Source organism: Tachypleus tridentatus, chromosome 6 (genome assembly GCF_004210375.1).
Source record: "Tachypleus tridentatus isolate NWPU-2018 chromosome 6, ASM421037v1, whole genome shotgun sequence".
NCBI classification, from domain to species: Eukaryota; Metazoa; Arthropoda; class Merostomata; order Xiphosura; family Limulidae; genus Tachypleus; species Tachypleus tridentatus.
The window spans coordinates 61227773-61334785 of NC_134830.1; the positions used below are offsets into that span (position 1 = coordinate 61227773).

The 107013-nt window shown below is 33.6% G+C and overlaps 1 protein-coding gene across 1 annotated transcript; it reads left to right on the forward strand.

Annotated features, from left to right (window-relative positions):
* Positions 1 to 36751: 36751 nt before the first annotated feature.
* On the forward strand, positions 36752 to 100749 carry LOC143252656 (integrin alpha-PS2-like). The gene is made up of 30 exons (XM_076505134.1): positions 36752 to 37168; positions 38648 to 38769; positions 40781 to 40887; positions 47791 to 47911; positions 52847 to 52908; positions 54236 to 54284; positions 61009 to 61095; positions 61862 to 61950; positions 63056 to 63162; positions 63510 to 63609; positions 64002 to 64104; positions 64206 to 64306; positions 64592 to 64685; positions 65084 to 65129; positions 65394 to 65498; positions 66321 to 66376; positions 68978 to 69126; positions 71397 to 71525; positions 72212 to 72279; positions 72681 to 72828; positions 73750 to 73842; positions 74689 to 74768; positions 78850 to 78939; positions 79527 to 79632; positions 80764 to 80928; positions 89409 to 89558; positions 91016 to 91129; positions 96368 to 96472; positions 96815 to 96934; positions 98884 to 100749. Exons 1-30 carry the CDS (start codon positions 36966 to 36968, stop codon positions 98983 to 98985), a joined length of 3171 nt encoding a protein of 1056 aa, XP_076361249.1. The 5' UTR covers positions 36752 to 36965; the 3' UTR covers positions 98986 to 100749.
* The last annotated feature ends 6264 nt before the right edge of the window (positions 100750 to 107013 follow it).

Here is a 107013-nt window from a genome sequence, read left to right on the forward strand (position 1 = left end):
AAAAGAGTAGCCCAAGAGTTGGCGGTGGGTAATGATAACTAACTACCTTCCCTCTAATCTTACACTGATAAATTAAAGACGAGTAGCGTAGATAGCCCTCGTGTAGCTTTGGAGGAAATTCAAAACAAACCAAACTGAACGTTTTAAGCATTTACATGACAAAGTAAGTCGTCAGTCAGTAGTCATACTCGAAGGTGACAATATTGAACAATAACATGACAAACTAGAGTGTTCGTTTCTTCTGAATGAGACCAGATACTGAACGTAATAATGTGTAAAAGCAGCATGAAATACTGGACTTTCAGTTGTGATCATGAGACTAGACAGTGGATGTGACAATGTTCAATAGCGATATGTGCAAATGTGTAGAACAGAGCAGTTTTTGTGACGATGTATTCAAGTAAAACATTCACGGGTGAAGGTGAGCATTACTAAAATTTGATGTTGTCACTTACGTTGTATAAAAGTTTATTACGCTACACTTATTACACATTTCTCTTTGTTTGGATAAAAAGTGATTATTTGTTATTTGTAGCTTGTTAAACTCATATCCGTTGTTTACATAAAGATAGCATAGGAAAGTTTTAAGACTATAGATTACAGATTAAAAAATGTTACAATAAAGTAGCTACATGATTCTTAAATGAGATAAGATGAAGAACAAAGTAACCGAGTCTTTCTGTTTAGAATATCATCTCTACTCCAACCCCAGTCGTCTCGGCCGTTGACCTGGTCAGAAGGTTCGGTATATCAGACTACGTAGTGTTTGCAGGGATGTTAACTGTATCAGCTGCCATCGGTATCTACTACGCTTGTAGTGGAAGCAAACAAAGTACCACCAATGAATTCTTGATGGGTGATCGGTCCATGAGTGTATTTCCCGTGTCTGTACTGGCTAGCTTTTTTTATCAGCCATCACGTTACTGGGGACCCCTGTAGAAGTGTATCAGCACGGCACGCAATACTGGATGATCTGTATGTCTTACTTTATTCCAATGCCGTTGACTACTTACTGTTATCTGCCTGTTTAGGAGTGACAAGTGTCTATAAGGTGGTTAAGCTTATTTATGTTTACTCTAAAGTGACATAAATTAATTTGTCACATAACTATACCTAAATGTGAACTGATAGATTGAAGTTACTCTTGTCTAGTGGGGTTTGACTGTCACTCTTATGGTACAACTACGTTTACATAACGCGAAGAGTATTTATGCAGCGAACCATGAACTCTCGGATTCACTGTTCTGGAACGATTAACATTAGACCACGGCCAACATCCGGAAAGTTGTACACTATGTTTAACCCAGTACCTTCGTTACCATTAAAGGTGAATTTTCCAGAAAAAAAGAAAACTTTGCAGTAAAAAAAACTATTCATACTGATTAATTTTGCAGGTTCACATTTTTTTATAAAAATATGTGCTAATAAATGAAACATAGAACTCGGTGCAGAAAGAGCCCTTTCCGAGCAGCAATCTGAACGTTTTAGTTTTTACGTTTGCCGCTAGGAAAAGTACCAAGACGTAATAGTTGCCAAACAAACCGCCAACACCAGCGCGTTGAATGTAAATAAACATGGTCAGTGCACACGGAGAAACAGAGGCAGAGTCTGTTTTGACTTTGTGTTCTGAACAGTGTCGAGTAGCGCCATATCAATTCGAACCTACTTTGAACGAACCTAGAACACTTACTTTTAACACAGATCTGACAAGTTCTAGTGATGAGGACAGTTCCACGAGCAAAAATAGCGGAACTGTGAGTGATACTGATAGCGCCCAGGCCGGTTGTGAGACGGTCCTACCTCCAGTGGAAGAATGGTAAGCCTAAGTCATGGCAACAAATATGGAATCCAAAACAGTGGGATCCGACATAAAACATGAGCATTCAAAGTGATCTTGACGAAGCTTTGAATGGTGTGAAGGAGTCCAGTTCTTCCTATTGACCATCCGCACCCACTATCGTCACCTTTCCGGTTCCTTCTCCTTGCACAGAAACGAAAAGAAACATTTGCCCGATGCCGAACTGTTTTTACAACCATAAACAACGTAGTAAACCATGTTATCATAAAACAAACATAAAGCAGCAATATCAAGACAAAAAATAGTCTCACAAAGTATGTAATCCGAAAAAAAGTACCGATAGATTTACATAAAACACCAGCACTGAAAGAAACAAAATGGTCGGCGCGCAACGAAGCGTGTTTGGCAAATATTACGTCATACATGTAAAACGTCACGGAAACAGCCGAACGACCGAGAGGAACTTGAATTCGAGGACCCGCATATTTTGTTTTATTTTTTTACTCAAAATCTAAAGTGTTTAAAATATGTCAACCACACAGGAATTATACCTAACCAAAGTACAATTTCTAAGGCAATTATTAAATTTGTTAAAAATTTACCTTTAACAGTTTCTGACAGACCTGTGAAGCATACATGAAAACCTTTCACGTTTAAACAAACAACTGTTTATTATAACAACTGATAAATATAAAATAGAGTGTGTGTTTTCTTACAGCAAAGTCACATTATGTTATGTATTAAGTCCATTGAGGGAATCGAACTCCTGATTTTAAGCGTTGTATATCTGTTGACTTACTGCTTTAACAACGGGGTATTATGAGACAGAAAAGACTACACACATGTTGAATAATTCTGCAGTCCCACTATTACCATTATCTGTTTCTAACATACTGCCGATAAATGTTATTAATTAACGGGAAAACAACGTTCTGAACTGGGCTACTATATCTGAGACAAATCGATTTTAGAGGACATTATCAAAATTAAGACAAAAGGAATTATATGGTGTAGAACTTTGTCAAAGATCCCTCGTCTATTTCTGTTGTTAAAGTTCACACATTTTAATTTATTATTAATTTTCCCTCTCTTTCTCACACACACACACACTCAGTTTATAATAACCATACCGTGTTAAAGTAACATACAGTTACCAAATCAATCTATTGAAATCTTCGTTTGCTTTTCCATTTCTGAGAAATTATTGCAATTTTTTAGAGTTGAAATTAAACAAGAATGTTAATATTAACATTATGATTGTGTATTATTTTCTTCCGTTCACAAACAACCTAAAGGTTGTACAAATCATGTTTATCTGATGCAACTAACAGATCAAAGTATCTTCATGTATGATTTGATTAATTTAACTTTAAGGCAATAGACAATCAGATAACCTAATTATTATTTCTTTCGCTGTACTGTAGATAAAAATAAATAGTCTTAGGTGTGCAGTTTTTCAAATTATTATAAACACTGTGGAGTTGAAAAATATATAAAATATACATAAGAAATTAACAATTGATTTTGTTCGAATGGTTAAGTCTTCTTATGACGCATCTTCCAACTCTGAAGTTTTAAGATAATATGACAACATTTCTAGCTGAAACTACGTAACTACACGTAAACCTTAGCTTAGAGCTCATGTTAAGTTATAACGGATTTTTTGTTTACAAAATGAAATATACGAATATCAAATTTAGTGTATATTGTTTTACATAGCTGTATTTTGTAAAAGTACGTTGGTATTCTAGCAACAAACCATTATTTTAACATTATTATCCAGTGGAGCTCACCACACTTAAATTTGGTCATAAAAATCGTTTTACTTCAAACCGATGTCCTGTATCATGACATTTTATTTAAGAGTTCTTTTCAATACAATCAGTAGGTGATTTTGGCTTGGTTCTCTAAGTTAATGTGAATTAAAATTAGAGACGGTATCAAACTAATCAAATTAAATCATGTCACACATTCGACTGATTAGAGGGGAAAAGAACATAAGTAACAAAAAAACCTTCCAGACGTCACCGTCCACAAGTGGTAGAAATGACATCCTAAGCGTTTTTTCTGAATCCAAATATTATCACATTTAATCCAAGTTTTATTTTTTATTATTACATATTTTTATTAACACAAAAAAGTTTAACAACATTTTGAAAGAGACAATTATTTTTATTTCACAGTATTTAGAGAAACGTTTCTCTCTGACTCTCAGGATTATAGGCTTTGGGCTTTTCATAGTTGAAATGGTGAGTAATTTACGTAATTACAAATTATATTGATTACACGCTAAAAATTTCTTAAATTATATCAAAGGTTCTTATTCTGTTTTCTCTCTAAAGGTAAGTTGAGATAAAAATATTAAAACAGTTTTTCTTTTAGTTTTGTCGTGTACTCTTTAGATAGGTCTTTCGGCAAACATTTCTTCCTATCAGTACTACTTAGACTAAATCAGAGATACATGAATTACATGAAGTATATCTTGGTATTCTTTTTTATCACAAGTAATTTCTTCTATTCCAAACAACTGTTGTCAGATTACCCATTGATACATTTGGTAGAATATCTCGTTCTCTGACATCTAATTTTATTTTTTTATAAATTCATATCAAGAAAAAAATAAGTGTAGGTGCCTCTATATCATTTGTTTTGGCCCTTTCCTTAGAATTAGAAACATTTCAGAAAATATCCCACATTCTGCACAATCATGGATTTTAGGAAATAAAAAATATCGATTACACCTTATGTATAGAAGTGAATTTAATACAAATATACTATTATTCAATGTTTTTTCTCTTCCACTGACTACTTTGATATACTCTAGGACTAATTAGTAATTAGTGTATTTCATAATATAATGTAAAATATTTTTGACAGCAGTAAGTAAGTTCAAATAATTTGACAATAGGTAAATTCAAACTTGCCCCCCACTAGTACAGCGGTATGTCTCCGGATTTACAACGCTAAAATCAGGCGTTCGATTCTCCTCGGTGGGCTAAGAAAAGGTCCTCCTGTTTGGGGGTTGTGCAGTAGGCTAACAAAATACTCACTTAAAAACCAGCCTGTTAGACAATGATCTATCTGTGCTTTGCTCACCACGGGTATCGAAACCCGGTTTTTAGCGTTGCAAGTCCGTCGACGTACCGCTGAGCCACTGGAGGGCATCAAATCATCTGTAATTGATATACTTGGCTGTTGTACTTTACGTTTAGTCGTTAGCCCTCTATCAAGGTAAGGACAAATAAATAGATATCAGCTTTATGATTTGAGGGTACGTGGTCCAAGAAAACCTCATATATTGAAAATTTCATGTTTTACGTCATTACATTATCATAATTTTAAATTACTAGCTTGAGAGTTAAAAATATCGCATTGTGTTATCTAATTTTCTGTCTTAAAGTGTTCGATATTTTCTATTTAGAAAATATGTAGTTGAATGTAAAGATTTTTTGTCATTATACATAAAAAAGCCACGTATATTAATTAATTTAATTAATTTAATTTAACTAAGTATTTAATTAATTAAACTAATTATTCTCATATTATTCTATGAGATCACATTACTATGTGGTTTATAATTTTCACAAAGTATTTCCAAAAAACAATATTTCAAATTTTAAGCTTGTTATCCCTAAAATTAATGTTTTCATTTTCAAAATTTCACCACTAACCTGAACAAAGGCAGATTAACCAAATGTTGTCTCAGTTTTAGGTAAATTAATAGATAGCTAAAGTTTTTATTCGGCATACCACGATATTTATATTAATTTAAAATTTTGTTTTTATTTTTATCAATATTACTGGAATTTCAATTATATATGACTTACTATAGTATATCTATGATGTATAACTAATAGTAGACCAATGTTAATGACTGTAGGACTTTTAACGATCTTACGATAGTCAACCTTTCTACTTCCACTAGCAACATGTATCAATTCTATGTAGTTTCTTAATGTTTATTTGTACAATTTTACCAAACATTGGTGCCATTGTATACTTTAACTAATTCTCTAAATTGAATTTTAATGAAATTTAAACAAAATACACTATAACAATGTAACAATGTAAATTGTGATATATCATTCTGTATATGAAATAATAAATTCAAATGAATGAAATTTTGTAACGTGGCATACAGATTTAAATTCATATTTTTATTTTTAAAATAATTATTCAAAGTGCTAAATACATGATTAAGTCTGCTCATTATGATATTCGGGAAATTGTTCAAGTATCGACAGTTGGTAATATATAGTTCATATAAAACTACATTTTTGTACACAAACTACCAAGTGGGACTGGTATTTTACAGTTCTTACTTGTGTCTAGGTTCAAAGGTAGGAGACTGAGTAACATTACTGAGACAGCCACCAATAGAAACTAGAGACTTGGGAATGTCTCAAATAAAAAGTTGTAAGGTGAGATGTGAAAGATAAAAAACGCTTACCTATGAGTATGAGGATAGAAAAATAACCTTAAATTTAAAATAGTGAAATAAAGATTTCTATTTGATATTACTGGTCAATACATTTAATATTACATATATGGATATCTGAAGAGGGCTGTCGTTTTACATATTCGGTTGATTATATTAGAAAAGGAATGAATGTAAACTTCTGTCTTGTATAATCATGTTTACCTGATATATATTTTATAGAATATCCTTGAAAACCTGGAAAAATAACACCCAAACCGATTCTTTAAAAATGTGCATACTGGTCAAACTTAATTATCGAATTAAGTATTGCTTACTATATCATCATATGCTTTAATTGTAACAAATACCTAGAAGATCTTTTCGGATAAAAATGGCATAATATTAGATATTTCTGTAAAATATAATTACATCAATAAAGCAAAGAAATGTCGAAGAAGAACTTGCAGATTTTAAATGAAATTGAACGTAATAAATATTTCCACATCTTTGATTTGGCCAATAGACAAAACATCCATACAGCAAGCAAGCCAAGAAGAGGACCTACAAGTATTTCGTAGATACTCAATGTTGCCTGAAACGTTAGAATTATAATATTTAAATTTATGTCACTTGTCTGTTAGTCGATATTTTATATTTGGTCTTCATTTTCGTCCAAAATTTGTATATAAAACAATTCCGTTTACTTAATTTGTTTCTAAAAGTTATTTTGCATTGTTAGCTTATCTAGGAAAAACCTAAATATTCTAAGTTGGCCGAATCTTGTGAGATATTATTGGGATTACGGCCAAAAATATCGTTAACAGCAAGGGTGCGCAACTGATGAAAGAATGCATTCTAGCCTTTATAAGCTGTGACTGTAAAAAGGGTATATTTAATGAACTATACCAATTTTCATCTTTTCTGTAAGTACATAAAATATCTGGATAAGATGTTAATAAATTTACGACTGGCTGGTTACATGCCTCAGTTCATATACATATAATGTTTATACATACATTATTTACCTAAAAAAATATAGTCCGTATGTTTATATCAGATATTACAAATTTTATTATCAAATGTTTAAAAGTTTAACAGAATTGAAATTAATGTCGCTCTTAGTGAAACTTTGTAGAATGGACGGAAACTGCCTCTTATGGAGACACAAGTGTAGAGGACGACATTTCGAAAGTTTTCCGCATTTCGTCTTCAGGTCAGTATGTGTGTAAGGTGTTGTCGGTCTTTTATAGTGTCCTGGTGAATTGTAGAGAGGCAGTTGCCGTCCATTCTACACAATTTCATCATGAGTACTAAACAATCTGTCAAAGAATAATATCGTTCTTGTTTCAGATACAATTTGACAGTATAACAAGTATCTTATGCATTGGCTTCCTTCAAAACACAACAAAAGAAAGAAAAATAAAACCAATTAAGAATTAAACATAATATATTTGTTTCTGTTCTATTATATTGGAACCTTAATTACTATGCATGAAAACAAAAGTAAACCATCTCTAAAGACTTAATTCAGTTTAAAGATAGATTGGAATATGTGGTGTGTGTTTTTTTTTCGAATTTCGTGCAAGGCTACATGAAGACTACCTGCGCTAGCCGTCCCTAATTTAGCAGTGTAAGACTAGAGGGAAGACAACTAGTCATCACCACTCACCGCCAACTTTTGGGCTACTATTTTGTGGCTCATCTAATTCTGTTTCGTTTTACTCATTTTCCATTAATCTTCATAGATATATTAAATATAAACCTACCTGTAATATATCTCCTAGCAGTTGAATTTTACCTACTGGTAAAATTATAGTGGCACCGTACAAAAAATCTGAAAACGTAAAGAAACTGGTACACAAAGTTAATTTTTAACAAAGTATATTCAATTAAATTATTTATATAACAGAAACTTTATAATTTTAAATGTATAAAAACAATGGCCAGTTATTGAGAATAGATACAACTTTACTGTTTATTTAACAACCAATTTGTTACTTTGTTATCAATTTCGCGCAAAGCTACAAGAGGGCTATCTGCGCTAACCGCCCCTAATTTAGCAGTGTAAGACCAGAGGAAAGGCAGCTTGCTGTTCATCACCATCTACCACCAATTCTTGGGTTACTCTTTTGCAAGTTTTTGAATTAGCAAGAACATAGAGCCACTAGCAAAGTAAATCTACTTGGCAACGCCAATATCATGAAATGGTTTAAATAATCTTTTAGATTTTTAATACACTAATAAAAATTATAATTTAAAAATATTTATAGTTGTGCTGCCATCTGGCGTAATCGTATTGCACTATACTATTCTGTAGCGTTTTAATAGTAAAATGTTTTTGCTAAATCTTTGAAGTAAAATTTTTAAAGAAAAATTGGAATTTGGATAAAATTGTCTTCAGTATATTATAAATATTTTATTAGTCTAATTTTTGTATTTAAAAAACAAAATTTTAGAAAACATTTTTCTTATTGAATTTAATATTTTTCTGTGTATTCTTTATTAGACACAAGTATTTGATGATCCACTGACTGACATTTCATACTTGTAAACGATATTAAATAACACAGATATTGAAGGCTGGGGAGTCAGGTTTACATCGTGTGTATCGAAACCTGATTGTTAGTGTTATATGAGACCTACCTCAGAACTACCGTGTGGGAAATCGCTGAAAAGAAGTTCTTTATCAGGCAAATTAATTTCATTATGTTTAAAATATTCGCCTGAGGATGGCACTGAATACACTGGAAATCAAAAGTTCAGGCAGTTCACGTGAAAATCCTAAAATATCCACCACAAATAACAGAGTATGTTTGTTTGTTTTGAATTTCGCGCAAAGATACTCGAGGGCTATCTGCGTTAGCCGTCCCTAATTTAGCAGTGTAAGACTAGAGGGAAGGCAACTAGTCATCACCACTCACCGCCAACTCTTGGGCTACTCTTTTACCATCAAATTACGAGTCGCACGCCTTAACCCACATGGCCATGCCGGGCCTAAGAACAGAAGTAACTGGATGCGTTAAAAAACAAATAAAATAATTGAATAAAATAAATAAAAATTTACATATTTGGAAATAAATTAAAATTTATAGATTGTTCAAGTGAAAACAATCAAATTCCATGATTAATAAAGAAAGTAGCTACCCTACGAATATAAAAAATATATATATATTTTAATAAATCAAATCTTACGTAATTTAGCGTAAAATATTTAAAGGTCTATTACTTGTTCGTATTACCATTACAATAATCTTTAAAAAACTCAAATTTTATTGACAAAAAAACCATAAGAACCACCAACGATTTAACTTGATTACTATAGATGCTTAAAATCGCATCATATTTGTCTAGTAATCTGTAAAGGTTTAAAAATAGCAATTAAAATAAAACAAACAAACAGTTCTGTACTAACTTTAGTAATGCGATAGGCTACCTGATCCGAGGAGTTGACAAGTCCAGCGGTGGTGGGGTCACATTCGTGTCATCTACTGTAAATAATAAACCCAATAAAGCATGTAGCTGTTACAATAACAATCGGGCCCAAAATAGTGATCCAGGTCGAGTTGTTATAGAGCAATAGAATTATAAGTGTCAAAAAGCAAATTTAATGTTATAAAGAATAAGAAGCGAAGTTTCCTTTTGGTAACGGCCCGGCATGGCCAGGTGGTTAAGGCACTCGACTCATAATCTGAGGGTTGCGAGTTCGAATCTCCCTCACACCAAACATGTTCGTTCTTTTAGCTGCCTTCCCTCTAGTCTTACACTGCTAAATTAGAGACGTGCAAAGCTACTCAAGGGCTATCTGCGCTAGCCCTTCCTAATTTAGCAGTGTGAGACTAGAGAGAAAGCAACTTGTCATCACCACCCACCGCCAACTCTCGAGCTACTCGTTTACCAACGAATAGGGGGATTTACCGTCACATTATAATGCCCCCACAGCTGAAAGGGCAAGTATGTTTGATGCGACCGGAATTCGAACCCACAACCCTCGGATTACGAATCGAACGCCTTAACACACTTGGCCATGCCGGGCCAGGTTTATTAACAATGACTACATTCGCTTCCTCTAAATCAATCGAAATTTCTCTTGTCTTTTTTGTATTAAATAAAACAGAATTACCTAAAACATCCTATGGTAAGTTGAACTATGAAGATATGTATCTTTAGTTCTCTGTTGCATATTTTTGGGTACAAGTAAAAATTCATCTTACTTGCTTAATACAAAACCAAAGGCTTCAGCTCCATAATTGAGTTTCTTACTTCCAGGTAGCAGTCTCAGTAAACCATAGAATTATTTCGTTAGCTCCTCAACTGAACAATGTACCACCTTGTTAACGTTCTAAAAATATTACACAAAAAACATGTTTTTGTGCGATATAAATCTATATGATAAATAAATTCAAACAGAATAATTTTCCATAAGCATTTTTTCAATGCATACAATAAAAAGTTTGAAAAGAAGTTTTCATAATATCCTTTGATAGATTACGTCTGAGCAAAATATTTGTTAGTCTATATAACTCCCCTTCATATGTAACGCGAACACACGATTCCTTTTAACTGTGAGTTAAAATTTCCGTCGCACAAAACATGCTCGCCCTTTCAGTTGTGGGGACATTATAATGTAACGGTCAATCCTGCTATTCGTTGGTAAAAGAGTATCCCAAGAGTTGGCGGGGGCTGGTGATTACTAGATGCCTTCCCTCTAGTCTTACATTGCTAAATTAAGGAGGGCTAGCTCAGAAAGCCCTCGAGTAGCTTTGCGCGAAATTCAAACCAATCCTTTTAACTATGTGTAATTCTTCATGATATAAATAAAACTCGATATTGAACTACAATTTTTAATTACTTCCAATCGATATACATAAAGTATTGCATAGAACAGTGCTCATGTTAACTTATCTCTATTAGATGCTCCCTTAGCAACAACAGACACTGTACATGGTTTGACGTATAATCGATCACATCATTGTCAGAAGTTTAAAAAAATACACAAACCAGGCTCATAACCGTACATACTAAAAAACAGATAGTCACGTGACCAATACCACTACTGAATTTGTAAACTGAACTTAAAGAAGATCTCATTGTCTCCATCCTTTCTGACATGTTAAACGTTCAACATATTATACTAATCATTGTTAGTGTGCATTAATACTTCTTTAGGTTCTTTGGTATTTCTAGCCATCATAACACTCGGTTGAGGAAAAAAAAATATTACCGAACGTTATTATTGGTACAACTTACACGTCCATTTCGGACTGACTTTTTGCCTTAATTATTTTTAACATTTTCTCTTATTATTTAACCTGAATTTTGAATTTCTTTTAATTTTACGAATGTACAAACAACCATGTTTACATTTAATTTTGCGAATACTTGATTTCTCCATTGTATTAATTACATCTTTAGTGTTACTTGATATCCAAGTAATTTTTTATTCAAATATTTGTAAATCGGAATGAGATATTTCATTAAAAAATTGCTTCGTAAATCTGGAATATATAGTAAATGAATTTCCGTCTTATGCGATTTTTTTGTGTATGGAAACATGTTAAGCGATTGAGTGTTGTAATTATTTATTTGGCCCGGCATGGCCAAGCGTGTTAAGGCGTTTGACTCGTAATCTGAGGGTCGCAGGTTCGAATCCCCGTCGCACCAAACATGCTCGCCCTTTCAGCCGTGGGGGCGTTATAATGTGCGGTCAATCCCACTATTCGTAGGTGAAAGAGTAGCCCAAGATTTGGGGGTGATGACTACCTGCCTTCCCTCTAGTCTTACACTGTTAAATTAGGGACGGCTAGCGCAGACAGCCCTCGAGTAGCTTTGCGCGAAATTCAAAACCGAGTAATAAATTTTTGAAAATATTAAATGGAACTAAGATTACAATCAATATAGCAGAGAAGGTTGAATGTGAATATGTTTGTGTATAAAATGGTCAAAGTAAAAGAAATTTAAAAATTAGAATAAATGAAGATAAGAGGAACGTTGAATTATATGACTAGTAGGAAGGGGTGAAAAGTCAGATTATAAACAGATGGGATGATATTCTTTCATTTCGATATATGAATTAAGTAATATATATGGTATAATTGTTTTGGTACAAATATATGTTTTGCACCAAGTTTTCCATTTTACAACCATGAAGATGATGTGATTGTATGCGAAAACATGTGGAGTATCTATTTTGAGATCGCTAGAACTCCCACTGAAACATTTCAATTGGGTAAATGACAGAGATGCAGCAGGGTCATTTTGGAACATTTCATTATTACATCTTTATGTATTACAGCTGTACATTGCGGGGGCGTTTTCGTTAAAAATACCCCTCACGCGAAGAAATCACCCTCTTGAACTTAATATGGTACATCGAATACTGCAATGGTTTTCAAACTTTTCTTTATTTCGTAAAGCTGGAACAGTGAATCAGCCCCAAGTCTCAATGTCATGAATATTTTACTGCTATCACAAAAACATGAAATCTTACAATCTAAAGTCGGTATTCTTCTCAGATACTGTTTTATCGAAAAGTTAAACCTTATTATTATTAGCTTTTTATCTCTTCAGGATGTAAACTCTATCTATAAATCTGGTTTCTATACCCTTGGTGGTTATAACACAAATAGGCTATTGTGCTGAACTATAAATAAACACATTTTACTGTTTTGGTACTCATCCTAAGCACCAAGACGATTTTCCTTGTCTTAAATATTTTTTCAATCTGCAACCGTTGACAATATAAAGATTCTTGGTGATACGTATTTATTGGTATTAAAACCAAGAGCAATCAATTTTTCTTCTGTTTTTACACTGTAGTCAGAGTATTATACGTTCTGTTACTTCATTTTTTTTCTCGAAAAAGTAACGTTTTCCTAACGAGCCTCCTTGAAAATAATCTGCCAATATAATCGCAAAATAATGTATATCCAAACAATCAGATACATTGACCAAGAATTCCCTTTAAACCAATATATTGTAGAAACATCGAGTGCAGGTATCAGCACCTTCAGATATCCAGTCTATGTGTTCTTGGATCATATCAACAGAAGCTACTAACTAAGGTGACCTGGCATAATTTACTGGTAAGGACGTTGAACTCACGCTCCGAGGGTCGTGAGTTTGAATCCCTCTCACCAAATTCGCGTGCCTTTAAGCGGTGTGAACGTTATAATGTGATGGTCAGTCCCATTATCTGTTAATCATAGAGTAGCCCAAGAAGTATCAGTGGGTGGTGTTGACCAGTTAGTTGCTTTCCTTTAAGACTATCACTGCTAAATTAGTGGCAGATAGCTCAGGTGGACCTCGTGTAGTTTTTAGTGAACTTAAAAGAAACAGATGAAATATATTTGAAACTGTGAGTATTACTTACTATTAGTAACAGTGTAAACAAAACAACAATTCCTAAGAGGGAGAAAGAGGTCAAAGGTGAAACTGATCCTACCTGGTTCAAAACATGGACTGAATATCACTAAAAAAAACTGTGAAACTGTGAAGCATTGGTTGAAAGTAGTAGAATATTATTGAATAACAATAGTCGAAACAAAAGTAAATAAAAAATAAGTATTATTTTAATTAATACATTCTTGTAAGAAATAAGGTGGAAAAACAGTTACCGTACTAAAATATATAAGAAAGAACTTGTTCAAAAACAAATTCGTCAAAAGTATAACTGTCAGATATGTGAAGTACAAAAATTTGTCTGTCTGTCTGTCCCTTATTTATGTACTCCTAGGACGCTGGGCCAATTTCAACCAAACTTTGTCAGATGGTAGTTTGAAATAAGAGACATGTTAATGAAAGGTTATCAATCACTTCCACTTCCAATTTTTGTTGTTATTGAGCGTTTATTACATTTGACGTAAGTTAACGTTAACTTCATTTATAGATGGTGCCAAGTTTTTACACCGAAACCAGAAAACTTTATTAATTTTCAATAAGACAACATATACACAATGTGAGGGAAAGGACACACAAGGGTCTTTTATATCTCTTTGAGTGCATTAGCACTATTTATGGATGAATACTTGGAAAATAAATGGCTGATACTTTTTTCAATCCTATATAATATAAACCCAGATGAAGTTTTTACTATAACAGCCACAATAAGACCGATATGAAGAACTGGTTCGTAAATTATTCCCACTTCCAATTAATTAATAACGTTAAAAAGTTAATAGGTGTTGAATTATCGTGTGGTAAACTCTAAAGGTTTTTTTTCTTCATTTTGGTTCTAAAGAAAAAGTACATTATAGCGAGTTCTGTTTCTTATAATCTGTTTATTATTGAAGTGTGTAAACAGATTTCATTGTTAATTCTATAAAAAATTTAATCTCTGGTACCTTACGTTACACAGTAATGTAATTTGGGAAAATAGTTATCTCTTTGTCCGTCAGGATAGCACTTAGTTTAGTTTTTTTGTTTCCTTTCAATTAGCTTTGGCCCGGCCTGGCCAGGTGGTTAAGGCGCTCGACTCGTAATCCGAGGGTCACGGGCTCAAATACCCATCGCACCAAACATGCTCGCCCTTTAGGCCGTAGGGGCGTTATAATGTGACGGTCAATCCCACTATTCATGGGTAAAGGAGTAGCCCAAACGTTGGCGTGGGTGGTGATGACTAGTTGCCTTCCCTCTAGTCTTTCACTGCTAAATTAGGGACAGCTAGTGCAGATAGCCCTCAAGTAGCTTTGCGCGAAATTAAAAAAAACAAACAGTTAGCTCCATCCATAATATGGTCATTCGATTGGTTTATGTCTCTGAGTGTATGTTTTGTTAAAGCAAAACCACATGAGGCTATCTGCTGTGTCTAGCGAGGGGAATCGAACCCCCTGATTTTAAACTTACCACTGTACCAGCGGGGCACATGTACTTGCTACTGGAAATTTTAAAAGTATTGTTTGCAAGTAACTTTTAGAAACAAAATTACAAAATTAATCTGATAATTCGTCGTTTTATACCGCAGATTGAAATAACACAACTCTATACACTTTTATCAAATGTTTACATATCATGCTTGCAGAACAACAAAATAACTTACAACTGTAGTGTTAAAGATACAAATTGCTGTATTGGAGAGGACACAAATCCAAATGTTTATTCTACTAACTGAAGAAAAATAAAATTAAAGGTGACCTAATTTATAAAAAAAAAGTAAGTTTGACACAATCACACAACAGTATATTTTAAAAAAGTTACGATTTTTAATTTATTAAAACGTTATATAAAGAATTAACATAATTTTTTTCGTGTAAAATGTTTGCACTCCCAGGTGGCACTGCGATAAGTCAGATAAGAAATAACTGATTGAGTAGTTTTCAATTATGCGACAGTAATTAATCTACATTTCGTATAGTTCTGCGATTGAAACACAAACAGATCTACATATATAATATTGTTTTGTGTACTTTTGGGGTTACTTTCACAAACGCGTATCTGACTCTTCACATCAGCTGCATCAAAATAGATTAACATTGTTATATACTGGATATTTTCTACTGTAAACCGCTTTACTTTCTACAAAATACAGAATATTTCTCTGAATCAAATATTAAAATAAAGAAAGTTTCAAAGCCGTGTGACTCCCTCTCCCCGAATATTTAAAAAGATAAAAAGCAGGTTTCGATTCCTGTATTAGACAGAGTACAGTATGGATACAGCTTTGTGGTTAACAACAAATGTAAATAAAAATAAACTAAAAACACTTAAACAATATAACACTGTTTATAGTTCAATGCAATTGCAATTACTTCTGCTGTTTCATATCGACAGCGTTCTATTTAATATTTTTAGCGAGGTAAACATTTTAACATTTTTCGAATCTGTTATAGATTCGCAGTGACCTTTTTTCTATAGAGGAAGAATATTATTACGTAGACTAGAAACACCTTCTCGAAAAAACTCACAGCATGCCGGGAAGGTGTTAACCTGTTTGACTTAGAACTAAACGATGACGTCCCTAAAAGGCTGGTGGTGGAGAGGATATCAAAGGTGAACCGCTTAACAAACACTTACTTCACCGCACAGTTTACCACACTTCACAGCCGATCCCTCCGCCCAATCCTAATAGCATAATTTCGAATTGATCACACCCAAGTAGTTCGTTTTGGAATTATCCGTTCTGGTATCGCGTATTAAGATAATTAGAATCCTTGTTAGAAAGATCAGAACTATAGATTCCTAGTGAAATATTTGAGAGCTTTCTGCTTTCTGGCACAAAAATGTGGAACTACAGTATCACGTGTCTTCCCGTGAAAAAAATACCCCTAACTTGGACCATGTTTTAATCTGGTTCAATTACTTTAAATGTCAGCATCTTCCTTCAATTACAGATTCGATGTGTTAGGAACAGCATTTTTTTTTTTTTACACAGATAAAATTGTAAACACAATTCTTGTTATAATGTATTCTCAAGACAGCTTTCATCGGTATTAAAACTTTATTTAACATGAAATACAGAACAACATTTCGGCCTTTTAAAGTCATCTTGAGGTTAACAAAGAGAGTTTGTAGCTTTGCGCAAAATTACAAAAATAATAAACAAACTATTGTCCATTCAAATAAGTTTTTGCATAGAATAACGAACTAAATTTTAGATCCAATCAATCCAAAGGCCTTCGTATGTGAATAGTGCTTTCCACGGCTATATTCAAGCAGTCCAAATACACATAAGTCTTTGGCTTAGTAATTAGATGATGCGAATTTATAAATATATGTTAGAGAAATCCACATTTATTCTTGTTGCAGCATTATACCTTAGGCATGGAAGTGTCACTTTATTTCAATGACTTTCTTCAGGACGACCCACAACTGCAGTGGTTCTTAACCTTTTTTATCGCCTTACCCCCCGAGACGTTCCAGGGTATTACCGTGACCCCTATAATAATTTTTGTAATGGTGAGCTTTGCGTAAAGGTAGAATAAAACAAAACTATATGAAGATCCTAATTTATTGAAAATTTTACAAATAAATGACTTTGAGAAATGCTATAAGTGCTAAACAAATACAAAATCCATGGAATTACTGAACATTATACTGAACCTACTTATTCACTCAGTGTGAGGGTTGATATAATATATACATATAATGAGAAAATATACTAAATACGATGGAAACTTTAATATTTAAAATTAAGTTCGATGTATTAATATTATATAGTTAACAAAATTTAGGCAATTCAAAACGTTGTAATATATGAAAATTTTTATTCAAAATTAGACAGGTGGTTGCGCAACAAGCATCTCGACGAGGTTCAACTGCCGCACTTCAGCGTGTTTCTCATTGGTGGGCAGTTACACGCACTTACTACAAAAACTAAAACGACCCCCAAGTTAAAAACCATTGCACTACTGAAATATCATGAAGTCATCATCAACATTGTCTAGAATTACTTGATGCTGAGGAACTATCCTCGTCTACTATAAATTCAATATTACTTTATGACTGCAAAACTGATGTTCGCTATTCAGTGCCTAAAATTTGTAGATCCAATAAACCTGGTAGACCCATTGTTCTACCTGTAATGCTCCAACTGTACTTATCTCCAGTTATTTAGATTTTGTAATGGCTCCTCTAGTCCACCCTCTCTTCACTTATACTAAGGAACTGGTTATGCTCTTAGACTCTTCAACATTGTTACTTTTAACCTCAAACCAGACTCAGTCCTTTTATTTATTATGGACTTCAAGTCATTATGCACCGTAGTATACCGTAACAGAAGGGTTTAATAGCCTTAATGCACTTTTTGGACTAACATCCTGAACTTCACTCTTCCCTCTCACTAATATTTGATCCGTCTAACGGAACTCCGTAAAAAATACACACGAAAAACAGAGTGAATGGTTGAGAAGTTGTTGTGAATCAAATAAAAACAGAGTTCATTGTGGTGGTATTTCACGGTTGATTGGTTGGGAAGTTGTTGTGAATCAAATAAAAACAGAGTTCATTGTGGTGGTATTTTACCTTTGGCACAATGGCTCGCAATTGCGACGGCTCAACGGTAAATTAAAATACCTAAAATAATTTTATAAAGTGTAAATAGCCTTAAAAAGTATAAACACATGCTAATTACAACAGAGCTAAATCGTAAGCAACAAACGTGGTATTTAATACTACTAAATAAACTTTAAAAATACACAGGAAAGAGGTGGTTACTTTATTAAAATATATGCACTTATGTAGTTATAACATTTCAAGGTTTCAGAAGAGATAAGCGTACTATGTTTTAGTGAGGTGATGCTATATATTGTTGTATTGTATTGCTCATATCCTCACCTTAACTGTCATTGGATGTATGGGTAACCCGTGTAAATAAGTAACCACTATTCCCATGAAAAATTGACTATAAGAGAAAAAAAGATGAAAATGCTATTTTTTATGTAACTTAAAGTTTGATAACGACAGTAGCCAGTTGCATTGAGTGCAATATAAAAGCACCTCTGTTTGTATAATTCATGTTGTTAGGAATCATATAGTCGAAAGCCATCGAAACACAAATAATTTTGTGCATGCATATACAGTTTAGAACATGTTTAAAACGAATGTTTGAATCCAGTGAGTTTTATAATGTTGTTATTATTATATCTTAAGGCCCGGCATGGTCAGGTTTGTAAAGGTGTTTGACTCGTAATCTGAGGGTCGCGGGGTCGAATTCCTATCGCACCAAACATGCTCGCCCTCTAAGCCGTGAGGGCGCTATAATGTGACGGTCAATCCCGCTATTCATTGGTAAAAGAGTAGTCCAAGAGTTGGCGGTGGATGGTGATGACTAGCTGCCTTCCCTCTAGTCTTACACTGCTAAATTAGGGACGGCTAGCGCAGATAGCCCTTGAGTAGCTTTGCGCGAAATTAAAAACAAACAAACAAGTGTCCAAGAAAGTTCAGTCCTTACTGATTTATGAAAAGAGAGTTCTAAAAGTAGGCCTTCTTATAATTAACAAAGCAAAAATGTTTAGATCAAGCTATTATCCAAGTGCTTCCAGTTACTTCTATAGCTACCCTAAATGGGGAACAAGGACCCGAAGAAAACAGCAGGACAAACGCCCATTGTTTCTGAATATATCTATTACGTTTAGTCCTGCTAGCTTTTGAGTTAGGTTATGAACGAAGAGTCAAACATAACGAGATTTGAAACATAAAATCCAATGACGTATTCGTGTTTAGATCCTGAAAATCTAATCCTAGACCTCCACCATATTTGAATGACCTTCCATTTAACATTCTTGTTTCTTCTTGGCGAAAGGGGATCTACGCCATACATAAGTACAACAACGGGCTATTCAAAATTATTTGTAGGAAGTTTGGTCCTGCTAGCTCCAAAACTGTGGGAGGAAATCACAGACAAACAAACCCACAACGTGAATTAATTATATTATTTAGGATTAGCATATGCGGAGTCGTCACTGTATTCTTCTTTGGAGGTATTGTATTGTATTCAATGGACTAATGAGTTTAATAGAATTAATGGTTTGGTTTGAATTTCGCGCAAAGCTACAGGGGGCTACCTCTGCTTTCCGTCCCTAACTTAGCAGTGTAGGACTAGAGGGAAAGCTGCTAGTCATCACCACCCAACGAATAGTGGGATTGACCGTCATATTATAACGCCCCCACGGCTGAAATGGCGAGCATGTCTGGTGTGACGGGGATTCCAACCCGCGACCCTCGGATTACAAGTCGAGTGCCTTAACCACTGCCAGGCCCTTAAGGGTTAATTTTAACAGTTATGTTAAATTATAGTTTTCTTTTTATCATATTTAATGTTGTTTAAAATTAACCTGTTTCTCATTTTGGGACATTAGTCGCAATATATTCCCTTTTTTTTAGTAATTATTTTTCGTTGATTAATTTTGGAAACGAAAGTGTCATTGTTTTGGATGAACTTGAAGATAAATATCCTTCACTCCCTAGATGACCCTATATGATCTGGATGGCGTTCTGGAAACTTTGAAAGTGTTAAGAGCGCGATTTTATAATCGGAGATACTTTGACTTAAAATATAAACCAGCTATACAATAGGCTATCTATGTTGTGCCCACCACTGGTATCGAAATCCGGTTTATAACGTTAAACCTTCGGTCTGAGCCACTAGTTATTATTTTGTATGAATAAATTGAAATAAATGTTATAAAAACAAGAATTTAGACAAAAATTCTTTGATACAAAAAACATATTAAGTAAAACTTTAAAATGTATAACAACAGCTATTTGAAGACAAAAGTCAAATATTCAATAAATACAGAAGGCAATATGAAAATATTTTATGAAGAACCAGATAACGGGGTTTATAACGTTCTAGACAGGAACTTACTAAGAACAGCAAACGAATTTTGAAGGTCTCAAGTTTACCTTAGCACATGAAGAAAAGGAATTATTATGGCTATTGCTAAGATTTTGAAAAATTATAAAGAAAATTGAAAAGTTTCATATTAAAAAAAAAAGAAAACACCAAAAGAATCTTGATAATATATTTACTGAAATTTCTGAATTAGCGGTTTCCGGTTTTTTACTCTTATGAAAAAGACTCAGATATTTATTAAGGCAGCGGTATGTCTCCGGATTTACAACGCTAAAATTAGGGGTTCGATTCCCCTCGGTGGGCTGAGCAGATAGCCCGATGTGGCTTTGCTATAAGAAAAACACAAACACACATTTATTAAAAGGCAGTTAAATCGTATAAAAGTAATAGTACAGTTCTCCTAAATAGGAAAGACTATGTTAATGATACAATCTAAAACCTAACTAAAATGATACACTTAATAAAGTGTAAATAATGATATCAGAACAGCTGGATTTTACTATGATATCCTTTACTGTCTGACTAATATGTCCAACCAATTCAGTGACATCCAGTAGCGGTACTTACTTATAATCATAAAGTAGCGGATTTTTTAAAATATTATCCATGAAAAGTGTGTACGTGTGTGTTTTCTTATAGTAAAACCACATCGGGCTATCTGCTGAGTCCACCGAGGGGAATCGAACCCTTGATTTTAGCGTTGTAACTCAGTAGGCTTACTGCTATACTAACGGGGAGCCTCATGGAAAGTGAGTATTTAATAAAAACTGAGTTGAAATATTTGTAAAGTTGAGAAAGCTGAAATTCGATGAACAGTTTGTTGGTTTGTTTGTTTTTTTGCCAGTTCTGATTCTGTATTCTTGTTAACACCCATACTAAAGTGTATTTATTATGATGCACCAAAACGCTGTTTTCTGTAAACAGGTGAGGACGTTATGAGTTGCGAAATAAGATCAGGAACATTACGAATTATAATTATTAAAACTATACACACGTATCTGTGAAACCTGTGTTAAAAATCTACACTACGAATAGGGAATGTTTTTAATGTTGAAAGATGACGTGTTGTTTATCGTTTTGTTTGTTGTCGCTGTGATCGAGATTACACTGAGCGTAAGACTCGCCGCTTAGGACAACGTATTAAATTGTATATACAATCACCTTGAACTCACAGTAACTCAGGTATTAAAGTGTTGAGTATTAAAAGTCTTAAAGTTTCGAAAAGAAAACAGGTTATATTTTACGCTAACTTTTTTGTTAACCTGAATAAGGTTACTAATTTTTACTCACGTATATGTCATTAAACATGCATTTTTCTCACTTTATGTACATATATATATATATACACACACACACTCATGAATTCCGATCTAGCTAAGTATGGATACCTCTTGTTAAACTTCTAGAAAGTTAATTTATTTTTCAATATTTGTAGCGCTCAACACGTGCAGGTGGTTGAGACGCTCGATTCGTAATCTGAAGGTCAAGGTGCTCGCCATTTCAATAATAATCTTTATCAAATATTTAGCATTCAGGAGCTAAAACGCCAAGTTAAAATTGATCAAGTAAGGCGTGCGACTCGTAATCTGAGGGTCACGGGTTCGAATTTCTATCGCACCAAACATGCTCGCCCTCCCAGCCGTGAGGGCGCTATAATGTGACGGTCAATCCCGCTATTCGTTGGTAAAAGAGTAGCCCAAGAGTTGACGGTGGGTGATAATGACTAGCAGCTTCTCTCTAGTCTTACACTGCTAAATTAGGGACGGCTAGCGCAGATAGCCCTCGAGTAGCTTTGTGCGAAATTCAAAGCAAACAACCAAACCAAACATATACTCTTCAAAAAAAGAAACGCAAAAGGCAAAATTTGAGACATATTGTTAACAAGTTTATTTAGATAGTTCTGTATGACATGTGTAAAACTTTGCACATTCACTGCTGAACATTCAAGGGCTGCAAAGGCGAAGTCCACGCTCGCTAGGTGAAGTTTAACGTCACTCAACGTCAATAACGAGTATGTCCCCCCGTGAGCATCAATAACTGCTTGGCATCTCCTACCCATGGAAGCAATGAGATGACAAATCACATCCCGTGGAATGGCTGTCCACTCAGCCTGCAAAGCTGCTGCAAGCTGAGATAGAGTCTGCGATTGAGGTTGTCGCCGTCGCAGACGTCGGTCCAACTCGTCCCAAAGATGTTCGATGGGGTTTAAATCTGGTGATCTGGAGGGCCAGAGAAGAACGTTGATGTTGTGGTGTCTTAAGAAGACAGTGTTGAGTCGGGCTGTGTGAGAACGGGCGTTGTCATGTTGAAAAACGTCGTTGACGTTCACCATGATGGGTTGCACATGGGGCCTAAGAATCTCGTCGACGGTTGCGTACGGTCTGATCGGAAATCCTACGCAGCCCTGGTATGGTTGAGGCAGTAGACGTCGCAGTGGTGGTCCTATCCCGAAGGTGACGTAACCGGATGTAGCGATCTTGTGCGGGCGTGGTCACACGAGGTCTGCCAGATCGTGGACGGTCACGAGTTGATCCATGTTGTTGGTGACGATTCCATAGCCTTGTGATGGTGCTTTGGTGGACATTCACAGCTCTGGCAACATCTGATCGAGATTCGCCTGCTTCCAAGCGACCAATGGCATTGTTGCGTTGTGCTTCAGTCAGTCTTGGCGTAACTGTATTGCGTGTCGGTGGCTTAACACTGAGCTATGGAAACCGAGAACCCGTCACTTTTATAGGGATTTTGCACATGTTGCACTTGCAGAACATGCAGATCTCTCAAACAAATTTATTGGACACGAATGCGTTTTGGCGAAAAATCCGATGTTTTCCTCCGTTTTCAAAGTGCACAACTTTTATTGTCATTTTGGTGTGACAATCAGTGCCTTAACACGTGTAACATCACATACTCTGAGCTTGTAACGTTATTGCATATATTTCTCTTTAAAATAACAAAAATATCCCTTTTGCGTTTCTTTTTTTAAGAGTATATTTAAACGCCTTGATTTTGATTTGTAATGACAAATTTAACACATAATCTACTACACATTTTTTCCATTTTCGTTTGAACAAACAACATCAGTTAAAGTTTTAAGATCATACATACATATTTACAAACTAATCGTTTTACGTATAAAATAATACGAAACAATACTTTTCAAGACTACGTAGATTGTAGGTTAAGACAATCAAACGAATTTGATGCAAAGGATAATTATGTAGAGTTTTGATATTATATATATAAATTTTTTGGAAAATAGTCCTTTTAAGGCCTGCGTATATTGTACGTTAAATTAATATATGTATAATTACGCGAATAAATCATAAAGTACGTTAAACGCTTAAGGAGTCAATAACAAAACTAAACATTATAGTTTTGCTTATTCGAACAAATTGTTATCAATATGTAACTACTTACTAAACAGATGATCGTATGATTTGTCTTGTTTATACATGCAATTTTAATAAATGCTTTATAGGATATATATCAAAAGTTTGAATGCTATAAGTTAACATGAAAAAAAAAATCCTCTTGGTTTGGTTTTGGTTTTTTCGAAATTTGCGCAAAGCTACTCGAGGGCTATCTGCGCTAGCCGTCCCTTATTTAGCGGTGTAAGACTGGAAGGAAAGCAGCTAGTCATCACCACCCACCGCCAACTCTTAGGCTACTCTTTTACCAACGAATAATGGGACTGACCGTCACATTATAACGCCCCCATGGCTGAAAGGAACGAGCATGCTTGGTATGAAGGGGATTCGAACCTAAGACTCTCGGATTACGAGTTGAAAACCTTAACCCATTTGGCCTTGCTGGGCCTAGAAGAAAATCATCTGCTTAAATTAAACATCAAACTAGTGTATGCACAAGTATACAGCGAGCCCTAACTGTAGTACGTAAAACATTGGCTTGAAGTTTTCAAACGATTTGCTTATTATCGAATAAATTAATCGTGGAGTTTAATATAACTTAGAAAAATGAGCATAACGATAGTGCAGAAACTAAAACAGGTTCAGAAATGTACAAAATGAAACAGTAGATTGTTTTTGATTTATTTCATATAACATGACGCAGCTTGTCAATCATCTTAAGACAGGTCCAATCACACCATCTGGTGAGCCGTTCGCTAATCACATAAGGAAACATCTGCCTGCGCTTTCCGGAATTCTTTTGACGCTTCCATATGTTATTTCGTCACCCACACGTTAAATCTGTCCACTGATGAAATATCCACTCTGTAGTAGAACGTTTTGAAACTATTCAGTCCCTAACAATATAGTTTGTTTGTTTTTTGAATTTCGCGCAAAACTACACGAGGGCTGTATGTGCTAGTCGTCCCTAATTTAGTAATGTAAAGAATAAAGGGAAGGCATCTAATCATCACCACCCACTATCAATTCTTGGGCTTCTCTTTTAACAACGAATAGTAGGATTGATCGTCACATTATAACTCTTCCCCCCACGGCTTAAAGGGCGAGCATGTATAAGTTGGTAAAGATTAGACTTTATTAGGGTATATTATAAATTTTCACCTCCAAATACACATTTTGGAGGTATTACACTTTAACGCCATTCTATCTGTGTTATATGTCACCTAAACTCCCCAGCACTAGGCGGCATCTTTCAATCCCTTCTTCCCAACGACTCCTCAGTGAGGTAACTCTTTTGGACCCAAATTAAACTGTATAATTAGTTAATGGTCTCTAGAGCATCCTTCATGAAGGCTAATACCATTACAGATAGCCATTAAAATATTTGTCGTTGATGAAAAGGGTTAAATACCTTTCAAGAAAACCTACAAGAGCTGAGTAACTTGCCCATAATCCAAAGTGACACATACATTTGAAGACGACAGCCAATGGATGTTAGAAACTCGATCATTCTTCACGTATGTCGACACAGAAGTCAGATGATACAACCTGTTTGCCTTTGAATATCTGGACTTACAAAAGAGAAAATACAAAGAATCTGTTTATAACCGAAAATAACTTATCTCAGTAATAATTTGAACACCATACTTAGGTTTAAGGTTCATGTAATGGATCACAATCAGTTCACTGTTAATTATTTTATTAAGAATCGCTACTGGTCTTTCATACAGTTCTTGGATAACTGTAGCTCTCTCTGTCGCAAAATCATCAATATGTTTTCTAAGAATATCTCCAGACACACTATACGTGTTAGGCACAGTCTGGTAACTCAGGTGCTGGCCTCGCAATCTGTCGTGGAGTCGAGCTATAATGTGACAGTAAATTCTCCTATTCGCCAGTGAAAAAAAAGCAGCCCAAGAGTTGACTGTGGGTGATGTTTAGTAGCTGCTGCTTTCCTTCTTGTCTATCACTTCAAAGTTAGGCACGGCTATTACAGTTAGCCTTTGAGTAGCTTTGTACGAAATTGAACAAAGAAATAAACCATGCCAGTTGACACTGGAAATCACTTCTTCTGCAATACCATCATCATTAGATATAAATATTAGACATGTAATGTCAAAAATGCCTTTGCACGATATGCTTTGCTTGAAATTCGCAGATAAACGAAAAGACAAACGTTTAAGACCGATGTTCTCTTATTGGTTACGACGTTGAACAGGTGCATAGATGTAATAATGCAGTTTAGAAGTTATGAAGCTATATTTCTTCTGCAACTAACTATATAACGTTATAAAATACATTCGCCTAATTCCATTGAGATTCTATAACTTTATATTTATAGGATAATTATTAAGAGATACATTTTCATTACATATTGTATACGGTTCCCAAGTGCACAACACAACAGTATGTCCGTGAACTTACACTGCTAGAAACCGGGCTTCGTTACCCGTTGTGAGCAAAGCACAGAAAGCCCATGTGTAGCTTTATGCTAAATTCTAAACACACAAACATACATATACGCTCTTCATTTACTTCTTGTAGCGCCCTCTATTTTATTTGCTGTTTTGCCATTTCACTTTCAAACATTTTTTTTGTGACTTTCATGTACCTCATATACATATTTGCAGGACAGTTTACAAGTGATTTGCATTTCCTGGAATCATTTATCTTGTCCTTAACTATTTAGAAAATGTTACTTTGTTATTGAGACAGACCAGTACTCTGTCTTGTAACAGTATATTCAATAAGACACTGAGGTTGTTGTTTTCGTTTCTTAGTGAGCAACTATACAACGGACTCTCTGCGCACTCTCCACCTGTAAGAAGAATCGAAATTGGAAGTTCGTAAATTCTAGAGCCGACCAACTTAAAGACTTCGGTAACAATGTTGCAACGCCTACATATAAACAATAATTTATAGCTCTTAAAATGTTTCTATGACTACATCAAGTTAAAACTTCCGTATGAACCAAGTTTATTTTGTTTCTGTTGGTTCCTCTAATTTGTATACACAAAAAAAAAACGTGTGAATAGGCGTAGGTTTAAAACTTCCCATTTTTTCAGGGCCTAAAAGTACGCACCCATTCTACCCAACAACTCGCATCCTGTTTATAATAGGCGTACAGATCATAAATACGTTTCACAGAAGTAAAGTTAATGTGGTAAGTTGTTAAAAATATAATGAAAACATATGAAGTTTGGAAGCTTAGTGATTAGTATATATATACAGAAAGTTATATATCTTGATATGTTCAATAAGTCAGTTGTCAGTTTGAAATTAACCAATATTTGTGTTGAAAGTATGGATCAAGTGTTATCCGAACAGTATAATAGCTTGACACTTTCAGATTGTTTTTTTTTCTCAGATAAGAATAAACTTAAACAATCAGTATGGTATTAATTATAACTTTCAACACAATCTAAAATAATTTTAATAACTCCTTCAGCCTCTCGATGTTATTTGTTCAATAGATGTCAGCACTATACACAGGAAAATGATTGCACATTATGGTTTCCTGTTTTCCTTTGAACCACATCTAAATGAAATAAGTTAATTCATGTTAGAAAGAAACTTAAGAAATATGCCTTAATAATTTCACGGAAATCACCTTGTAGTCTTGTTTTTCCTCCATAAATGGCATTTTCAATTGTTTCATGAGTAACCAGATGACGAACAAGACATACCGTCACATGATTTCACCATGCAAACACGAACAAAAACCACTAGATACGTACTGTAGGTACACAGATATCAATAGATTATCACAATACTTTAAGATTTAACTCATCTCAAAACCACAGTTTTGTGTTCCTTTACGAAAACACAATGCATCAGTTTCATACTTCCCAATTATAACAGTACTAGATAATTACAGTATGTTGGCCTTTCAGAAGAAGTGTGTTGTTTTTACTCATTTCAACGTCAGCTAACGTCTTCTGTTGTTTTCTTTTAAGATTTTCATAGTTTCAGCATCAAATTACGTATTTTTGATCGAAAAAAAAACACCTCTGGTGAATAAACGGCTACAAAGTTCTGTTATTCTCAACTACAGTGAATCTTTCAGATCTATTATAGATATAAGTCGTTAAAAACAGTTAAAAGTTAAATATTTTATATTTAGGGTTCTTTCTGTATATCACCGTCATGGAATTTCCGTTATGCAAGATCTGGCACTCACCACGTGTATTTAGATATTTTAACTGCAATGCTAGTCAATAAGCTTGTTTGTTTGTTTGTTTGTTGTGAAGCACAAAGCTACGCAATGGGCTATCTGTGCTCTGCCCACCACAGGTATCGAAACACGATTTTAAACGGTGTAAAACTTCAGACTTCCTGCTGAGTTACTGGGGAGAAGTTATTAAGAATGAGAAACTGCAAATCGAAGATAAATTATTTTAAAATTGTATTTGCGACTGTTTGCATATTAAATTATTTAACCATGTTACAAAAAATAACATAAACACGTTGTGTTGTTTTTGTAATATAAAAAAAATATATTTTATTTTATTTGCAAAACCAAAGTTTTATTTCAAAGTTCAGTATAACAAAATTAGGTTATTCTGTCATAAACTATGTTAGAATAATGTATATATGTATATATAACTTGGAAATTTGCAGTAAGAAGTCCAAATAAACTTAATGTTCGAAACTACAAAACTACACTTAGTTTAAGGTGTTTTAAAACTCTCTCAGTAAATTCTAACATAAAAACACAAACTTTAATTGGTATAATTTTGTCCAAACTGAAGAATATTTATCAAATTTTTTTCTTTAAAAGTCAAAATTATTTTCTGGAAATAAATTAAACTATTAATAGGAAAATATTTCCTTCACCTTCCACAAGATTAACTGTTCACCCTTTATTATAGGAATGCAATCAAATTTATTCGATAGTGGTCGGCCCGGCAGAGAAGGCACTCGACTGGTAATCCGAAGGTCGCAGGTTCGAATCCCCGTCACACTAAACATGCTCGCCCTTTCAGCTGTGGGAGCGTTGTAATGTGACTGCCAATCCCACTATTCCTTGGTAAAAAAAAAAAGTGGTCCAAGAGTTGGCGGTGGGTGGTGATGACTAGCTGCCTTCCCTCTAGTCTTACACTGCTAAATTAGAGACGGCTAACGCAAATGGTCCTCGTGTAGCTTTGCACGAAATTCAAAACCAACCAACCAATCGATAGTGATCAATAATAGAAGTAAACGAATTTAAATGGTATTAGTAAAGTATGTCATTTTCACAATACTTCCTACACCAAGTTAAACCCTTTGGAATTCTTTGAAGGGAATACATATTGACTTGATAGTTTTAACATTCACACAGTTATAAACCCGTTTACTGATTTCAATCAAGAATTGATTGGCTGCGAACATAAACATATTTTTGTAGTATTAAAGTTTTCAAAGTCAGATCAGTGAATGTTGTTTCCATTTTATCATCAAAAATTTCCTGTAGTTTTTAGCACCATCCTTTATAAATAAACTCCAGTCCTCTGGTGTAAAAATTCCTGACAAATTTTGTGTTTATTCTATTATTGTGAAATATTCTTAGAATTAATGGTAAGTATTATTTACCCAACCTTCATTGCTGTTACACAACACTTTGATTAAAAAAGTCACACACGTAAATCTTTCCATCAAAGTATTTTTTCACGCAACCTGGCGTGACCTACTGAAGTGATCGGACTCCGAATTCGAGAATTTGATTCGCGTCCCGTCATTTAAAAAGAAACTCCAACACTTTCGCACTTTGGTGTCGTAAATTGGATCTAAGAGAGTTTGTTTTGTTTTGAATTTCACGCAAAGCTGCTCGAAGGCTATCTGCGCTAGCCGTCCCTAATTTAGCAGTGTAAGAGTGGAGGGAAGGCAGCTAGTCACCACCACCCACCGCCAACTCTTAAGCTACTCTTTTACCAATGAATAGTGGGATTGACCGTCACATTATAACGCTCCACCGCTGAAAGGGCGAGCATGTTTGGTGCGACCGGGATTCGAACCCGCGACCCTCGGATTACGAGTCGAACTCCTTAACACACTTGGCCATGCAGGGCCGGATCTAAGAGAGATAGTCATAACACAGTATTTGGTCAGACAAAAATAATTTACAATAGATACTGTTCACTAGATGTCTTATCTCTAGCCTATTACTTCAGCGTTAGAAACGGTATATCGTGATGATAAAAAATCCACTTGGAGTAAAAATATATTTTCAAGACGGCTGTCATGAGTGTTAAAACTTTAATTAAAATAAAGTACAGAACAACATTTTGATCTTCTTAGGTAATGTCCAGGTTACCAAAAAGAGTTTGCAAACCATTATGTGATAAACCTTCATCAACCCTCCACCCAAGAAAATAAAAAATTAGTGGTGTTTCTTCATTTATTAGTTCAAGTGCACCAAAGGCAAGTCCAATGATGCAACCAGCTTCTACCTCGTACATGTATAGCAGTTTTCTTCTGGATGTTTCTGACCAACGTTTCTGAAGACCACCATCTGCCCTTGCAATTTATGCTTCTTAATACCTTTTACTGTAATGATGGCTTGTTTGTTTTGAATTTCGCGCAAAGCAACACGAGGACCATCTGCGCTAGCCGTTCCTAATTTAGAAGTGTAAAACTAGAGGGAAGGCAGCTAGTCATCATCACCCACCACCAATTCTTGGGCTACTCTTTTACCAACGAATAGTGGGATTGACCATCACATTATAACTTCCCCACGTCCGAAAGGGCAAGCATGTTTGGTGCGATGGGGATTCGAACCCGCGATCTTTGAATTACGAGTCGAACGCCTCAGCCCACCTCGCCAAATGTGCATCCTATTAAGATATTGAGTGGTACTATATGTTTGGGGAAGGGGCTAAGCGATCAGTCTGACAACTTTAAAAATGGTAACGACAGACTTGCGTGTCACGGAATCCAGTTTACATCCTGATGTGGAAATATTTCCTTTGCCAAATTTCCTGTGTCTTGGATTCTGCGCCTCTGTCCCATTTTAAAACTAGGAAACCTTTCCTTGGAAGGCGTTTTGACACGTTTATACAGTAGTGGGGAAATTTCATCGAAAACTAGACAGAAATTCACTATAAACATAACAGATGGTAGCTAAACGTGTCGTAAATGGCGCCAAAGGTGACATATAGTGTCACATGCTAGTGTATTAGCATATGAACACCGTTCTTATAAAGTGCCATCAATCTTCCGGAATATGGAAAGCAGAACGCATTAAGAAGAAACCTGATTAATATTTCGCTTGGAATATCAGTTTACACAGCGACGCCACATTATCTGTGTGAAATGTATATATATAAAAAAAAAAATCATAGTAAATTATCTTATTAAAGCGTAACATATTCAAATATTCGTTGTCATAGAAACCGTCAAAATTGTGCAGAGATCACGAGGTCATTTAAACGGTTTTGACGTCATTGCATATTCACACTGGCTTAATATAAAGTACTGATGATGTAATTCGTTTTGTTTTTGAACATGGCTGTGATTAACTGACCGGACACTGCTCTCGTGCGCTCGAGGTACGGTCCTCTAAGCTAAGTTTAAACTTGATTTTGTATAAGTAATTGCGACTTTTTACTTAAAAATACAGCACATTTTTGTTATTTATAAAATATAAATGTTTAATTATAACTTTTGTGTAGATGTTTCAAGCTAAATGGGAAATTATTATTATATTGTTTCTCATTTGCTAGTTCTAAAATTTATCCCACTCAAAATATTAAAACTTCTGTTGTTTCTACAAAAAAGGATGTTACAAAAATATCATAAATCTAAGCGTACACATCAGCTCAATGTGGCTCAAGATGTTTGTGTAACAATCTTTTCTTTATCTGGTATGACGCTTGGATATATTTTAAGACATCAAGGTTATCGGGGCATAGTTATATGTAATTTCATATTGTTTACATTTTTTAGTTTTTTTTTAAATGCAAGCTCCGAAGCAATGGTGTTATTGGACTGGCTTATCGAATATTTTTGATAATTTTTTATAAGTTTACTTACGTATTATAATTTATCTCGGACGAGTCTTCGATTTATCGTGTTACGTATTACGATTTCAAACAGCTGGAAATTTTAATTTTAATTTAGAAGTTATTTGAATGTCGATGTATAATAAATATATATTTGCCAGCAAGATTGACATGTACAATATTCTTAATTCAAAAATCTCTCGCTGGGACAGCGAGGAGTCAACGGATTTACAACGCTAAAATGAGGGGTTCGACTCCTCTTAGTGGATACACCAGATAATTCGTGTGCTTTGCTATAAGAAAAAGTACTTAACACACATATCTCTTAACATACAAACCACAATACAATTTATAATCATGGTTATTACAAATAATGATTTGTATATACAAGTTGTACAAATAATACTGAGTCTTCTGTCTGGTCTGGAATTGAATATTTTATCGACGGTTCACGACAAGCGAATTAACTTTATGTTGGAACACAGGTACATTTCATTTGACTGGAAGATAACTAGCTTCTTCGCACATGAGTCTTTCCTGGCACAAATATATAATGTCCTCGTAAATATACTTATATCCGAAATTAATTCACTGAAGATTAACTGTTTGTAATTTTCGAAATCTATAAACGTTTTGGTCAAATGTCTGTAGTTTTCCGATTCATAAGCGTTTATTACAGTTATAGCTTCGGAGGTTTATAGTATAATGACTGTAGCAAACCAAAAATATTAAACACTCTCTTTGCATTGCGTTGGTTACGAGAATTTAAAACACACACATAGCACATTGTTGATTCTTACACTAGATAACTACAAATTTAGAGAATAGACGGGACTTTCGCAATACACATTTAACAGTATAAATTACATGCATTTCTGAATGTATATTTAACTAAAACAAACACTGATATAAAAATAAATATATATATATATATTAGTAAATCCATTGCTGTTTCGTAAGACTATGCTAAGTGCGCTTAACTTATTTAGTTTCTTAATTAATAAACTAACATGTAATTCACAGAAGAACTGAATAGCAGAATTTCTTTGTTAACCGATTAATTAATTTGAGGCTATAATTCATAAACTAATTATACTCGTTAATTAACACCGAAATAAGTTCTCTGAATTCTAATTTTCTAACCAAATGAATATTTAACTTTAACAGTGACATCATCTCACTGTTTACTTGAATGTATAAATTTTGTACTCATGTCTGAAATATAGTCAAAGTTACTAGATTCTTGATGCCACAGTCATCGTGAAGTTTCAGCGGTATCTTGTAACAAATTACGAACGTACTCGGTCTTAACGTTAAGCGCCCTCTAACAAACATATAAATTAAAAGAATGAAAATTTAATTTATAATAATATGTTGAATTTAGTGAATAGATTATACAATTGAGAGCAACATAAGATGAAGGTAACTTGTTGCTAGATTGAGTAAATGCAACATACGTTTGACTTAATATGCAGTTCATATATATATGCAAAAGAACGTATGTTGAGCTGAACTTAAGATATGTGATGTAATCCTTTTATTTGTTGTTGAATTAGCCTCAACGCAAATTTTAAATTAAAGAAATTAAGTATATGTACTTAGGTTGAACATAACATTCTGTTTGGAACGTTCTGAGCTAGAATTGTTTATATCTTCTAATGTTTATCACGTTTTGTCTGCTTAAGATTTCAAAATCTTCCCATAAACTCACAGTTATAGTCACTTACGTCAGAAGTATCTGAAGCCGTACGTTCAGTATATTATATAGCTAACACTGTATCCATAAACACAAATGAACTGCGAGATACAGCTGCATATTTTACTGAAGTTTGTGCATTAGACACAGAATGTTCTACTATACAGATCTAAGATTAAACAGTCTTCAACACGGTAAAAACATAAGATACGGCTGGAATTGTATTCCACACCAAGCCTTTTGACAACTGTATACATACTCGTCATAAATGTTCGAAAATATTCAACACAACAGTTGAATAATTTCACAGTACTGTGCACATGTGAAACGTATGCTGAATTGAACTTGAAATAAAGTTAATATTATACATTGTACTCGTGTAAGAACAGAAATCTTCAGGAGACAACAATGTTAAATTGTACTTAACATAAAGTTTGTACAGTTAGCATTGCTAGTTAGGTACAAAAATGAGCCCATCTTATTTCGGAGATGAGTGAGAATAGAAGTGTATACGTACAGTTTATTGCATTTAAGACTTTTCCAAATTTCAAACGCATAGCAGAGGTTAAACTGCACAATTACTATAAAACCATGTATAGAGCAGTTATAACATAGTTCGTACTTAAAAGTTCAACGCAGACAAATCCATGAACTCTTATGAAGATTTATTTGGAATGAGGAAATCACTCAGGATGTCTGAAGGCTGTTACAACCATGTTCTTCGTTTGTTTGTTTTTCAATTTCACGCAAAGCTACACTAGGGCTATCTGCGCTAGCCGTCCCTAATTTAGCAGTGTAAGGCTAGAGAGAAGACAAATAGTCATCACTACCCACCGCCAACTCTTGGGCTACTCTTTTACCAACGAATAGTAGGATTAACCGTCACATTATAACACCCACACGGTTGAAAGGGCGAGCAGGTTTGGTGCAAAAGGGATTCGAACCTGCGACCCTCAGATTACCAGTCGAACGCCTTAATCCACTTGGCCATATCGGGCCCATGTTCTTGGACATTTGTAGAAGGAAAATATACTAATAGGTGATTTAACAATGAACTTTCTGTAGGTTTGGTTCATCACATGGTCCTTCTTCTTTTTAAGGGGTGATTTCTCCAAGTTCTTCCCCACAACTGCATGACACATCTGAACTATTTTAGTATATATATATAAATGCAGATAGAGAAAGAGAAACGTGGGAGCAAGATAAGTATATTTTTGATTTAATGTTAATTCAAGTAAAAACGACTAGTATTTAGTTTAGGGGGAAGGGCTGCATTATGTTCTAAAAGAAGCACACAAAAAATGATCGGGGTGAAAACAAGCTTCAAAAACTCCACGCATGGCATCAAAACATTCGGGCAACTCTGGAAAACAAAACAAAAGAACCCAAACTCCTCTTATAACACACAAACATTGCAACATTTAACTGCATAAGTAGTTTCGTTTTGTGTTTTCTTTCTGATAAAGTATAATTCATTAGAAGTTACAACTTTTAGAATTAGTAATATTAAGTTTTAGAACAGGTACGGCGTAAAGAGGTTTTTACAGTGAAGAACGTTCTAGTATTTAAACCAAGATTCAAAACTCAATAATGTATTAAAATTCTGGAAGTTATTGTAGTTACTTATTCATGTAAACATCAATTCACGCGAATTTTGCAGCTTATTTATGTATGGCTAAACAAAAACAATACAAATTCATTTTCAACTTTGGAATAATTATGAAACACATTTTAAAAATATAACGAATCCACCTCACTAAGAAACACTTACAAACTACAATGTGACAGTTGTCCACTCTTTTACGTGGGTGAAACAGGACGTAACTTGAAAATCAAGTTAAAAAACCCTTCCCAAATCCATGAGCATAGAGTAAAAACAAAGTTTTTTAACAAAACATCACAGTATTAAAACATGAACTTGACAATAACAAAATTAAAATCGCTGAAGCTTTATTAATAACATCAAATAATCCCACAATTAACAAATACCCAACACATCTCTATATTCGAATCCCCGTCACACCAAACACGCTCGCCCTTTCAGCCATAGGGGCGTTATAAAGTGACGGTCAATCCCACTATTCGTTGGTAAAAGAGTAGCCCAAGAGTTGGCGGTGGTGGTGATGACTAGCTGTCTTCCCTCTAGTCTTACACTGCTAAATTAGGAACGACTAGCGCAAATAGCCCTCGAGTAGCTTTGCGCGAAATTCAAAAAACAAACAAGCACAGAACTACACAATGGACTATCTGTGCTACATGAATAAGTAACTACAATCAATTAGAGAATTTAAACACGTTGTTAGACTTTCAATAATGATTTAAATACTAAAATTTCCTTTACTGTAAAAACGTTTTTACTCCGTAATAATCGCACTAGTGATCGAAACATGGTACTTGTTCTGGTTTTTGGAATTTCGCACAAAGCTACTCGAAGGCTATCTGTGCTAGCCGTCCCTAATTTAGCAGTGTAAGACTAGAGGGAAGGGAGCTAGTCATCACCACCCACCGCCAACTCTTGGGCTACTCTTTTACCAACGAATAGTGGGATTGACTGTAACATTATAACGCCCCCACGGCTGGGAGGGCGAGCATGTTTGGCGCGACTCGGGTGCGAACCCGCGACCCTCATATTACGAAGCGCACGCCTTAATGCGCTAGGCCATGCCAGGCCCCGTACTTGTTCTGCAAAAACTGTAAATTGTAATAAAATATGCTGGACTACCTTGTTATTGCGTTAAGATTAAACAATAATCACCAGGGCAACAAATATTGAAGTATGCTTAACCATAACGCAGTTACGAACCAATGTTTTCGTGTAAAATCAAGCAAAGCTTTAAACAGTTCAATATACGTTAACTTCATTGTCCTATAGTAAACACCAATGTTTATACTGGCGTGAATGTCATAATGTGCTACACTGCGTGGTAAATTATCCAAACTATACAATACCATAGATGCAGATTGACCTGAGAATGTTTTTAATTACGTATCTTTCTAACGTTGTGTGTTGCTTATTTATTATTTGATATAATAAGATATCTAATGTATTTAATTAAAACAGATTTGTTTGGTTCAGCGATAAGATAATTATCTAGCCTATACATAACATTAATAAAACGTACTAGAGTACCACAGCAGTTTGTATAAATAAAGCCTTGTTATATTTGTGAGAAATGACGGCACATGGTAAGCGGTTTCAGTACGTCATAAGGCGTCCTGGAAACAGCGAAAACAAACCGAGTGCAGGGGCTCGCCAGAGTGAATATAGTGGTCGTTCGTTATGCTAAGTTTTTCAGAACGGAGTATGAGGCGAACGCAGTTTTACTGTCCTTAAGCTAGTAACGTAATAACGCCCTTGGACTGTAAAGATACCGCAGTAGAAGCAAACAAACTTTATAATTTGAATAGTAAATCATTATGTTTAGGCCTAACTTATGTAAAATCAAAATCAGAGTTTTAAACAGTGTTTCACAACAGATTTTTGCCTTCGTTTTTTTAATGTTAATAAAGAGGACATGGACGTTTAATGTAGATTTGGAAACAGTGTTGATTCATCAAATGCAACCAAAGTCACACTTTGGATTTTCTGTAAGTTTACACAGGACACAAGGTAAAAGTTGGTAAGTGTTCACTTTTAGTTCTGTTCAACTCTTACAAATGAGTTAAGAATATTGAACGCTGAAAATATGAGATATAAATAAGATTCAATCTGAGAATGTTTTAACCAAGGGAAGAAACTGTTGATTTAGTATAGCCCATCTAGAAAATTTCATTGATGTAGCTGAAGCTAAATTTTGTATTTATAATGCTAGTATAAAGGAATGAAGCAAATATTATAAGTTGCCAGCGTTTTCTTACTTCCCTTTTTTGTTTTATGTCTAGCACCTCAAATTACTTTATTTCGCATAATGAAATTCCATTTACTTCAAAATGTGTTTCGTTTGTAGTTGAGCATGTAATGTGAAACATTCAAACATGTATAATACAGGAAACTTTACACCCTAACCTTGACTATTTACCCTTAAACACAATACCCGTTTTTCTTCTTTTGGTTTTGGTTTTTTACATGCGACTCTTATACTGCTTGTAATCTGTAAAATTATTACAGTAAGAGTTGCCTCTGAGACATAGTTGATTACATAAAATGACTTGTAAAGCTTCTTAAGTGCATGTGTAAAGAAAATAGATCTACAGGCCTTGTACTTTTGGATTCTATCAGCCAACACTTTTCCGCTCTATCTCCTAAGCCATGTTAGAGGTCACTGTACCCTGACCCCTACTATCATATTCTTCCTTCAAGAACTGTTCTACTGTTCTAACGACATTAGTGTGACACCCCAAAGACCGCAAAATAGAGTCTGCCTCTATTCGGAACAGACGAGAATACACGTAGTCTGGTTTCTTCCCTCTGTGGGAACAAGAGAAATGTTTCTAACAGACTTTTTTTTTTTTTGGACTTCTTTCATAAAGCCTTTATACTGATAATTGACAGCAAAAAGTGGAACAAATTTTGCCTACTATACTAATAATTAAAGTTGTAGAAAAAAGTCAAACTTATTTATAAATCACTCCGAATGTAACCACACTGTTCATAAATAAATATATAAAACGTGTGGGAAGAGTTTCTACAGCACATGTCCCCGCTGCTACAGCGCTAAGTCTACGGATTTACAACGCTAAAATCAAGGGTTCGATTCCTCTAGGTAGACTCAGCAGATAGCCCATGTGGCTTTGCTATAAGAAATCTCACACACCCTACAACATATTCCTCATCCATGTTTGAACGGAAAATATTTTAATTAGGCTCTTTCTTGGAACTGTGGATCATATTCCTTTATCTCTTGTTTTATTCTTTCTGTCTACAAGATCTCTTGAGACATTTTCGTTAAAATAAGGAAAGCTGTAAAAAATTTTCCGATACATTTTACGGATGTTTTTAACAGTGCAGCTGCATGGAATAAATATTTAAGTTTTTAATAAATATTTATTGAAGAAAACTTCGTGATTACTATACAGTTTTTATCATATATTCTACTTTTATTCCAGATGCGATACTTGTCTTGCATATACTAGATTAATCTATTGTTTATCTCTTCCAGGTTGCTGATTGGTGCACCAAACGCACAGACGACTCAACCTGGAGTGACGAGAGGGGGAGCTGTTTACAAATGTGACACTGATAGGGCCAATGATTGTGAACAGATTTTATTTGATACCTCAGGTAAGCCTAACGCCATTCTTCATGAAGATTTAAGTGTGTTTTCTTATAGCAAAGCCACATCGGGCTATCTGCTGAGCCCATAGAGGAGAATCGAACCCCTGATTTTAGCGTTGTAAATCCGTAGACTTCCCGCTGTACTAGCGTGGGGCAAGAAAATTTGAAATCAGATAAAATTTATAAATAATTTCCACCATGAGTTAATTAACTCTTTGGATTCATATCCGTGCTTAATGTATATATATATAAAGATGTTTTGAATATGATGACAAAAAGTAGTTTAATTTCCTTCAACAAATAATTAATTTATAATCCCTCTGTCTGCGTTGGTGTGGGTGTATAGAAAATAAATTTGGTTTGTTTGTCATAATACTTTAAGAAAAATTTCGAACTACTGTATAACTATTAGTGGGACCATAGTCTTTATTTCGACGTGACATATGTGTTCAACAAAGAAAAGGGCGTGACTTTCTCTTATTTAGAACTAATTACTTCAGTATGACTTTCTCATTAATTATTGTGATAAGTAATTGAACTATTGATTTGCCATTGTTAAGAATTCTATGACTACAGAGGTATATTATATTATATCTATCTAGAGCCTCACTGTATTGTTGTTGTCTATGTGGTCGCGCCCGGTTAAAAGCTTATTCTGACATCTGTGTATATTGACAACAGTTCAGCAGTGCAGTTTGCATTTTAAAAAGACTTCGTTATGAGGTTGTCACGTCAAAAGTACAAAACGTATCTTTGCGTGATTTCCATAAATCACCTATCATACTAGACGACAGTTTCCCAACAATTTCATTAGTCAGATCGCTTTGAAATCCATAAGCAACTTGCCAACTTTGTCTTATTATTGATTATCATCCTAAGGATCTTAAGATTTTCACCTTGCACCAGGCATCGTACGTTGCGCCAAACATGCTCGCCCTTTCAGCCGTGGGGGCGTTATAATGTGACTGTCAATCCCACTATTCGTTGGTAAAAGAGTAGCTCAAGAGTTGGCGGTGGGTGGTGATGACTAGCTGCCTTCCCTCTAGTCTTACACTGCTAAATTAGGGACGGCTAGCACAGGTAGCCCTCGAGTAGCTTTGCGCGAAATTCAACAACAAACAATCAACTTTGTTTCAAATCGCTGCGTCGAAAATGACCAATAATTTGATTAAATATAGTCCTAACTCCAGCTTTTATTACCTGAGGTAGGAGTGGTGGATGGGTGGAAATGTAAGACGTATAAACGGGTTAAGTCTGAAATAAGTATATAATTACATTAATAGATTGCATTACCTTTAAGGGAACGACATTTCATTGGGGCCTAGGCCCCCCTAGCCTCCTTTCTATCACCAACCGTCTTGAGTTAATATTGAGTATGTGCATTTTCCAGAACATGTGTTTTACACCATCGAGGTCGGTGCTATCAGTCAGTTTAATTTAGTAAAGATGCCAGACGTAATTCGATATCCAACCTGTTTTTAACCTACATTATTGTAGATTATTCTAGACTAAAATAAGGATCGTTCAACATGGAACCAGGACTTCCAGTTTTTAGAAATTTATTATTCGTTATTTTCCTTTGATTTTGCAAAATGTTTAACTCCTAATTTTTAAGAAATATACAGATCAATGCAAAGTTTATTTTCCTGTGAGAGTACATTTTTTAACATTTGATATTCATAAATATTTATTAAATAACATTATCATAACTTGACAAAATGTATAAGTAAAAAAAATGAATTGAAGGTAGATTATTTTAATACTTATTAACTGTCGCCCCCCTCCCCCCAGTAGCTCAGCGGTATGTCTGCGGACTTACAACGCTTAAAATCGGGTTTCATTTCGATATCCGTGGTGGGCAGAGCACAGATAGCCCGTTGAGTAGCTTTGTGCTTAATTCAAAACAAACAACAACAAAAAAAACAACTAACTGTGATCAGAAAGGCTAATGCAATTTTATACATAGAAACCACATTGTCTAGCTTTAAAAAAAAGTTCTTTCTCTTACGAAAATTAGGTTCCGTTGAAAAATTCCGTGACAATACAAAGGAATATTTAGGTAACAAAACAAATCAATGGTTTGGTGCAACACTATACAGCGCTGGAGAGAATGGTCCGATTGTGGTAAGTCCTAATGCCAAGAAGTATTTTCAAATATTTTATAAAGTTAGCTTTAGAAGTAAATAACAATAACCTAATATTATTTTCGAATACTGTAAACTATACAATAACAATAATGGTAGATAATGATTATCTACAGATAATATCACACAGATACGTAAAAAATACGCGCAATTTTTTACTAATACCAATCTTCTTCTTTATAACACAGGTCTGCGAATTTAAACTACATAAAAGTTGTTTTGGTTTTTAGTAACGGACTTGTTATAACTCAGGTACGCAGATTTCGAAAAAAAATTTTCTATCACGTAAGGATTTTTTTTTTTTTTTTTTTTGCAAATTAGGGTAAAAATTCCAACTTAAATAAGATTTATCACAAATATAAAAGAATATGTTTTAACAACCTAATGTTGCCATAGCAACGAACAAAAAATATTGAAAAGAAAAAGTTAAAAGTGCACGCATAAATAAATGCTGTCCACTAATAACATGTCATGAGGCCAGTTAACTATTTATGTACTTGTGATGTGTTTCATGGATTCGGCCTGGCATGGCCTAGCGCGTAAGGCGTGCGACTGTGTACTTGTGATGTGTTTCTCATGGATTCTAGAACGAGCGTTAAGACTTTTACTGGTAACCCAATCATGTCAAAAAATAGGAAAAGAACATTGAAGGAAGAAAACATAGTATTTAATGAAGAATGAGAATTGCAGTACCACGTTGTTGCTGTGGAAGATAAAGTGATGTGTTTGCTGTACGACTCAATAATTGCAACAGTGAAGAAATACAATGCATATCAGCATTGTGTACCACATAAGGACCATAAATATGCTAAACTGGAAAGAGAATCCCGAACGTCTACACTTAAGAAAATGAGGGATGCAAAGCAGCAACAAGTATTCAAAATGATGTTAGGATCTGGAACTGAAATGAATGATGCAATTTATAGTGTAGTATATATACTGGTAAGAAGAGGTAAACCATTTAGTAATGTATAAAGTATAACATAATGCACTTGAAGTTGTAAGATGTTTAGATTCAGATAAGACAAATAAGTACAAACAACTACTTCTTTCAATAAGGACCATAACTGATCGACAACGCGAATTAGCCCTCAGTGTAATAGAAGAACTTTATACAGTATGCAAACGCAAAGGTATTTATTATTCGATTGCCTTGGATAAATCCACTAACATTACTGACTTAGAGCAAGTGTTATTTTTAATTCGTGTTATAAATACGGATTTTCATTGCTTCGAGGAATTACTCTCATCGGGTATCCTTACGGCAAGGACACGTGGAACTGACATCTTCACTGTCTTTAAATTAAAATGTCATGAAGGAAAACTGAATGCATGTAAGTTAGTAAGTGTATGAGAGTGAAACGGGAAGGATTTGTATCGTTACTACAAAAATAATTGCCAGATCCAGATACTTTGATTTCCTTTCATTGTCTTTTGCCTCAACAGAATCTCTGTGCCAGTTCGACTGCTTTAAATGACACATTAAATAAAGTTATTGATATTGTAAACTACGTTCTAGCAAGTGCATCACATCATCGTCAGTTTCGCAATATGTGCCATCTTGATGATAAAACATTCAGTGTGGATCTGCCATGTCATTCTAAAGTGCGCTGGTTATCACAAGGACAAATACTTGTCAAACTTTTATATTTGCAAAAACAAGCCACAAGATTTTGTGAGGAACTGAATCAACCAGGCGAATTGTCAAAAGAGGAATTCTGCATAAATGCTGCGTTTTTGTAAGATATAAGGTCAAACCAAAATAATCTAAATATTTTTGCAAGGTAAAACTAAATCTATATATGATGTATGGCTAAAAATTCAGGCATTTCGGAAAAAAACTGACCTTTTTTTCAAAGCTCTCCTTACCCGATCGAAACTTTCAGCTGAACTAACAAAAATAATTAATGAACAAGATAGAATCAAAGCGTTAAGGAAATGTGACATAAAACAATACAAAGCTGTTCTAGACTTCCTGATTAAAGAATACAATTAGAGGTTTGCAGATTTCAAGAAACATGATCTCACAGAGAAACTAACTTTTCAACCACACCTGGTTGATGTCACCAAAGCACCCAATGACTTGCAGTTGGAATTCATTGAGCTCTCAGAAAATAATGTTCTGAAGTCTCAATTTGACGCTGAGAAGGATCCCATTAAAATAAAGAAAAATGCTGTTGGATACCTACGTCTACGTCAACATGCTTGTGTAATGCTGTCATGTTTTGACACAACCTACTGTTGTGAATCAACATTTTCATTCATGATAAATTAAAACGCGTCTGAGATTTCAGATGACAGATATTAACTTGAAGGACCAATTAAAGCTACGGTCAACAATGCTGGAACCAATTATCCGATTCTTATCCCGCAATCAGCAGTCACAAAAAGTCATTAGATGGTTTGTTGTGTAAGTTTCCACTTATTATTAGTTCTATTGTCAACTTTACCAAACAAATAAGTGTCTCTTTTGAAATTTTATTTTGTTTAAAGATCTCATAGAATAGCAGGCTTTAATTAAAATTAGTCAATATGTGGAAAAAATATAACGTTTTGATGCCAGTTGTTGTCAGCATTTTAAATATAGAAAAATGTGACCTGGTTTAAGCGGAAATGGTTCAAATATGTAAAAGTACATATGACATTTTTGTGATGAAAAAAATGTATATTACTTTTGGATTTAGCGTAGAGGGATCACTGTAGAATATGCAAAAATTTCAAGACAATAAAACTATCGCCAGCCTGTGTAATCCGTGAGATCGGTATTGAAATGTTTGGACCTGGAACAGGTGTTTACCAGCAGTTTTATTTTTGTAAGTCTGTAGTTTTACTGCTACTAATAGAAAAACAAAATAAGATCTCGAAGTAAATAAACCCAACAAAAACAATATATGAAAAAGTTATTAAAAATAATCCTTTCAAATGGCTTTACAAATTATTTAGAATGCTAAGATAATACGTGGTCTATGAGTGTTATTGAATCTAACCATGTACCGCATATATTTTTTGTAGGGTGTATAATTTTGCTAGAACAACATATTTGCTTGCTGGTGCAAATTCTTTTTTACGATATCCATGAGCATTTGGGTTCCACATGTAGATCCTTATTTAAATAACAAAATTCAATCTATATTGCAACATCTCCATCACATCTCGGTTTGATATGGCCTGGTGGTTGGGACGCTCAACCCGCAAGATGTTGGCCGTGGATCCGAACCCCTGTCATCGAATGTGTTTGCCCTTTCACTCATGGGAGGCGTTATAATGTGATCGTTGATCCCACTATTCGCTGGTAAGATAGTAACCCGCAATAATAAACTAAAGGGAAGACAGCTAGTCAACACGCACCGCCAAGCTACTAGAGGACTATCTGCTTTGCGCAAAATTTAAAAATAAACCCTCACCCCTCTGGTGGCTCAGCGGCAAGTCTTAGGACTTGTAATAATAAAAAGCGGTTTTTCTGCACTAGCAGTGGGGAGAGAACAGATATTCCCTTGTGTACTATTGTAATTAACAACAAAGAAACAAAAAATCATATATGTCCATCATATTATTCAGGGGTGAACTGACATTAAAGAACCATCCTGGGCAATATCACTAACATGCGGCCCAGTATTTTTTCCCAGGTTTTATTCTGACTAAACAATGTGTTAAATGCACCAGACCACCAGCAACTGCTAAGTGATCCAATGGAACAATTCGTTCCTGATCATCCTTCACAGATATCATAATATAATCACTGCCGTAGTCTCTGCCTGTATGACATCACCTACAAATTCAACCCTCACATTGAAAGTTGTTATTGTGGGTATCATATATTTATAAAAATTCTTCATATTTGTGTATTGAAAACCTAGATAATAAGCAAAGGTGTTTTGAGCGATATTCTGAGGGTGTTAATTGATTTGCATAAATAAAGAGTGCACCCCAAAACTCCAAGATTGGTGGTAGCAAAGAACACAACAAAGACTCCACAGATGGTACCTGTTACATGTAAATCACAATGTATTTGTTTTAAATATCATTGTCAGCACCTTTCACAGTCTTAGGAGATAAATTTATGTCACTCTAGGAAGACACTTTCAGTCAACATAGACATTTCTATAAAGTTGTTTGTTTTGTTTGTTTCTAATTTTGGGCAAAGCTACTCAAGGACTATCTGCGCTAGCCTTCCCTAATTTAGCAGTGTAAGACTAGAGGGAAGGCAGCTAGTCATCACCACCCACCGCCAACTCTTGAGCTGTTCTTTTACCAACGAATTGTAGAATTGACCGTACCATTATAACTTCCCCACGGCTGAAGAGGTGAGCATATTTGGTGCAACGGGGATTCGAACCCGCGACCCTCAGATTACGAGTCGAACGCCTTAACTCACCTGGCCATGCCGGGTCCTGTAAAGTTGTACCGCCATATTCTAATTAATACTTTACAGTGTTAGTGTTCAGTATGTTACTGAACTCATAAACACATTTGACCAACTTAAGCACTGGTGAATAGTTCTCTCGTGTCACTTGTTAATAAAATGATAAAAACTCCCGGTTTGAAACAGATAAAGATGGCTAAAAGTTCCAAAAGTTTAAGAAAAACAGTTTATTTGTTTTAGAAGATAAAAAAAGAGGACTTCAAATATTTTTATTATGCAAATAAATGAAACAAAATACTTCAGTGATATACTGTACATAAAGTATGTCTTACTTAGTCATTTATTAGGTTTTGTTTGTAATTAATCACAAAGCTACACAATGAGCTGTCTGTTCTCTGGCTACCATGATATCGACATCCAGTTCCTAACTCTGCAAGTCTGCAGACATGCCTCTGTGCTATTGGAAGGCAGTTTTTAATATTTTATTTTTATTTTTACGGTTGAAACACTATTTAAATGAAATGTATAATCTCTATATAAGTTACCATAATATCTTACACTGCTAAATTGTAGACGGTTAGCACAGATAACATTCACGTAGCTTTGCGCGAAATTAAAAACAAACAAGCACTTAACTATATATATATATGTAATATAAAGCAGATTTAGTATTAAACCAAAAACTTACTATTACGCATAAAACACTGATACCCACATATCTTTTCTAATATATCATTAGGATGTTAGCTTTGTGAGATATAAGCTATTATGGTGTAATTCCTTCAGGTATAACTTGTTAGTTTTGTTACGTGTAAGTTATTATGGTGTTCGTTCTTTTAGGTTAAGTTCTCAGATGTAAGTTATTATAGTATTAGGAGTGTATAATTAGTTTCACTGAGGAATCTACAACAGGATAACGACATTATTCTCCGGATAGAAAACTACTGTGTATTTGATTTCGAATCTATTAATTTGTTACTCTAACATCAGCTATCCTTGATGTACGTTATTATACATTCTATCACACATTACAAATTTACATCTACAAAAATTTTTTATTATCCTGTAAAGCCCTCTCCAAACGTTTATAAACAGGCATTACGTCAACTGAGAGGATACTCAACTAATAGTTCATAGAAATTTAGTAACTTTAAGTTGTAATTTTCTAGTGCATTCACTTATAACATTTTAGTATTTTTAGTTAACTTGCTACCACAAGTAGCTTCATCAGTGTTTTTAGTCACTTTAAACAGCTTTGTTTTTATCAGTAATTGTTAATAATAACATGTTTGTTGGAGTTATCGGTTGAAAAGAAATGATTGACTTTACAAGATAAATAATTACTCTGTTAGTGTACAAAATGCCCCATGATAATGTTAGGCTACCTAAAAATAAAATTGTATATCTAAGTCGAAATGCTCCGTTATAATGTTAGACTGCCTAAAAATAAAATTATATGTATAAGTAGATGTTTATTAGTAATGTAATGTTAGTTTAGATTTGCTTGAATAAGATTGCGGTGTGTTGATATTACTTTACATATGCAATAATTAAATTTTGAAACACAATTTCACAGGGTGTTAAGTTTTGCTAAAAATACAGCATATGTAACATTTGTAAAACAAGTCATCAGAGTGTCATGTCTACTAAAAATGTAGTGTTAGGCTGGATTTGTTAGAATTAGTTCTAAGAATATTATAATTACTATGAATATCTCATTATATTAGCTTTGCTAAGTTGTGTCAATTTAGGACGTTGAGTTGGTCATAAATATGATAATTGGTTAGATTTGTAATATAACATATTTGGGTGTTAATTTTCGTTAATATAAGTGATCAGATTAAATTTGCTTTAATAATACCCTAAAACATTATACTTACTGGTAAGAATTGTGAAAATTGATTTTTATATGAAGTAGTTAAGATCTACCATTTGATGGATATATGACATGATATTCAATTTGTTAAATAACACATTTTACGCGCTATGTTTCTGTTTATTAAAGTCATTTGTCTAGCAAATTGGGTAGAAAACAACACTAGGATGCTAAAATATTGTTAGAAATGCATGGTTAAACTGTTATGACTATTGAAATACGATGCTAGCTAGGTTGCATATATTCTAAGAAGTATGTCATTACGGTATTAATATAGTTAAGGCGCTAATATTGTTAGAAATACGTGATTAAACTATTAGTATTATTTGAAATACGAGGTTAGGGTACTAGTATTGTTGAAAATACCTGTTCACGTTCGATTTATGAATGAAACTGTTAGGCATTAATATTTTAAAAATGGATCACTAGGTTCATTTTTCATATGGGTAAAATTCGCTAAAATATAAGTTATATTCATTAAAGTACTATCTTCACGTTTTTAATGGCGTAACCTGAATGTAGAAGTACTTTATATGAGCCAATTAAAATATGAACGTCTTCTTTCAAAGTTTGCATTCATTGAAAGAATATCGTGTATGAGCTAATAACTCAAGCTGGCATTGATCACTACTATATTGTTACAGGCATGCGCACCACGTTACGTGTTGTCCTCCAGTGACTTCAGAAGGCGGAGCCCTGTTGGCACGTGCTGGAAAGCACGAGGATCCTTCACGGGGTTTGAAGAATATTCTCCTTGCAGGAACAGTAAGTTAAACAACAACAACAACAATATAAAAAAAACAAAAAACGTTTCTTTAACTGTTGAAAGACGTATTTATTAGTTAACTTTATCATTTATAATTTCATTTGTTAAAAATTTTAGTTGGGCTTTTCGCTGAGCAAGATCCTACTAAACATGTGCATTTCATTGGATATGATTTTTAAATATGATTTCTAGCATATTTGACTATTTTGTAATTTTTTTCTTTTAGTAGACTTAAATTTCTTATTTTTTCCCGGCAGTTTTATATCTGTTTGTTTCTAAATATTTTAATATTTTTTTAGCCACAGCATGGTGGCTCATAGAATGGCTCTGAATATTTTTCTGAAGAACAAACTTTTAATTTATATCTCCATCTCTTGACCGATTTGAGATCTAATTCCAACCGTGGCTATTGAAAATCCCTTCTTGTTTTTCAAGTATAAACTTTTAGCTTTTCGCTCCATCTCTTGACCAATTTGAGATCTAGTTGCTGCCGCAGCTATTGAGAATTCCCTCTTATTTCCTGGTAATTTTTTATTTCGTTCTTTTTCAGACTGCGTTTCTCTGGGAATTTAAAAGAAGTTTCTCCAGCTTATACATTTGCAAACTTATTTCAGACAGTTTTTGATACTGTCACAAGTCCTTCAATTTTTATTGAGCTCAATACTATAATGAGGTATTTGCCATGGTTATTTACTTTAGGAACTATGTTTAGGCCTAATTATCCCCCCACTTTTTCGAACATATTATATACAGGACAATAAAATAAACAAAACTAAATAAAGAAACGTTGCTTGATTTGTAATACTTATGTTAGCTTTTAAGAATCATTTCTTTGATTATCAACCTTACATTTAGTTCACTTTCTTCATAGCAGAATTGATATTATATATATATATACATACACATCTTCAAGCATTAGAAAAATTAGTTATACGAATTACTTAATCAAGTACAAAAATGTATAACTCTGTAGATGGATAATTACAATAATAAAACACAAGCGGCCCGGCATGGCCAGGTAGTTAAGGCAATCTGAGGGTCGCGGGTTCGAATCCCTGTCACACCGAACATGCTCGCTCTTTCAGCCGTGGAGGCATTATAATGTTACGATCAATCTCACTATTCATTGGTAAAGGAGTAGCCTAAGAGTTGGCGATGGCTGGTGATGAATAGCTGCCTTCCCTCTAGTTTTAAACTACTAAATTAGAGATGGCTAACGCAGATAGTCTTTGTGTAGCTTTACGCGAAATTTTAAACAAACAAACAAAGCACTAAAAACGTTAGAGGCATAAAATCAGTATTCTGTCAGACTCAGATGAAAACCTAGTCGGTGATGTAGTTTTATGGTATTTCTTTGTTTATCTCATGTAATTCTCCCAAAGGTGTATAGAATTGAGATTTTTGTGTCTTTAGAGTACCCCTATATTTCATTCTTTTTTATTATTTTGATACAGGAATTTTATTACTAAAACTACAAAACTGGGTTTGGCCAATGCGTTTCTATTCTACTTAAAAAGTCATGTGCCACTCGAGATTGACGTAGACAATTTATAGATGATAAGAGATCACATATTTTTGGCGATTTTTTTATCCACTAGATTTTGTTTACTTTGAACTCAAAGCTGCATAATAAGATTTATATGTTGTGACAACAACTGCAAGGTTCGAGCCCTGAATTTTAGAGTTATAAGTCTTCGAGCTTGCCTTTGAGCCACTGACGGACATATTTAGTATGTTTCAAAAATGATATAAAAGAAGGAATAATATTCTAATGTTGTCTCGATGAGTCATCTCAATATATAATTTAAAATTTCTAGGAACTTATTTTCATTATAACATATGTGTTACAAGAATATTATGACCTTAGGAAACGAAGGTTTTCTGTACAACTGTTTAATTGTTGTTTTATATTACCACGTAGTCAGAGTTTGCCTCAGTTGACTCGGTGACTTATAGGATTAGTAGTATAATGTAGTACAATCTATATATGTGTGTTAAGATCAAAATGGTTTCATTACTGTTGCATTCATACAGATTGTAAACAATGATGTTTTAGTGGCAACAAGTCTTTCTAAAATAAACAGATATTCAGTTGTATGAACATCTGTGTGTGCATGTAAGTTTGTCACGTGCTTTAAAAGAGTTACATTTATCGTCAAAACCAATACACAGACAAGATAGTTTAACGTGAAAACATATCGGTCTCAGGGTTCAAACCCCTAATCTTTACATTTTATTGCATGAGAAGAAACGGATGTGTAATTCAGTTGAAAATGTCGCTATGACGGAAGGAAGGTTTTCACATCTTCGCAATAACAGCTAAGGCTTACAAAACAAACCAATTATATCCTCCTATACTGTTATAATGTTAGAGAAGGATATAAATGATCACATCCTAATCTCTTAAACTAACTGATGCTCTCCTGAGTTTCACTTTATATGTATTGGCTTATACCTCAAAATGAGGACCAAAATCAAACTCTGTGTCACGGACATTTTTCTCTTCTTGCTGGTCCTCATATCAAGAGCCTTAAAATCTGAAAGGAACTCTGAAAGGTACTTGGTAGTCTATCAAAAAAAGAAAAAATGAACTGACCTTAAATAATTCTTCGGAATGAAGGTGTATTTGTTTTATAAAGACACTACTTTGTCTCTGTGTCAAAATGAAGATGTACTCTCAAATCAGGGATTTAATTGCCGTAATAGTGAAGGAATTACATAAAAACGTTTAGAAAACAGACAATTAAGATGCTTTGAAAGATGCTTTCATAAAGAAGAATGGTAGACTGTTTCACACCTACCGAGAATTGATGTAACCATACAGAGTTAGTAAGAAGGATGCGTTGCAGCTGTCATACCATCACGAGCTGAACTATTATAAGCAGGGAGATCGCCAACTGTGTCACAACCCTCAGATCTTGAGTTAAAATCCATAAATCATGTCTTTATTGATTGAACGTGACCTTAATTTTCAAAGACAATTTGTTTTCGTGATACGGGTTTTGTATTGTATTCCCCCCCTCCTTTTCTGATACTAGTTTATTTTAATTTTTTATTTGTAATTCGTCTGTTTCTTACCCTTATGTATTAATGACGTCTTCCCTTCAGTTCTATTTTTATCCATTTATGTTTTCCATCCTTTGACCGGTTTCAGTTTCCTTTTTCTGATCATTTATAGTATTTTCTTTTTCTTTTATGACCCTTTTCCGTCTTGTTCCTTTTTCTTTTTTCTGTGTTACTCGTAAAAACGTACGTATTTTAGCTGATTGTGTTTACCTTTGTAACTGCCGACATAAAAAGTAGTTCAACGACTTTCAATATTTATAATATTGATGGCTAATCTCATTTTGTAGTACCAATGCTTCAGATCCTTTGCTGTTCCTACTGTTACCGTCGATCCAATTCAGTCTGATGACCATAATTCCGAAATTTCCTTTAGAAGACGTTTCAGTTTTGGAAGTCTTTTCATGTAAACAAGAAAGTATACCATTCGATGGTGGGTAACGTTAGATACTCCCATCCCTCCAGGTCATTATAAATATTGGGTTTATCGCACTTTATCAGAATAATTTGCACTCTACGTGGATGCTGAATTTCAAAGACACGTTTAAGCATAATAAAGGCATAACAATTTATTATAACTAAATTAATTTAGTTATATATTTTCATTAGTTACATATATTCATATGAAAACAGTTGTTGATTCCGGAGTATGCCCGTAAGCTTGTGTAAATCAGCTTCAAATATTTATTTATTTATTTTATTTTGAATAGTACCAGAAAATATTACGAATTTTATTTTAATGTTGTTGTTGTTTTTTAACCGGATGATTTTTTTTCATGACCATAGCCTTCCCTTTGCTGATAAGAACGTTGCTCCGAGTTAACTACAGTTGTAGATCTGATTTGCACGTGTTCTAAGCACACTTTCATGAAGAGAACTGAAGATTTTCCTCTTTAATAAAGTGTTGTGCCCGTTGGCTCTAAATTGTTCAACATTGTCGGTACACTAAAAGGGCTAGCTATGCCACAATTCTTTCGTGGAGACACTGTACTGTCGAATGGTTATAAATTCACCAGTCGACTCTGGTACCGTAGCTAGCATTTGCAGCAAAATACCTCTGTATTAACATATGCAAGTTATTCTGACAAAGTGTCATAAACCCCATATTTATGATGAGGGGGTAATGTGTAGCTTTACCCATCATCGTATGGTATACTTTCTTGTTTACATGTCCACATAAGTTTTAATGAAGTATTTTGTTTTCTAATTATTTTACCCGCTACATTTAGTAAAGCAAAACACTACATTAAATTGGTAATGAACGGTTACTCTGACAGACTTGTCTGAGTCTGTCGGGCTCGTTATATCTGTCATATATTTGATCGGGCGACAAGGAAAAATGTTTGCTAATTACTCTATATAGTTTTACAAGGACATTAAGGAGAAAGTATACGTGCAAGTTGTGTGGGCTGAATTTTCCCAGACTTTCCAAGGATATATTGTGCGAAAAAATACAGACCACGTGAGTTTGCTCGATAGAATTATGAATACAAAACTTAATATTAAAGCTCAGCTAGATTCTCATTTATACCAGTGATGGTTGAAAATAATTCTTATTCAAAGTTTATTCTGTAACTTCTAGTAGATCATCACATTCCCAGACTTCTGTGCCTTGTTTATATTAATCATTTTTTTCCTTGATACGCAGAAATCACTGGAAAGATCAGGTGGTTTTCCTTTAGGATCCAACGTTTCATTTGCAATTAGGCTTGGCGATTGTCATCGTATTATTTTCTCAGTTACTTTATTGTTTGAAGCTATTAAATACAGTGATAATTACATTATAACCCATTTCATGCCAGAACATTTTTTAGAAATTATTTCATGTTTTCAGAGTATAATTTTTTGTTTTGTTTTTTTGCTGTTTTCAGTGACTCTGAGATATTACCGACAGGAATCGTGCCAAGCAGGATTTTCTGCGGTTATCACCAAGGTAACAAGCAATCCTAAATTATTTGAATTTAGATTTCATCATGAATGTGGAGTAAATCATATCTAGTAGTTTCTAACATTTTTTTTTGTTTTACTGATACATCTGTGCTAATTATTAACATAAAGTGTCTTGTTTGATACAGTCAGAATTACGAGATTTGATTATCGAAATCAGTAAGCTAAATTTCAGACCATTTTTCCGAAATAACCTGAACATTGTAGTCAATAGCCATAGTGACGTAGAATGTTGTACCGAGTGATGAAATGTGCTTATAAGTTTCATCTAAATGCCACTAAAGGGGTTCGATAACGGCTCCGGCGTGGCAAAGTAGTTAGGTACTCGACTCCTAATCTGAGTGTCGCGGTTTCGAACCCCAGTCGCACCAAACATTCTCGCTCTTTCAGCCGTAGGGACATTACAATATTACGGTAAATCCCACTATTCGTTAATAAAAAAAGTACCCTAAGAGTTGGCGGTAGGTGGTGATGACTAGCTGGCTTCCCTCTAGTCTTACACTGCTAAATTAGGGACGGGCTATTGCAGATAACCCTCTAGTAGCTTTGCGTGAAATTCAAAACAAACAAATCATGCGGTAACAGTAACAAAACACTTGCCAGTGATTAAGATATTGTTTGTACATTTCATAAAATTAACGTTTATTTTACTGTAGTCATTTCGATACCAAGACTATACCAAACATAGGCCTCATACCACCCATCCACCCCTAAAAAAGACCCCAATCCCACCACATAGTTTTTACATTACGATTTTTTACTAAAGATCACATTCATAACAAAACATTCCTATGAAAAAAATGAACATACTGAACCCGATAAAAGAACAAATAAACAACAATTAATCAAATGTCTGGCAGTCAAAACAATGAATGACATCGCACTATATCCGTGTTTCCTCGAAGGATAAAAAAATTCACACAATAGAATCATCTAAATTAATCCAAAATAATGAAACATAAATACAATGTAACTAGTAAAACTGCAAGTGTTACGTATAGGTTTAATACCTATAGTCTGATTATTACTGAATTATGTTAAAATGTAAAACTTGATTAGAACATTTTGTTGGTAGAAAGATAAAATAGTGACATTCATACAAGAACGAGGCAGATAAAACAGATTTTTTTCTGGGCTCCCTCAGCACATAGATCCCGGGCACAGTGAGCCCAATATATAATTGAGCTACTTAAAATAAACGGTCAATGACTGTATATAGGAGCTGTAGGCGGCTGGTTTTGGCAAGGTAAGTTGGTTTTAATGATGTCAGAATATTATGTGTATTAACGTTTCTTTTTTTATATATATATTAGGATGGTCAATGGCTGTATATAGGAGCTGTAGGCAGCTGGTTTTGGCAAGGTGGGTTGGTTTTAACATTCTCTACACATGTGTTTATTTGTGTAAGTATTCGTGCAAACGCAATAAATATAGCATGTGGAAGATGACCAAAATATTTCGTTTTGGCAGAAAATGTACTTGATAATTAAGTACACTGTTCATCTTACTTCTGTATAGTCAATTATTGTGCATAATTAGCAATATTATTCATAATACCATTATTCCAAGAGATAGTTATATATCTTTAAATAGTTACTGGTATAAAATTCTATCTTTGTGTTATGTTTTGTTAATTATGCAGCAGAAATTGCTTTGGTGTGTTTTGAATTTTGTCCAAAGTTACACAAGGGCTGTCTGCGCTAGCCGTTCATAATTTAGCAGTGTAAGACTAGAGGGAATGCAGCTATTTATTACCACCCACCGCCAACTCTTGGGCTACTCTTTTACCAATGAATAACGGGATTGACTGTTACATTATAATGCCACCTCGGCTGAAAGGGCAAACATATTTGGTGTGAGGGGGATTCCAATCCACGAATAGCCAGGTGGTTAAGGCACTCGACTCGTAATCCGAGGGTCGCGGGTTTGAATCCCCGTCACACAAAACATGTTCGTCGTTTCATTCGTGGGGTCGTTATAATGTGACGGTCAATCCCACTATTCGTTGGTAAAAGAGTAGCACAAGAGTTGGCGGTGGGTGGTGATGACTAGCTGCCTTCCGCATAGTCTTACACTGCTAAGTTAGGGTCGGCTAGCACAGATAGCTCTCGTGTAGCTTTGCGCAAAATTTATAAACAAAAAAACAAGCATCCAATTTCGATTTGCCATTGTCACAAAGAGGAATTTTCCACTTGGTTATACCCTCCTTGAATCTCGGATTTAACTTACACTTATTTTATTAACTTGTAAAAAGTAGACCTGTCTTAAAAGCATATAACAGAAGGGAAACAGTTTAGAAAAATAATTGAAAATAATGAAGAAAAAATTCCAAAAGTGTGGGAAAAAATATATGCTCCCAAAATACAACATGAAACAGTTGGAAGAGGATATGGTAATAAAGATTTAATGAATTTTATGAGAAAAAAAATATTCAAAATATTGGGAAATACATTTGAAAAGTACGAAACAAGAATATTGAAACTGTAACAAAAAGAAAAAAGAAATTAAAATAATTAATTAAGAAAACAATGGAAATAAACAAAACTAAAACTTCGTAAGAGTAAGAAGTCTCGGAGTGTGAGAAAAAAATGTCTTAAAATAAACAAAAGAATCGAAGTGTTCGAGAAAAACAGCTGAAAATTATTAGGAATAAACACGAGGAAACTGGAAACTGGAGCAAGTATTCGAGAAACGAACTCCTAATGAGGGAAAAGTTTAATAAGTGAAAGAGAGTAGTGCAGTATAGGAAATGAAAGATCTTAGTACTGTAAACTGTGAAGCTGAAATGTTTATAAACAAACTTTCGTAACGTCATGAACCGGTGTTTTGAGAATGGGACTAGGTAGATGACCTTGCCAATGCTAAAGTATACATTCAGTAGCCATTCATGGAAAACTGTTTTACTTCTAAGGTTCTGTTCCCATTAAAATCCGTCTTCGGGCTTTATCATGGGATATGAGGCATTGATTTGGTTTGTTTTGAATTTCGCGCAAAGCTACGCGAGGGCTATCTGCGCTAGCCGTGCCTAATTTAGCAGTGTAAGACTATAGGAAAGATAGTTTGTCACAACCACCCACCGCCAACTCTTGGGTTACTCTTTAACCAACTAAAAGTGAGATTGACCGTCACTTATAACGCTCCCATGGCTGAAAGGGAAAGCACGTGTCGTGTGACGGGGACTCGAACCTGCGGCCCTCAGATTACGAGTCGAGTGTCTTAACCACCTGGCCATGCCGAGCCATGATGTATTGAACCAAAATCAATATACTGTAGTCATAGATAATATATATGATATTCTAATTTCCATTTTTGTTCAGTTAATATTAAACGTGTTTACTTTTGAATATAATCTGGTAAATTTTGTTATATTTAACTGCAGGATTGTGAAATAATTTATACGTACAAATTTAGAATCAAGTTGATTGAATTCCACATAACAGTATCTGCATCTTATAAAGCAAATAACATGGATATGAAGTTTAGAAATAACTGTTTGTGGCATAATATATTTATTTCTGTACAACGCTTCGTCTATAACAGCCATCGTGTCTCATTGTTAGAGACAAAACGTTGTACGGGGATAAAACTATTATACCACAAATAACTGTTTCAAATCTTCATGTTGTAAGTCATGTGGGTATTTTTTTTAAAACCAAATACGTATATAATATCGATGGTGTAGTCAACACAATTACGTATCTGTTAAAATACGTTACAAAAAATAATGATGGATTTATCGTTTATCCAGAGAAAATGACGTAATGGGCACACAAATAATTAGTTAACCCTTTAATTCTTAGCCTACCAGGTGGCTGTGCTCTCGGAATTTGCAACTGCATCTACCAATAGAAGGAGTGGATCATTAGGTTATCTGAACATATTTTTTATTCTAAATATTTAAATGAAAATACTAAAACAAAATATTATTGGTTATGTTATAACTGAACTTTACAATTCGTAATGTGGGATTCATTTCAAAATAAAATGAATGTTTTTGTAGACGTTATAATTGACACACTCGTGGATGTGGATGTGCTCAGTCTTTAACAAATGTAAGTTTGCATATTCTTGAACATCATGACCTATTTGTGACTCACATTCAGTAATTAAAATTGGGTTTTTGTATCGTCTTTAGTTTATATACACGCCAGGAACAATGTATGATAAGCACGCATATCCATTATAAGGGGAAAGCTATTCATCAAGTTTGACTAGGGATGAGATGCGACAGAAAACAAACCTTTTCTGGATTGGTTTATTTATATTCTTACAAAAAATAAATTCAAATAATACAACTGCTATCGCGTAGAAGTTAAGTAATAAATTTAGAATATTTTATGCATGATTTATGATGTCGTTTATTAATCCTTAGAACTGTCGTTGAAAGTCAAGTGTGAAGAATCATCATCGTTCTCTAAATAAAAGATAGGTGTCGCTGAATGAAGGTAAAACTGGATTAGGTAACATTTTCTGCCATTCACGTGATGTCCCCCAGAGGCATAGCGATATGCCTGCGGACTTACACCACTGTAAATCGGGTTTTGATACCCGTTGTGGGCACAACACAGCTAGCCCATTGTGTAGCTTTGTGCTTAATTAAAAACAAAAAACACTTCGATTTTCTTATTTGCCTGGTTGCACAGTACACGTAATGTAATTGACTACGTAAGTTTTCTTTAGTTAGAAAAACATTTTGGCATTGTATGTCAATGATAGCTCTTTGTTGTATAACAAAGCTCTTCCAAATAGTCCTTGAAATTTTACTTTGCATTAAACCGAAATTGAAAAATCGTAAATGTTCTTGTAGTTGAAAATACGAAATGTTATCGCTTTAAAACGCTACTTTACTTTAGTTTGGTATCCATTTTTTTTACACGAAAAAAACAAACAAAATGTTTTTCCATAGATTGCTGACCCTGCATTTTTACTTGGCTAAAAACTATTATATTTTACTACGTTATAATGCTGGTGAAATTCAATGTTCATATTATTTTCCCACTATTTTTTATCACAAGTAAAATGCTGTAAAATTCTGCAGCTTTATCTTGTCCAAGAGGCCTAGCATGGCTTGGTGGTTAAGGCTCTCGACTCATAATCTGAGGGTTCTGATTCGATTCCCCATCCCACCAAATATTCTCGCCATTTCAGCTGTGGGGGCGTTATAATGTTACGTTTAGTCCCATTATTTGTTGGTAAAAAAGTAGCCCAAGAGTTGGCGGTGGGTGGTGGTGACTAGCTACCTTCCGTCTAATCTTACACTGCTAAATTAGGTACGGCTAGCGCAGATAGTCCTCGTGTAGCTTTGTGCGAAATTAAAAAACAAACAAACACACAAATCTTGTCCTGGATCTAACTGTAACATAGACTATTTGGTTATTCAATCTTGTTGTCGTCGTCACTTGATTAAAGGCATAATATACGACACTTCACATGACTCATGTGTAAATGAACTGCGTAGTGTTCGCCTGCATCGTGTTACATATATACAGTTCCCACTTGTAGCGTTATCTATCAGATACTTTCAAAAGTGGTTCACATGTGAGCACATAAGCTGGACATGTTAAACAAAAAACGTATATACAGTATACATACATGTTATTAGGGGCGTCATTTGGGATGGGCCGATAGAGCTCACCTCAAGTTCCGAAGAGGGCCCCAGATGGTAGTCTCTCTGAGACAGTATAGTCACGGAGGATAAATACATACAAGTTACATTATAGCGTATCTTTCCTTCCCAAACTGACTTGATTGTCTTGGCCCCCTTTCTCAAGACTTCCGTGAAATGGCTCATCTGCAAGTTATATGTCCCTGAGTATGAAATGCAGTGACCAAATGTTATAGCTAAGGCGGAACAGTCCAGTAAGCGTATGACAATCATTAAACATGTCCTAGTATTTCATTACGTCTTTTTAAACAGAAAGTTAGGTCTATGGTAATATTTAGGTCTAGTAATATAGATACAAGTAAAGTATGACATAAAAGGTAGCATGGAATGGATGCTATTCCAAAAGCATTTTCACTTACGTTGCAATATATTTGTAATGTAAATATCAATGTAAAGGGCCAGCTGATGTTTTGATTGAAGAAGGGGAAATTATATGATTGGTCAAGTAGATCAAACGTGTATGTATGACATAGTAAAAATGTGATGGGTTGGATTTAGTTAGAAAAAATAATTTTAAAAATTAATATGTTTTGTGATAATAAAGTGTTTTTTTAGGTATAATTTAGCACCTAAATATTTTTGTGTGGCTCTGGTTCATACCTATAAGATGTAAACCGCTTACGGTGCACAAACGTGTAATCATACCTAGTTGCAGCGTCTTCAAATATGAACTGTGGCCCAGCTCATCAAGACAACAAACAAACTTGCAATTTTCACACACAACGCTGAGCTCAACGGTGGAGTGGTAGCCATTTCATTTCTGGCACTTTTTAATTTCTTATATGAAAAAAAAGTCTATGCATTCATGAATCTCAAATACCACTGAACTTCAGTTAAACCATTAGGAGTTAACTGCGTGTCTCTCCGAGCGTGGCGTTGAATATATCATTTACATTCGTTCAAAGAATAAGTTGTGCCAGTGTTTTTATCTTAACAGGAAGTACTGATGATAAAGCGCTGTTATATTGGACAGGAAAGCACACAGATGAGTAACAAATGGTTGTGCAGGTTTCGTTTTCTACAATGACGTCACTTGCCTTGTTTCGTGCCTTTTATTTTTGTTCATGGTAATTTGCTCTCAGCTTACAAGAATATGAGTGTACTATACGAAAATCGACAAAGAAAGCGTAGAAAAAGGCATTCCGTTAATGTCGACAAACATGAATCCAATAAAGCAGAAATGCCGTACAAACAGTGTCCGTTAGAGGCACTCGTTTCATACATTAAGGAACAGGGGATTTAAACCGGAACAAACCCAATATTCACGTATAACTGTCCTTAATTTTGAACCTACTGACAGCAGCAACCGCCGTAACAAAGGCTTTGTTCGAATAACGACACTGACTGGCATTGTAATAAAGGATCCTCAACTGAAAGTTCGGAGCATGCACACTGGTATTACGATTCGAACCCTGGACCCTATGATACCATTTTTGTCACGCTAACCACAAAGCTGTACCCAACCCCATGAGTTTAGCTATTTGTGATTTGGTAAAACCTGTATTTCCTTAAAAGTAACATTTGAATATTGCAATACGAATTCGCGTTTAATATTTTTAATGACCAACAACAATGCGCCGGTGAGAAGCTCCTAGCTGTGGAATAAAGTTTTAATCGTAGTTGAATACCTGAAAATTAAAACTTTAAACTGTGTAGCGCATAAATAATCACTTTTTCTTCAGAGAAGGAAACATGAAAAATATAACATAATAAAGTTTAGTAGTTACAGCAAGAGATAAAATCAAGAACATTGTAACCCCTCATTAACAAACGGAGGATTAATGTTTCTCATCTTAATTAGTGAAGAAAAGATCAATACACGAAATAATATACAGTCAGGACCAAAACACAATATCCATTGGCTAGCTAGGTGATTTAAGACATGTAATATTGAATAACACGTTAAGAGTTTAGAGAAAAAAAAAGAAGAGGAATTTTGACGATTGTGACCTCTGCTGGTTAAAGCATGTACTAAAAAGCGATTTGTGGTAAAATGGTTGTTATTTTTCAAATCTATAGCGCTCTAAGTACATTAACATGGACGAGGGTGTCAATATTCATATCATAACGTTTTACCTCTTATAATATATTTATACTTCCACATAGTAACAATTTGTTTACGTTATTAATGAAATGTTTAGCATTGAAAATCAGAATGTGAAAAACAAAAAGGCATGTAATACTTTCTCATACCCATGTATGGAAACGTTTACTGAAATATTGTCACACACACTAATTATTTAATGAGATGAACATTATAACATTTCACATGTTGAATAGTAAGCCACGTCCAGTCAAAAATGGGTGATTCTGATATGTTTATTAATATATACGTTTGTAGATACTTATTAAAAGGTGCGCCACTAACATTTTATCTCAGCACGAGAAATATATTTATCGAGATTTTTTGGCACCCATCAGGTCAAGTTTTTTCTCAAAACCTCTTCGACAAGCAGTTTTTGTACAGTACGCTTGAAGGACCACCAGAAGAAGATGACAGTTATTTAGGTAAGATAGACAAATACTGTAAGAATTAAAAACATAATCATAAGTTACTTGATCACGTCAGTCTTATGGTTTCAGCTCCTAAAATATTTGAAAGACGTGAAAAAACAACAACAAAAAACTTGAGCAAACAGGGTTAGGACACGCATCTAAATTAAAACGCTGATTTGGCAGCATAGGCTGAAGGCCTTCCGATAGATTAGTACTAAAATCCGGTGTTCGATTTCCTTCGACGGACAGAGCGTGTATAGCTCACTGTGAGCTTTGGACGTAAATAAAGAAACAAACTGGGGCAAACGTTTGACTTCTATATAGTAACATTAATACCAAGCATTATTGCTGTACGCAGTGAAGCCTGAAGAAGGATGGCTGAGCGCTCGTAACGTTGCTAAATAACAGTATCCTTGATGTTACTCGGACCTCATTAAACCACAATAAAGTATTGTCCACTAATTATTCTTCTCCTCATTAAACCACAATAAAGTATCGTCGACTAATAATTCTTCACCTCATTAAGCCACAATAAAATACTGTTTTTTTACCCGAAAATATATATATTTATACTTATGAACATTTATTAATTCGCTCATAATACTTCTTAACTCTTTTAATATCAGTAGTTATCAAGTTAGTTTCAAAAATGAAATATAACTTATTCTAATTTTAAAAAATCATAAAAATATTATGTAAACTGTTCTATTCTTACTTTAGTAATGCGAGTAGCTGCAGTCTAACCCAGTTTTAAACTTTCATTTTTTTTTAACTTTAGGTTACTCTGCCGCTGTTGGAGAGTTCACTGGAGATAATGTCGTGGACTTGACCATTGGCATGCCACGTGGCCATAAATTAAAAGGAAAGGTGAGAAACGAGTATGAAAATGGCAGGTTCTTGAAGTTTTCCAAAAAGTAATACGTTAGAATTATCACAATAACTACCAAAATTGGTAATCAAACGTTAAATAAGTAAACAAGAATTGATACGAAACACAGTTTTAATACTAACTATAGTGTAAGCTAAGAATAGATAATAATAATATTTTGCTTGTCTGATGCTAAAGATTTAAAATGCAATGTTTACTAATAGACATGCACAAGTAAAGTATGAGAATATTCTTACCAGTTCTAACATTGTTTGTCTGATGCTAAGGATTCGGTGGTGAGAATCTGAATAATTAAGTGAGAATTGATGAGAAAGATTTTGTTAGAATATCCCCTATCTTTACTGGATGTATGTAATAGTCAGAAAATGAAATAGAAAATAAGGATTTCTTAAAAAAAAATATTCTTTGTCAAATTTAGCATTCAAGAGCTACAACGCCAAGTTAAAATTGATCAAGTAACGCGTGCGACTCGTAATCTGAGGGTCACGGGTTCGCATCACCGTCGCACCAAACATGCTCGCCTTTTCAGCCTTGGGGACATTATAATGTGACGGTCAATCCCACTATTCGTTGGTAAAAGAGTAGTCCAAGAGTTGGCGGTGGGTGGTGATGAGTAGCTGCCTTCCCTTTAGTCTTACACTGCTAAATTAGGGAGATAATTTACTTTGCACGAAATTCAAAAACAAACAAATACAAAATTGATCAAAAATATTCCTTGTGATCTGTATTTTAGTGTTCAGGAAATAAAGTGATATTAAGAATTAAATATGAAATTGTGTGTGTATTAATTTTGTGCTGTGTAATAGGACTTGAAACAGAAATGATAACTGTCTGGTCCAAATAAAACACAATGGTAAAACCATACAAGAACGTGTAAACTTCTCTAATTATATCTGGAATTTAGCAAAGTTAAACATACTGCGTGAATTCTTTGAGTCTTTGAGATACAACAATATCTTCTAAAATACGTTTTATTCAATCATGATGTAATACAGCATTATATATCTTTCAGTTTTTGCATGCAGCTGTGATGTTCTTTAAAAAAGTGTGTGTAATATTGTAAGTATCTTATTTTCTTACTAGGTGGTGCTTTTAACGACATTTTTAAGGAACTTAATGAACCTTACAGGAGACCAACTTGGATCTTATTTTGGTTACTCTGTCTGTGTAGCTGACGTCAATGGTGATCGGTAGATAAAATGTTTTATTTTTCTGCAAGTTGAAATTATAAGTTAAAAGAAATGATGTAATCTCCTACTTTGGTAACCAGGAATTTTAACATTTTCACTTGCTATTTTAGCTTCCTTTGTGTGATATATATTTATTTCTCATTTTGTGTTTTACGCACTGAATACCAAAAACATTACGTAATTAACTTCCTGAACGTTGTTAATTTACCTTGCAAACTAAATTTAATACAAAATATTTATTTTTCATGATCTATAAAAATAGTAATATTGACTATTCAATAAAGTTTAGTATGAAAATAATTTGTATTAATATTAATGTGTTTTTTTTTTGTTTTATTGCTTTATAGTTTAGATGATGTTATCGTAGGGGCGCCACTATATGCTAACTTTGATTCTGAAAACAGTTACGAAGAGGGACGAGTGTACATTTTCTACCAAAATGTAAAGGTTCGTTGGAAGCATTCGTGCAAGTATTCTAAGTGAAAAAAAGTAACACATATGATAAGTTACAAAATAATTTATTAAAAACTACAATGATGTTTCAGAGGCCGCATAACAACTTTTCCACAAACTGCTAAATCGGATTTTGTCTAGTCATTCATCTTAACACACTTTTCTCTTAAACTACATGAGATGACAAAGTCAAAATCAGCTTTTATTTGCGTTATTGAATCTTTAAATGATAATTTGAACTGAACGATAGGAAGGATTCAAGGATTCGTGAAATGTATTAGCTACTGATGTATCAGTGCATAATTTTTTCTGACATTAATTTTTGTTTACTTTGGATTGTGATTATTTTACCTTAATTTCCTAAGCTTTTAACATTAACGTTACAGCATCAGATGGTCAACAAGAGTTATTTAGATGGCACCTACTCCAGAGGTCGGTTTGGGCATGCATTAACATCACTAGGAGATATAAATAAAGATGGATTTCAAGGTAAGGTTCACATAAAACACTTGAAACTTCTCTTTTGAGCATAAACAGAGTGATGTCAGGATGAAAACAACAACAAACAATTCTTGTAATTTCAATTTCAGATTTTGCTGTAGGAGCACCCTATGCTGGAAATAAAGAATGCGGAGTGGTTTACATCTATCATGGTAGTAGAGGTGACATGATGACAATTAAACCTTCACAGGTAACTAAGATAAATAAATTTAAAACTTAGGCACCTCTGTAATTTTCCATGCAGTTTTTTTAGCCAGTTTTATTTTAATGTTTAGTAGTCAGATGACTGGATTTACTAATGCTCTAAGGTACTTCAAACATTTACTTATGTACATGTGTTAAAAATGGCTAAAATCTAAAGAATAAAGCTCTTTCACTTGTTATGTTAGCAAGATATTGTTTAATACAGCCTTTTGTTATGTTGGTTAAAAATGCAGATATAATAATAGACTTAGAAATGAAGTTATTTTGGTAGGTTATAACAGCTGAAAGTGTTGGTGATCCTGGATTATCAACATTTGGTTTTTCCCTTTCTGGAGGTATGGACATGGATGACAATAGTTACCCTGGTGAGTCCACATATTTGTTCTTTTACATTCAAGCAAAGATTCATGGTTTTGTAGAAAACTTTTAGTGTAACACCATATGGTGACATTATAGCTATATTTACCCCTTTCTGATTATTTCAACATCTGAGGAATAAGCAGTAAGTAATAACCATTTGTTTTGTACATTCTTCACCTTTGTCTTATGAACGAGGGTAAGGTCACATTGGCAGGAACTTTTTTCTTCTGTACAATTTACTAGACAGCTGTTTTGTAAACAAACTTCAAAAAATTCTAATCTCTTTTATACTAATTTATTTGTATTAGTTTTTGATAGTTTTAATTTTTGAAGGGCAGAAAGTGCACTGATATGCTTATAAAAAGTAGGTATTTAATTACTAAGTTGTTTTAATTTTCCACAGACCTGCTTATTGGAGCCTATGATTCAAATCAAGCAATATTTTTCAGGTAAAATTCTCAACAGTTTATTTTTTTTGCAAACTTAACAAGATACCAACAACAGTAAATGATCTTAATTTTCCTTCTGATCAGCTATAAGCAACGCTTCAAAAAATAAATTTGGCTGCACGTAATTAATAGTACACATTACATCTAAAGACACACAATCATTCATGCTTTATTCTTTCTTATAATGCTCAAAATTTTCACTAATGTGTATTAGACATTATATCTGTTATAGAAGTAATGTATCTATTTGTTCTTACTTCTCAGGTCCCGACCAGTGGTTAACTTGTTCTCCAATTTACAGATTGATCCTAATTCCATCAATTTGGATGAAAAGGGTTGCAGCCTTTCTGATAGAACTGAAGTATCCTGGTATGTAAATTTCTTTTGGTAACATGTATGTATTAAAGTTTTTTTTGGCTTTATGTATGGTGATGGCTAACTGGTGATTTTGACATGATTAACCACAACAAATGTGATTAGTTTATTTATAGGATCACTAATATGTATTAAATTCTGTTATGAAAACTAGATCTTTTTACATGTGAAAATAATAGATTTAATTTTCTCTTATGAAATGTCATTTTTGGTAATTAAGTCCATCAAAAATCTGTCTCTATATATATATTTATCTATCTATGTGGTAAATATTTTTCTGTTGGTTTATCATTTATGTGTACCATTCAAGAACTATAACCAAATAAAAACTGAAAAACTGCTTACACAGATTAAACTTTTTCTTTAAAAACAAATGCTAGTTCTTTTAGTTATGGCCAGGTAAGTATAATCAGATATTGAATTTTGTGCATAATTCATCTGCCTGTAGTTTCAGAGTAATTGTGGTGTTCAGAATCTCTTAATTTCAGGAGTTGCAGGTGGTGGTAGATTGAAATACAATACTCTCCTCTCTGATATAAATGTCACCAAGTGGTACAATGATGTGTCGGTGTACTTACAACACCTGAACTTGGATTCTGATACCTGTGGCGGGCAGAGCAGATAACCCATTGTGTAGCTTTGCAACTAACTTCAAACAAATAAACTGATATAATTATATCTATAAAAAAAAAATTTAATAAGGTAAAATTATTTCTTATTTTATGTCTGTTTTTAGGAAATTCTACTTTTGGAAAGTATTGTTTTAAAACTACTTTATCATTATCATAAATTGTTTTTTATTTATTTATTTTGCAGCATAGTGATTACGGTTTGCCTTCAATATAGTGGAATAAGAGTGCCTTCTTATTTACGTAAGTATTATTAAGTCCTATGATATAATATTATATCTATCAATTGAAAATTGTTATGAAATTAAAAAAAGAGAGATAAAATAGTTCATTTACAAACATAATTTGTGTTTTGTGAGAACTTTGACAATGAATGATTTTTAGATGCATTTTTCATAACCTGCAGCTGCCTGGAAAGTTCAAATGAGGAACAGTTTTTAAGCATTGTTCCACCTGAACTCAATACAATTCAAGTATATAACAAGATTGTTACTACCTTTAACATCTTATTGGAAACATAAAGCAAGAAACAGATTTCAAGTAGTGTACCACCCCCTTTAACATCACAAAACAGACAAAATGGCTAAAATCGTTTGTTCTGTTGATCATATCTAAAGGAAGCCAAATGCTAAACTCCATGATTAAAAACTTCTGTATAGTTAGTTGTTCTTCTGTTTACTAATTCAAACCATACCATTCTTAGCAACAAACGGAAGGATAATTTTATTGCATAAATGTTAAGGTAATTTATTATACAAACGACCATTGAACTTTATGGTTAGACATCCATGTTGATCAGAAACTGTTAATATTGGAATTATTTATAAGCTCACATGAAGAAGATGCTTTTTGGAAGTTTCAAAAGAAAAGTATATGTAACTAGAAGATATTATTTGGATAGTGTAGACATATTGGTCAACATATATACTTAATTATATAGTGAAATTAAATAAATACATTTAAATGAAGTTAAATAAGTAAATAAAATAATGAGGAGAAATTGTATTAGAAACAGCAAATCCCGACCTCTGATTAATTATATGATGACCATAATTTTTTCAATGCCAAAACGAAATATGATAAAATTTAAAAAAAATTAAACAAAATATACGTCATTTTTAAAAAAGATCCTAGGGTACAAGCTAAAATGTGGGAGTTAAAATTGATAGATGGTGTATCCCCACCACAGTGTGGGTCCTACTTCGTCAGTCACCTCCAAAACTTAGGAGATATTTTATAATTCCACATTGTAGCTTGTACCCAAGGATCTTTTTTTAAAAATGCAACATAATTTGTTTAATTTTTTTTAATTTTAATGTTTTGACTTTTAAGTGTGGTTATAATAATTATACATATATGTATAAGTTGTAGTGGGAATTCATAAATTAAAAAAAGTAAAATTTTGTAAAAAAAAAGTAGACCTATTTTAGATACTGTTACAAATAACTCTGTTTGCAGGAACTTAGCAATGTAGTACTATTGAATATCTGAATATCATGATTTCAATGCAACAAAAGTGTTGATCATTTGCAATGCTCACAAGTTGTTAGTCTGCATTTGTAAGTTACCTTAATTGTCTACCTTAACAAACAGATCCAAGGTAGCACTTAGTGCAGTGACAGCTTTTTTTTTTAGTACACTTTATCTGAATAAATATAGTGGAAAGGCACGTCATGTTAAATTTGAATCTCATGTTGCACTGCATTGGGCTTGTATAAAACAGAATACGTAAGACTGCTGGTTAGATTTAAGACGTAAAGAAGGAAGGAGATCAGTGAACTTCATAGAGGGCTGGTTTTGGATGAACATCTGTAGTATTAGTGTCCAAGGAACTTCATCCATACTACTCATTACACATGTATTGTGGATAATATACTGAAGACCACTGGATAAGTTATTGAATACTTGTCACACTGGCCAAAACTGAACTATCCTCATCTGATGTAAGCTTTGAAACTTGTATTAAGTCTATCATCTCTGATCTTAATGAGGGTCCAGGACAGGGTATGTAGACTTCCATGTTGCTAAGTTCTCATACACAACCTACAGCCCACCAGCTGCTCATTATAGCCATCAATATGTGGAGATGGCTTTTTTCAAGATGTCTTCAGCATTGAAATTAGGACAAAGGGAACTGTTACGAAAAATAAGGTGGACTAATAAATCATACTTCCTATTATTGAATTGTGAATGACAGACTTGGGCCTAATGAGAGCATGAAAACTACTTTGAATGTGATTCTACTTTACAGCTATGAAATATTATGGTGTGCAGAATCAGGATGCGATCCTAGTTTTGATACTTTTGGCTTGGTCTGTTGATAAAAGTTATACTGTCAATACTTAGATGTATTACCTACGATAGTATGGACAATATTTCACTTTTGACTTTGTAGAAACAGTTGTTTAACAATCATAACTTTTGCGACATATTAATACACTATTCTAAACCAGCACTACACAAAACAAATCCAAAACCCTCCAGAACCTTCCTTGGCCAGCCAAAATCCCTGATCCTGGATATTTTGGAACACTGCCTGAGGGACAGATTCCAAAATCTCGTAACACTTGGAGATAAGGTCTAAGAGAAATGGTGGTGTATTTCAACAGATGCATATCAATGATTGGTAGAAAATATAGCAAAGTAACTCAAGATAAGGTTCACCCCAATAATGGGTTCTCTTAAAATGAGCCTCAGCCAAAGATGGGCCCCTGACTATTAAAATAAGTTTAAGCCAAAATTGGTAATGTACATTTCCTATTATGAGGAGCTAATGATAAAATTTACTGTGGCCATTAGTGTTATCAAGATGAATTTTCACTGACGTTCGTTTTCTGTTTCCAGAAATTAAGCTTAAAACACAACTGGATGTCGACTTGCAGCAAAATCCACGAATGTTTTTTTTGGAAAGAGAAAAAATCAACCAAAATATTTATGATATTTTCATCAGGAAGGAATCGAAATCCTGTAAAAATGTATATACATACATTGAGGTCAGCAAATCCACAGCTTATTTAGTATTGTATTTTTTATCAACCTAAGTGCTGAATTTATGTTTTTATTATATCTTAATATTACACTAGCATTTGAAAATTGTGTTAAACATTTCAAAATAAGAGGTGATAAGCACTTTGGAAAAGTTTAAAAATAAATCCATAGTTAATTATTTTGTTAAAATTTGATCAAATAGCTCAACTATTTTTATTTCTGAAGCATTCCTTAATTGTATACAGGGGTTGAAATAGATGTTTTAAAAGACTTGCATAGAAAAAGTCATCAAAAGTTTTTGGTGTGAAAAATTTTGGGTGCTGAAAAATCCCCCAGCCCAATTTTATGTGTGGGGATTAATTGACAAGAAAAACTTTAAGATTGACCAGAAACAACAAATGGTAGGATTGATTGTGACTTGCTGAAAGGAGAGCAAGTTCACAGAATGTGAGTTGAGCTCCGTAATCATCAGACCATTCCAGGCTTCCATATCAGTACTTAGATTTTGTTCAATGCTAACTAGCAAATACTGAATTGAAAATTTGCTTGTTTGATATACAGGGTAAACCAAAAGTCATACATAACTTTTTTTTTTAAAGTTTTATAGTTTTCTTTAAATTGTATATCACAACAAACATCTTATATAGTTAATAACATTCCAACCAGTTAATTGCTGTACTAAAATAGGTAGTTAATGAAATATTAACATAATTTATGGCTCACAAATTTATATTGTAAGATGCAGAAATACCAGAGTGGTGCCTGATTTTTGCATTACCCTGTACAGCAGGGGTTCCCAACCGGTAAATCGCGAAGCCTTGGCAGGGGAGTTGCGTAGCCTTGTTAGAAGTAGCTTGGGATAACATTAATTTTATTTCATCAATTACATTTTCATGTCGCAAGTGCCAAAAGGTTGGGAACCCCTGCTGTACAGCCAAGTGTGGTTGGCTTAATGCTGGAAACATCATGTTATATCTTAATTGTTTAATTTAAATGTAAGGTACTATTATAATTTGATCTTAATTACTAGTCTGTTGCTTTCTTCTCTGTAAATTTGACATTTATTTTGACTTGTGTATATCAACTGAGTTTGCACATAACCAACTCAGTAGAAATCTTAAAAAAATACAAGAAATGAAACAGAAAAATATATCAACTGAAAACAACATTTCACCACTGCTAACATGGCATTATCAGATACGTAGCACAACTAGATACAACAATTAAATGCACCTCACAAACATAACCTTGACCTTATCATAAGTATAAGCCTACACTTTGTATTTTATTTAATAAAGGTTTGTATTTATTTATTAAAATAGCTTCAATTATTTTACAACAAATAATTTTAACAATTTCATTTTCACTACAGTGTTATGTATCTTTAAAATTTTGGTAGACATATGATAGAGCATGTTTTGTTTTGCTGTTCTAGTACTTTAATTCCAACCTGTCTCTCCTATATGTAAATTATTACAGTCTGTATATTCTACACTGTAAACTACTTCTTTCTTTACACATAATTGGAAATTTTTACAATCTTTCTATTTCTTTCCACATTTTTCTTTAACATATTTGATAAGCCAAGTACATAATGAATTCCAAGATAAACCAAATTACCTGAATGAATTTTTTTATTATTTTTTAATCAGTTATTAAGTATTTTCTAAGCACACTAATAGGATAATCAATACTTTTCACCAAAATATTTTCCAGATAACTTACTTCATCATCCACATCTTCTTTTGAACTGCAATTAATTTTTGCTGTATCCAATTAAGATTTTATGATTCCTATTATTTGAAACTTATCATAAACTGATGACCAGTTCAAATAACAAACGACATGTGCTCCTTTGTCATGCTTAGATGATGTTGGGTTAACAATGGTGTAAAATTTTTATTTGATGTTGTTTCTATCACCTTCTAGGTGGTTTCTGAATTCTTAAATAGTAGAAGTGTGTGTGGATGTTTTCAGTAAGATATGTGTGTGTTATTAGTGTAAAATGTATTGTGCTAGAAAAGATACGCTTACTTGGTTGTGTAAAATGTGTAAAGTTGGGTATGTATATATTTATAGTAGTAACCCAACTTCTAAGGAAGTGTTGTTTCTGGAAACAAAATTTCCTCTTTTTTTGTGTCTTTGAAATTTTTGTAGCAAATTGAAAGCATTGTTTTTGTTCTTTTAATATAAAATACATGTTTTAAATGTGTTACTATAAAAATGAGAAACACTGGATTTCATTATTAAATTCTGTATAACTTTAACATTTCAGAATCAAATAAGAGATAAATTAACTCCCATTACAGTAGAGGTCTCTATAGACCTGCTATATTCAGAACCATACAGAAAAGTCCTGAGGCCAATCTTGAATGAAGCTTTGCCACAAAAATTAATGAAACAAGTGAGTTAGCTGTTTTTCTTCATTGTATTCTTATTGTAACTGAATCTCTCCATGTTATTGTTCTCTAGTGCCGAAACATTTAACTATTCTAGTGGCTTATTTCATTGGCTTGGAATGAATTTGCTAGACAATTTTTGTTATCAGCATAGAGTTAATTTTGTCATTGTTGTTAATAAACTCTTTCACATTGTTTTATTTAATGGTTGAGTTATTTTGTTTTTAATGTAGTAGATTGTCTTATTTGAGAATTCTAATGATTTTCCTTATTTCATTAATTATAATTATTCTTCAGCATATAGAGCATGAACCTAGAGAAGAATAAAAAAACAGAAAATGTATATTTAGAAAATTTGAAAATTATTTAGAATGTTAAGAGTTCTTCCAAAACACTCAAGAAATGTTAACTGAATAACATGTACCTTTCCAAGAGAGCATTAAGTCTGCTGAGTGGACTGTGAAACTATATGTTACAGAAAATCTGAAACTACGTGGCTGGCCTCTTATGATGCAGTGAAAGTTTTATAATCTATAAAAGTGTCACTATAACATTCTTTCTGTATAACTTGTTTCTTATCTGTGCTCTAATATATGTGCAGAAGATGTGAAATATAAAGTATTAGATATATTGGTTATTAGATATTTTGTGGTTTTTTTTCTATCACTTGTGGTATTTCATTCTGTTACAGGTTAGCATACAGAAGAATTGTGGGAAAGACAATGTATGTATTCCTGACCTAGATGTGGAGTTATCATTGTAAGTATTTGTATTATTAAGTAAACATAATTTACAAAGTTATAAAAAACGAACAAACAGTATTCTTCATGTGACTTCATCTCCATTTATTTGTGGATAATCCAATTTTTTCCACCAAATAAAACTTAAATTTACACACAAATTTTTTAATGTTTTTTGTATTATTCTACTTCAGCACCCTCTTGGAACATGCAGTTAACACTGAACCTCTAAATATTTTTAGTCACTTTTAATACCATCTTCCTTCCTTCATAGCTGAATGTTGATTTTAATACTAATTTTTGGTTTTTGAAAACATTAAATAATGTAATTATATTCTGAAAATTATTGTTAGTTTTTATGTAAACAACTGGTGTTTAACTCAATGTCAAAACATTTGGGGTTTACTTCAAACTCACTAGGAACATGGAAGAATACTTTATCGGGAGTAAAAAAAGGATAGAACTTAATGTTAATGTTACCAATCGTGGAGAAGATGCATTTGAGACCATGATGTACCTGGAGATACCACAAGAAGTTAACTATGTTAATATCAACAAAACAAACACGGTAAGTTTAACTCGAGTCATGAAAAATTAAACTTGACAAAAAACTAGTCAAAAATATTAGATGAAAAGAAAATGGATATTTTCCACTTTTCATTTAAAGTCAGAGAATTTTGATTTGTTTATTTTCAAGCCAACATTTTGTTCTGTTTCAATTTGAGAAATAGGATTGTGTTTAGTTTCAATTGTACATTGTTGAACTTGTAAATTGTATCTCATGAAAAGTAATGTATACTAAAACAATAACAGTGTTAATGTTACCAACAACTTGCCTTGTATTACACAGTAGGCATGGAGTTGTAGAAATTGTTTATTTTCCTTACTACTAAAATTGTTCAACAGGTGAAAAGTGAACATGAAGCTTAGAATACTTTTAAATATGCTACATACCTGTTCAATGAGACTTATTTCCAAGAATTTCTTTGTTTTGAATTTTGTGCAAAGTTACACAAGGGCTATTTGCATTAGCTATCCATAATTTAGTATTGTAAGACTAGAGGGAAGGCATCATTATCTACCACCATGAATATAGCACCCCCATGGTTGAAATTGGCAAACATGTTTGGTGTGATGGAGATTCAAACTCGCAATCCTTAGATTACGAGTCAAGTGCCCTAACCAACTGGTCATGCTCAGCCTATCAGAAAATTAAACACCTATCAATAACAGTGAAGATGTGATGCACATTACCTCCAGGTAGCTAACATTAAGTTTGATGCAATATAATGTAAATATTTGAAGTTTAATCCCTTCAGTGGGTAGAGTGTGATTTTGAGGCTTTGCACTTAAAGGAAACAAATTTGGTCTATAGTTTATGTGTCTAGTGTTTGTGATTTTCTTTACTTTTAGACATACTATTAGATATATATAGGATTTCAATTTTAGTGCCAGTTCCTTATTCACAAGTTTGGTGTTTTCTTGATAGAACGAGCCAGTGAGCTGTACTCCATTCTTTCAGACATCAGGAAACAACCTTCTTATCTGCAATGCTGGTAACCCTTTTCCTGCAGGAAATGAAGTAAGTTGAACATTTTAAAGTAACTTCGATAGGACTTGCTACTGGTTGGCATGTTAGTATATGAAGCTCAACCATTCATCTTGTATGTAAGTCAATGCGTAAAGTTTAAAACCTCAGATAAAAACAAGTCTTTGGATAAATCAAAAGTATTAAGATTGCTGTATCATAATAAACAGATGGCACAAGTTAGGTATGTTACTATGAGCATAAGGTACATGATACATATATCAGTATAAACAGAGTAAAGATGAGTGACACCACAATATAGTCAAAAGAGATATATGTATGTCCATACCAAAAGAAGAAACGCAGAAATAAATAAAAACCCTACAGACCGAGTGCTTTCAAAAGGTGAGATTTTCTTCTTCAAGAACATCTTTCAAAAGCACTTGGGTTATTGGGTCTATTCATTTCTATCAAGACTTCTTTAACCTATATATATTTCTAACATCATTAAAAGAAGAAACATGATGTCTTTATTAAAATATAATAACCATAGATTGTTTACTATTTAACTCTGAGATGTGAGAGATATGTCAATATAAACACTCACAGCACAACAGAACTGTTACTACAAATATATAATAAAATTTTGTCAATAAACATAAAAGAAATGTGACGTGCAGACAAAAGGTAAGTCATAAATAGATGAGAATGACAGATGTGTTATATAATAAAGATAAAATACATTTATATGCTACCATCTTCTTAAATTACAGTATTTACTTTATATTAGAGTAAATACTTGGATAAAATTAATTTGTATTGAAATTAAATATATAAATTTAACCAAATTTAAATTATGCTCTTGGAATTCCAGTACTCATACTGTATATATCATTTCAGCTGATGTTCACCGTGATCATGGAGCCAGCTCAAGTAGCTCCTAAGGTACAAGAATTAAATTTTACTGTCAAAATTAACAGGTAAGATACGAATACGTATCAGTGCTCAACACATATCTTCTGATGGTTACTTGTAGAGAACAGATGCATTAATGAAACTCATTTTAAATCTTCATCCACCTCTACTTGTGCATGAACTCATAGAAATCTTTTCATTGTATTTATATATATGCAGTAGAAGGATTACTTATTAAGGGCACTCATGCATAATAGTAACAGAGATATCATAAGTATAGTAGTACTTATAATAGGAGTGGGCTAGGTGTGTAATATATGCAATACAAGTTAAATTCTCAAACACAATGCAAACAGCATGTAAACAAAACTTTAAGCACTTTTACACAGTGTTGAGTAGTAAACAAGCTGACTGGAAGGTAACTAAGCACTTGAGAAAGTTGGTAGGGTGAAAACAATTTCATGAAACTGCAAATTTGGCATTCTTGTTATTTAACTATGTGACTGATGATTAAAGTTGTTGGAAAGGCTTAGCTTTCTCTTGCTTTTTCCTTATGCAAATCCAAATGTACATGATTAATTTATGCTAGCTTGGCTAAAATCGTTCTTCCTAATAACAATAACCATTCTGTACTTACAAGATGTTACAGCCATCTTAGTAATAACAATAACCATTCTGCAACACTACAGATGCACTATGATTAGCCTACAGCCTTATCAGCGAGATAAAACAAAAATGTAGACTATATAGATTCTCTAGATGTAGGTTCTAACAAGCATCTGATCTTTGAAAATGAATTTTTCATTTCTATGTATCTCACTTGAAGGTTCTATGGCAGACAAAGCAATTCTATCATAGTAGTCAAAGCCTAAGACACAAGTCTTCTATGTGAGGACAAATGTTGCCACTAGCGAAGTTTGACATGGCTTTGCTTGAGTATTCTGGACTGAAAAAAACAATAAGTTATATAATTTGCCTTTGTATTGTTTTCACGCTAAGTGTGACCTATTAAGATTTAATGTTGTATTTGAAATACTGCAATTTTTAAAATGTCTTTTCAACAAAACAAGAGAAAGGGGGAAATCTTATGATGATCATTTTGAAAGGTCTTTGTCTCTGCAAAGAGAACATTACTATAAAAATAGAGAAAAGGTTTGAAACAGTATTACTGTATATGCAAAATAAGCTTTATTAATTAATCTAGCCAAAGAAAAGGCTGCCACTCTGGTTAGGAGAAAGAAAACCTATAGCAAAGATATCAGCAATAACAAATAAATATCAAAAGATAGTTCTAAGAAAATCTAAGAGAAGGATAGGCCTAGAACCCAGTCAAACTTAAGTACCAAAAAAAGCTATGAGACAAGTATAAAAATAATTTAAATAAAAAATTAGTAAGCAGGAATGGGAGCACCAAAAAGGAAGGAAACAATGTGGGAATGGGTGGGGTAACATTACAACACATGGTGGTTCTTGACACTGCAACATTAAAGTGTGTGTGGCTATCCTTCTGCCTGTTCCTACTTCATTATTGTACTTTGAAATTTGATTCAATTATAGATTTGAATTGAGTTTTATCAGTAGCTAATCTTTTCTAAATATTCAACAAATTTAAACATTTTAAAAATCATCTGGTTTGATTCTGTTCTTCTGGCCCACCCCATACCAATTATCCAGCTATAATGTCTTCTATAGGCAAAGTATTTTTTGACTGCTGGAGCTTCCTGTCTTGCTTCTGACATCAAACACCTCCTTATGATGATGTGTATTTTATTAGGGGCGCATTTGATTACATATATGTATCTGTATTTGGTTCCTGAAACAAAGTTTATAAAAAAATAAATTTTATATACACCTGGAACTTAGTTTAACCGATTACTAAGTTATAAAAGACACATGATTAGAACAGTGGTCACACCAACTTTGAGGTTGCACAGTATTAAAATCCACTAAGTGTTTTAATGTTTACCTTCCCATTCTTACCTTGTTTTCTTACTTTTTGGTGCTTCCATTCCCACTTCTTAATATTTTTATTTACATTTTTTTACTTGTAGTATTTGAATATTTCTTGTGAGATTAGTATTTATTTAAAGAACTTATAAATAAACATAATACTATAGTATATATCTGTTGTTGGAGTGATACTTATTAAAGGTGCATAAGAATAATGATAATGTTATTACAGTATTCACATATTTGTTGTGAGAGTATTACTTATTGAGGACATTTATGGATAACAGTAAAAATATCAGTTTTATTATTATTCACCTTTGTGTGGAAGGTTGTTTCGTCAAATGTATTAACAGTTAATTTATGTGTCATGTGATTATTATTAATAGAAGCTTTTCTAACAATGTTCACATTTCTAGTAGTAACCTTTTTTTCAATAAACATACCATAAATATAAATTTATTTATATTTATAGTATGTTGAAAGCACAGTAATAACATAGACGTCGTCTTCACTACAGTTGGCCTGGTGGTTAAAAGTTCTTGGTGACAGTTCATGGTTCACAGATTTTGGCTTGAAAGTACGCTTCCCAGATTGGGACTCGTAGGTGTGCTGTAAAGTGATGGTTAAATTCCATTATTTGGTCATAAAAGAGCAGTTCGTGAGTTGATAAACAGTGCTGTTCAAGCTTCTCCTCTTGTCTAATAATTAAAAATTAGGAATGGATAAATTGCAGATACCCCTTTGTATAGCTTTACATTAAGGTTCTGAAACAAACAAACAAAACTGCAGTTCTATTCTTTTGTTCATACAAGTTACAATGTATCACATAGTTACTTAAAGATTATGAATTTTCAGTTGGTGACAAAGCAAGCATTTTGTTCTGGGAATTCATGAATTACAACTTTAAATGAGTCAGGTATAACTTAATGATTAAAATTTTGAGGTACAGAATAAAGGGTCATGGGTTTGAGGCATGTTGGTGGGAGTGTTATAAGGGTGACAGTCAGTGTCATTATCTGATTCAAAGGAGTAAAAAACATTATTGTTACAGTTGCATCAGATTTCTCTCTGGTCAGTTGTTCAAAGTAGTGACTGCTGTACCTGAACTGGTTGTTTATCCAATGTGTTTGTAAGATGGTGTTCAGGCTGGCAATTCCAACTTCTGTTTTAAATATTAAATAATCACAATAGGTTTGTGCCCTTTCACCTTTGACCAATAATATCTCAGCTTCTGTGTGAACATTGATTTACTTGATACAGATATTTCCTTCTAGCTGTCACCTGGTGGGACACTGTTAATTCTATGGATTTACCATGATAAATCCAGGTGTTTGATTCCTCTCAGTGGACACAGCAGATGTGCACTGTGAAAGAAATAACAAACATGTAGATAAAAGAACTAGTAAACAAAATTACAAGTTAATGATTCATACTTGGAAATTAATACTATTTCTAACACTTACTGTATTTAGTGATAGGTAAAATGCAAATGATAAACTGAATTTATTTTGAAACTAACAGAAGTCAATCAAAAGTTAAGTATTAAATAGTTTGATTACTTAATAAATAATCATAGACAAAAACATGTTCACATGAATTCTTACATTTACCAACTGTGAACCAGAAATCATAATAGGCAAAATTTAGAAAACTAAAAGCAAATAGTTTAATAATTGAGAAACTGTAATAGAACTTCATTTAAAAGCATTTTTTTAATTTGAATGATCCATTTCAAAATTTTAAATAGCATATGTCATTTATTGTACATCCAGTATATTTATGTATGCTTTTATTTTTTAAATATAAATGTACATCTTAAGTTTCACTTACATGAAGGGTCTGATGGTTATGGTGCTAAAGTTGCAACCAAATTCTTTCGTAAAACTCATTTCTTTCAGCCATGGTCACGTTACACTTTGACTGTCAGTCTCACTTTGTATTGGTATAAAAGAGTAGTCCAATAGTTGATAGTGGGTGGTATTGACTTCCTTCTTGTCTATTAGGGATGACTAATGCAGATAGCCCTCGAGTAGCCTAACTTGAAACTTAACAAAACAAAGAGACTATGGACTACAGAAACATCTACAAGGTACTAAAAATTCTAAATAAAACTGAACAAATGCTAGTCAAACATCTTAATAAACCAGTTAACCTTTATATTTATGATCATTCTTTTATTTTTATTTTTTTAAACAGCACTAATCCAGAGCCAAATTCTACTCTCTCCAACAACTATCAAATGATTAAGCTTCCAGCAACTTTCAAGATAAAAATTATTGTACATGGGTAAGATAATGATTTATAACCAGTATCAAACTTGAGGGTATAAATCTGTATACAACTGATCATGAAGTTGATTTTTTTACAATGAAAGGTAAAAGAATTTACAAGTTGACTATTTATCACATTATTTCAATGTGATGTTTTAAATAGTAGCAAGATAGTAATTAATTTGCATAAAGCTTTGTGCTTGGAAGGTTAATTATAGCCTCATACTTGTGTAAGTTTATTTATAAGGCATCCAGATTGTTTTGTTAATAAAACTAATATTTTAATGACTGTCAAGAATTGCGAATTACATAATAATTTAATGTTAAACTGCTTAAAGCAACAAAAGATACAAGTAACACATTACTACTTGTGACATATGAATGTTTGGTGGTTTAGATAAGTGTTTAATGGTTTACCTGAATACATAAAAATATTCGTTTATAAAAAAAAACAACTTTAATATTTGTTAGAAAACATCACAGTAGCATCAGAATGAATTCTTAACTAATGTGGTATTTACATGTCAAGGCTATTTTTAGAGTAATGTTTTATGTTTTTGTTATACTTATCTATTTAATATTAAAACATGTATGTTTCCCTAGAATCTCTTTCCCTGAAAGCGTTACTTACAACACATCATCCATTCTACCTGATGACCAGGTAAAGAGAGAATCTGATATTGGTCCAGAGGTACTCCATGTGTATGAAGTAAGTTCATGATTTGTGTTCTAAACTTTAGGTTTAAACATGACAAAGTACACAGATATACACCTTGATGACAAAAAACATATTATAAAAATGTCAATACAAAAATGTTTATTGTTGTTTTTTTTACAATCAATTAAAACATCAAGCAATCTTCCTCCAGGATATTGGAACTTAAAACATAAAGACTTGTCATTTCAACTGACAAATAACCACATTTCGTCTGCAATATTATTATTAAAACAAAATGAAACATTTTATCATTTTAAACAACTTTATATGTGTTATTGCATGTCATATTAATACCAAACTGATAGTATACACCTAGTACTTAAATATATTCCATAAAGATCATTTTGTAAATGTTGAAAAGTTTCTTTATCTTAGTCAGTATCAAGTTATTTGTTGTAACACTCTAAGTTGATTAAGTTTTTGTTTTTAGAACTAATATTTATACATATAGTAATCAAAAAGTATAGGATATTTTAGAAACAACCTTCACATCTTTATTGTAAGGAAAATTTTGGTTAATCAGTGTATGTTATAATACAGTTAAAATAAATGAACTATTTTGCATAAATACAAAAAACTTGCTTTCTTAGAAGTGAATGAAAAGTTGTAACGTTCAAACCTATTTTTATCAAACTCTACCATTACACAATATTTTTATTACACCATTGTTGACGTCCCTTTGGTTGGTCAGTGATAAGTTTGACAGAATAATATGAGATTTGATTCCCCATGGTTATACAGCACATGTAACCCATTATGTAATTTTGTGCTTAAAAAAATAAACAAGCAAACCCATTGTTCAAACAATAGTTTCAAAGTAGTTTTAAGAAAACATTTTGGTAGAATTTCCATTGCAATGTCTTTTATATCACCATTATTTTTCCACTCCCTTGTGGGGCAGTAGTAAATCAGTGGACCTAAATCTGTACAATCCAGGGTTGAATTTGTGTTTGCCCTAAAAACTAACAAACAAGCACTATATCTTTCAAATAATGGATTCTAAATTAAATGATTACTTTCTGAAGCAGTTTGGTATATTTGTTTATTTGTTGAAACAATTTCTGATGACATAAGAGTTTGAAGACAGCCCATCTTTTACTTCATTTTCATTTGTTACTATAGATTATCAATAAAGGGCCAAGCACTATCAAAGAAGCCAAGATTGACATTATTTGGCCAGCTTACACATTGTATGGTAAACACCTGCTTTATCTGTTGGATAATCCAACAATTAGAGGTAAAGCACACTGCCAAGACGTACCTGACATCAACATACTCTCTTTACAGGTGAGTCCAAAAGAAACATTAATTTCTAAAGGTTATTCCAAAGGCTTTCAAAAATAAAACAGATACAGTATTATCTATTTAATAAGTTACAAATGAACATATAGCTTTTAGAAAGCAGCTAAATATATCATACCACATCTTCAATATCTCAAATTTTGGCAAAACATCACAAAGTGAATATCCAATGTTTTTCTTAAACTTATTGGCTCTTCCCTCTTTGCCAGTGGTTCAACAATAAGTTTGAAGACTTACAATGCTAAAATCAGATTTAGATACCTGCAATGGACATAGTACATACAGTGTACTGTGTAACTTCGTGCTTCTCAACAAGTAAATAATGTTATTTTTTTTATTAATTTCCAGTTTTATCTTTTGAAATAATTTTAGTTTTTCTCAATTTACTGAATATTAACCATACCCCTTCTGCTAAAAACGATCCAAGTTTTTCAATTATTTTAAAACATTAAAATTTTGAGTGTCTAACCTGATTTTAAAATGTATTTTATAAAAAAGTTTAATTTAAAAGTAATATATTTATTACATCTCTTTTTTTTCTCTTTTAGTCTCATCCTGAAATTTTTGAACACAGAAATTCTTTTTTCTTTCCGAATTTTAATTTACTTTTAATTACCTTGTTTAAGATTTTCTGTTCAGAAATGTATGTTGAGAAATTTTGTGGTACTTATTTTCATCCCTTGGTGTGGATTACTGTATGTGGTGAGGGGACCTCCCAGGGAAGGTTGTGTTTTTTCAGTTTACCTCCTCTGGGATCTAAACATCCACCCACGTGTTTGCCATGTGTGGCAACCCGTGAAGGGGAGGAGAGGATCCCGGTGTTTGAGGGGTCCAACCTTAACACACCACTTTGGGCTTAAATTCCTGTAGATGGGCAACCTTGGGGTGGCCCCCCTTGGGTCAGTCGGCTTGTCTGCTCGGGCTAGAGTCGACCAAGTACCAGTGTTGGATATTCTCAGCAGATGTTGAGGATATTGTGTCTGATGCTGGTATTTGGGTATAGTGCTCACAAAACCCTGGCATTGCTGCAGTGTCCTTGTTTGACATTGTAGTACATCCCCCTTGTAGGGCACCATAGCGGGTTGTGTCAATGGGCATCGAAATTTCCCTTTCTTTATTATGGATACTCCAATTAAAAGTCTTAATAAAATAGTGAAAAAACAGTCTATAGGTAAATGACCGCATCTTGAAGATTCTGAGCAGCAATTCTCACCATATGTACCACCTGTTGTACCTCATTTTTGTATATTGCATTCACTTTCAGACAAACATTTAGGGCAAATGCCTCTCTTTTTCATTCAGAAGAGACTAGAGGGACTTGCTGGCTCTCCAAAGGAAGTAAAGAAGCTTCAATCTGGTGACATATTGGTGGAAACATCCACATCTCAACACAGTGAACTCCTGTTGCATTCAAAGGCAATTGGGGATATACCTGTTTAGGTTACGCCTCGTGCTACTTTCAATTCATCACAAGGAGTTATTGTTGAGAGGGATTTGAAGAACATCCCAGAGTCAGAGATTATTGCTGGTTTTTCCACCCAAGGAGTTTCTGCAGTGAGGCATATATATACACTCACAAAGATGGAATTATGATGCCAATCAATGTCATCATTCTCACATTTACATCACTACTTTCACCTGCCACCATCAAGGCAGGTTATCTTAATTGCAGAGTATGGCCATACATTCCAAATCCTCTCCGATTTTTCCAGTGTCAGCTGTTTGGTTACTTGCCATTGCAACAAGCACACGTCAAGGACCATGATGCCTAGGAGTGTGAAAGACCCTCATTGCATCAGTTGAAATGGCTCTCACCCATCCTACTTTCGTTCTTGCCCTAAATGGCTGGAAGAAAAACAGGTGCAGCATTTGAAAACAATTCATAACATTACTTATCCTGAGGCTCGAAAATTTTTGATCATCACCTCATCTCAGATGTATGCTGTTGCACTTCATTCCACAACTACAGTGGGAGTGCAGACAGATCTCTCTGTGCCTCCAAAAGAATCGTTCTCCAAACAAATGAAAAGTCTTTTGACCTCCATGGTTAAAAAAGTTGATGAATTAACTTCAACACCTATCTCTGTCACTTACACACATTCCAAGATCCACATCCTTTGGTTCCAAGTACAGGCATTTCCTCAGATACATCTTCTTCCACCCCAAGATGCAAAACAATCATTCGTTCACATCTTCAGTCACTGGAATCCTCTTCCAACAGCAAAGACCTGCCCAATCAACCCAGGGCAGGATCCATGGAGGTCGATAAGGACAGTAAGGAAAAATGACGTGGTCATAAACAGAAGGATTATTCACCCAATTCACACACACGTCAATAAAAATGGCAACCCTGATGCACTGGAACTGTCAAGGTATTTGTTCCAATCTGGATGACATCAGAACATTGATTGCTTCCTACCATTCTGTATGTCTTTCCTTACAGGAAATATTTTTGAAACCTGCTGATACAGTCACCTTTTGGCAGTTTTCTTTGTACAGAAATATCAGGCTGTGTGATGGATGAGTGCATGGCAGGGTGGCACTGTTGGTTGATCAGCATGTGCCCACCCTGTCTTTGCCACTTGACACACCCTTGGAGGCCACAGCCATCCATGTTTCTTTGGGTCATATGATCAATGTTTGTCTCTCCACCTGTTGCCTGGAGAGACATGATCAATCAGACCTTGATGCTCTCATTGAACAGTTGTTGTCTCCTTTTTCATCCTGGGAATTTTAATAGACATCATCCCCTCTGGGGAAGTGATGATATTGATAGGAGGGGTCACTCTATAGCGTGTATGCTCTCTGATCACAACCTTTCTCTTCTCAATACTGGTTCTTCTACTTATTTTCATGCACCTAGTCAGTCCTTTACTGCTATTTATCTCCCAGTTTGCTCCCCTTTATTATTCTCCCAATTTTCATGGAGGATTGACAATAATTCACGAGGCAGTGATAATTTTACTATAATCTTGACAGAGACTGGCCGTGGTCGATGCCACGTGACCCTCGTGTCCCAGTGGAAGCTGGATCAAGCAAACTGGCCCTCTTTCACTGCTCTTGCAGAACTTGATCCTGCCATTGTTTGTAAGCCATCAATACGTGATTGTGTGGCAGCAGTAACTGACTGTATTATACAAGCAGCTGCTCAGTGTATTCCTAAAACCTTTACGCATTTTCCACTATATCCTCGTTTGTAGTGGAATCCTGCCTGCCATATGGGATACTTTCCATAGATATCCCACACTCTTGAACTGCATCGCTTTCCAGCTGGCCTGTGCATATGCTTGGTGGGTGAGACGTCCAAGCCAGAAGGACTCTTGGATTAAGTTCACCACCAGTTCCAAAGTCATATGGGACAAGATTCGACAGGTCATTAGGCAATATAATTCTGTCCTCTCTCTCAATCTTTCTCTCTGATGGCCAGGAAGTAGCTGATACCCAGAGCATTGCTGATACACTAGATGAAAGCTTTTGCCGGGTATCTAACACTTCTGCTTCTTCCTCCACCTTCTTAGCCATCAAGACTTGGGCAGAATGATCACTGCTTTCCTTTTGAGCTGATTGTCTCTATGACTATAATCATCCCTTTACATTGGTGGAATTCAGACTAGCTCTTCATGGGTCTGACAGTACATCTGTTGGATCTGATGATGAACACTATGACATGCTGCACCATCTATCTCCTGCTTCTATTGCTATTCTTCTGATTGTTTTTAACCTGATCTGGCAGGGGAATGTTTTTCCTGATGCTTGGTGCCAGGCTATTGTCCTACCTTTCTCGAAGCCTGGGAAAGATCCCAAGATTCTTTCAAACTACTGTCCAATTGCTTTGACTAGCTGTCTCTGTAAGACCTTAGAGAGGATGGTTAATGCTCATCTTGTTTGGTTCCTCGAATCATACAACCTCCTCTTGCCCACCGAGTGTGGGTTCCAATGGCAGTGCTCCACCATGAACCACCTGATTCGACTTGAAACGTCAATCAGAGAAGCCTTTCTCAAACAAGAACATCTTGTGTCAATATTCTTTGACATTGAGAAGTCTTATGATACAACATGGAAGTATGGCATTTTGGGAGACTTCCATATCTATGGATTACGTGGCCATTTGCCCATTGTTATTAATATTTTTTTAATGGACAGGAGATTCCAAGTTTGTGTGGGTTTGACACTTTCCTGTTTTTTTCTACAGGGACTTGGTGATCCTCAGGCTTGTGTTCTGAGTGTCACACTTTTCAGTATAAAAATTAATGCCATCACTGAACAACTCCCTCTCACTGTTGCAAATGGGCTCTGTGTCGACGACTTTCCAATGTCATGTCTGTCATCAGACATGAGGTATATTGAGCGGCAGCTACAAACTGCCCTCAATCATTTACTGAAGTGGACCACAGTGAATAGCTTTAATTTCTCTCTCTCTAAAACCATTTGCATGCATTTTTGCTGTCAATGGGGTATTCACCCTGATCCCGAACTCTGTATCAATGAAGTTGTGCTGCCTGTGGTCTCTGAGACAATGTTCTTGAGGCTTATCTTTGACCGTAAGCTGACCTTTATACCATACATCAAGCAGTTATGCGTCAAATGTACAAGAGCACTAAACATCCTCCATTTCCTCTCTTCCATCACTTGGGGAGCAGATCGATGTTCTATGCTCAAGATATATTGTGCTCTTATTTGATCGAAACTCGACTATGGATCACTGGTCTATGGCTCTGCCAGACCATTGGCCTTAAAGATGCTAGACCCTATTCATCATCAAGGACTTTGGTTCTGCACTTTCCCAGTTCAGAGCTTATACATAGTCTCATGAACCTTCTTTGCACCTCTACCATTTGCAACTGTCTTTACTATATGCTTTAAAACTTCATTCCTTACCAAAGCATCCCACCTGGGGTTGTATTTTTCTTCCTCGGTGGGCCATAATTTTGAAGAACAGATGATCTGCCATTGTTTCTTTTGGCCTTCATATCCAGGCACAGCTGGATGAATTGAGTCTGTCCTTGGATAACATTTCTGTATCCACTGGTCTGCTCATCCCACCATGGCTTCTTACAGTTCCCAATTGTGACCTATTTTTAAGTTATCTGAGAAAAGTAGACACTCCTGATTGGAAATACTCCCTGCTATTTGCTGAACATCTTTTGAACCATCCTTCAATTTCTATTTATACAGATGGTTCAAAATCAGGTGACTGTGTGGGCTCTGCCATGGCTTATTGTGGTTTGGTGGTTGCGCACAGAATCCCCTCTACAGCTTCTGTGTTCACTGCTGAAGTATATGCCATTTCTCTTGCCATGGATCACGTAAAAGCTAAGTAGTACGCAAACTGCACTATTTATACTGACTCGCTTAGTTCTCTACTGGCCCTGGAATTGCTTCACATTGGTTCACACCCTGTTCTCACCGACATTTAAAACCGACTGGCTCATTCCTCTTAATTACAGTTACACTACAGAAAGTCCTTTACAACTTGAATTACTGTAGTTTTTCTCTTAACATCTAGACTAGATGTAAACGTTGGTTTTATGCTCTTTGTTTTTTAAACTTTGCTTTGTTTTACCTTAATTTCCTTTTGTGAATTTTACTGAATTTTCTTTTAACTTTTTACCAGATGTTTGGCACAGATAAACCTTGCTGTTTTGTGCCATAAAAAACTGAATCAACCAACCAACTTATTTTCATTATTTGGAGTTTTCTTTTTTTCTGAACTATGTAATACTTTGAATTATTTATAAGCTTATTTATTTATATGTATTTATAATATATATGTATTATGACCATAAAATGTTCAAGCCATTAACCAAAACACATTTACATTAAATAAAATATGCTGCATATTTTTAATAAAGGATCCTAAGGTACAAGCTACAACATGGGATTATAAAATGTATCTTAGGTATTGGAGGTGACTGGAAATAGGGCCCACATTGCAGTGGGGACACATTGTCTATCAGTATTAACCTCCAGTTTGTTAGTCCCACATAAGAAAATTATTTAGAACAGGACATGTGAAACATCTTTTGCTATTACATTAGCAGCAATATAATTACCATAACCAACTTGCTAGGCTAAATTATAATTCAGGTTTACTGTCATCCAGTTAAGGCTATTAAACTTAACTTCATAAATAATTTCTCTGACTGATTTATTGTATTTCATATTAAGGTAGACATATTTCCAGTAACTTTTGTTTTTTATTTCAGGAAGTTTTAAGCCATTAATCCCAGTATCTATTATTTATATTTCACAAATATCAAGTAATAGTAATGAGCTTGTATATAGGATGGCCTGTTTCATGATTCTTTTTCTTTACCTATTGCTATTCTATACTACATAACAGTTTTCTGAAAATAAACAGTCCAGTAATAAATTTCTGTATTTTTGTTAGATGTTATTACAGCATCATAAAAGTAAAATTTTAGTCACCATTCATGGTACAAAACGTTGCATTTATATATTCTTTCCTTAGGTGAATGCAGTTACGACAGAAAGTGTTTGTACCTGTGCGTCTTGAGTAGTTCTTTCCTCATAACTTAAAAAGTATCACGATTAGGATAATGAAAGTAGGGTATATTATAAATATTATACTAACATCTACATAAATTTTTATGTAAATTGAATGATAAATAAACTGTTTATAAACAAATAACCAAATGCTTATATGGTTCCTCTGCAACCAGGAGTGCACATATTTTGATGTGTGCTTAGGGTTATTGTCGTGCTGGAAGATCCAGCGATGCCCAAGCCGCAAGTTCTGAGCATCATTCTTGATATAAGTGTCTAATATATCAATGTACTCTTCTTTCTTCATGATTATGTTGATGAAGTGTAAGCTGCCTATACCACAAGAGCTGAAGGAACCCCATAGCATGATCGAGCCACCTCCATGATTAATTATAGGGATGGTGTTCTTTGGAAGATTTCATTCCCCCTTCTTACAGAAAATATTGCGAACATCATTGTGGCCGAAAAGTTTGATTTTAGTATCATCTGATCAAAGAATACTCTTCCAATAAGGAAAGGGTTTATCTTCATGCTTTCTTGCATACCTCAATAGTGCTTCTAAATGAACAGTCTTCAAATATGGAGTTCTATGAGGACAGCATGTTTTAAACCAAAAAAGGTGTAACATGTTCGTAACTGTAGAGGTGCTTACTTCAACCCGGTTTTCCTTACCAGTTTCTGTATGTCATTACATGTTAAATGAGGGTTCCTACTAACTTCTCTGAGAACCTTCCTCTTGGTTCTCTCTGGAATTTTGGTGGGGAGTCTGGAACAAGGGAGGTTAGCAGTTGACCCTGTAAGCTTGAACTTGGCAATTATGCTTTGAACAGTAGATTTTGGCACATTAAGTTGTGTAGCAATACCGGAAAGAGACACATGAGACTTGTATTTACAATAATTCGGTTTTTTTAAATCACTTGACAGTTGTTTCCTGTTCTCCATGATGACCAAGCAGATGATGACGGAGACAGTGCTAAATTGCCGGAAGTAAATTTTTTGCTGGCTAAATTCCAATAATTATGAACCCAGTGTCTAGTTCTGGAATGGTATAATGTAGTTTATTTGCCAAACTAAACAAAATTTTTACAGGAATATCAGTTTTTCCACATGTTCTGAACTGTACGAACACTGCTGCTCCTCCTATTTTTGGTTATTTGTTTATAAACAGTTTATTTGTTATTTAATTTAAATAAAAAATTTATGTATATGTGTGTTAGTATAATATTTATATCATACATCTAGTAGCCTTATTGTGATACTTTTAAAGTTATGAGTAAAAAACCACTCGGGACACAGGGATACGAACACTTTCTGTCGTAACTGTAGCTATTTGATGATATTCACTTGTATAGCATCCACATAACCAACATTAAAACTCCATTTTATGACTTCCAAGCTAGTCCTTTTATTTTTGTGACCACAAGTATCTCTTGCCCCCCCCCCCCATTCAACAAAAGTCCCAACAGTCTCGTCTCTTTTCTTTATAGCCACAAAGGCAACCAAAGTCTTACTAGTGTCTTATTATTATAGCTCCAAGTATCTCCAGCCACCATGGCAACCAAAGAAAGTATAGGAATAAATATTCAGCATTATTTGCACATACAACTTCAGGTTGTTTGCTTTAATTTGCATTTCGTACTAAGTAAAACACAAAAATAATTTTACTCAACTGTGAGCTGTGATAGTCAATCCAATATTCATTGTTGAAAGAGTCGCCTAGAAGTTAGCAGTGGGTAACTTGGACTAGTTACCTTGCATCTAGGCTATTAAAGCTAAATTCGGGACTATTAATGCAGATAACTCTTGAGTAGCTTGGTACAATATTTAAACTAAACCAAACTGATTTCTACAAAGATATGATATTCAAGCTCCAATGGAATGTTTATTTGTCTCTGGTTTGAAATGAAAATTTGAATATTTCTTGTTTGTAGACTAAATATTTACTCTACTTTTATTAGAAAGAGAGAAAGAAAAATGGAAATAGGGAAGAACTTGTGGCTGGAACATTTACTAAAAACACCATAAATACTACATCCACAAAAGAGGAGAATTTGCTAAAAAGATATAGAAGACAAGAACACACACAGAATTCTTCTGTGGATGAAACGGTAAATTTTCTTTGGCTGAACGTATTCTAACTTTTGTGAACTCTTTTTGTCATATAACATTTAGCATAGCCCAATTCAGAGATAGGAACCTCTGGTAAAATTCTTCTCAAAAACTTGTAAATAGTAAAATCAAACAGAAAACCCAAGGTTTAAAATGAACTATTGCAAAGTCATATGTGAAGCATGTATCAGATGTTCATTATGTTATCACTGTGTTTACTGTTTGTGTGTACAACACAATATGTAATGGCATTTGAATATTATACATGCATGTAAAAATCTTTAGTTATAATTTCTTTAACTTAAAACTTACCAGCATTTCTTGATGTTTGAAATAACAATGTATCTCAGATTAGCTGGTATGGGTATTAACACTTTTATTGATAAGTAGAGAACAATGTTTTTCTAGGTCAAAACGTTGTTCTCTGCTTATCAATAAAAGTGTTAATACCCATACCAGCTAATCTGAGATACATTTTGACCAACATTTGACAAGATTGGTTGATATAAAGGCAGATAAATCTTGATATTACACTACTCAGATTTTAACTTGTAGTTAAAGTTAATTTCACCCTTTTATGTGAATACCTTTTAATTGCTTTTCCAATCTTAAGTTGTTTTTCGTAACTTTCTGTGCACTAACCACTTGGACAGTATAGCAGCTTAAGGAATGTAAACTGTCTGAAAAAATATGCATTCTAAAAGTAACTGACAAACATTGCAGGATCTTATGAAATTTCTTAGAGAAACTCAATGCAAACATGATTTTAGTTTTTAATTTATTTATTTGTGATAACTTCTTTGCTCTTGTTTGAAACTATAAGCTATAAGGAATTTTCAACCTTACTCTGTCTTATCTTAATCAATAAATATTCAGTTTTATTTTCCAGTTGTGTCTTAGTTTCTTTAGTATTTTGCTGATTTCATATTTGTCTGAAATTTGACTGTTTGGTTTCTTTACTGAATGTCTGATGTGAGCTTTTACTGTAAGTTTTTATATTTTGTTGTTTCAAAATCATAATATTTAACCATCTTTAAATACGAACTTTGAATTTTACTACCTTTCTGTATTGTTATTTTCTCACATGATTTCTCACAGGTGTGTAAATGCTAAGCCTCCAAGTTTATAGTTTTCTCCCATACTAAAACTCCACAATATCATTCTAAATTAATACTGTTTATATGTATTCAGTGTATTAAGTGTGCTTTCAGCCTGCATTATTTACTAATATACATCAAAATTACCTGCAGCTTTCTTCTGAACAAAATTAAATTTTACTTTCAAGAACATACACGCTAGCAAAATGTATAAGTGCCATTGCTGTCACATTTTATTTAAAATTTTCAATTGATAGTAATATATATGTTGTGGGAGTTCCCTCCCCTCCCATTTCTGTTGTGTAGAATCCTGTATTTCTCCAATTGTTGATCTTTACATTTACTTATGTTTTTTGTAGAATTCTGGAGCAAAGTTATACACACGTATTCACTGTACCATCTTTAACCTTAACGAAAATGATCAAGTTGTTGTTACAATTCGTTCAAGGCTGTGGATGGCCACAGTAGAGAAGGTAAGTTTTGTATTTATACATTGAGAAGTAAATTGAACAAAATCTATTCTCATAAGTTAAATTCTATCAAGAAAAATAGTAGTAGTAGTAAAAGGTTGAAACTATTTTATCTAAAACATAAACATTTAGAGCAGTTCACTGGTTGTAAGAGCATGCTGATAAACCAGTTGTAAGCATAAGCTTTAAATATCTAATCATGTATACTACTTTTTTATAAATTGTAATTAATATTTTTCTTTACTAAACAGGCATTGTAAGTTTAAAGAACTGATTCTTTTATCATTTAAGTTGTATTAGTTTTTTTTCTCCTAAAGAAGCTAGTTTCTGTAGGAATCTGTACCCCAGCTGCCTAACTCAGAAAGCTAACGTGTTCAGCATTGTTTATTGAATAATATCAAAGAAGTAAAAACAAAATCAATTTATCTTATTGAAAACTGGATCAATGATTACAGTTGTTCGTAAAGGCTTACAGTTTTAAGAAAAGGGGTCACCATTTTTCTGATTTAATCTTGATTTTAGTTTTGTAACCATCAGATTCTCACAGATCTAATGGTTAATCCTCTTGAGCTCAATTACCTATCACAGAGTTGTTAGTTATGACATTTTGACACATGTACAATACTCAATGATTTCTAACATTTAATAGAAGTGCAGTTTTTATCCATAAACAGATAATTTGACTATGTATTTTTTTGTACAATCAGCATAAGTCAGTTTGTAGATGACAAACAACCACTGATTCTTTAAAATGTATATAAAATAGATATAAACAAGTGCCTAATAATGTATCTTAGTCAACTGAGATTTGAAACAAACTTAATTCTAAGAACACAAGAGGAATTATTTTAGTACATGCATTGCTGAAATAAATAACATATTATGACCACTGTCCATGTGATAACACTATACTAATTTAGGGGTGGATGGTTTTAATATTTTACCAAAGTTACTATCACAGAGATGCCAACCATTATGATTTTGGTGTATACATTATGACTATATACTCATACAGACAAATATTACGACTTGTTGCAACTCCCAAATTATTATATAGGCCTATACAATAAAGTGAAAAATTGTTCCCCCAGGGCTTAAAAGGGGTGAAAAGAAAATTTCTAGTGAGATACAAATAAATTTTGATAATAAATAAAAGACATTGTCCAAATGGCTACTTGCTATAATCATGTCTGTGCTTGAAATAATAAAAACTATTTGTATCTCTGTTGTCTACCTATAGTTTGAGTGCAGTGCTTATCCATACTGGGTACATGGGGGAATCCATAGTTACATCATCAGTGCTTGTCAGCCAATCAATGCTCGCGTAGATGGGTATTTCTCATTTTCTAAGTGGCATAGAAACACCAATGCGACCGTTCACAAGATGGAAAAAAAGAGGCCTTCACAAGATTGTCTTGTTTCTGGCAAATCTAAAAGGACTAAAACTGTGAAAGGGCTCTGTCTACAATCATTATGCTCAGTCATTTGAAATAGTTGGCATCTCTGCTATCAGTGAAGCTACTGTTAAATGAGTTACTTTCATATAAAATGAAGTAACTGCTTACTTTCATATTGACATCATTTAAAAGAATTTCCTCTATTAATTCAAAATTAGGGTTCGTCAGCAATGATAGCCAAATGGTAGCTTTGCTCAAAATTCAACCGAAAAATACATAAGAAATTTCATTAAGTTAACTCTAAGTGTTCTGAAAGTAAAACTTGTTAATAGTGAAGAAATAATTCTGAAAAAGCCAGTTTGTTAGGTTCACTAGTTTTAAAACTACCTACTTTATTATGTACCACAATACCTTAAATAAGTAAACTGGATTCATGTTCTCATACAACTTTAAACTTTATATTTGGATGTTACTGCTTTCCTGACTTGAAAATTCTTCAACTTTACTTTGAGTGAAGGAAGGTTGAAATGATGTTCTCTACTTTTTTTAAATAAAAGTTTTAATACCCATATCAGCCATCTTGAGATACATCAATCTAATTTGTAATTTTTAAGCAACCTATGTGTTATTCCAGCAAGAGGTTAGTTAGTTTATAAATACTTTCAGATAAAAATTTGTACAACAGATACTTTTGTGATTATTTTTCTTCTAAGCATTAGATGTTTTATTTTTCAAAATTTTCTGTCACTCTAATTTATGTGGTTAGTCTTACTAATATAATCCCCTTTCTCAAGTACAATTTTATTTTCTTTGATTTTATTATAACTAAATCAGGATATTTTCCATGTTCAAGAAGAGCTTTATATTCTTTAACACTTAGGTTATGATGCTTCTTTCTAAAATTATAAAAACTATTAATATAAACTTTTGTTAAATCACATGGCTTATCAGGGGATGCAGAATATTCTTTCATTGTCTTAAAATCATGGACAGGTGGTTAAGGCACTTGAATCATAATCTGAGGGTCGCACCAAATATGCTCGTCCTTTCGGGTGTGGAGGTGTTATAATGTGACGGTCGATCCCACTATTCATTGGTGAAAGAGTAGCCCACGAGTTGGCTCTGGGTGGTGATGACTAGCTACTTTTCCTCAAGTCTTACACTGCTAAGTTAGGGATGGCTAGTGCAGATAGCCTTCATGTAGCTTTGTGCAAAATTAAAAAAACAAACAAACAAACTTAACAAAATATCAAAGAAAGATAAATTACTATGAAGTTGCATTATCTTGACATAAGTCAAAAAGATGATATATGCAATAATTCTCTCGTTTTTTTTTTGAAAGATTATTAAGTTAAATAATGAAAAAACTTAGTAATGGTCTCATCTAGGTTTGTTCAAGAACAAATTCTCCCAATTAACAGAATAAATCCAATTTGCAGAGTTGTTTATCTCTATACTGCAAAAAGTGGTAATTATTATTTTTTAGTGTTTTAGTATAAATGAAACACTTAAGTAACAGAGTTGTTTGATTCTAAATTTGTAGGTTTAGATAACTTATACTTGAAACTAATCTAATATTTCATATATAGTAATATGAATACACTGAGAATTAATTTCAGTAGTCTTGCATTGCTGTCTTACTGGAATAATTAAGTTTATCAAAATGCATATTTTCATACCTTATCTCCAGAAGAATATAAAACTCATTGAGTAAAATAGTAATTTCAAAGAATTATGATTATATTTATAAGGTTTACTATATAATAGAAGATAACAGAAAATTTGTGAAGCTAAATAAAGATCCAATAGTTACTTAGAAATAAAGTTACAAAAAATATGTATTAAAATTATGTTAAAAGTTAAACCAGGTATTTCTCTTACTGTACAACTTGTTTAAAGATTTACAAACTGGACTGCCATGTGAGGCAAAGAAGTTTCAAAAATAGGCAGTTATAATCATAAGTTATAACTTTATTTATAAAACAAAAGTTACAAATTCAATAACAGTTTTCCAGCTGTTTATAATAAGTCAAGTTAAATAATAATGTATAAAGAACCTGTTTAAATGTATAATCTCTACACTATAACATTCCATATAATTTATCCCAGATGAGCCTCCAATTTTTTATGGTACTGAACAGTTTGAAATAGCCTGAAACTGAGTTGAATTGTAATTTAATCAAATTTATGATGTTTGCCAACAAGAGTGATATACATAAATTTCTTTCTTAGTACAAATATTTTAATATACAATTTATAATAACAGTTAGTATAAATATTTATTACAAATGATTTATATACAAATGTTTTACAAACTCATAAACAACATTGAGTCTTTTATCCGATCTATAACTTCCTTGATAATTTATTGAGGGTTTGCAATGAGCAAGTTAATTCTAAGTTGATAAAGGTACAGTTCACTTAACAGGCAGCTAGCTGTCTCTTTGGTTATCATATGTGAATGTTTCACCACTGAAGTTATATAACAGCTTCGTAAAAATACTAATGTCCTATGTTAGTCAGCTGAAGTGAAACACTTTGTAATGTCCAAAATCCATAAACTTTCCTGGTCAGATATCTGCAATTCCCCAACTACTATGCATTAATCACAGTTATAGGTTTTGCAGTTTTTAATATATCATCTGTAGCAAACCAACAACATGTACTTTCTGTTGATGTGCTGTGGTAGTTTCTAAGTGTTAGGTGAGAGTCTAGAAATTTCATCTAAAGCAACAGTACTGGAAATGACTAATTTTTACATGCACACATAGTACATTGTTGATTCTTACACTTGAGAATCTTCTACAACCTTGAGTAGATGGGAATTTTGAAATACAGATTTAACAATATAAGTTGCATGCATTTCTAAATATATATTTAACTGAAACAAACGTTGATATTAAAATAAATCTTTAATGGTAAATCCGTCATATGGATTACATAAGGATAAGTTTTCTTCCAAGATGGTGTATTTTTCAGTGAAATATTCACATTTTATGTTTAAGTTGTTTTTGTTTATGGGTTAGTATGGAATCAAAACTTGTATCTGTTATGGCTAATCATTTCTTGACTTATCATGAAAAGTGATGGAAAAAAAATATTATTTCTCAGCTACAAAGTCATGTTAATGAATACTTATTATGTTTAAACATTAAGGGTCCATATGTTAAAGCTTATAGATGAATGTGAACATTCAGTGTGCCTTTTTTGTATATCTTAGAACATAACTTACATGGTGCTTTAAAGTGAGTGACTTCATAAACCAACTTTTTTTTTTGAAACTATATGCTCATTTTTGATAATTTTGGTGTTACATCATTTAAAATAACTTTTCATCATGGTTATAAGATGGTAATGACTAGCTGCCTTTCCTCTAGTATTACATTGCTAAATTAGGGATGGCTAGTGCAGATAGCCCTCATGTAACAAAATTAAAAAAAAAAAAGAAAAAAACTGATCAGGAATTATTATTATGTACTCTCCACCACTAGGTGGTTGTCTACTGATATAAAATATCATGTTTATGATAAACCTTTTAACTTTTGCAGTTTCACAAGTCATATTTGTACGATATCTAGTAATGCTGTCATGATCAACTCTCGACAATTTTGTGATAGGTAATTGAGCGAGTGATAGGAAGCAATTTGGATCTGAAAAAGCCTGATTATAGTTAAAACATAGTATTACTTTTCAGTTTTTGAATTATAGTTGGTTTGGAGTATTTCTTTTTCACCTGGTAAAACCCTGTGTTTGAATTTTTGCTTATTTCAGTTTGCACTTCTTTGGAAATTTAAAAATGTTTGTTTATTATGTCACTTTCTACAATACTGTATGTATTTTGCAGATGGGGCTTAGTCAGGTCCAAGTGTCTTCAAAACTGATAGTTCGAATTACCAAACTGCCCTATGATGACTTAGATGTCGATCGTATACCTCAAAAGGAATTTATGGTAAGCTAAAAAACAGTGGTACTTTGCTATTGGAGTCAAAATTAAACTTTTGTCCTCTGTAGTATAGTGTACATTATTAATTGAGTTTTTACATTACAAAAATACGTACATAAACTTTAGACTCTTCTCTATCTTTAGATATTTTCTGATCAGATATTTTTGGATTATTTGATACTTATATTTATATATTTTATCAGAGACAGCATAAATTATGTATGTCCTTCATTACAGATGTATTTACTGATTTTAAAGGATATCACCAGTTTGCTACAATAACAATATTAAAGATTAGTTGTTTTCTGTGAACAATTCTTTATCTGCTGCATTTTGATAAACTTTCAGGTTACGACCAAAGTGTATCCAGACATTGTAAAGGAACATGGAGTTTTTCTCTGGTGGATAATTGTTGCCATAGCTGGGGGAATCCTGCTTTTGGCTCTTCTAGTTTGGGGTCTTGTGAAGGTACTTTTATAATAGTGTGTTCTTGGATAAGTTGACTATAAGGGGCAGGATATTGTATTAAGTACTATAATGTAGTTCAGGGTATCAAATTACTATAATATAGTACATCAGTAGATAGTATTATAGAATTAAGGTAAGCAGACTCAACTAAGGTAAAATGTACAATTCAAATATAAAAATATTAGTAATTGGTATGTTTTCTTTCCACACTAACATAAACAACAGAATGAAAAAAAAAAAGGAACATAACTGTATGTGAAGTTCAAAGCTTAATTTCATGAGAATGAACAAAACAAGTGTGCAATTGATAACCTGGTTTATGAAAAGATGGTATTTTGGAATGGTAGTTTTGTTTAGCAACATAATTGTGATATGAATAAAAGTGCAGATGTAGGATTAAAAATCGAAATCTACTGGTAGGAAAGTGCAATTTCAAAATATACACTTGGTTTATATAACTTAAAATTTAATTTCAAGGTGGATAAGTTGTAAATATGAGTGGCCATGGAGTGTTAATTTGGAGTTGAAGACAAGTTTATAAAAACAAATACGAATATATTGTGATAACTTGTATATTAAAAACATTGTGTTCGTAAGTTGTATGTAGGTTTATGATAAATGATTTTGTTGTGTAAAGCAATTATGCAATCATGAAAATATAGGAGTATGGATATAAAGTGTGTTATAAAAAAGAAAGGCAGAATGTTTAGTTAATTTATTTCTAAAGAAATGAGTTTAATAGTATAAAGTTATTAGGTACTTAAGTATGGGTGTAGGTAGAAAGTGGATTATAAGAATAACAGCTTAATTTATGGTTAGTAAATTAGATTTTACATACAAGAGCAAAATTGCAAAATGAAATCTTTGCATTTCTTTTCACTAAAAGCTAAACAAGCATTCTGCACAATATACTTTGCCCAGAATTGAAACTGGAATTTTGGTGTTGTAAGTCCGTAAACTTACAGAGGTTAGCAAAGCGATAAGCTGGTTTATTGAAAAGAAAGAAAGGTGTAATTATAGATTAGACAACTAGCTTATAAAAGTAAAACATGATTTATAGTAAACAACTGATTATTAAAAACGTAAAATATGAATTATGGAGAATAAATAATTATTAGAAATGTAAAATGTGATCTATAGTGGATAACTAATTGCTGCAAAAGTAAAATATGACTTATGATGGAAAACTGATTATTGCTAAAGGAGAATCATGTAAATGTCAAGGGGCTACTCTGGTTATTAATAAAAATAGTTATTGTAACATAGCAGAGCATGTCCAAAGGATTATAACACTGTAAATTGGGTTTTATTACTCAGTGTGTAGTTGCAGATAGCACATTGTGTAGCATTGTACTTAATAACTTAATAATAAAAACGATAATTGCTTATATCCACAGTTATTACATTTCTATGCATAATATTGTCGATTTACTTTCCCTTATGGTTTGCAATACCAGTGCTAACTTCTGCTAAGGCACGAACTGTTGAGATACCATTACTTTGATATTTGGATCCTTGAGCTTTCCAACATGCAATCGTAATAAAGTGCAACAAAATGTATAATGCTATGAAATAACTGAAAGGCATTTAATTTGAGTTTAATCAAGATAACAGTAATGATATATTTAAGGGGATATGTCCCCCTTACTCCTATTAAGGCACAAACTGTTGAGATATGATTACTTTGATATTTGGATGCTTGAGCTTTTCAAGACCAAAACTTGTCAAAATAGTGATTTGGATTGAACCAATGTTCAGAAATTGACTAATTTCCACCCACTCTTAAAAACTACAGGAAATTAAATTCATCATTTATCCAGGTTTATTTGAATAATGCAGATTTTTTAATTTAAGTCAGTTTGTACCATTTGCATTATTTAAATAATAATTTATACACAGAGAATATTTCCACTGTTTATCATCTTAATGTTTGTTTGTTTTTCTCACAGGTGGGTTTCTTTAAACGAAGGCGACCACCGGATAAACAGTTACTTCACAGCTTAGATGACGTAAATGGTTACACGTTTAACTGTAGAGATGAAGCATTATGATGAACTGCGGGATAACGTTAGAGACAGTAGTGGTATCTGACAGTAGGATGGAGTGCATTCTGTTGTACATAGGCAAAGTGTCAGGTTTCAGAGAGAGAAACTTGGTAGCCACATCTGGTACTTAATTTTCCAATTTCTTTTTAAACAAATTGGAAACTAAGTGGTAACTTATGAATTTCTGTTACAATAGCATCGAAGAGCATTTACTTTTGAAAGAAATACTGATTTACTTACTATATCAAACACTTTAGTTAGCAGTAAAACATAGTTTTGTTTTATTCTATAAATGTTTCAGAAATGTCATATCTAAATATATAAAGAACATATAGATGTTTCAAACTACTATGTAAGCAGTTAAACCATTTCCGAGATTGTGTCAAATTTTATAGGTACAGTTTTTCCGCTGTTTCGTGAAATCACTTTTTCGCCATAGTTTAACGTACATCATCCATCTTGTGATGTCGGTTCTTCCTTTTATGGTTACAACTTATATGTGAATATATAACTTCCCCTAGTATATGTATTTGTATCACTTTTTTCAGTGTAATTAGAAATATATTTTATATTTGTATACTGTTACCCCATTCACATTATTGTGACGCAGCTAATTCTAGTTTACAAAATGTTATCACTATTTTTATCATGGTTTATTCCATTCGTCTATATTTTTGATATCATACATTTTATGAAGACTGTTGTTCATTTCCTCATCATCGTGTCGCTGAAATCAAACTCTATGATAGGAAAATTATTACTAAGATCTTTGGCGCTCTTTGTAATTTGTTTCTGAAGGAAAATTATTTGTAACCAAAGCATAAATGAAATATTATTTCGTAATCTAGATTTAATAAATCTGGACGAATGGTAACCAACATTTGTATGACTCACTGTTGTGTGGTCTGCAGACAATATAGAAATTTACGTTTATTTGATTTTAATAGTAATAAACATTGAAAACGTTTACTGAAATTGTAAAGAATTTATAAGCTGACTGTGCACCTTTTCTTGAAAGTCTGAGACCAACAACACGGCCAGTTGATGCACGTATCAAAATATTATGTAGAGAATAATTAAAGTATCCTAGATGCTATATTAAACATGAAATGGTGTGACGACCGTGCATAATATATTTCAAGATTTTCACGTTCGGTTATATCCCTAAATAATTCCGGACGCCGTGAGTAACCCCTGATATTCGGAGCCTCGTCCACTGGCATGAGAGGAAACGAGCATTCTTACTGCTACGGTTCAAGAGTTAACTTTAATGTGTGCTACTTGTAAGCTGTTCAGATAATCTGGCTTTGACGTGCAGTTGACCGCCATCTCTCGGAAACTTTTATACTGACGTCACTAAATTTAGCTGGTCAAACACTTTCTCAAAGTAGACGAATAATAGAAACACATAAAAACACCTAATGTCATTCATAACATTAATTTAATTAGCTCATACAATTAATAATCTACACTTTCCTATTTCGAAACATTAGTAAAATAATTTGTGTTTATTATTTGTTCCCAGCATTTAATTTTTTACCAAAAGTGATTTTACGTACGTGTACAGAAACCTCTTCTTTAATAATACTTATGTTTTTATTGCCATGAATATTCGTTTCTGGTAACAGATTTATAATAATTTGTTTTAAAGCAGGAAAGTTTCAAATTAAAAGTACTTATTTCCGAACAATCAAAGTGTCGTTTTTCGTTTTTTTTGTTTTTTTGTATTTATTATTATATTACTGTAGAATAAAATGTTTTTCAATAATACAGAGTGTTTGGTTATTTTTTTATTTCGTGGTAGTTTGATTTCCGGATTCAATACGGTTCCTCATTTGCTTGACATATAAACAGCTTTAGATCCGAAGCTATGCAGTTCATTATAGCACGTGCTCGATGATTAGAAATCAGGAAACGGGTTTTAAATCCTATTTTTATTTCCATTTGCTAAAAACTTCTTTTCAATATAAACTACTACTACATCACTAAAATATAACATCATGAAAATTAACAGTAGATTGTGTTTAAAATATACAGAGGTACTTTAAAAAATTGAATGTGTGGTGCAGATGTAAATGGGTCTATAGAACCCCCAAATGTTAATCTTTGCTTTTACACAATGGTCAGGTGGATTAAGGGGTTCGACTCGTCAACCGAGGGTCGCGGGTTTGAATCCTCGTCGCACCAAATATGCTCGCTCTTTCAGCCGTGGGGGCGTTATAATGTGATGGTTGATCCCATTATTTTGTTGGTAAAATAGTAGCCCAAGAGTTGGCGGTAGATGGTAATATCTAGCTGCCTTCCCTCTAGTCTTACATTGCTAAATTAGGGACGGCTAGTGCAGATAGTCTTCGTGTAGCTTTGCGCGAGATTCAAAACAAAACTTTTACACGAGCTAAACTATTTACGTTTACATATATTTTTAACTTCACTCTGATTTCCTTGTACTATTTAGGAATATAATTATGAGCATATGTTACCTTTCTTTTAGATAAGTGAATTTTTTGAAGCGCTGTATAATGGGTGGTAACTAAATCAGACTACGTATTAGCATATATATATAGGCGATGATCAGAATAGATTCGACACTTGTTTGCTTCGTAACTCATTACAAAAGAGTTACTATATCAAAGTTTTTAAAGCAAATTTGCATTTTGTTGGAAAACAAAAAGAGTGAAAACTGAAACTTATGTAAGTAATTGCTTTTGATTGAGGAAAATATGTTATCAATTATAAATACTAAAAGGCAAACATTATTTTTTAAAAAATACTGACAAAGTCTTCTAGTGTTTGTTTTATTTGTTTTTATAAAATTTTATTGTAGCGTCATCTAGTGGCATCCTGCTAGTGAATGAGTTAAGATTAATATGATAGTGATTACAAATTACCAAGAAATCTTATTTTTTATCAAAGGTCGTGAATTGCTTTTGGCCATGTAGTGTATGTACTAAGGTGGCTTTAAGTGTACTTGGTGTTTTCTGCACTGATGTTGGATGTTTTATTAACACTTACAACTACATGTAAATACTTTTTGTATATTATATATTAACGTGCTATTCTTTGGCATATATGTAAATACGAAGTAACCTCCTATTTTTTCCACGCAAACGTGTTTTATTTTCCTTTCCAACCTGAAAAATTGTTTATAACTCCAGAACATTTAGGAACCGAAACTTCGTAAGTTTGGTTACTCAGCATCGTTGAAATATTATCATTTGGGAATGAAATTAAGAATTTGAATATAAAGTATTATTTTAAATAGTTAAAAATGTTGTAAACCATTATTATCTCTGTGAAATAATATCAAGTACATAAAATCACGAGTTAAACTCATAATAAACTGTGTAATCGCTCATTAAATGTTATAACTTAATAAAATTATAGGTAGACTACTTACATAACGAAATACAAACCATGCAGAATTATTATTTCAAGTTGCAATAAACTAAACATCTATTACAATAACCTAAAAATTTAATAATTATTAAAATTGAATAAATCCCTTAATCTATTCCCTTTCAGTCCGGCACAGCTAGGTAGTTAAGGCACTCAACTCGTAATGTGAGGGTCGCGGGTTAGAATCCCCGTCACGTCAAAAATGTTCGCCCTTTCAGCCATGAAGGTGTTATAATTTCACGGTCAATCCCATTATTCATTGGTAAAAGAGTAGCCCAAGAGTTGAGCTGTCCTCTCTCTAATCTTACCCTGCTAAATTTACGTTATCCAATCTGTGTAAGTCATTGTTTATCATAGTACCGACCACATGTCTTCAGTAACTTAATAAATTTTGTTATTAATCTGCAGAATTAGTGGGTTCAGCTATTTCAGTCACACCCATTGCTAACAGGTGCATAAAATCAAGCATACAGCCATGCAATCTCCATAGACAAACATTAGCAGTAGAATGGATCGTACTGAAGATATGCTCAGTGATTTTCAACATGGCACTGTCATAGGATGCCATCTTTCCAACAAGTCAGTTCGTCAAATTTCTGCCCTGCTAGAGCTACCCAACTGTAAGTGCTGTTATTGTAAAGTGGAAACGTATAGGAGCAACAACACCTCAGCTACAAAGCGGTAGGCCACACAAACTCACAGAACAGGACCACCGAGTGCTTTAGCGCATAAAAATTGTCTATCCACAGTTGCAAAACTCGTTACCGAGTTCCAAACTGCCTCTGGAAGCAAGTTCATCACACGAACTGTTCGTTGGGAGCTTCATGAAATGGGTTTTCATGTCCGAGAAGCTTCACACAAGCCTAAAATCACCATGCACAATGCCTGGAGTGGTGTATAGCACACCGCCATTGGACTCTGGAGCAGTGGAAACGCATTCTCTGGAGTGATGAATCACGCTTCACTATCTGGCAGCCTGATGGACGAATTTGAGTTTGGCAGATGCCAGGAGAACACTACCTGTCTGAATGCAAAGTGTCAACTGTAAAGTTTTGTGCAGGAGGAATAATGGTCTGAGACTGTGTTTCATGATTCAGGCTAGGCTCTTTAGTTCTAGTGAAGGGAAATCTTAATGTTACAACATACAATGACAATCTAGAGAATTGTGTGCTTCCAGCTTTGTGGCAACAGTTTGGGGAAGGCCTTTTTTGTTTCAGCATGACAATGCCCTCGTGCACAAAGCGAGGTCCATAAAGACATTGATTTCCGAAGTTGGTGCGGAAAAAAACTTGACTGGCCTGCACAAAGCACTGACCTCAACCCCATCAAACACCTTTGGGATGAATTGGAACGCCGACTGCGAGCCAAGCCTTTTCGCCCGCCATTAACCTCAATAATGTTCTTGTGGCTGAATAGGAGCGAATTTCTGCATCCATGTTCCAAAATCTAGTGAAAAGCCTTCCCAAAAGAGTAGAGGCTGTTATAGCAGCAAAAGGGGGACCAATTCCACTTTAATGCCCATGGTTTTGGAATGAGATGTTTAACAAACACATATGCGTGTCCGCATACTTTTGGCCATCTAGTGTATCATACACAGGTATTTTACGCGTAGCTATACGAGTGCATTCCATAAATAACGTATGTATATTTAAAGTAGAAAGTATTAACATGAATCACGTTATAAGCATATGTGCAAAACGAGCAGTTGGTTTTAGTCGCACACATACTACATGCATACAAACACCCTAAACACATTAACACGGGTTATATATCACGTTAATACATAAGCACTTTATTACAAACCATAAATCATACCTCGAAAATAACACATGAAGATACAATACTACACATTTCACGAAAAAGTAAACCGTAACCTCTTATACAAATCGTGTATTTATGTTAACACAGCACAGATACCAGAAACATACTTGTGAAACAACCACGCAACCCAAGACATTCAGGGGATACATTAACCGTAACTACTTGTACAAATCATATATTATATTTATTTTAGCAAAGCACAGTCACCAAACAGAACCACATAATACAAGTCATACATTAAGCAACATCATAAAATAGATGCTTATCGTACATAAGTTAAAAATCAATTTGACGAATTTGCTAGCACTGCCTTCTTACGCCTGCCTTAATTTACGTCGTTTTAGATACTGCAAAGGTTCTATTGTACGAATCTGATGCATTATTAAATTAAATTAAATATTCTTTGCGACCGCTTCCTAAAATAAATTGATGTGAGTGTATTTTTGTTGTTTTACATCTATTTAACAATTTGTTCAAATTAACTTATGTTGAAATTAGCACTAATTCATAATTAACTACACACAATAATTAAACAGACGGAAGACATACATTTAACTTATATTTAAGAATCTGTAGAAAGATAAACAACCGACACGCAAGCTTTAATGAATATCCTATAAATAGATTGTTTGCATGCCACCAGAGTTCACAGCACTCTGGGTGGGAAATTAAGGCTTAACAAGTTCTCTTTTAGTCTAAGTCTGGAGTTAAAGAAGCTATTTCAGAAGCATTACGTCACTGCTAACAGTAGGTTTTTTCAACAATGTTTGTCGAGGCCTAGGCTACGGTTAAATTATTGTGAAATTCATTATTTTTTAAGGATTTGCGTGCTTGGAGAAACAAATTGATGTCGAAACCGAAAAGTAGTATGTGTTCTTGTTGATACCTACGCTGCCTTAGCAAACATATATTTACGTATCAGGTCATCCCGTAAGTAATGTCCAAAAATTTAATATAGAAAGTGCATCATCAATTTTGTCTTTTTAGAAATAAGGCTTCAATGACTAAAATATGTAGTAGGACGTGTATAAAAATGTTCAGACAAATAAAAAAAAACTGACCCAACTCAACGTTTTCAGATCGTTAATCAAATAAACCTTTATGAAGATGGATGTGGTTGAGGAGCCCATTAAGCATACAATACTTTACAAGTTTAAAAAAGGCAATAGTGCAGCAGAAACTACATGAAACATGCAAGGTATTTATGGTGCGGAGTTTCTCAATGAACGAAAATGTCGAAGGTGGTTTCAGAAGTTCAAATCAGGTGACCACAGCTTAAGTGATGCGCTATGTTCAGATTGCCCTGTTGAGTTTAATGATGACTTGCTGTTGGCTGCACTTGATGAAGATTGTGCTGTAACAATTGAAGAACTAGCACAGATGCTTAATTCAACCCATTCAACAGTTCACCGTCATCTGCAACAGCTTGGAAAGGTGTGAAAATGAGTTACCGATGATTTGACAGAAGCCAACCTTAGAGCAAGTGTGGACATTTGCACTTCTCTGCACTCTCGTGAACGTAACTCACCTTTTTTGGACAGGTTAGTGACTGGAGATGAAAAATGGATATCTTATTAGAATGTTAAGCGCCGCAGACAATGGCTCAATGCAAGTAAACTGGTTGATGCACAGCCCAAAATAGACCTCCACCCAAGGAAGGTCTTGTTAAGCGTTTGGTGGGATATTGTTGATGTGATACGCTTTGAGTTGTTACCACTCAATGGAACAATTACATCAGACTTTTGTTGTCAACAGTTAGTGCGTTTGAATGTTGCACTGAAAGAAAAGAGGCCTGCTTTGATCAATCGTAAAGGTGTTGTGTTACACCAGGATAATGCACGGCCCCCTACAGCAAGGATCACATCTGCAAAGCTTGAAGATCTAGACTGGGAAAAACTTCCACGTCCTCCTTATTCTCCGAACCTTGCCCCATCTGGTTATCATCTATTCCAAAGTTTGTTGAACTATCTTGATGGAAAAGAGCTTCGAACATATGAAGATGTCAAAACTACCCTCTCCACATTATTTTCCTCCAAACCCCAAGAGTTTCATAGAAGTGACATTCAGAAGTTTGTGAATCGTTGGTGGGAAGTAATTAATAATAATGGAACATACATTATTGATTAAATAACATTAAAATCGTTTAAAATCATTTCTCTTTTTCTGAACCTAAAATCGGGCATTACTTACGGAATGACCTGATATATTGATCACATATTATTTTTCAGCTTTTCTGTATGATAAACTCGTTTTGTATCATTTAATAAAAAAGTTAAACTTCTATAAACACTTAAATTTTATTTGATTTGTTATTCAATTAAGTACAAAAGTAATATTTAACTATTGCAATACCAATCAATGCCGTTTGGACTCGGTTGTTCAGTTTCACTATGTTCAAAATGAAACAACGATAAGAATGATTTTTTCTCAAATATTTTTTGTCTTGATTTTTGTTGTAAAAGGACTTTATGCTGATTTTCTTTTTTAGTATTATAAGATTTGAAGTTAATAACAACAAGAATTACAGAAGGTCCTACATCTCATTTCTGATTTTGAGATACTTACGAATAATCGCAAAAAGCTAACTTGTTAATATCATCTGAACGTGACCCTAAAAGATGGTGGGTTGATTGAAATTCCGAAATGGGTTTTAAACTAATTGTTCTGCAACAATTAGTTCTTGTTTAACATACATAAATATCTTTATACCTTGTGAACAATATTAATTAAGATCTGTGGGCACAGTAACAATAACAACATGTGATAGTTTGTTTATTACAGTTGAAATGTGTCTAACTCTATTGTTTCAATTTTGCG

Excerpts from the sequence above, each read along its gene's own strand:
- LOC143252656 (XM_076505134.1), top strand. The coding sequence starts at position 36,966 with ATGTTTAGGCCTAACTTATGTAAAATCAAAATCAGAGTTTTAAACAGT. Across the intron at positions 47,912-52,846 it reads ATATTCTCCTTGCAGGAACA|TGACTCTGAGATATTACCGA; the intron begins GTAAGTTAAACA and ends TGCTGTTTTCAG. Across the intron at positions 52,909-54,235 it reads TTTCTGCGGTTATCACCAAG|GATGGTCAATGGCTGTATAT; the intron begins GTAACAAGCAAT and ends TATATATATTAG.